This window comes from Pinus tabuliformis, chromosome 8, assembly GCF_031772625.1.
Source record: "Pinus tabuliformis cultivar Carrire ecotype Pingquan chromosome 8, CPIR1, whole genome shotgun sequence".
Lineage (NCBI taxonomy): Eukaryota > Viridiplantae > Streptophyta > Pinopsida > Pinales > Pinaceae > Pinus > Pinus tabuliformis.
Window position 1 is genome coordinate 888,152,696 of NC_142294.1, and position 144,179 is coordinate 888,296,874.

A 144,179-nucleotide genomic window follows, 5' to 3' on the forward strand; every position below is an offset into this window, starting at 1 on the left:
ATTGCATATTTATCTTATTTTGTTGTTAATATTAGGGTTTTTTCCCAAAGAATGTAGAACTAAATATTTTGTAAATTTTGTATAAATTCTCTCATCACAATGAGGAAAAGGTTTGGATTTCTAGAAAAGAAAGACTACTATGTGTATGTAAAGATTTATTTATTTTTTAATTTTTTAATTTTTTATTTCCTGAAATTAATTAAAGTTTGTCAAGATTAGAAGTACTTCAAGTTTTTCAATATCCTTTTATGTTTGCATGGATGATACTGGAGCAGTTTGTAGTAAATGGAAGAAGAACTAAGAAGACGAATCACATGCCAATTAAGACTAGTTGTTGATTGGTTACATTTTCATTATGAATATTGAGTTTTATTGAGACATACAATGATTAGTTAGATATCAAAATATGAAATTGGCACATTTGAATCAAAATATTATCATGTTATTTCTTTCATGGTTTTTAATGTTCAATGTTGAGTATAATTCTCAGAACTAATTATAGTAAAAGAACAAAGGTGGAAAATTTAGAATCTATATTATTATCTTTCCCCCTTTGCCAAAATACATAGCTCTGTGCCATGATCATTGTTTCATCTAAAGCACTGATGAAAACATTGTTATTATTCTAAATAATAATTACCCTTTCAATGATATTTACTTGGTGTTCTCTATGACCCTATGCATTTGGTGAAAGCTTTGATCCAACCATATTCACATATCAGCATTCAAGTAGAAACAATGATGTTACTACCATAATCATATATTTATGGAATATGCAGAATCACAACGAATATTTCCATGTTGCTATGGAGGATTAAAAAACATAAATCCTATGTTCTTACAAGCATGCACCTGATATCCTTTATAGAATTTGCTAACATTTTGTAAAAAAAATCATGTATCTCAATTGCAAATTCTCAAGCGAATTCATTCCAACTTTAGAATATAAAATGTTGTCACTCTTCTCTCTATAATTTAGTTAACAAAGTATTTTCCATTGGAATTTCTCTCTTTATAATTCAAAGAAAACAAACACATATATAATCTGATATTCAAAATATCAAAAAACTTCAGAGATAAGATGTTGGCTTAAGGGTGCCTAACCCAGGTTCAAAGTTATTCATGCCAACCAAAAAAACCCTAATTGTTGGCCCTTTTGGCAATAACCTACATAGCATAGGCTGTAGTCTCACTCGAAGTAGTATTGGGGGATGTTAGAACTAGGTTTCTACATCCAGAGACTATGTGATGTGTATTATCAAGTCCTTATGGCTCAGATATGCCTTCACACAAATCTGTATCTTCCTATGGTTAACTACTGCAAATCTATCAAATGGCTTCTAGACTTTCACGAAGGTCTACGATCAAGCTTACCAGACCTAAAAGAAGCAGTTTCACAACTTTCTCTTAGTAAATAACAACCCCAGATTTGCTTGCGAGCAGATCTACTGATTCTAACTAGTTATACTACCTATCTAATGTCTTCATGAAACCAGTTCATTACATTCTTCATGCATGAATATGAAGGATTCAATAGATTAGCACAGAAAATACACTTTATTTCATAGAAATAGATCATTAAGTGATAATGCATAAAATTAAACAGAAATAAGAACAAGGCACAAATGCAATATATTTGGTCCAAAATCATCCTTTATTAGATTCATCGTTCAAATTACAGACTCTTCTACCCTACGCACCCATCTACAGGGGCCCACGCACTCAGCTGCGAACTTGCCAAGGTCTCTGCGCACTTAGCTACATGAGCCTTCCCCTTTAACCTAAGTACAGGGAACACAGATTTCCTGCCTTAGGACTTTCTCTTACACTTGTTCTTAACCAAAGTTCCATCTCTAGACTCGCTATGACTCAAATATTTATAGCCTTTCTAATGCAATAACATGGGTTGCGACCTATAGGTGAGTCTCAAAACCATCCTATCACTTACCCATACAAGGGGATAAAGCCCCTTTGACTCCTACTTAGTTGTGTGCTTCGCTTCCACATTTCGCAGATACTTTACATTCTTTACAAAATTCTACTCAAAATTTGATTAAAGTAACGCAAAATTGACCCTAGGGCACCTATCCCAACAGGCCCCCAACACAAATATGGTGACTCGCCCTCTAGTCACTCAGCTGGCTTCTTGACTTTGTGGCAGAGCTAACTAAACTGTTTCTTAAGTGCATTCAGCGCTGCAGTACTTTGTACTACAACCTTCTTCACCTTTTCGACCAGCTTTTCTGTAGTTGGTCCCTCTACTACAAGCTGCATGGTCCTATGATTTTGCTGTAGAGATTTTAGCTTTGCCTGAATGGTCTAAGAAACCTGGCTTGCCTCTTCTGTCCAATGTTGAAGCTAAGCCATTAAAACTACTTCTTTTTGCTACAAATCCTGTACTTGTGCCTGTATCAATTTCCCTTCCTATAGGCGTGAAGCATTGGACTACCGGCATTGTGCACACAATCACCGTGATCTCATCATATTTTGCTGGGCCTGTCTAATTTCTGTACTCAATCTCTGTAGGATTTGTTCCTCCTACAAATTTTCCCATAATTCCATGGCATGGTTAAGAAGAAAATCAAATCCTTTAATTGCAGTCTCCAAAGTATTCATATGCTCCTTAATGATTGCATCGCGTTTCTCCCGAACCTCTAGTGGAGTAGTCGGTTATAGCTCTAGCTGTAGTTCTGATATATTCATATGGAAGTCAAATGTGACTCTTCCTATCTCATCTTTTGATTCATGGACCGCAGTAGCCAACTTCTTGATCTTTTCCGTAGTTACGGTGTCTTCCGTAATATCTAATTCTAGGAAGGAATTACATGCCTGTGTAATTGCTTGTTCTAGGCTCTGACTTCGTGCTTCTAGCTCTACCTTTTCTTTCAGAGCCTGAGCCTTCTCGGCGAATATCTGGTCATTGGTTACCTTAACGTTGTTGATTACTACAAGTTCATGCTGCTCTTTGATTCTAAGCTCATTTGAGACCCCGTGATGCAGCACATGCAGAGTCTGAAGTGGCAGCATAGCTAAGTTTACCCCTATGTCTTTGATCATGCCCAGTAGAGCGCGCTCTTCCTTTGTTTCCATGCAGACTAATCCTTCTGGTAAGGAGATGACTCTGAGGTCCAGAGTCCTTTCCATCCCCAATACTCTCTTGCTCCCTTGTGCCAGGCTCGCTTGCACCTCGCTCACTTTCCCTACACTTGCTTGAATCCTTCCTGTTTGGATCTGTAGCTCGCGTAGATCCTTCTAGATGTTGCCTAGTGTCTACATATATTTCTACTCAAATTGTTTCCATAACTCTGTTGTGGTGTCTATGACTTTGTCCCCAATTTTGTCGTGGTCCCCTTCTATGAGGACCATTGGGTCAATGCGTGCTTGTTTATCTGATTTGTGCTTCTTCCTTGGCACAACGGTTTTCTACCTACTCCGCTTCTTCAATGTGAAGGGAGTACTCTTCTCCTCCCCTCCATCTCCACCTTGCTTGGACAATTCCTGCTCCTTAGTATGCTGGGAAGCCGATGCTTTGAATTCCTTTGTGTTAGTGAGCTCTGTCTCAACATGCTCTTTCGTAGTGCACTCTTTTTCAGTAGCTACTTTAGCAGTAGCTTCTTTCTTTCTCTGCTCGACCAATGCTCACGTTGTTTCCTGTGTTACTTCTTTTCTTTTCTGCACAGATGTCGTCTGCACATCAAATATTTCTCCACCCTGACTGGTACCTGCACCAACATCCATGGGTTGTCGCCACTCTGCTAGCCAACTTCCTACAATTTCCTGCACATCTGTTTCTGAAACTAAGTATGGAAACTTGTGCCAGATATGCTTAAGAACTTGCCTCACCCTGATAGAGACATTACGGAACTTGGCTTTAAACTCTGCGAAGGCCCTCAACTTCGTGAACAAGGTTGGAGACAACCTGGGCCTTTGACTGATTATTGTGTGGAGGTCCATTTCAACCAATATCTAGAAAATCTTGGATTCCTTGATCCTCTCTGGATCCTTTGTCGCCCACAGCGAAGCGAACTTTGCTGCCTCTGGTAAATCTTCTCCCTATGAAGGAAACTAACTATCCTCTGGTAGGTGCCATGCTACTAGTAAAATTAGAAATAGGAGCCAGACATAGTGAAATTCCTTTCCCTCCTCTTATGCTTCACGATAGTTCGCAAGGAATTCTTTACATAAATATTGTTCCCAGTTGTACTATATGCCCTTCACGTACTGGGCAGCCAACGACACTACTGGTGCCAGAACTTTGTCTGTGTGACATTTCCTCATAATCTTCCCTACTAGAATTTGGGAAACAAATTGAACCGCCTAGTCATGAATTGAGTGGATAGAATATCTGCATGACTTTTTGATCAGCCCAAACTCCATCTTCATCTTATCTGCCATCTCCTTTTCTTTGCTTTTTCCTCTGAATTCCTTGGCTGGGTCCACTACTTTATAGGGTAGCTTCGTAATCCTATGAATGAGCATATCAGTTACAGGGATGGGTTCACCTAGCCCTAAGCACCCATCATGCACTAGCACGAGCAGCTGGTGCACACACACAGTGTTTATAATCGAATGGTGGAAGTGTGGTACGGAAAGCATGTGCAGTAAACTGGCCTGCTTGATGCCTCTGACCCATTTCACGGGTTCTAGCCGTGTAACCCTAGCTTCGTCATAGTATATCTTCATCATGTACTTACTATTAGCTAAGTGAGAGAATTTCTCATGGTCAACAAGATACCAATCCTCCATCTTCAACACTAGGAAGTGCGCTAAGACTGCACCTTCAAAAATGACCTGTTCTAGAAACAGTGGCATAGAGACCATAAATATACCTGAATCTGGGTCTTTGGTTACTTTCGTTTTCCCTCTCTGTGGAGGGATATACTCTAGGAGCCTAGTGATAGGCTTTCCCTCCTCAACATCTAATTCCTCCATGCCATCACAGAGTTCTTCTGCCTCCAAGTCCACTATTTTCTTCAGCTGCTTCGTCTTATCCTTCTTCTCCTTCTGTCGAACCTCTGGGATCTTCCTCGGTGAATGCCTCATCGATATAGGCTTCTTTTTCTTCTCCTTAGCAGCCGATTGCTTCGGCCTAGGTGACCTTGGCACTGTAGGCACTAAGGGCATAGCTTCCATGGACACGAATTTAGGGCCTTCTGCTTGAGAAACAACGACTTCAGAACTGACCGGCACAGACATTTTTTCAAGGACGATCTTTTGGTTCAACTCAAGTAAGGTTGCAAATATTGGGTTGGAAGCTAAATCCTTCCAAAACTGTTGACTCATATAGCGGGAACAAGAGGGATCATACACAATTATTAGAATGCAAAGTGTTATTTGGCAGACCAACCTACCATATTTATAGGCGATTTTGAATTCAAATCCTACCGTTCCCTCCATTTTCTGATGATAAATGCATCTTTGGCAGTAGATCTCCAAATATTTTCACCATAAATGTCACCTACCCGATCCTCCTAACGGGATTGTTTCCATCCAATAATGAATAGTGACTCCAACGACTATTTTTGGAACTTGCTACGTGGTACGTCCCCCTATGGCATAGCTCATCCATCACAACTTCTCCTGTCACATACCTTGCCTCCATCGCGCAACCACCTTTTTATATTTTTCTCCTGATCGGGCAGCATAGTTTATAGTCTCACACTCCCTTGCAATTGCGTGGAGTGCTAAGACTGTCCTCTAACCATATAGTCATTGCAGGGGGCTAGGATCCCCTGTATACAACTTGAACCTACTTCCATTCACTCTTCTAGGGAATAGTTCACCATTCAACTTCTCGATCTGAATTGATGCATCATCCATGATCTCCTTAATAACATAGGGCCCTAACCAGTGCATTTGAAATTTCCTTGGAAACTTCATAAATTTGTTGTCATATAGCAGCACTAAATCATCCACCTTGAAAGTGCGCAGCTTAATATGCCTATCATGCCATGCTTTCTCGCGTTCCTTTTGCACTTTCTAGTGAAATCCTGCAAGAAAGCGGTCCTCTTCCAACTCCATCAGCTACGTGAGTCGTTCCTCCAAGGTCTCGCGATCCACCATCTCTATCAAAGCTGCAATATGTAGACTTGGCACAATGTACTCCATAGGCATCACTGCTTCAATCCCATAGACCAACCTAAATGGTGTTTGGCCTGTCAACTTCTTGCAGGTCATCCTATATTCCCATAGAACTACTGGTACATGCATATCCTAATCATTCCTCTGCACATTGCAGACCTTTGTCAACACATTCTCCAAGATTTTGTTAAATGCTTCCACCATTCCATTCGCTTGTGGGTGATAGGGTGTGTTCTTTTGGTGGTATACCTGGAATTATTCAAGCATCGCACTGATCATTTCATTCAAGAAATGTGTACCCCTATCACTCATCAACACCTTAGGGCATCCAATCCGTGTTAAGACATATTCAAATAAAAAATTTGCAGTGGTGGCAGCTGTACAATCCTTCACTGGTTGCACTTCCCCCCATCTGGTTAAGTACTCTGTTGTAGTAATAATATAATGCGCGCTCATCTTCTTCCATGATGGATGGATGGGGCATATGAAATCAATAACCCACTTATCAAATACCTGCAACGAAACCTTAGGATTTAAAGTCAATTTGTCTCTTCGTGAAGGCTTTCCCGTCCCTTGGAAAGCACCACACGCCTTAGAATCCTTATGTAATGTTGGCCACTACAACCCAATGCGTAAGATCTTATGCGAAGTCATCTTTCCTGCGTAGTTTCCTCTCGCCGCTCCTCCATATGCTTCTATGAGGATACTAGTGCGCTCAAAACAATGTAAACTTTGAAACGGGAACTATAAACTCAAAACGGGAACTATGGCCAAAAAACCCCAAAAAAACATCAAAAACAGTGCTAAAAACGAAAAGTGTGTATACTGGAACGATGTTTTTTTTTTTTTAGGTGTCAATTTTGAACGTGTTTTAAATATGGCAGTGACTACGAAATTTATTACGAAATTTTCGTGCAAAATATAGCTTCAAAACGAAAGTGATGATACTGGAATAATGATTTATTTTTTTTAGGGTCAATTTTCAAACTTTTTAAAAAATGCTAATAAAACCAATTTTTTATGTCTCAAACAAAGTTAATTTTTAAGGAAAAAACACATTAATGTTTCTGGTAGAATATCATTTTTCTTTCCTAAGTATAAATTTAACATGTTTTCAACCACACCATGCTAGATACAAAAGAAATTCAATTTTTTTCAACTATAAAATTAAAAAACCATGGCATTGTGAACAAATTATATCACTGAATGAAATCAAAAGTCTTTATTTGTATACTGAATAAAATAGACATTATATCTCTAATTTGATATTGCATTGTAGATATTTAAACAATAAAATTTATCATACTTAAGGCATAATCCAACAACATAAAAATGCTTCATAACTTCTCATTTAACAACATATGGAAAACATTAATTTTATTTGAAGATATGATGCATACATCAGTTATATAATCTGTCTTAAACAATTATTCAAAATCACTCATATTTTCTTGCACACCATCACAATTCACATCTTCAGATGAGTGACTGGATGCTGATGAAGATGTTCCATATTCTTCTCTTTCATCAACTAGTGCCCCATATGAGTCCACATGCATGCCCAACATTCCAGGTTTCAAAAGTCTTCTAGATCTACGACTGGTTTCAACAAACTCCCATGTCAACACTATTCCTTCTGGTAACAACCTTTTCAGAATCTCTGTCGTCTTGAAGCGAAGAGTTCCTCTCTTTGTTAAATTGAAGTCATAAACAAGTATGTCAACATCCTTCAATTGTAATATGTCTGTGCGGCGGCGATTTATATTTGTACCCTTTCTTTTTCTTTTTCCACCATTTTTTTTGTCAACTACCATCTCTGGATTATACACACCATTGAATGGGTGTGTATTTGTGGCATACCAATGTACTTCAACACTTGTAACATCCTCATTTTCTGTAAAGACCTTTATAACTTTAGCAACCCAAAATGGATAGCCTTTGGGATCTCCATCTGCTAGCACTGCAATCATGCAACCCTCCTTAATATCATGTACTGAACCCCTATAAAGGTCTTCCATGGCTTCATGTTGTGCACGAGATCTTCTGGAACCAATATACATCTCTCTTTCCATTGCCTGTGAAGAATTAATAATACCTTGAGTTTGTTGTTGTTCAACAATGTTTACTTCCTCTTGTTCATTCGACACATTTTGTGGCCAAATAAATGGATTTTTCAAAGGTATATCTTCATTGGTTGTTGTTGAAATGATATCACTTTGATTATTGAAAAATGATTCCCACCAAACTGAATCGGCAATGTCAAAGTACTCATATGTATATCTAATACATTTTTTAATTTCTTCTAGGCAATCAAAATAATTTATATGTCTATTCTGTCTGCTGGCATTCTGAACATCACCAACTGATTGTAATAACAATATTTTTGATGCAAATATTGGACGATCTGGAATGAACTTCAAAAATTGCAAACCTGATGACGATGCCCATTCTGTAGTAGTTGAAAACTTCTTGCCCCATATTAGTGTTTTCCCATCAATTTTTTTTATATGAAATTGATGTTGGAAGCTAATATCATTAAGTTGTTCAATGCATTTCCCCTCACCATATGATCCTAGAATAAACCTTCGCATGTAAACAGTTTCTTCCAACACTTCAAAAGCAGGCTCTTGCATGTATGATTTCTTAATACATTCAATTAGTGATGGCAAGCTCCCAACTTCCTTCCCCCTCAATGTGACTGAAAAACGACTGAACATATGATCAATATGGTCATGAGTGTGCCCAACAAGAAGGAAACCAACCTTTACCTTTTGAAAAATTCTCAATTCAACAAGCATGTTCAGATACCCAAAAACAACCTGATTTTTTTTTTCACGGCAAGTGTTGTCCAATTGTAGATACAAAACTTCAGGAAGATTACCAAACCAATGAGAAATCACATCATGAATTATGGTTATGGTCAGATTTGCATCATTATGAATATTTGGAGCTGTGAAGTACACCCTTGGCAACATTTTCCCATTGAAGACCATACAACCGACCAAGTGAAATTGAATAAAATTTTCCTCTTGTAGATTTTTGGGTGTGCGAACAAAATGTGGTAAAAGTGTTTTCTTCTGGTCCATACCATCAATTATCAAACCCAAATATTTATTTGGATTATCATAACACTTCTTTCGATGCTTGTACAACTTCTTCCTTTCATTTGTTTGTTTTTCGCGATGCTCCTGAAGTTCTTTGACAATTAAATCTACACAACATAAAAGAAATTCATTAAGAAATATGTTTTCATAGTTGATGACTATACAATTTTAAAAGTAAAAGTTATGAACACTTACCTCTTTCTGAGCCTTCACATTTGTCCCTTTTTGATTTAAGAGAAGCACATGTACTGCAAATCCCATCCTTGTCTTCTTTGGAATACGAACATTATTGAATTCTTTCTTCCATATCTTCACAAAATATTGATATGTAATAAATTGGCCCTGTCCCTCAGCACTTTCTGCATATTCTTTGTATAAGTTGTAGATTTCTCGTCTTGAAAAATTATCTGGAATATGTATTGTCTCTCTATTTGGCATACACTCTCCATGCTTTGAAAAGAAATCTTTCATCCATGACATTGCAGTATTTGATAATGGCCCAAACTGTCTTTTATAACGTACTTCTGAATAAAATGTGGGATCCTTTTCCAAATTTTCTTGAATTCTCGAGAGACGAAAATTCCCAATTGAATGAAACATTTTGAAAGCTTTTATACACAATAATAAATTCCTAATATGATAATCATAACCTGACAATGTAGATTGCATGCAGCCAACTAAATATGAGTTTTGCATGCTTTTATTCATTGACAAATATCTCTTCCTGCTTTCTAATGCAAATGTGAAATCCATACCTTTCAAGCAATTTTTTTGGCAACATTCACTTGAAATGAGAGCGCTAATAGAACTTCTTCTCGTCAGATATTCTGCTCTACCCCTTGTATAACTAGAATATTTTGCATTGATACGAAAAGGTCTGCTCCTACTCCTCGATACAATATTTCTTGGCAACATCTCCATCATTGGATCATCATTTTTATAAGGATTTTCATCATCATTAAGAGGAATGTTATCCACACTATGATCAGCTCTGATTTTCAAATTTTGACTGAGAGGATACCCTTCATCTTCCCCTTCTTCAGTGCTACTGTCATAGTCCTTAGAATTCAGACTAAATGGAAAATCTGACTCGATGTTTAATGGATATTCTTCCTCATGTACATTGTCAGTGCTACTCTCATAGTCCATAGAATTAGGACTACGTTGAAAATGTGGCTGTTTACTTATTGAAGATGCTACATCCTGTCCTTTGTCACTGCTACCTTTATACTGATTAGAATTAGGACTAACTGCATCATCCTGTTCTTCATCACTGCTGCTCTCATAGTCCTTAGAATCAGGACTAAGAGGACATTGTGATACTCCAATCTTTTGAAAATCATCATCCCGCGCTTCATCACTGCTGCTCTCATAGTCCTTAGAATCATGACTAAGAGGACATTTTGATACTCCAATCTTTTGAAAATCATCATCCCGCGCTTCATCACTACTGCTCTCATAGTCCTTAGAATCAGGACTAAGAGGACATTGTGATACTCCAATCTTTTGAAAATCATCATCCCGCGCTTCATCACCGCTGCTCTCATAGTCCTTAGAATTAGGACTAACTGGACACTATGACACTCCATACTTTTGAAATTCATCATTATGCTCTTTATCACTGCTGCTCTCATAGTCCTTAGAATTAGGACTAAGTGGACACTTTGACACTCCATTCTTTTGAAATTCATTATCACACTCATCATCACTGCTGCTCTCATAGTCCTTAGAATTAGGACTAAGTGGACACTTTGACACTCCATTTTTTTCAAATTCATTATCACACTTTTCATCACTACTGCTCTCATAGTCCTTAGAATTAGGACTAAGTGGACACCGTGACACTCCATTATTTTGAAATTCACCATCATGCACGTCAAAAATGCTGCTCTCATAGTCTTCAGAATTAGGACTAAGTGGACACTGTGACCCTCCATTCTTTTGAACTTCACCATCACACTCTTCAAAACTGCTACTCTCATAGTCCTCAGAATTAGGACTAAGTGGACATCGTGACACTCCATTCTTTTGAACTTCACCATCATGCTCTTCATCACCGCTGCTTTCATAGTCCTTAGAATTTGGACTAAGTGGAATCTGTGACTCTTTATTAACTTGAAATTCTCCATCCCCTCTTTCATCAGTGCTGCTCTCATAGTCTTTAGAATCGAGACTAAGTGGAAGAATTGACTTTCTATTCATAGTGGAAGAATTCCCGCTATATTCATCAATATGAATAGAGTTGTTACGCGATGAAGATGTTGATGGTGTATAAATCGAAGCTTCACCATCAGAACAATCCATCCCTTTCAAATAGAAGATGTTGAATGATACAAATGGAGTCTCCTAAGAATATTATATAGCTTAAAGAATGAAATATTCCCTCCAAAATTATTCCCTCCAAAAATTTTCGCGAAAATATTTCCCTCCAAAAATTTTCGCGAAAATATTTCCCTCCAAAAGTTTGTTAGATTTATTTACCTTTATTATTTTATTCTACAATTCATTGAAAAACGTAAACTAATTTTTTTTATGAAATCAATCACTGAAATTCAAATTGTAAACTACAACTTCTATATTAATTTATCTAATAGTTAAAGTATATAATATTTACTAAACAACTAATTTTTTTTTTTAAATTTTTATAATATATTCTAAAACAAATTAATCCCACATTCAATCCATTGTAAAATAACTCTACAATATTCGCTCTATAATAATTTAAAACAAATTATCCCACATTAATCGTACAGAAAAACATCTTCGTAATTTCACTTATATATTAAATTTCGTTATCACTATTACTTACCTCACATCCAGGTTTTCTGAAGTTCGTTGAAAGACTTGTGAATTTGTGGAGCAGCTATATTGCTATCAACAACATATTCAACGAAGAATTATCGCAATTGAAAGGTAAGTTCAATTTTTTTTCAAAATTTTCATATTAAATTAATTTAACGAAGAAGATTTTTTTTAAAATTAATAATTTTTCCAAGCCAAAATAACAATTATGTCAATCGTGAGCATGGTGGGCCCAATCAAACTCAATCACCCAATAACCGTGGGTAGGCCGTCGTCGTGCCCCCTTCCCCCAACCCATTACCGATCTTTCCCATTCACCCATGCCCTCTTCCCCCTTCTACCCTACCCATGCGCCAGCCCTTGCCACCCCCAACTCACCCACCCATGCACCCTTTCCCCAACTCTTCCTTCCCTACCCCACAACTCTCCTCCCATAAGCCCACCCCCTAACTCCCATTCCCCTCCAATCTCAACTCATCCCCCCCTTCCTTAACGCCGGCCCCATGGGCCTCACCTCCTAACTCCTTCCCCCTTTGTTTCCTTCCTCGTGCCCCCTCTCCCTCCACCCCCTTCCCTGGCCACCCGCCCCCCACACCCTAACTCCGACGCCCCTAGCCACCGCACCCCACGCTATCCCCCATCCCCCCGCGTCCACCCACACCCCCACCCCCCTCGCCTTCTGCCCCTACCCCCACCCCCCTCGCCTTCTGCCCCTACCCCTACCCCCCCCCATCCCCCCCTACACCCTACCTGCACCCTACGCCCCCTCCACCCTTACCCCTCCCCCCCCTACCCTTACCCATCCCCACTCCTACCCGCTACCCTTACCCCCTACCCGCGCCCTACCCTTACCCCCCCACCCATCCCCCTACCCCCCCATCCCCCTACCCGCGCCCTACCCCCCCATCCCCCCCCCTACCCCTACCCCTACCCCCCCCATTCCCTCCCACCCCCTCCCCACCGCGCCCACCCCCCCCCCCTCCCCGGGCCCTCCGCCCACCCCGCCCACCCCTCCCCCTCCCCCACCCCCTCCCCAGCCCCTCCGCCCACCCCTCCCCCTCCCCGGCCCCTCCGCCCACCCCGCCCACCCCTCCCCCTCCCCCGCCCCTCCCCGGCCCCTCCGCCCACCCTGCCCACCCCTCCCCGGCCCCTCCGCCCACCCGCCCGTCCGCCCGCGCCGCCCCCTCCCGCCCACCCGCCCCCCCCCCGGCCCCCTCCGCACCCGGCCGCAGTGCCCCCACCCCGGCCCCTCCGCCCTCGCCCGGCGCCCGAGGGGCCGAGGGTGGCGGGGAGGGGTGGGCGGGAGGGGCCGGAGTGGGCGGAGGGGCGGAGAGGGGGCGGGTGAGGGGGAGGGGTGGGCGGGGTGGGGGGGGGGTGGGAGCGGTGGGCGGGGTGGGCGGAGGGGTCGGGGAGGGGCGGGGGAGGGGGAGCGGTGGGCAGGGTGGGCGGAGGGGCAATGGAGGGGGCGGGGAGGGGGAGGGGTGGGCGGGGTGGGCGCAGGGGCCGGGGGAGGGGGAGGGGTGGGAGCGGTGGGCGGGGTGGGCAGAGGGGCCGGGGAGGGGGCGAGGGAGGGGGAGGGGTGGGCGGAGGGGCCGGGGAGGGGGAGGGGGGGCTGGGTAGGGGGCGGAGGGGTGTGCGGGGTGGGGAGGGAGCGGGGGGGGGGGGGGGGGGGGGGGGGGGTAGGGCGCAGGTAGGGGGTAGGGGGATGGGGGGGGGTAAGGTTAGGGGGTGGGGGGGTAAGGGTAGGGGGTGTGGGGTGGGGATGGGTAAGGGTAGGGGGGTAGGGTGTAGGGGGGTGGGGATGGTAAGGGTGGGGGGGGCGGGGTAGGGGGTGGGTAGGGGGTAGGGGGGTGGGGGGGGGGTGGGGGGGGAGGATGGGGGGGGTAAGGTGTAGGGGGGTGGGGATGGGTAGGGGTAGGGGGGTAAGGATGGGGGGGGGTAGGGCGCGGGTAGGGGGGAAGGGTTGGGGGGGGGATGGTGGGGTAAGGGGGGAGTGGGTAAGGGTAGGGGGGGGAAGGTGTAGGGGGCGGGGATGGGGGGGGTAAGGGGGGGGTGGGTAAGGGTAGGGGGTAGGGTGTAGGGGGGGGGGGCGATCGGGGGGTAAGGGGGGGGGTTAAGGGTAGGGGGTGGGGATGTGTAAGGGTAGGGGGTAAGGGGTGTAGGGTGGGGGATGGGTGGGGTAAGGGTTGGGGGGGGGGGGTAGGGGGGTAGGGCGTGGGTAGATTGTAGGGGGGGGGGGGGGGTAAGGGCAGAAGGGGGGTGGGTAGGGGATTGGGGGAGGGCGGGGGTGGGGGTAGGGGGATTGGGCGGGTGAGGGGGTGGGAGCGGTGGGCGGAGGGGTCAGGGAGGGGGCGGAGGGGTCAGGGAGGGGGCGGGGGAGGGGGAGCGGTGGGCTGGGTGGGCGGAGGGGCCATGGAGGGGACGGGGGAGGGGGAGGGGTGGGTGGGGTGGGCGGAGGGGCGGGGGAGGGGGGGGGGTGGGAGCGGTGGGCGGGGTGGGCGGAGGGGCCGGGGAGGGGGCGAGGGGGGGGAGGGGTGGGAGGGGTGGGCGGAGGGGCCGGGGAGGGGGAGGGGTGGGCTGGGTAGGGGGCAGAGGGTGTGCGGGGTGGGGAGGGGGCGGGGGGGGGGGGGGGGGGAAGGGGGGGTAGGGCGCGGGTAGGGGGTAGGGGGATGGGGGGGGGGGTAAGGTTAGGGGGTGGGGGGGTAAGGGTAGGGGGTGGGGATGGGTAAGGGTAGGGGGGTAGGGTGTAGGGGGGTGGGGATGGGTAAGGTTAGGGGGGTAAGGGTGGGGGGGGCGGGGGTAGGGCGTGGGTAGGGGGTAAGGGTTGGGGGGGGGGGAGGGGTGGGGCGGGAAGGGTGTAGGGGGGCGGGGGGGGGGAGGATGGGGTGGTAAGGGGGGGGGGGGTAAGGTGTAGGGGGGTGGGGATGGGTAAGGGTAGGGGGGTAAGGATGGGGGGGGGGTAGGGCGCGGGTAGGGGGGAAGGGTTGGGGGGGGGATGGGGGGGTAAGGGGGGGGTGGGTAAGGGTAGGCGAGAAGGGTGTAGGGGGGCGGGGATGGGGGGGTAAGGGGGGTTGGGTAAGGGTAGGGGGGTAGGGTGTAGGGGCAGGGGGATGGGGGGTAAGGGGGGGGTTAAGGGTAGGGGGTGGGGGGTGGGGATGGGTAAGGGGGGGGGATGGGCGGGTAATGGTTGGGGGGGGGGTAAGGGGGTAGGGCGTGGGTAGATTGTAGGGGGGGGTAGGGGTAGAAGGGGGTGGGTAGGGGGATTGGGGGGGGTGGGGGGGTTGGGTGGGGGGGGGTAGGGGAAGGGTTAGGGCGCGGGGATGGGGGGCGGATGGGGTAGGGCGCGGGGGGTAGGGGTGGAGAAGGGTAGGGGTGGGCAGGGGGTTGGGGGGGGGGCACGCGGTGTGGGGAGCGGTGGGCGCAGTGGGGAGGGGCAGCCGCGGGGAGGGGTTGGGGGGTGTAGGGGGTTTGGGGGGATGGGGTTAGGGGTGGAGGGGGTTTTGGGGGCGGGGGGCGAGGGGGGATGGGGCGCGGGAGTGTGGGGGGATGGTAGGGGGTAGGGTGAGGGAAGGGGAGGGAGGGCCGGGGAGAGGGGGGGAAGCTTAGGGGGTTGTGGGGGCACGTGGGTAGGGGCTCGCCCATACTTGCCTAAATGTCTACTTAGCCTCATTATCCCTCACCTGACCTCCCGCTCGCCCATCGACCCGCTTGCCCGTTAGAGGTGGCTGGGCAATTATGATTATACAAATAAAAAATATATGGTATATTTTTGTTATTAATTTAAGTTAATATGTTTTTTTATTTACTAATTTATGTGTTTTTTTTACGAAAATGGCATCAAGGAAAATTTCTATGAATATTTCTGGACCAAAGAGTCTTAAAGGTGTATCTTCAAAAAACATTGGTGAACGAACTCCACCTGAGCTCATGCCTACAAATATTTCAAGTGCTTCAAGTGATAAGAAGCTAATCTCAGATTGGAAAAGTTCAAAAGAGGTGAAATTTCCATCAAGAGTCTAGTATGTGAAAGAAAGAGAGAGCACAATTGTGAATATATATCTATACATTGATATACCCCATAATAATGAAAATTTGGAGGTGATGGGAAGAGTCATAGATATGTGTTCGGTACCAAACACTGAAGTTGTTTACGTACTTACAAAAGCTCCGAAGTCACATGAAAGGATTAAATACTGACTATCATATTCATTATATGACACCAGAGAGGTATCTACAAAGTTGTGTAAACAAATCGTAAATGAGATGACACAAAACATCGTAAGTATTGTTATTTGTATTTTTATTTTGCGTTTTGAAAGTGTCTCGCTATATTTTTTTAACTTTGTTTATATATTAACATATGATATTTTGTTTGGCAGAATTTTGTTGAAAGCTGTTCAATTAGGTTGGGAGGCATTCATTTCATAGAGCATGATATCATGAAAGTTGTCAGCCATTTTTACTCAGTGTCAGAAGAAGATATGAAAAACATGGAAAATGTAGTAATTGATGATGCTACAAAACTACATCCAAAGAATCAGAAAAAAAGGCCTCTGGTGGATAAATCTAGCAAGGGTAAACAAGTTACTTTTGAGGACGATGAAGTTGAAATTGACAATGAAGCATATGTTGCCATTACTGAAGATGACATTGGAACTGAGGAAGGTCGTAAAAGACCAAAATTAACAATGCCCAAGAATAGATCTCTTGAGAATGTTATGACGAAAAAAAGTAGAGTTGAAGATCTTGAAGTAGTCATTACCAGCAGTCAAGAACCTAGTGAAACTTCAAAAGAAAGCAGAGAAATCATTACACCAGGAGCTGATTTAGATGATGGCATAATCAAAACAAAACAAAATGCCATTCGACATAATTTGACAAAGAGAAACTTAATTGATGGTGGTCGTACATTTCAGTTAAATGTCAGACAAACCTATAAGGCAAGTGAAGGACAATGCCAATATCAAGTCAGAAAGCCACATCATCTGCATGTTCACAACTTGAAGACATTGATGAGGTACAATCCATATGCTCATGTGGTTAGTTATGTGCTTCTTTTTGATCCACTTCAAGTTCCCAACAAAGAAGCATTTGATAAGTCAAAATGTTTTGAATACAATTATTATGTGCTTGGGGGGAACCATTCTGTTGAAGCTCAAAGACAATTGATGGAGGAATATCCTAATAACCCACGTTTTGAAACAATGAAATGTATCATTTATGCTGGTTTAAATGAAACAGAAGCAAAGTTAGTGGCATGGGATCATAATTCAGATAATGAATATAGGATGTCTATGACTTTGATCCAAAAGGTTAGATTTATTCATAGTGAATTCCTAGAAAAATGTGGTGGGGATAAGATAAATATTACTGCAGATTTCCGAAAGGAATGTTGTATGGAAATAGGCTATCAAATTGAAGAGAAAACCAATTCAAAAGGTGGAAAAGACAGCAGATATAGCAATTTATTCAGAGGTGTTGATAACATTTTCCAATTGGCATTTAGAACTGGAGATATTTGGAATTTGATTGATGACATTTTTAGCATGTGGGAAGACATTGGCATTAAAAACCAGAGGGTCAAAAAGTCTAAGCCATTGATATGTAGCAACAATAAATCAGCTCCTGAACTGAAGCAACTTCCAGACGATATGACCATCACGCCTTGGAGGGCGATGCAAGGAGTGAAAGATGAAAAAATTGTCAAAACAATATTATCTCGTGTGAGGTCAGGGGAATTATCATTGGAAGAAATGTCTGAAGAATTTCAAAAGTAAGTTTGCTGAATTATTTTTACTTATTTCCAGGATTATAGTTATCTTTTAAATAAAACATGTTGTTATTGGTAGTATTTGTTATACATATCATTATATTAACTTTTTCTTACTTTATCTATGCAGTCACAAAGTTTACATGAAAATTCAGGAACAAATGGTTAAATTGTTGAATGAAGATAGTTGGGATGATGTTGTACGCAACTATCTAGATTCAAGTTCTACATCAACATTAAAAGCTTTTTATCTTGCATTTAAAAAGGTAACTTGATTTATACATTCAGTTTTAATCATCTGTGTACTATTTTTAATTTAAAACTTACACATACATTTGTTTGTTTGGTAAAAGATGAGGAAAGAAGATAATGGAGCACCAGACAGTTTCAAGACTTTTATTGAAAAAATAAAGATTGAAAGACTGAGAAAGCAACGTATTAAGAATGTTGAACTTGATCCAACTCTTAATCATTTCATTTGGAATGGGCTAGACACTATTCAATATCAAGTAATACAAGGCGACTGTGAAGACATTGCTAAACTCGTACCAAAAAGGGATTATGCCCTGGTTATTGCAGATATTCCCCATGGTTTCAATATTCCAAACATTTACTATGATAGTGACCCTTATACTTATCAAGCTTTTAATAAAGTGGTGGCGGGATTTATGGAAGTGACGTCATCACCATTATGGAGATTTGTGACATTTCATTCAGACACACAATTGGCAATGGTATTGTCAAGATTCAAGGGGAAAACAAATTCAAGGATGCATCTTACATGGTAAGATGTTTAAAGGTATATTTGATTAATGTTGAAAAAATCATTTATGTACAAGTTAATTGAACTTTTACTATTTTATGTTACAGGCAAAAGTAAAATCTTCTTAACAATGAAGATCAACAATTTATAAATGACTGTGAGCTCATTCATATTGATAGTTGGGCAAAAGATGATAGCCATATGTCTATGATTTTTAATCGGGTGGACAGAAAGAGTCATAGCCAAATACTGACTTATGATGCTGTTGTGAGAAAACTAACATATGAAGACAAAGAAACGAAAGGAGAGATAGTTAACATTTATCAAAAACCACAATTATTGATTAACTATCTTATAGACATATGTTCAAATGAAGGAGATTGGGTTCTGGATTTATTTTCTGGCTCCGGTAGGTTTTGCCACATGGAATTGAATTTCAATATGTTCTTTTTTTTAATTAATATGTCATTGTACTAATTTACTTCATTATTTTTTTGTGCTTGATAATTAGGTACAACACTAGCATGCTGCCTTCAAAAAGGAAGAAATTGCATTGCAATTGAGACAGATCCATTACAATGCAATTTCATTCAGCAAAGAATTAATGCTCTTCAATTTCTTCCAGATGTAATGCAAGAAATTGGGTTGAAGAAAGGGGAATTTAGTGAATCACGTGTGGTAAAAAAAGGCAAAGGAACCCCAACCACCATTACGTGGAATGTTTGGAAAGACATATATTGGGAGATTTGCAGACATCAAAGACCCATTAGAAGAGGAAATTGCGCAAAAGGAAGCAGAAAATATTGTGGAAGATGACAATGATGAAACTCTAGAGGACGAAGAGTTTGGATTACGTGACATTGTTGATTAAATTTAAGGTATACCTAGAAATCAAGCTTTCCAATGTTTTGACTCTGACATTTCATGAAAAGAATAATCAATGAATTAAAGTTGTTATGTGTTCAATATTTGTAATTTGTGATTTTCGCATTGATTTTTAAGTTAATTATTATTTTTGAAAAAAAAGTTGTTATTATTATTTTTTTGACATGAAATTCATAAAAAAAACTATTATTTGACCATTTTTAGTTAATATTTTTTTATAAAAATTGTGATTTTGACATGTTAATTCTAGCAAAAAATTATCAAAACGTTTAGTTTTTTTGTTATATTTATGTTAAAAATGGTTATTTTTATATCCATTGTTAAAAAATATTGTTTTTTAGAAACAATTATTTCATGTGGATTGAAAAATTAATTAAGGATGTATAAATATGTGGATTATCTAAAATTCAAACTATCGACTTTCTAATTTAAAAACGCAAAACAATAAAAAACCCACTAATAAAAAAAAAATTAAGATAGAGAACAAGAAAATATGAATAAAATGACCACTTCAAAAACTATCAAATTTAGAAAATAATTTTTTACATTTCACACACTAGAAAATTTAAAGTCAAAAAATAGGTCTTTTAAAAAAAAGGTGTGATGCAGAATACTCACTTTTTAAAATCAGCATGAAAATCACTACCATTCTAAAACTTAATGTACATGAAAAAAATTAAAGTTCCAAAAACCATGTTCTAAAAAAAACATGTGTATTCTGCATCACCACTTTTGAAAATTGGGTCATTTTTTTGCTATCTCTACGAAACGGGTAACAGTATCAGTTCCCGTTTCAAAGTTTACATTGTTTCAAACTCGGGAACATACCTTTGCAGTATTTCATTTGTTCCCATATTATACAAGTGACCCGAAATCAATGAAAAATATGCAGAGCAGACTACTAATTCCTTCTTCTGTTGAGTGTAATATCCTTCTAGAGTTGTACCCGTGGTTACAAATTGAATGATATCAGCAAAATGGTCATCCGCAATGCACACAGTAAAGAGTCATGCATTCAGAAATCCTTCCTCCTAACTATTTGGTTCTTCACCTCTTTCAATCCTTGACAGGTGGTTTGGTCCTACATTCAGCCTTCCAGGCTTCACATTCACTTCAAAGTCATATTCTTGAAACAACAATAACCCTCGGCAGATCCCCCGCCCCCAACACAGGCTTATTGACCAAGTACTTCAGTAGGGAGTGATTTGTATACATTTTAAAATGTGCGCCGAACAAATAGTGTTGAAACATTTGCAACACATAGATCATCGCCAACCCTTTGTGCTCTTTAATGGAATAATTCTTCTCAGCCTTTGATAACTTTCTTCTCGTGAAGGCTGTCGAATGATCAATTTCTCCTTCCCCTGCTTGTGTTAATACCACACCTAATGCAATGCAAGAGGAACCTACATGCACATGGAATTCTTTCTTCTAGTTTGGAAACACTAAAATAGATGTAGTTACCATATTTTCCTTTAGCACATCCAGACTAAGGGGGCCTGACCAAGGTTCAGAGTTATTCGCACCAACCAACAAAACCCTAACTGTTGACCCTTTCAACAATAACCTGCATAGCGCTGGCTATAGTCTCACTCGAAGCAGTATTGGGGGATGCTAAAACCAGGTTTCTACATCTAGAGACTGTGTGATGTGTATTGTCAAGTCCTTATGTCTCAGATTTGCCTTCATGCATATATGTATCTTCATATGGTTCACTACTAGAACTCTATCAAATAGCTTCCATACCTTTGCGAAGGTCTATGATCAGGCTTACCAGACCTAAAAGAAGCAGATTCACAAATTTCGCTTCGTAAATAACAACCCCAGATCTGCCTTCGCGCATATCTACCCATTCTAACTAGTTATATTAACACATCTATCTAATGTCTTCATGAAACTATTTCATTACATTCTTTATGCATGAATATGAAAGATTTAATAGATCCACACAGAAAATACAGTTTATTTCATAGAAATAGATCATTAAGCGATCATTCATGAAATTAAATAGAAATAACAACAAGGCATAAATGCAATAGATTTGGTCCAAACTCAGTCTTTATTAGATTCAACATTCAAATTACAAACTCTTCTGCCCTGTGCACCCAACTACAGGGGCCCGCACACTCCGCTGCAGACTTGCCAAGGTCTCCGTGCACTTAGCTTCATGAGCCTTCCCCTTTCACCTAAGTACAAGAAACATAGATTTCCTTCCTTAGCACTTGCCCTTACACTTGTTCTTCACCAAAGTTCCATCTCTAGACTCGTTATGACTCAAATATTTATAGCCTTTCTAATACAATACCATGGCTCACAGCTTATGGGTGAGTCTCAAAACCATCCTTTCACTTACCCATACAAGGGGCTAAAGCCTCTTTGAATCCTACTTAGTTGCACGTTATGCTTCCAGATTTCATAGAGACTTCACATTCTTTACAAAATTCTACTCAAAATTTGATTAAACTAACCTAAAATTGACCCTAGGGACCCTATCCTGACATAATATAATTTTACAAGGTCATATATGTTACTTCTCTCATTTGAAATAAATGGAGAAAATGACATTAGCCAAAGTTCATCGAAAACCAGATTACAAAAAGGAAGATGATCTTATTTATTACTTAAAAACACTTTGTCTACTAAGTTTATTCAGGGACCACCATGACAAAATGAGTAGATATGACAAGGCTTGAGTGATGCCTTCATTGTTGAACAATAAATCTAAAATGTCAGTGGACGACAAGCACCAAGTGACACTACGCGACCCATTCCCAATGAATCTCCAGTAAAGTCCTATACAACAACATTCATTAGAATTACTTGAATGTAATAAAAGGATTCATAATTCATCTTTGATGCTCTGTTTTCATCACAATCTATGTTGATATAAAAGGAATGGAAGAATCATTCAAGTAATCCTACTTTTTTTGGCCAATAACTCATACCATATCTTGAACATTTTAATGATATTGCAATAGCTAATTTGTATTGACACAAATAATACTGAAGCATTTCAAATTTTAGGCCATAAGAATCATCATTTTTTAAACATGGATTACAAATAATTTTGAAAATTTAGAATTCTTGGTCATTAACATCATTTTCTGCAACAATGTCATCCAGTGTATCATTGCCACTTTTCATATGATATTTCAAGTAGTTAATATTATCATCATCCTCATCTTTCCATGCATCATCTTCATCATCATTGAAATATGAATGTAGACCATCCATATTTTTATTAGATGTATTTGGCTGATAATTTTCTATACCATCCATATGGTTGTCTTCCATAACATCATCTAACTATGTATTGTTCTCTTCTTATTCCTAAATATAACCATCTTCAACATCATCATGGATGTCAATTTATTCGATGTTCTCTAGTATCTCTCTCTCATTTTTTCGACCATCATTGTTTTTCTTAGTATCCACTAATCCATAATCAAATACATGCCTTAATATTGGATCATAATGTATGACAAATATCCATTTCAGGTCCAGAATATATTCATCGAAAAATACCTTCACATGAACGAGTACATACATATATTACATGTATGTTATAACAATTTTATTGATTAATATACATAGATTGTTGACTAGTTTGACAATATTTGATCACCTTTGACTTCCATTTACTTTGACCTATTGAAGAAGACTGAGAAGAGGGTTGACTTGGAATCTTTGACAATTTTGGTCTTGGGTTGGATATCTCATTTTGACTTGATTCTATAAGAAGAGGATTGTTGGGTTTTCCCCTTTGTGGGGTTTTTCCCTAGCTTGGAGCCTAAATTTTTGTGTCTCTTTCTTCTTTGTGATCTTGGAAGACTACATATTTGTATAATTTCTTGATGAAGAAGAAATTATAATTAATAAGAAGAAAAATAACATTCACAAGTAATTATCAAGAAGGAGAATCAAGTATAATCTTCATTGCATTTGATTTTCCAACAAGAAAAACACACAGTATTGTGGTTGGCATATAGGGAACAATACATGACATGTTTGATAAATATCCCACATAGGTGTCATGCCATCAAATGCCCATATTGTTGGCTATATCTATGCCTTGTTACCCCAAAGGTATCTCAAATGATGGTGTTTAAATGCATAGAAAAACAATGATTAAAGATGCTTAGGTTAGTGAGATTAAAATATTTTGAGGCTTACATGCTCCTATATGTATATAAATTCTAGGCCATTGGACCAAGGAATTGATATATTTTAAGGCCAATGTGCCCATGTAATTTTCATAGAGAACCCATCTTATTGGGTTGGTGAGCCAACTTCCATTAAGGCCTGTGTTCCTGAATTTGTATGATGAATTAGGATGGTGGGCTATCATACTTATGAATTTGGGGCCAGAGTTCCCAGTAAAATAAAGTCAGTCAGCATGTGTGACAATCATACCATTGAGAATAGCTAACATGGAATTTTAGCTAACTTGTCATTATGTTGTCGAATGAGGGACAAAAAGAGTGTGTGGGGTTGAGACTCTACAACAAAAGGTGTCATGATGTGAAAGTATATTGTAATATTATAATATAAAGTAAAGAGGACACCAAGAGTATAAACAAGTGTTTCACTTATTCAAAAGACAAAGGAGGAAAGGGACAAGGGACCCAGGTTGAGAGCTTGTAAGGGTACGTGGAGGACCTATGAGGGTAGCGAAACTCCTGGAAGTCATATAATTGTTGATTGAAGACTGCTAGGCTTGGTACCTTGATTGTGTGAGGGCCTGGAAGGGTACCTAGAAGACATATCAGGGAAGTGGAACTCATGGAAGCCACAAGGATACTTGTTGGAGGCTATCGAGATTGGTATCTTGGTCATGTGAGGCCTAGAGCGATGCCTAGAAGACCCATAAGGGTTGTCAAACTCCTGAAGATGTTGGAATCTTGACAACCTATTGGTTGGAGGTTGTTAGGTTTGGTACCTTGTCTTTGTTATGTTTGGTACGAGGCATGTACCTAGCTTTAGAAGCCAATGTTGAGAGGAGTCATTGCCCCAACTCAAGGGTGACCTACTACTGAGAGAATTGGAGCAGCATGGTCTACAGTTGGGTGGAATGCCTTAGGTCTACATCTAGCCAAACAAAATTAGTAGATAAGTGTTCAAAATTTATTATGTTCCTATTTATGAGTTATCATGACATATTTTTGTTGTGTATTTATATTGTTTTTAGTTGTTATGGCTTTTATTGTGCGCAATAATTATGTGTTTTGGTTAAATTCCATATGTGTTATTGGTTGTGTCAGTAATTTTGTGAGCAATATTGCCTAGTAGGAGGGATGGAATGTTACAAGTGGTATCATAGCTAGTTTGCAACACTGGGTGTGAATGGGAAAAGGCTAAAGTACATAGCGAGATTTGCAAGGTTACCTACAATTTTTTTAACAAAATACTTCAATCATATGTGGATTTTGGGACTTTTATAATTTCTAGGGAATGGGCATGATATTATTGAAAATATTCTCTAGAGAGTGGTATTGTCCTCTATGTGCAATAGGTACTATGAGTCATATAGATTATAGGGAATTGAACTGTCCTCTACATCTGTAATTAGGTCTTATCCCCCATTTGGGTTTGAGCTCTGTGAAGGTCCGGTTAACAATTTTGAAATTATTAACAAGTTCCTTAGACAAATTTCATATAGAGGATAGTGCGTGGAATATACAAGTCAATTTTTTTACAAAATCACACTAATGTTCCCATAACCCACAGATCTAAGCTTGCCACACTAGGCTTGCATTAGCTGAAGAGAAATAGTAGATGTGAAATTATTAGTATAAACACAAATTATTTAAGAAATTTCGTGGGGAAAATTCATCTATGAAGCCTCTATTTCTTGAATGAATCTATGGAAAAAATCATTTTGGGAGATCCATTGAAAATCATAGTGTCAAATAAGGTAGAATTAATAATTTGCAAAAGTTGACCAACATTGTTTTACAAAAATTGGAATTTCCAAGGTAATAACTACCATCTATTCAACAAATATTTGAATCATATATGGTTCCATAAATTTCTCTAATTGTTGGATCTATAGCAGCCTAATGATTCTCCAAAAGGAGTAAGTTGGTTCATGTTCAAACTATGAAAGCTACAATAGAATGTGATGCCTCTATGTGAAAAAATTGTATTACTATGTATGTCAAATGAAAGAGTATGGAAAATCCCTCTCTGGTGTTTGACAAAATGACCAAACCGAATGTTATGGCATGTAAGGAAATTATTGTTGGTCATGCTTAGCATGGACCTATATTTTTTTTTTTAAATGACAATGTGTTCGAATTGAGTGTCATTCCATGGATTATGATGATTTATGGTTTCATAGAGAATGGCTATTCGGTAGAGGCATTGAATTTCTTCCATAGTATGCAATGATCAAGTAGTAAGTTAGACAACAAGATACCTTTTCTAGTTCTCTCATGACATGTTCCAATCTAGCATCTATGGAACCTATATGAACAAGGAATATTTGTACAAATGATTTGTAAATGAGGCAGGTTGAAAGAGGTAATGTTGGTTTTAACAGTCATGTGTCCACTTTAAACTTTTTGTCCCTCAACTTATGGACCTCTTTATATGACTGCATCGAAAATAATTTGGTGACAAAAGGAAAATGGATTCATGTATGTGTCATGTAGATAGGATTTTAATATAAGGATGTCATTGTGAGAAACATTATTGTATGCAAAATGTACAAAATGGGAAATTCTTATTATATGTTTGTGAAAATGCCTCATATGGATCTTGTTTGTTGAATATGATGATTACAAGCTAGATATAGGTAGTCAAGATGTGTCTCTCTATGTTTCCCTTGAGCCTAAAGATTAATTTTTTTCTCTTATTTAGAAGGTTCAACTTTGATTGGGAAATTCATTCTAGAGGGCACATCTATTGGTGTTACAAGTCTATATGTCTGGTAAAATGTTGTGCTTATGCCAAGGAATGCAAATGCGAGTAATTGAGACCTTGTTATATTTTGGGATCAAATAATTGCAATTAGGCTTGGAGTAACCTATTTATTTAAGTAATATGTTCCTTATGTTTGTTTTTGAATGTGGGATACAAGCATTTGTTCAGTTATGGTTAGGAATTACAAGGTGGTGTCTGTAAAAGGTAAAATATTCATTTATGCAAATTGTCTTTCTCAACAAAGTTTCGTAAGTATTGTGGTTGGGCGTGGAATCGCCCCCAACGCATGTTTTGGGGCTTAAAGCCCAAGTTTTGACCAAGTCCATTGTAAAGACTTCGCGATTTGTGGGCGCAGAGCGTGAAGTCATAATAGAGTCACAGGGTTGTCCGCCCTTGTTTTTGTAATGTAATGTCGGTTTGAAAGATCTACCCATGGTCCATGGACCATGGGATTGTATAAATAGAGCGAGGCTCTAAGTGTAGAAAATAGTTAAGTAGATCTAAGCATGATGAGTCTAAGGAATTGATTGAGTCGAAGTGTAAGTTCTGTCTCTGGGTCGTAGAGTAGCAGAAGGATCTACAACTAAGTGCGTAGAGGCCTAACAGTTCGTAGCTGAGTATGCGGACCCCTGTAGCTGAGTGCGCAGGGCAAGTCAAGTCTGTAACCATGGGAAGAATTAATAAAAGAGAAGTTATACCATATTTCTGTGTATCTTTTCTTGTTTTATGTATTATTGGGTATGAATTGCAATTTTACTATTTATTTGCTGCGTGAACTCATATGAATGTGTTGTATAAATAAATATAATATAAGGCATCCATTTACACGAAGATAACTAATTGGTGTAAGAATATAAGTAGGATCTCAAGTGTGACTTAGGGAAATAGTGCAGAGCTGTGCTCCAGCCGCACGGAAGCCCCACAGCCCCTGGTTATGGTTGTGCAAAGGTGAATATATTAGGGCATGAAGCCAAGGAAGTGTGCGAAGTAACCTGCGTGAAGGGACTAATAGTTGGATCGAATCAACCCCTCAGACATCTCAAGGGTGCGGAAACCTGGTTCCAACACCCCCCCATACTATGTCAGGTGAGACCTCAGTCCATGCTCCACTAACTATTGTCGAAAGGGCCAGTATTACAGGGATTTGTTTGGCTAATTAATTCCTAACTTGGGTTAGGCCCCAACAAGCCAACAAATGGTTCCGTTGCCAGAACCGAGATCTGCATAGAGATGTCTGATGTCATATCATTGGAATCCAACTAAGAAAGGAATTTAGGATTGGTTGGATAGGAAAATTCATGAGTTCGCGGCGCAAGAGAATAGGAATCCGAGACTATCAAAAGAAGAGTGGTTAGACTACTACTTATACATAGAGATCCACAAAATTTTCTTCGCATCTTTCCCTACTAAGCTATACAAGTGGATCGTGAAGCTAGCAGATAGCCAAGGAAGGCGCAAGCTCAACAGACCAATTGTGTGGAATCCAGAATTGGTGCGCATATTGGAAGCATCAGAGGATAAGATCACGTGCGTTGTTGATCACTGGCTCGATCGAATTATAGGAGGATTCATTACTGAATTCGTGGTAGATACTTCAGTCAGCTATAGTGAGGCAGAACGACACTTCCTCAAAGGACCGCGAGGTAAGTACATTAAGTCTTTGAATACTTGGATTAAAATGCTACTGTGTGAAAAGAGGGTTATGTGAATACATTGATGTTTGGGGCTATGCGAAGTGGGAGAATTTACAGAAACGAAGGTAGTGCAGAACTAGAAACTAGCCCCTTGATTTCACCTCCGTGAGGGAACGAGGAAGAGCTCACGAAGGTCTCACTAAGGAGTGTGATCAATTTGATAAGGTAGAGGATTCCATGCATACCACCCCAACCCACACCATCACCAGTTTCACCATCTTCAACCCCATCTTTGCCCCTACCACCTCCGCCACCACCGCGAGTTAATATGGCAAGCGCGATAAAGTTGTTGGCGTTCAAGGGAGTAGAAAATGAAGATCCAGACCAGTTTTAGTTCGTGATAAAAGATGTATGGGAAGCACAGTGAGTCATGGATGATAATATAAAGAAAGCAACATTGGTCAGCACTCTGCAAGATCACGTACTGACCTAGTATATTAAGCATTCTAATGACAATCTGAATGTGGGGATCGCAGACATCCAAACTGCACTGAATAGGGAATTTAGCAGGCTGAAGTCAAAGGCGCAGTCGATCATTGGATTCAAGGAGATCACGATGCTACCAAGCGAGACTCCTTGGGATTTGGATTAGAGACTGAAGTGCACAATTCACGAAGCTAACATGACTTTGACGAATGGACAACACCGCGAATGGTTTGTAGCATCACTAATGCCGCATTTAAGAAATGTGCTATCACAATAGAGGCTAACAACTCAGGTTGAGGCCTTGCAGATCACGACAGGATCCCAACCTGGGAGTTCAGTAGATTCACATGCTGTTGAAAAACTTGTGCCTTGAGATGCAGAGTCTGAAACAAGACAGGGTAGCTCACCCAGAGGTGCGCGACGAAGTATGGTATGTTAAATGTAAAGGTCAAGGACCACTGCCGAGTGCTCGTGAATTACCTCATGGGAGGAGGACCAATGTCGTTGAGACCAGAGGCACAAGCAGGACCTAGCACAATGCCGACATTATGGTGCACAATATGTCAAATAGGTGGAAAGCATGTTATAGACAACTGCCATCTGTTGCAGAAGTACACGCAGAATTCACAACTGTTGTTCTGTAATTTCTGTAGATCAGTAGGACATGATGAGTGCACCTATAGAAGTTGTGAGCTGATGATGGATAGGACTCCTACCTACAGATTTCAGGCTAAAACACGGCCCCTTGAGCAAAATGCAGGGATGGCGTGAACCAGATTTCAGGGGTGGGGATGAGGCCGAGGTGGAGGAGGACCTGGAAGAGGTCACAGACAGCTAATATGTTACAACTACAGAGGGCTAGGACACTATGCTCGCGATTGTACGAATCTGACGTGTCCGTCATGCTTGTATTGTACATTGTTTGATCATGAGACAGAGGAATATCCCACACTAATAGCAAGGCTGCACAATAAAGGAGCGCTCCAACCTCCCCCGACTCAGAACGTGCAAATGATGAGGTCTGAGCCATGGTAGGAAGACCCTAATGTGAGTATTGTACTCCGAAGTGGAATTATGATAGGGTATGACAAAGGCAAGCAGCCTGAAGAGAGCACTTGGGTTCGCAAGGCTCCGACTAAAGAACCAGAGTTTGATTTGGAGCACGCTAAGGAAACCTTCATGGAAGCCAGGAAGAGCTTCACTGATGCCTCCACTTTAGGAAGCAAAGACAGACCGGAGTCGGAAATGGACCCATTGATGCTCACAACATTCCTGGAAACATGCATGAAGCTGTTGCACGACAGCAAGGCTATAAAGGGGCTGTAGGAACACATTAATAGATGCACTGGAACCACGCTAGGAGAGCTGCGAGTAGTACGGAAGATTAGAAAGAATGCAATGAGGATGGGAAGGTAGATGAGATTAACCACACATATTGGAGAATATGGGATGGACCAAGTGATTCTAGACCTCGGATCAGATGCGAATGTTCTACCGAAGCAGACATGGGAGAACATGGGAAGGCCTACGCTGCAATGGTCTCCTATCCAACTACAAATGGGGAACTAGCAAAATATCCTACCTATGAGAAGATGTAGGTTTTAACCCCGTACAGAAATTACCTGCATACGAATTCTAAAACACATAAAATAAAAAATGCGAGAGCATAACACATAAAACACATACACACAAAGATTTTCCCCTAGATCCCAAAACTGGGACTACCAGCTTGATTTTTTCATTATGTTCCTTTCAATGTTACAATACATATTTATACATGTCGAAGTATCCAATACCATGGACCGAAAACCATCGCATCCAAAAACATGTGCGAAAATCATGCACAAAACCATAGGTGGGTCCGCCCAAGCTCACATAGGTTCCAAAACCAAAAATTTTCGGGGCACTGCCCCAGACCCCATAGAGTGGGGTTACCTACACCCCTCAAACCCCCTGTGACCCCGCGACTACGCAATCAGCGCAATGAAAGGGGGGGGCTTAGCGCCCCCTTTAACCCCCTAGTTAACTACGTGGGCTAGTTGTGGAAAGAATATAACACAACCCAACATTCTCTCACTTGTTGTTTTCTTTCCACAGGGGGCCAAAAGAGAGCTTAGTCATTTATCCATCCTTGCAATGCCCATTGTTTCTCTACACCAAGAGAACTTCTCATAGCTCACATATTTTGTCAATGCATCTGCAGTATTCTTCAAAGTGTCCACCTTTACCAGCAACACCTTTTTGTCTTCTATCATATCCCTCACAAAGTGATACTGAACATCAATGTGCTTTGTCTTTGAATGATATTCAGGGTTCTTTACTAAGAAAATTGCACTTTGGCTATTACAGTCTATCCTTATAGCTCCCTGTACTAACCCCATACTTGAACACAATCTCTGCAACCAAACTGCTTTCTTACTTGCATGAGTGGCTGCCATGTATTCTACCTCTGTAGTTGATAGTGCTACTATAGATTGTTTCTTACTCATCCAACTAACTGCACCTCCAAATAGGTTAAACACATACCCACTTGTAGATCTTCTCTGATCTAGATCTCCAGCCTAGTCTGCATCAACAAATCCACGAATATCCAACACTCTGTCCAATCCTGGTCTTCCTTGGTAGCACAAACCATAATCACTAATGCCATGAAAATACCTGAAAACCCGCTTCATTGTTGTCTAATGCTCCTTTCCTGGTTTTGACATAAACCTGCTCAATACTCCCATTGCATGTGCAATGTTTGGTCTAGTACATACCATTGCATACATCAAGCTACCGACTGCACTTGCATATGGAACACGGGACATGTCCTCTTCCTCTTCTTGTGTCTTGGGACACTGTTCAACAGATAACTTTACACCTATAGGAATAGGAACCTTCACCAGTTTACTATCCTGCATATTAAATCTCTGCAATATTGTCTCTACATACTTCCTCTGGTTTAACCAGAGCTTCCTCTTTGCCTGATTTCTTTTAATTTCCATGCCCAAAATATAGTTTGCAGCACGAAGATCTTTCATGTCAATTTTGGAGGACAATTGGGTCTTCAAATCCTAGATAATTTCTTTGTCATTTCCAACCAGCAACATATCATCCACATACAAGACCAAATAAATAACACGGTCACCAATTAATTTAAAATACACACAATGATTTGTGTTGCTTCTAGTGAAGCCAAGTCCTCGTATAAATGTATCAAATTTTTGATACCACATCCTTGGTGACTATTTTAACCCATACAGAGACTTCTTTAACTTGCATACCAATTCTTTCTTACCCTTCACCGCAAAGCCTTTAGGTTGCTTCATGTAGAGTTCCTCTTCCAGATCCCCAAGAAGAAATGTTGTCTTCACATCCATCTGTTCTACCTCAAAATCAAAAGCAGCAACAATAGATAAAAGTAATCTAATAGAAGTTACCTTGGCAACAGGAGAAAAATTATCACCAAAATCAATTCCCGACACCTGGGAATAACCTTTTGCTACCAACCGAGCTTTGTATTTCTCCATCTTTCCTTCTACATTTGTCTTCTTCTTGAACACCCATTTGCTACCAATGGGTTTCCTTCCAGCTGGCAACTCCAGCAGATCCCAAGCCTCATTTTTGTACAAAGATGCCATTTCATCAACCATGGCCTCTTTCCAGAGTTTTCCATCCTCTGAATCTACTACTTCCTTCACAGTTCTGGGATCATCATCAGTAATAGATAAAGCAAATTTGAACAGAAAGCAGATGGACTATACCTTTCTGGCTGCCTTCTTTCTCGAAATGATCTTCTCACACCTGGAGTTTGTGGCTCTTCATCTTCTGATTCCTCCTCTGTTGTAGAGTCTAATCCTTCCTCCTTTATCTCAAACTCTATCTTCTTAGGTTCCTTTGGTTGGACTTCATGTTTAATAACATCTTTCACCTCTTTGAACACCACATCTTGACTGTACACAACCTTCCTTGTTACTGGGTTCCAAAACTTATAACCCTTTAAACCATCCTTATACCCAATAAAGATGCACTTTTCAGATTTACTATCCAACTTGGTTTGTTTCTCCTTTGGAACATGTACATATGCATCACATCCAAATACCCTCAGATGTGAAAGAGAGGGTTTCTTACCAGTCCATACCTCTTGTGGAGTTTTATCCTCCAACACTGATGAAGGTGATCTGTTGACCAGGTAACATGCTGTCTCCACCACCTCTACCTAGAATTCCTGTCCTAACCTGACAACACTGAGCATGCTTCTTGCCCTTTCCATCAACATTTTTTTCATTCTTTCTGCAACTCCATTTGTCTGAGGTGTATATGGAGTAGTCTTCTGCCGTGCTATACCACACTTCTTATAGATTTTTTCAAATTCCTTATTGCAAAACTCTCCACCGTTATCTGTCCTCAAAACCTTTATCTTCTTCTCTGTTTGGTTTTCCACCAGAGCCTTGAATTCTTTAAACCTGTCAAAGATTTCAGATTTCTTCTTAAGGAAATATATCCATGTGTTCCTTGAGAATTCATCTATAAATGATACATAGTACATAGACTTACCCAGTGATGGAACCTTCACAGGTCCAAACACATCACTATGCACAAGCTCTAATATATGTTTTTCCCTCTTACCACCAGAGGGGAAACTCACCCGATTCTGCGTCCCATATACACAATTTTCATAGAAATCAAAATCCAGAGATCTATTACTCATACCTTCTACCATACCTTTACCATGAAGTATTCAAAGGCCCTTCTCTCCAATATGTCCAAGCATTTGATGCCACAGCATGGTCTTCTCTCCAGATACCACTAGATTTTTTGCTCCACTTTTAGGAACCACAGAACTATTGCACCCATCAACAACTGTGCTACCTTGTAGCTTGTATAGAGTTCCAATCCGAACTCCCCACATCAATACCAGTGCTCCCTAAACCATCTTGCAGTTATCCTTCTCGAACACTGTTTTTACACCTGCATCATCCAACTTGCTTATAGAAATTAGATTTTTGGCCAATGCAGGAATATACAGAACACCCGGAAGTGTTCTAACCCTTCCACCTTGCAACTTCAACTTTACTTTTCCACGACCAATGATTCTAGCCTTCCTATCATCCCCTAAGAAGAAATCACCACCATCGTATTTCTCATACTCGCAGAACCACTCTGTATGGGGAGTGAAGTGAAAGGATGCACCTAAGTCAATCAACCATGCCTCATGATCTACATGTGTACTTGAAGAAGCCAAGTACACATCCCCACCTTCATCTGAGGTGGTTTTCGCCTCTGCAGAAGGAGAATGATCAGATCCCTTTCCTTTATCAAGAGTTTTAGATTTACAATCCCTTTTGTAGTGTCCTTCCTTTCCGCATTTCCAGCACACCACCTTTACAGGTTTTCCTATAGATTTAGATCTCCCTCTAGATTTAGATCTCCCACTTGATGAGTTATTTTTGTTTTTGTTTTGGGACCGTCCTTGTACAGACAAGGAATCACCATTCTGGCTCTCCATATTTTTCGTCTCATCTCCTTCGTCAGCAAGGATGAGACTATTTCATCAAACTGCAAGGTAGTTGCATTGCTACCTATTGCAATAACTAGACTATCCCACGAATATGGAAGAGAACACAACAAAATGATGCACTTATCTTCATCTGAAATTTTAATATCAACAGATGCTAACTGACTTACCACGATATTAAATGCGTTGATATGATTTGTCACCGAGTCTCCATCTTTCATCCTCAGGTTATACAGCTTTTTCTACAGGAACAATTTATTCCCTAGAGACTTAGATTGGTACAATGTCCCTAACTTGTCCCACAAAGCCTTTTCCGTAGCTTCCCCTGATACATTCAGCAATACTGAATTTGAGACACACAATCGTATTGATCTCCTTGCCTTCTGATCCAACTTCTTCCATTCTTCATCAGACACTCTCGTTGGTTTAGTACCTGGATCTACCACGATCCACTGATCTTTATCCACCAACAGATCCTCCATCTTGAGTTTCCACAACTCAAAACTTTGACCATTAAATTTCTCGATCTCTATCTTTCCACTGCTCGCCATCTTCTTTCACCACTAGAATCGATCTCGCAGATATCCCACTGAACAGGGTCTACCACAGGCCTGAGCGAAACCCCTCAGTAACAAAGGTGTCCCCTTGAAGCAAAAACAGCTCTGATACCAAATGTAGGTTTTAACCCCGTACATAAATTACCTGCATACGAATCTAAAACACATAAAATAAAAAATGCGAGAGCATAACACATAAAACACATATACACAGAGATTTTCCCCTGGATCCCAAAACTGGGACTACCAGCTTGATTTTTTCATTGTGTTCCTTTTAATGTTACAATACATATTTATACATGCCGAAGCATCTAATACCATGGGCCGAAAACCATCGTGTCCAAAAACATGTGCGAAAATCATGCACAAAACCATAGGTGGGTTCTCCCAACCTAACATAGGTTCCAAAACCAAAATTTTCCAGGGCGCAGCCCCGGACAACATAGAGTGGGGTTACCTACACCCCTCAAACCCCATGTGACCCCCCTGCTACACAATCGGCGCAACGAAAGGGGGGGCTCAGCCCCCCCTCTAAGCCCCCGGTTAACTATGTGGGCTAGTTGTGGAAAGAATATAACACAACCCAACAGAAGATTGCAGGGAATCACAATGGATATCGAAGGAGTAAGCGCGCTAGTAGATTTCGAAGTGTAAGTTGTGTCTTTGGGTCGTAGAGTAGGAGAAGGATTTGCATCTGAGTGCGCAGAGGCCTAACAGTTTGCAGTTGAGTGTGTGGACCTATGCAGTTGAGTGTGCAGGGCAAGTCGAGTCTGTAATCGTGGGAAGAATCAATAAAAGAGAAGTTATACCATATTTTTGTGTATCTTTTCCTATTTTATGTATTATTGGGTATGAATTGCAAGTTTACTATTTATTTGCTATGCAAACTCATATGAATGTGTTGTATAAATAAATATAACATAAGGCATCCATTTACGCAAACATAACTAACTCGTGTAAAAAGATAAGTAAGATCTCGAGTGTGACTTAGGGAAATAGTGCAGAGCGTTGTTCCAACCACGTGGAAGTCCCACAACCCCTGGTTAGGGTTGCGCAAAGTCAAATATATTAGGGCACGAAGGCCAGGGAAGTGCACGAAATAACCTACATGAAGGGACTAACAGTTGGATTGAATCGACCCCTCATACATCTTAAGGGTGCGGAAACCTGGTTCCAACACCCCCCCATACTACGTTGGTTGAGACCTCAGTCCGTGCTCCGCAGACTATTGCTGAAAGGGCCAGTAGTACAAGGATTTGTTTGGCTAATTAACTCTGAACCTGGTTCAGGCCCCAACAAGCCAACAATACATGCTATGTTTGATAAATATCCTGCAGAGGTGTCATGCCATTGAATTCCAGATTATTGGCTACATCTAGGACTTGTATCCCCAAAGATACCTTGAATGATGGTGTTCAAATGCACATAGTAACATTGGTTACATAAAATTGAGCCGATGAATTTAGATAGAGTAACTATGGTTATGGAGAGGATAGAAAGGGAAATCTGCCAATTTAAAAACCAATAGATTGCAGACCCTAATAGTTATTTTGGGATTAGGGGAGGTGGGGTTTTGCAATGCATACTTACTGTCAATTTGACATGGTAGGTATTGGATGCAAACCATTTCACACCTTTAACACACCCTCCCATCCACTTGAGTTATTCTTGGGTAGTGGAAGGTGTTGCATCAAGCTAACCCAACCTTCATGGTTTTGTTATGGAAATGGGGTCTCAAAATTCCTATTCTCCCAAAGTTGTCAGAATTTAATTTGGATAACACCATCATTTTCATCCCATTGATAACATTCTAGTGATATAAATTTTATCCCAAACTCACACTCAGATCAAAAGATATGGTCGTTTGAAGTTTCATAATTTAAACCTGTTGTCACTGCTACAACACCCTCCGAAATTTTGGCCTACATCCAATTTCAGAGCCTAATTTGATCTAGCATGTTGTCATTTCCAGTAGTAAGAATCATTCCATGTGTATTCTCTAATTTTTCAAGTCCCTTTTGAAATAAAATGGAAGTGTTATATTTTGGCATGGGAAGTGTCGCACATCGCATAAGTGGAGTTATGGTTCATCCCAAGGGTAAATTTGGTGCAAATGAGTCCTATTCATCATATAAACTTGTATTACACTCATTCCCAAAGTTTTATGCACTGTCACACAAGTGTCATCACTTTTGTCACAAAGTGAACCTTAAGTTTCACACTTAGAGGAAGTTGATGTATTGTCGTCGCATTAAGGGGATCATGTTTTTCTTGTTTACTGAGTGATCAATGTTGTTTTGTTGATTATTCTGAGTGTGTGATCACGTTTAAGTTTTATGCTTTCTCTCTTTGACCTCACTAATCCCGCACTTATCCAAATTCTGAAAAAATTCCTGCCTAAGCAACTTGACTTCACTTAGCCCTCTAGAACTACACACTATGATGAGTCAACACTCAAGCTCATCCATTGCCTCTTGGAACTATGAAATGCATAGTTCCCAACCTTAAGAACTGTGCAGTCTCAATGCTTGGCCCTGGCCCCTTGAGTTCCACAACTGCACAATTCAACCTCCTAGTCAGCCTAGTTCTATGCATTGCATAGTGTCAAGCCTCAAGATGTCATCCTTCCTCCATAAACTACGTAATATCATAATCACTAGGCCTCTCTCTCTCCTGTACTGTGTATTGGGAAAATTCAAAGCTCAAGATTGCCTCACTGATCTCCTCAATTGTGTAGTCATCCTTCCCATGCTTCCAGAACTACGTACTACACAGTCTTAAGCCTCAGTCCTCCACTCCTAACCTTTGAAACTACACATTGTGCAATCGTTGAGCCTACCTCTCAGTCTAGCACCTAGTTCTAGCTCAATTAATTATTTTCATGAAGCATGTTAGACTAGGATAATTTTGTACTGATTTCATATTGTCATAAATAATTTCCAGTTGTGGGTGATATATTTTCACATGTCAGGATGACGATGGAGGAGAAGAAGAAGGATACCACACTAGAAGACACTTATACAGTTGCAAAGACAAGTTGATCATTGAATGATAAGATGAAGGGAAACCAAGTTGTGACAACAACTGAAGATCAAGAACATAGTGAATAATCCCTATCTTCAAGGATTATGGAGGAGAAAGAAGAAAATCATGTACCTGCTCTAAAAGAGACACACAAATAGAAATAGAAAGAATGGCCTGACATTGCCACATCATCATTGAGTCTATGTCATCAATGTCATTTCACGTCTTATCAAAGTGTCATGTCAAGACGTTAAATGGGTGATCATTTGCCACATCATTTGTGGATATGATTTTGTAATTTTCAATATATGAGAAATATAATGTAAAGTGGAAGTCTAAGAGTCACCTATACAATGTGAAAAGTCATGAAGGAGCCAGAAGTTCATATGGAAGTCAAAGAGGCATGAGGGTAGTCCAAGAGTCATAAGGGAGGTGAAGAGTCACCCCATTTGATATATATACACCCTCATAGCTCAAGAAATGGACTTTTTCACCTTGGCTCTTCCCACTAAGCATTAGAGAGAAAGATAGTTATTTTGTAGAAGTAAGTGGTTACTCTAATGCTCCACTATTGGAGCTAGTGGTGTTCATTGTACCAATGTATCTTGGAACTTTTGCTTAATACTCAAAGCTCATTGAGCTAGCACACTTTCATGCATATGTTGTAAATTTTGTGAGACTATTAATTTATTGTTTGTGATATATGTTTTTTCATCTATACTAAATAAATTGAACTATTTCATAGGTTTTGGTGCTTATCTTGTTGAAGGTGTGTTGTATTTTTTTTAACAATCATCGCTTCTATGTGAAATATTTCACTAGTTGATTAAAGATTCATTTATATATATATATATATATCTATATATATATATATATATATATATATATATGCTCATGTGTCTTTATTAGATTAGTGTTATTACTCTTCTCTTATCGGCTCACTTTTATTTCCCCATCAATGAAATAACCTTGATACATTCTACAAATAAAAATTCCAGAAGGCATACTCACTTGTTCATGCAAAAGTACATGTGCATTACTCTCTCGTGTTGACCATTGCAACCAAGAAAAATATCTAAGAAAAATGGCAGTCTGGCCTTACTTCCAGAAGTGAGCCTACTCCAAATGGTGAAAAGTATACTTGGGACTTTTCATTGGGGAGAACCCTTGCATGTTGACGGGATCTAGTACTGTCAACATTTTTCTGCTAGAAGGAGGGACCCACCATTTTATGGTTGATAACTCACCACGTCCTAATAGGCAGACTTTTGCACAAGGTAGTAATGTTCCCATTTCCACTCCTACTCATACTCCTGAAAAAGAAGAAACTTCTCACTCTAGTCCAGGACAAGCATTTGAAGTTGCTTACGATTTAGCTCCAGACTATCCGACTCATTACTCATCAGTTTGTGAGATCTATTGGTTTACTCCTTGTTGTTTCTCTTCTACCTCATAAGCCTATAAAGAAAGAAAGGAATCCCAACATCATATTGGTTTATTCGGTGGAAGATTTAGTTATCGCAAGCCTTGAGAAGTTAGTTGATCCTGCTGAAGGAACAAGTCACCAAGGGGAAATCCCACCCATTGAGAGGAATTTGGATAGTGAAGGGGTAGATTTTCAGTTTTCTGACGAGTAACATCCTGATTATAATGCATATTTTCAAGGTGAAGGAGAAGCCTCTTAATTCATAAGAAGAGGATGAGGAAAGAGATGAAGACATGGTTGATGCAAACTTAGAATGCATGGCCTAAGGGCCACTCGCTCTTCCGAAAAATCTTCATAAGATGCAAAAACATCCAGAAAAGTTATTATCAAAGTTTGATCTTGATAAGAAGACCAAATCTTATGACCATATTGGAAATTTCTACATGCATTTACAGATGCTTGAGGTACGTTTTGATGATGTTTCTTATATACTCTTTCCATACACTTTAGAAGGTAGAGAATCTGTATGGTATCATAGTCTTCTCACCAATTCAATCCATAGTTGGATGAAGTTTAAGAAGCTATTTTTTGAAAAATTTGTTGACAATAAGACTCCTGCCATTTTATTAAAAGAGGTTGGGAACCTAAATATGGGGGACAAAGAAAGAGTTAAATAGTTTAGCCAAAGATTCACTCGTTTGTTGAACAAGTTACCCATTGATGTACAATTGCACAATGACATCACTAAGGATTATTATACAACTTCCTTTCCAACTAAAAATTTTGTGTTTTTCAAAAGAGCTGCAAATAATACTTTGGCCTTAAACTTTGCAGAAGCTCTTGTTGTTGAAAAGGATTTGTGTTCTATTGGAGTCATTCAAGAAACCGATGATCCTAAAGACACCAAGGAAGCTGATAAGAAAAGCTAAGTTTCTTCTAGAAAAGCTAAAGACAATGACTCTTTCGTTATGGAAAGTTTGACCAAGTCTTTGAAGCTGCTCAAAAGTATCAAAAAGAAGGAGAATGGAAAGTAAGGCTTCCACCACCAGCAGTAAGTCTTTTAGGTCACCTTTCTTTAAAAATAACAATAACTCTCAATCGGACAAATATGATCAAAGTTCTAACATAGTGTTCAATGTTGAAAGTTTGAGTGTGGATAATTTTTGCACTTTTCACCAAGAAAGACATTCTGAAAAGACATGCCCAAAATGGAATCACATATGAACACTATGATGGCTAACTTGGTTGATACTTATTTAGTGGAATAAGAACCTAATTAGACTAAAGAAACAAATGAACCATCCACGACCGAAGAAATTTTTGGTGCTAGACACTCAGTGAATATGTTTAATGTTATATACAATGTTAGGAAGAGTGATTATGAACAATCATGCTCCTCCAAAGTAGTCAACTAATTGTTATAATTTGAGGAGCAAGGGACTTATTTTTGAGTAGGAACTTATGAAGCAACTGCTGCATAGAAGTGCTCCTTCTTCGAATAACACTTCAACCAACAACAAGAACAAGTCCAACACTCCTAATGCATCAAATAGAGATACATCGCCTGATATATGAACACACCCCATTAAGATGGAGAGTATTGATTACAACATTATTGACGATAAGAAGAGAGCTTGGGCCAACATTTCAATCTTTGAGCTCGCAAAGATAATGGGTCAGTGAGAACTAATTATGTAGGCACTCTCATCGGACCCTTCGGCAGGTAAAGAAGCTTTTTCTTTTCAGCTAATGTCTAGTAACACTCGCGATATCATTGAATATGTATTGAATGTTGTCAATTTGAGTTATAACAATTTCTTCCATTCATTCCTTTTAACTTTTGAAATTTTTAATTATAATGTCCATAATTGTTTGTTTGATTCTAGTGCATCTGCAAATGTTATGTCATTATATGTTACTAAGAAAAATAATGTTAAGTGGGGTAAACTGATGCACAAATCATACATCTAGACAGATCATTTGTCCAAGCCATTGGTGAACTTAGTAGTGTTATCATTCATTTTTCATATGGCCGTAGATTTCACCAATGCATAAACATTGTAATTGTCAAAATTCTTGAAGCCTACAAATTACTACTTAATAGAGATTGGCCTAGAAAATTACAAGGGTATTTTTCAACTGATTGGACACATCTATGGATTCCATACAAGGGCAGAAATAACCAGATTCGAGTTGAAAGTGATCCTTACATGAAACATACTGTGACACAATTTGAGGAAAAAATGAACCAATGGGCTTTGTAGATGTTATTATCGGAAATTTTTTTATGGAAGTAGACCATGGATGTTATCCAACACAACCTTCACCCATCCCACCAGATACACAGTTGGAACTCCTTCCTTGAAATCCAACTGGTGGAAATGACTTTTGTACAATAGATGTAAATAGTAGTAGTATAGGAAATAGCCCTAGTATTTCTAATATTTGGATTTTGTACTTTGATGGTTCGAAAACAAAGAGGCCTCTGGAGTTGGTTGCATTTTAATGAACTCACAATAGAGGAAACATTTGATCTATTCCTACTTGGAATTTGAGTGCACCAACAACATTGTTGAATATGAGGCACTCATTATGGGATTGAAGAAATCCATTGACCTCAAAGTTGAAATTCTCAAAACAATACGTGACTCTGAAATTGTTGCATGAGAAGTACAAAATACGATACATTATGTGTCACCTAATCTTATAAATTATCAACAAGAGGTATGACATTTGATTTCGCAATTCCAATCTTTCAATATTATTTATGTTCCTATAATTCACAATGTTGTTGTTGATACGTTAGCAAATGTTGTTGCTAGGTTGTCACCATTAAGGGATGGATATTCTGTTGAAATTTTTTATAGGCCATCTGTTCTTAATAATATTACTAATTTTCACATTTTCAATGATGACCAGCAAATAATAGATTTTATGAAAAACGCTAATGTATTCAAGGATGCGACTATCGATAAATACAAGCACGAGAATACATTGCAGGAGTCAGCTCAAGCAAGAAAAGGAAAATTCATGCCCAAGGATGTGGTGTCACTGGAAAAATTTATGACCTGCAAAATCACTTCAAGGGACCAGTTAACTCAAAGACTCATATTTCCACCCTATCAAATGAATAAGTAAATCTTGGCAAAAAAGATGATATGGAGTATGTAAATCTCAATACTTGTTGTACACCTCAAGAGTGGCAAGTCTTTATCCGCTATATTAAGCAGTACTGAGATATTTGTGCATGGATGTATGAGGGTCTTAAGACTTACAAAACATGAATAATGCAACATGTGATTCCTATTAAGGAAGGGGCCAAGACGTTTCAATAGAAATTGAGGAAAGTTCATCCTGTTGTCCCCCACAATGTCCTAGGCTGAGGAGGAGATCGAAAGAGGTAACTTCAAACCACTTTTAGTTCAACAAATAGCCCTGCTAAACTAGAGAGGGATCTCTCTAAGGATTTCTCAGTCAATAACTGGAAGATAAATGGATTTTAGGCTAGATATAATAGTTTTAGATGAGCTTTTGAAAATTTATGGTTTTTAGTTTGATGGACCAGAGATGAGAAAGAACAATTAGTTTAAGGTATCAAAGGTTTATAGTAGGAGGCATAAAAAGGAGCAAGATAGCAGTGCCTTGTGATGAATTTAAGACTTTTTTCAATGTAGTGTAGGGTCTGAAAAGCTTAGAAGTTCATAATGAGCATGTTACCCTAAATTCATTAATATAGAAGAAGAAATACACATACATGATTTTCCACATAAACAGAGCTTTGAATATAAAGAATTATGCCTATATAACTATAAGGAAAATCACTAAGGAAAGAAAAACATGTTAAGAGATATGGATTCATTCATAAGAAACTGGTATAGAAAGAAAACAACATCAAAAACTCACTGCACATGTATTCCTGAAAAATAGTTGCAACTACTCATTTGATTAACTTTGTGAAAGCTTAAGATACAAGTCCTCTCCTCTAAAGTCTAACCCTTCTCTCTCAATGAGAAATGATACATATAGACTAAAAGAAACAACTTCCCCACCTCCAGGGGTCGAATCCTTAAGTGGTGGAACAGTTGCCAAGAATCTCTCAACCAACAAGTGAGAGTGGGAAGGTAAAAAACAAACTCTTCTTTTAGACTTTGATTTGAGTTTTGCTTCATTTATGAGGCCTAATAAACCATAAAAACAACCTATAATGCTAATTTATTCATGATTAAATTATATAGACTTTGAAATACTGAAGTTACATCATCAAGTTACCTTTGACCAAGTCAAACAAGAAATCTGAGAAATTACATAGTGGAATTTTTAATTAAAAACTCAAAAAATTGCAAAAGTGCAGCGCCAACTTTGAGGCCACTTTTAGGTGCCTTCCTGAAGTCAAATTTGAAATATGAAAGAACGGTAAACTATCCCTTCCTATCTAGTTTCCATAACATCTTGAATTTTTCAAAATGACCCATGGGAAGGCCTTCAAAAACGTATTCTCCCAAGGTGTCTCAAAAAGTGCACCGCGTGTCAAAAGGAGGGGCAGAGTGTTGATTTTTGACCCATTTTTCTCATTTTTCTCAGAATTTGAGCCCTTTCTGAAAAATATAAGGAAATTGGTTTTGAGAGGATGCCATTAGTTTTCTATAAATCCAAGCCACTTGTCATTTGGAGCTCTGAGGAAAAAGCGAAGGGCCAAAATTCTGGGTTTTTCTGCAAACATAGGCCTCAAATAGGGAGAGATATCTCTGTAACCATAAAAATGTTTGGAAAATGGAGAGAGGTTGTTGTATATAAGGATGTTTGGAAGAAAAATCTCTATCTATTTCAGTAAATTAATTTTAATTTTCTTAGAATCCATGTGATAAAATCATTACTAAAACAGTTAATTAACTTGAATTTTTTTTATTTTCTAACATAGGTCTTCAAGAAAGTTTCATATATCCCAATATATGATACCTATGTAAAAAATTAAGGAGGTTTTTGTCCCTTGGTATATTATTGACAAAAACCTCTTCCACTTTTTTCAAGTTCATCTCCATTTGGTTAGAAACATGCTTTGAAGCAAAACCATCCCTGTGTGCCACAAATGACCTCTTGATGAGTTTGTGAGGCACTGATCTCTTTGATGTTAGATGGCTCAACTCTTGAGACATGTCCTCCATTATTGTACTTATTATTTTTAGTGTGTGTGGTCTCTTCTTCCAAGGTGAAACCCTAGCTCACTAGGAGGAAGAATTAGGGTTTAGTTTTGGGAAAACAGGGGATTTTGATAGCTGTGAGGAAATTTAGGGAAATGAAAGGGATAGGGAACTAGAAAAATTCTAAGAAAATTTGGGGGGATAGTGAGGGAGGTTAGGGAGCTAAGTAAAGTGGAAATTTAGTATTTGGGTGAGGGGAAGGGTTTCAAATAAGAGAAACACAGTCCAATGGTTTAGAAAGTGTGCTCTGTCTAGGGTTTAGGTGAAAATGATGGAATTTGAGGATGGTTTTGATAGAGGGTGTTTAGGAAGGTGTAATTAGGATAGAAAAAGGTTTATGAATAGTAGGACACAAGTTTTAACAACAATTCACCATGGAAATCATGAAATATGGAAGACTATTTTCAAAACCCTAGGAGAGGGAAATGAAGCATTACAATCACAATTAGGAGAACTAAGAGATTATTGAGCTTCATGAGAGACCACCAACCTGTATTTTCTGCAACACAACCTGAATACAATGGAAGAAATCACTGCAAAGAGGTTTATGGCCTTGGAATGAAAACGTAGCAATTTCCAGGATTTATGAATGAGATGACAAATATTGATGACTTTGACCCTAATGACCTAATGGTGACACTGAGCTGAATGAGGACCATGATGATATGACTGAGATGATGATGATGAACTTTCAGTGATGGAACATCCAACTAAGTGATGGCAATGACCAGAACATGAAAATTTTGAAAGGAGCAACAATAGACCTAGACACACTAACCACAGACCAAATTTTTATTTTGAAAACCTAATGAAATGATAAAAATTTGACTTTGAGACCCTAAAAAAACCTTGTAAGAGCATATTTGATCACTGGTGACTGGTAGGACTGGAAAGAACTAGCACATCCTACACTTGAGCCCCTCATTCAAAAAGAGTTGAGAAATTTGTTGGATCCTTGGATCATATTTAGATTTTGTCATTCAACATGGGTGTCCAATATGGTTCAAATAAGGAAGAATTCTGGGGAGATACACCTATGCGTTCATTTTCACAATCTGAATCACACCTCGAAAAAATATAATTATCCAGTGTTGTTAATGGAACAAATTTTACAAATAGTATCAAGGTCCGAAATGTTTTCGTCACTGGAAAGATTCTCGAGATACAACCAGGTTTTAGTGGAAAACCCCGACAAGCACAAAAATACGATTAGAACCAAGTGGGGTACATTTTCCTTCAAAAGAATGCCTTTGGACTTGTTAACTTAGGTGCTACTTTTCAACGCACTATGGACATCATATTTCACAATTTGATTGGACAGAGCATTGAGGTTTACTTAGATGATGTGATAGTGTTTTCGAAAAGGAGATATGATAACTTTCGTCATATAAAGTAAATTTTTGAGCGATGTCGCAAATACAGGATATCTCTTAATCCTAAGAAGAACATTTTCGTAGTGTCTGAGGGAAATCTATTGGGCCATATTATTACAAAGAGTGGGATTAAAGTTGACCCTGAATGAGTAAAAACTATCACTCAAATTCCCTTTCCAGTGAACAAGAAAGCTATGTAGTCCTTCTTAGGGAAAATAAATTTCCTTCTCAAACTACGCATATATAGTCAAACTGATGCAAGACATGATAAAGAATAATGTGATCTATAAGTGGGATAAAATGGAAAATTGCGTCTTCACCCATATTAAGAAATAAAACGTATGAGATCAAGCACTATAAAGTCCAAACTTCGGTAAATATTTCTTGTTGTATACTTTCACTTATGATACTTCTCTTTTTTTGGTTCATACGCAAAAGGATGATCAAGATAATGAACGTCCTATTTCATTCATGAATGTTGGATTGCAAGGACTTGAACTAAATTACCTCACCATTGATAAACAACTTTACACAGTGTACAAGGTAGTAAAACACTTTAGGTCTTATCTTCTAAAAAATTATGTCATTATATTTGTACCTCGCCCAGTTGTTAGATCAATGTTTTTTCAACAATATTTGGGTGAAAGAAGAGTGAACTGGATGACAAGCTTGCAAGAATATGATTTTTTGTTTAATCTAGTTCACACAATAAAGGGCCATGGTTTATGCCAGCTAGCAACAGAAGCAACAAGTTCACCAGAAGATGACTCTTCTCGATGGGAGGAGGTTATTGAAATTTATGACATTGAACAAGTTAACCCCACCAATGCATCCACCTCTTGGTATACAAATGTGTGACAATATCGTGAGCATGGTACCCTACCCTCTCATTTATGGAGACTAGACTTAAAACTTTATCATATCAATTGGTACATGGAGAACTTTTCAAGAAACACCATATTGGGGTCCTACTCATATGTCTGGAAGCACTTGATTGAGAAAGGGTATCGTGTGACCTCCATGATGGACCAGTTGGTGGGAATTTTGTGGGTGACACTACTGTGCAAAAGATTATGTGGGCCAATTTCTATTGGCCCACACTTTTCAAGGATGGTCATGCTTATGCCCATAAATGACCATTTTGTCAAAAATGTGTTGGCCAAGATAAGAAGTTAGCTACCCCATTTCATCCTATTACTGTAGAAGAACCTTTCCAACGATGGGGATTGGACGTCACTGGTGAAAATTTTCCACACTCATTGAAGCAACATTGTTATATTCTCACTCCTATAGACTACTTCACATGGTGGAAAGAAGTGGTTCCTCTAAAATAAGTGAATCATCTAGAAGCTATATATTTCCTTTGGAAAAATATCACTATCAGGTTTGGCGTTTCAACATAGATTTTTTTGGATAATACAACTTTATGATTTTGCATTAAAAATGGCATTGTATTGAACATTTAGCTAACTATTTTCCATAGGGTAACAATCTTGCTGAGTCAACCAATAAAACCTCATATGTATCATAAAAAAGATCATCTAATTTGAACAAAGGAACTGGCACAATGCTTTACTGAATTCTCTATGGGCCGACCATGTCACGCCTAAGCCTTCTCTGAGAACCTCCCCCTCCTTTCTAGTGTATGGAAAAGAAGCCATCCTACCTCTGAAAATTCGCCTACCTTCCCCTAAACTTTCACAAGAATCATAGAGTAAGAATTGTCTTGTGGTTCAGAGTAGGATAGATACTTTCCTAAAGCTACAAGAAGAAAGGGGGAAAGCAAAAGAAAAAAATTATCTTCACCAAAATTGTATCAAGAGATGTGTTGATAAGAAGTCTACAGGGAAGAAGGAATTCAATGTGCGAGACCTAGTATTGAAGTGGGATAAAGCCCATGAAGAGAAAGGGAAACACACTAAATTATAGTCCCTATGAATCAGACCATTTTTGTTCATGAGAAGCTTAGACACCACACTTCTTGTCTCCAATATTTAGATGGGAATATGGATTCTCTTCTTTTGAATGACCAAGATTTGAAACAATACTTTCAATAACAGTCTCGGGTTGTGCCCTATCATATGTATTTATTATTTTTTGTTTGTTTGTTTGTTTTCTTGTTCAGTCTTTTATTTTGTCTTTTCATTCTTCTGAATAAGCCTCACGTGTAAGCTCAGTTTTGGCTCCAATGTATGTGGAAAATTGGAAAAGGCCTTGTGACACTACAACATTTGACTAACATTTAGTCCTTTTTATTTGTCTTAGAGCTTTGTGTAAAACCATGATACCTATATTTATTCTAGGAACCTTGTTCCTACGCTCAATTCTTTGTGTTTCAGTGTTTTGCACGTTGATCCAATCAAGTAGATAAGGAAAAGGGGAAAATATTAATGAGAAAACTCATATTAGAGGCTATATATATGCTTCTATGAAGGAAAAACCTCTTATGCTCTCAATAAGTTAGAATCCTTCTTCCACCCCATGAAATAAATAAGTTCCTTTGCACGGTCCTATGAATAAAAATAAATAAAGGCTGAAAGAAGAGAAATGATTCCTGCACAAAGAGGTGAAGCAAGTAACTCAGTTGGGGTAATGTCTAGGCCTGCTGGTAGCGAAGCAATGCTTCTATTCCTATAGTGACTCAGATGGGGTATTGTCTAGGCCTGCTTGAAACAAAGAAACACCAGAGATGAAAACTCATACTCTGAATATCTTAAGCTTGCGAATTATATTACCCTTCTCCTGAATCAAAACAATTGCGATATGGCCGACCTTATGGATGTGTTTAATAGAGAAAGGTATGAAAGAGACTATATCCATAACTAGGTTAAGTGGGGAAGCCAAAGTAATCTTCACCATGAATAAATAATTCCTGAAGAACTAAACCCTGCACACAAATATTAGACCTAGGCATACAAGCTAGAGTTCAACTAGTGCGTTTCCTGTTAGAGTCGGTCTGGTCATCCCTCCATCAGAGATCAAAACTCTTTTTGCGTTTCATTTTTAGGTGTCCCATCTCGCTCAATCAGTTGCATTCCATTAGGAGCATGCCATAAATTTGTCGGAAGGGCTTTGTCATTCATTCCCCTCATGCTTTGCACTGCTGGCTCAGGTCTGTTCATCAAAATCAAGTTTTTGTGTCTTTTGATCAGCAAGAGTTATTTTCAGTCACTAGGTCTAGGGTTTGCTTTTACTCCTTCCAAAGTTGTCCAAATTTCGGTCCATGTCACCATTCAAATGAGTGTGCCATCATTCAAAGGGTTTTCATTATCATGTCAAGTCCTGCTGGGTCATTTTACACCTTGTGCATGCTTCAGTTGCGCCTAGGTAAGGTTCATTTCCCTCTCCTAGGGTTTTGAAGGCAATTTCTCTTGAATGGTCAAATCATCAGTAAAACTTGTTTCCTGATGTTCATACACCTTCCCCTATCCTTAGTGTACTTTATTAAACACTTCCCATCACTGAGATCCCCCAAATTCCTCATTTTCGCAAAAACCCTAGTTTCTTGCTACAAACCCTATTTTCTAGGCTAGGCCTGTGTTTTTCCCTTTTGGACCCCTTCCCCTCACTCAATCTCTAAAATTCCACTTTCCCTTGCTTCCTAACATCCCTCCCCACCTGGAAAATTTTCCTCAAGAATTTAGAAGCTTCCTATCCCCTTCATTTCGCTTCATTTCGACAAATCTCTTGTTCCACACATCGGGGTAGGTTTTACTCAAATGATGTTTTTGAGCAAGAAAATATGAATTTTGGAAAAATGAGAGAGTTTTTTGTTTGAAATAGGCCAAGGAAGGAAAAAATCCTTCAATTTTTACACAGGTGTCATGGTTTTAGAGAAATGTCAAAAATACAGTTGCCTCGGGAGAATTGATGCACCTCTGAAGTGACCTTGGGAAAATCAAGTTTTCTCCTAGCTTGGTTGGCCAAATGAATTTCTTGATGATTCCAGTGATAACTAGACACAAATATATTTTCAATGAGCTATCATGAGCTCAATTTGGAGTTGAGGAAGACCTTCAAAAGTTGTCTGCAACAGCACTCTGCCTTGAGGTAGCCTCATTTGGCACATTTTGAATAGTCTTGGGAGATTTGATTTTTTATATTGAAAATGAACTCAAAATTGACAAATTCTAGTTGGGTTGGAAAGTAGACTCAAATACCTTTCCAACGAGCTATCCTGCACCCAATTTCGACACTAGGAAGGCCTCCAAAAGTCATCTGCAAAAAGGCGTGGCGCACATGGGTAGTGGCGCAGTGCACTCAGGGGTCCGCACCTGTCACAAAGAAAAGGTGCGGTTAGGTCCGCTGGATACATGACCATTAGGTGTGGGAACGCAAGAAATATGAATAAAAAGTGCGGACCTAGACATTTGTGAGCAAAAACAGGGTTTTATGCCCAATGCGTCGTGCCACTTGGCGCGCACTTATGATTGGGACACCTTCTGTAGGGAAATTTGATATTTTTGGATTTGTCATGAAAATTTAAGCATGCTCAGGAATGGCCGAGAGATTTCATCAAGTTCTAGGTTGCCTAAAGGGTCAAAAACACTCACAAAATGACCTCTCTACCCCTATTTTGACACACAGGAAGCAGTCCTGTGAGATTTCAATTTTGGAGTGGCAAATGACATCGAAATTGAAAGATTCCACTTGGGTTGGAAAGTAGACAGGCAAAGCTTTCCAATGAGCTATCTTGGGCTCACTTTGGACTTTAGGAAGTGCCTAAAAATCAGCTCCAAAGTGGCGCAACACATACAGATTTTGGCGCGGCGCATAGAGAATTTTGGCTTGTTTTTCACTGTTCAACTCAGCAATTCGCCTAGTTTTGACCAGTTTTGCTTCTTGAAGTTATTCTTGACTTTTCATGATGTAATTTGACAACCATGATGTAATATTGGCACATTTTTACTTGTTCTAGAAGATTCATTCACCAAAAGGTGAAATGTGAGTGAATGAATCAGTTTCCTAGCATATAGGGGTAAGTTGTTTGACTACCTAGTTTTCAGTTCCTTGTTTAGAATTGGTTCAAACAACTCCTAGAATGATGAGCTCGACCCCTAGAGGTAAGGGAATAGGTTTGGCTTGTCTATATTATGTAATTTCTAAGTCATTTTCAGGGTTGGACACTTGGGATTGCTTTGGCATATCATTGTACATTCTATCTTTGCATTTTTGGCTAAGGAAAGACCAGGGTTTTGCAGCACTGTTTGGGATCCATGTGGCTTTATGTTTTGATGGTGTTCTTCTCTAATTAATTGTAAGTTCATTAGTGTTATGTGTATCATTTTCCTGTCTCTTCTTCTGAATTTGAACAAATGAGTGATTAAGGTAGAATCCATTAACTGCTATGCTCTGCCTTTGAATTTGTTTAAATTTCCATGTTTTCATCTATTTAAGGAGAATTCTTGAGACTCTCTTGCTCTCCTTAGCTCCTCACCAGTTTGATCTATCCATTCACTCACTTTAAAGCATCAAAACTATTTCCTACCTTGCCCCAATCAGAACTCTGCAGAAACTGTGCCTCATCCCCGAGCCCAATTTGCCTTTCCCTGTTTCCAGCATAAAACCCCCAACAACTCAACTCAAACCCTTGTACTTCATACCTCGCCTAAAATTAGCTTTTATTTCAGTCATCTCGAGCCCCATCGCTTGTCTTTTTCTGAGATCGACCTAGAGAGAGCCCTCTCCTGTCCTCGTAGGGCTAGCTACGAGGCTGAGCGTGGTTTGATGTGGACCTAGAACCTTGTCTTTTCAGCCTGAGGCAAATCTAGGCTCTAACATTGCCAAGTCTTTTCATTGTTACAACAACCTCCAAACTTTTGTCTTACATTAAATTTTGGAGCCTAGTTTGATCTTGCATGATATCATTTCTAGTAGTAATAGTCATTCCATGTGTATTCTCTAATTTTTCAAGTCCCTTTTGAAAGAAAATTGAAGTGTCATATTTTGGCATGGGAAGTGTCGCACATCACATAAGAAAAGTTATGGTTCATATCAAGGGGTAATTTTGGTGCCAATCAGTCCTATTAATCATATAAACATGTATTACACTCATTCCCAAAGATTTATTCGTTGTCGCACAAGTATCGTCACTATCGTTGCAAAGTGAGCCTTAAGTGTCGCACTTGGAGGAAGTTGTTGTATTGTCGTCACATTGAGGGGATCATGTTGTTCTTGTTTACTAAGTGATTAATGTTGTGTCATCGATTATTCTAAGTGTTTGATCATGTTAAAGTTTTATCCTTAACCATTTTAACCTCACTGATCCAACACATAGCCAAATTTTGGAAAGGTTATTTCCCAAGAAACTTGACTACACTTAGCCCTCTAGAACTACACACTACGTAATGTCAACCCTCAAGCTCAACCCTTGCCTCCTAGAATTGGGAAATGTGCAATTCCTGCCCTCAGGTACTGCGCACTACGTAGTCTCAATTCTCAACCCTAACCCCTTGAGCTCCACAACTTCGCAATTCTTCCTCCCAGTCAGCCTCCTTCTACATACTGTGCAGTGTCAAGCCTCAAGTTGTCTTCCTGCCTCCTTGAACTGCATAATTGTGCAATCCCTAGGCCTCTCTCTCTTTCTCTCTTGTACTGGGCATTGGAAAACTTCAAGTCTCAAGACTACCTCACTAATCTCCTCAAATACACAATCATCCTTCCCATGCCTCCAAACTACACACTGCATAGTCTCAAGCCTCAGTCCTCCACTTTTGACCTATGGAATTGTGCATTGTGCAATCCCTGAGCCTACATCTCATTCCAACACCCAGTTCCATCTCAATCAATGATTTTCATGAAGAATGTTAGAATATAATTTTTTTGGACTGATTTCATCTTGTCATGAGTTATTTCCAATTGCAAGTACTATATTTTCACATGACAATATGATGATGAAGGAGACGAAGAAGGAGACTAGGCTAGAAGACACTTATGCAGCTGCAAAGACAAGTTGATTACTAAACAAGAAGATGAAGGGACATAAGGTTGTGAACCCAGCTAAAGATAAAGATCATAGTGAATACTCCCTATCTTCAAGCCTTATGGAGGAGGAAGAAGAAAAACATGTACCTTCTCTCAAAGAGAAACACATATAGTAGTAGAAAGAATGGATTGACATTGCCACATCATCATTGAGTCTGTGTCATCAATGTCATGTCATGTCTTATTAAAGTGTCATGTCAAGATTTTATATGAGTCATCATTTGCCACATCATTTATGGATACAATTATGTAATTTTCAATATATGAGAAATGTAATGTAAAGTGGAAGTCCAAGAGTCATCTATAGAATGTGAAAATTCATGAAGGAGTCAAAAGGTCATATGGAAGTCAAAGAGTCATGAGGGTAGTCCAAGAGTCATAAGGGAGTTGAAGAGGCACCCCATTTGTTATATATACACCCTCATATCTCAAGAAAGGGACTTTTCACCTTGTGATCTAGGTGGATATTGGTGGCCACCTGCCTATGCCACTTGGACCCCCAGCATTGTTTCATTCATTTTTTTAGTTTCCTTGTTTGTAGCACAATTTACTATTTTTGGCAGTTTTTCGGGTCCTGAACTTCCAGAGCCATTTTGAGGCTCTAAACAATGAATTTTGGGAAAATGGGGGCCAACATGGGCCATAGAATAATCTTGGCCATCCAAAAGTTGTTTTCCTTAGATAGATCTTTCTAATGGGTTATTGTGCATGTCAAACGTGTAGGTTTTAACCCCGTACAGAAATTACCTGCATACGAATTCTAAATCATAGAAAAATAAACAATGCGACAGCATAACACATAAAACACATATACACAAAGATTTTCCCCTGGATCCCAAAACCGGGACTACCAGCTTGATTTTTCATTATATTCCTTTCAATGTTACAATATATATTTATACATGCCGAAGCATCCAATACCATGGACCGAAAACCATCGCGTCCAAAACCATGGACCGAAAACCATAGGTAGGTTCGCCCAACCTAATATAGGGTCCAAAAAAAAATTTCCCGGGGCGCTGCCCCGGACCCCGTAGAGGGGGGCTTCCCGCCCTCCTCAAACCCCCCGGACAAGGGGGCCTACCGCCCCCCCGTGACCCCCATGCTGCGCAATCGGCGCAACGAAGGGGGGGCTCCGCCCCCCCTCTAACCCCCCGGTTCACTACGTGGGTTAGTCGTGGAAAGAATATAACACAACCCAACAATCTCCCACTTGTTGTTTTCTTTCCACAAGGGGCCACAGGAGAGCTTAGTCATTTTTCCAGCCCTGAAATGCCCATTGTTTCTGTACACCAAGAGAACTTCTCAGAGCTCACAGATTTTGTCAATGCATCTGTAGTATTCTTCAAAGTGTCCACCTTTACCAGCAACACCTTTTTGTCTTCTATCATATCCATCACAGATACTGAACATCAATGTGCTTTGTCTTTGAATGATAAGCAGGGTTCTTTGCCAAGAAAATTGCACTTTGGCTGTCACAATCTATTCTTATAGCTCCCTGTACTAACCCCATACTTGAACACAATCTCTGCAACCAAACTGCTTCCTTGCTTGCATGAGTGGCTGCCATGTATTCTGCCTCTGTAGTTGATAGTGCCACTACAGATTGTTTCTTACTCATCCAACTGACTGCACCTCCAAATAGGTTAAACACATACCCACTTGTAGATCTTCTCTGATCCAGATCTCCAGCCCAGTCTGCATCAACAAAGCCATGAATATCCAACACTCTGTCCAATCCTTGTCTTCCTTGGTAGCACAAACCATAATCACTAGTGCCACGCAAATACCTGAAAACCCGCTTCACTGCTGTCCAGTGCTCCTTCCCTGGTTTTGACATAAACCTGCTCAATACTCCCACTGCATGTACAATGTCTGGCCTAGTACAGACCATTGCATACATCAGGCTACCGACTGCACTTGCATATGGAACACGAGACATGTCCTCTTCCTCTTCTTGTGTCTTGGGACACTGTTCAGTAGATAACCTCACACCTACAGGAATAGGAACCTTCACTGGTTTACTATCCTGCATATTAAACCTCTACAGTATTGTCTCGACATACTTCCTCTGGTTTAACTAGAGCTTCCTCTTTGCCCGATCTCTTTTAATTTCCATGCCCAAAATATAGTTTGCAGCACCAAGATCTTTCATGTCGAATTTGGAGGACAATTGGGTCTTCAAATCCTGGATAATTTCTTTGTCATTTCCAACCAGCAACATATCATCCACATACAAGACCATATAAATAACACAGTCACCAATTAATTTAAAATACACACAGTGATCTGCTTTGCTTCTAGTGAAGCCAAGTCCCCGTATAAATGTATCAAATTTCTGATGCCACATCCTTGGTGACCATTTTAACCCATACAAAGACTTCTTTAACTTGCATACCAGTTCTTTCTTACCCTTCACCGCAAAGCCTTCAGGTTGCTTCATGTAGATTTCCTCTTCCAAATCCCTGTGAAGAAATGTTGTCTTCACATCCATCTGTTCTACCTCAAAATCAAAAGCAGCAGCAACAGATAAAAGTAATCTAATAGAAGTTACCTTGGCAACAAGAGAAAAAATATCACCAAAATCAATTCCCGGCACCTGGGAATAACCTTTTGCTACCAACCGAGCTTTGTATTTCTCCACCTTCCCTTCTGCATTTGTCTTCTTTTTGAACACCCATTTGCTGCTAATGGGTTTCCTTCCAGCCAGCAACTCCACCAAATCTCAAGCCTCATTTTTGTGCAAAGATGCCATTTCATCAACCATGGCCTCTTTCTAGAGTTTTCCATCCTCTGAATCCACTGCTTCCTTCACAATTCTGGGATCATCATCAGTAACAGACAAAGCAAAATTTGAACAGAAAGTAGAAGGACTATACCTTTCTGGCTGCCTTCTTTCTCAAACTGATCTTCTCACAGCCGGAGTTTGTGGCTCTTCATCTTCTGATTCCTCCTCTGATGTAGAGTCTGATTCTTCCTCCTTTAGCTCAAACTCTATCTTCTCAGGTTCCTTTGGTTGGACTCCATGTTTAATAACATCTTTCACCTCTCTGAACACCACATCTCGACTGTACACAACCTTCCTTGTTATTGGGTTCCAAAGCTTATAACCCTTTAAACCATCCTTATACCCAATAAAGATGCACTTTTCAGATTTACTATCCAACTTGGTTCGTTTCTCCTTTGGAACATGTACATATGCATCACATCCAAATACCCTCAGATGTGAAAGAGAGGGTTTCTTACTAGTCCATACTTCTTGTGGAGTCTTATCCTCCAACACTGATGAAGGTGACCTGTTGACCAAGTAACATGCAGTATCCACCGCCTCTGCCCAGAATTCCTGTCCTAACCCAACACCACTGAGCATGCTTCTTGCCCTTTCCATCAACGTCTTGTTCATTCTTTCTACGACTCCATTTTGCTGAGGTGTATATGGAGTATTCTTCTGCCGTGCTATACCACACTTCTTACAGAATTCTTCCAATTCCTTGCTGAAAAACTCTCCACCATTATCTGTCCTCAGCACCTTTATCTTCTTCTCTGTCTGATTTTCCACCAGAGCCTTAAATTCTTTAAACCTGTCAAAGACTTCAGATTTCTTCTTAAGGAAATATATCCATGTATTCCTTGAGAAGTCATCTATAAATGATACATAGTACATAGACTTACCCAGTGATGGAACTTTCACAGGTCCAAACACATCACTGTGCACAAGATCTAATATCTGTTTCGCCCTCTTAGCACCAGAGGGGAAACTCACCCGATTCTGCTTCCCATATACACAATTTTCACAGAAATCAAAATCTAGAGAGCTATTACTCATACCTTCTACCATACCTTTACCATGAAGTATTCGAAGGCCCTTCTCTCCAATATGTCCAAGCCTTTGATGCCACAGCATGGTCTTCTCTCCAGAGACCACTAGATTTTCAGCTCCACTTTCAGGAACCACAGAACTGTTGCACCCATCAACAACAGTGCTACCTTGCAGCTTGTACAGAGTTCCAGTCCGAACTCCCCGCATCAATACCAGTGTTCCCCGAACCATCTTGCAGGTATCCTTCTTAAACACTGTTTTTACACCTGCATCATCCAACTTGCTTACAGAAATCAGATTTCTAGCCAATGCAGGAATATGCAGAACACCCGGAAGTGTTCTAACCCTTCCACCTTGCAACTTCAACTTTACTTTTCCGCAACCAATGATTCTAGCCTTCCTATCATCTCCTAAGAAGACATCACCACCATCGTATTTCTCATACTCGCAAAACCACTCTCTATGGGGAGTGAAGTGAAAGGATGCACCTGAGTCAATCAACCATGCCTCATGATCTACATGTGTACTTGAAGAAGCCAAGTACACATCCCCACCTTCATCTAAGGTGGTTTTCGCCTCTGTAGAAGGAGCATCATCAGATCCCTTTCCTTAATCAGGAGCTTTAGATTTGCAATCCCTTTTGAAGTGCCCTTCCTTTCCGCATTTCCAGCACACCACCTTTACAGGTTTTCCTGGAGATTTAGATCTCCCTCTAGATTTAGATCTCCCACTCGATGACTTATTTTTGTTTCTATTCTGGGACCGTCCTCGTACAGACAAGGCATCACCATTCTAGCTCTCCATATTTTTCTGTCTCATCTCCTCCGTAAGCAAGGCTGAGACTATTTCATCAAACTGCAAAGCAGTTGCATTGCTACCTATTGTAATAACCAGACTATCCCACGAATCTGGTAGAGAACACAACAAACTGATGCACTTATCTTTATCAGAAATTTTAATACCAACAAACGCTAACTGACTTACCACAGTATTAAATGTGTTCAAATGCTCTGTCACCGAGTCCCCATCTTTCATCCTCAGGTTATACAACTTTTTCCGCAGGAACAGTTTATTCACCAGAGACTTAGATTGGTACAAAGTCCCTAACTTGTCCCACAAAGCCTTCGCCATAGCTTCCGCTGATACATTCAGCAATACTGAATCTGAGACACACAATCGTATTGTGCTCTTTTCCTTCCGATCCAACTTCTTCCATTCTTCATCGGTCACTCCCGTTGGTTTAGTACCTAGATCTACCGCGATCCACTGATCTTTATCCACCAACAGATCCTCCATCTTGAGTTTCCACAACTGAAAACTCTGACCATTGAACTTCTCGATCTCTATCTTTCCGCTGCTCGCCATCTTCTTTCACCACCAGAATCAATCTTGCAGATCTCCCACTGAACAAGGTCTACCACAGGCCCGAGCGAAACCCCTCAGCAACAAAGGCATCCCCTTGAAGCCAAAACAACTCTGATACCAAATGTAAGTTTTAACCCCGTACAGAAATTACCTGCATACGAATTCTAAATCACAGAAAAATAAACAATGCGAGAGCATAACACATAAAACACATAGACACAGAAATTTTCCCCAGGATCCCAAAACCGGGACTACCAGCTTGATTTTTCATTATATTCCTTTCAATGTTACAATATATATTTATACATGCCGGAGCATCCAATACCATGGACCGAAAACCATCGCATCCAAAACCATGGATCGAAAACCATAGGTAGGTTCGCCCAACCTAATATAGGGTCCAAAAAAAAATTTCCCGGGGCGCTGCCCTGGACCCCGTAGAGGGGGGCTACCTGTCCCCCTCAAACCCCCCGGACAGGGGGGGCTGCCGCCCCCCTTGTGACCCCCCCGCTACGCAATCGGCGCAACGAAGGGGGGGCTCCGTCCCCCCTCTAACCCCCCGGTTCACTACGTGGGTTAGTCGTGGAAAGAATATAACACAACCCAACAAAATGAAGATTCTATGCCAAAAGTTACGACCCCGAGAAGTTGATGTACCAATTAACCTAAATGGGGCCCATAGTTTGGCGCTTCATCTCCTAGGGTTAGGTTTTTGGATGTTTAGGTTTTCCATTATTTCTCAATAATAAATAGGCCTTTGAGCCTCATTGTAACACAGTTCAGAGGCATGTAGCTGCCGCATCTCTTCTCCGAGATAAGCTACCATCACCCGAGCTATCTTATTTCCATTCTTCTTGTAAGCATAGTTCAATATTTTTCTATTAATGAAATGAAGTGTTTTCCTGCTGCATCTCTGTGTTTATGATTATATTTGTAAGTTGTTGTGTTCCTGTTTAAGTATGGATCAGTGGTATCGAAGCAATCTTCTCTTTCTCTGTTTTTCTTTGCATGTCCCCAACAAGGTCAGGATATAAGGATTTAGGGCTTGAAATGGTCGAACCTTTGCAAGACCAGCCTCGCAAATCCCAGTGACCTCCCATGGCAGATGAAAAGAAAGATGACAGGGCAGGAGATCATATCAAAATCTTTCTCGAAGAATCCCTCAAGCGACAAAGGAATGTGAGGATGGACAAATTTGCCCAGATCCTTCTACGGCTACCTAGGGGCGACACATCTACTTCCAACAACTACTATGGAAGTGCCACACCTTTTAAGGTACAAGCTAACTTTGACATTCCCATATTTGAGGGTCAGATAGATGTGGATGTCATAGATAAATGGTTGAATCTTCTAGAAGGATATTTTTTTGTTCACGACATTTCCAGCTGGGAAAGATTACTTTTTCACTTTCAAAGCCATCCCACACGTCAAGGACTGGTGGGAAACCTACCTCAAGCAAAAGGATGAAAGTATGACCTCACTATTTTCAGCCGCACCCACTTGGAATTCATTCTGGGATGCCATCAAGGAGCAGTACTACCCTGTCGGAATCTATGAGGATAAATACATAAAGTGGACCACGCTACGGCAGGGAAGGGACCAAGACATGCCAGATTTTACCAATATTTTTCATACCCTTCACACAAAGTTGGGTATCAAGGATTCTGAGTGGAATTTGGTACTCAAATATCACGGTTTCCTACATAGGTATATCCAAGATGAGATGGAGTTCATGGACATCTCCTCCCTTGGCACGACGTACCGATACATTGTTAAGATCGAATAGAAGTTTAAACAAAAGAAGTGATACTTTGGATCCGTGAATCTGAAGAAAGGGAAAGGCTTCCCAAACCGCAAAACCAAGGACAAAGCCAAGACAAGGTGACCCAAGACAACCCATCGAAGATGCAAGAAAAGAACACCACCAATAAGTCAAAGAAGGACACATGAAATTGGTGTGAGTTCCATAAGAGCCCTACTCACTAAACAAGTGAGTGTCGGGCCAAGCAGTCACCGGTGGCCGAGTTGAAGGCATCAGAATTAGATGCATGTTCTGACCCTGAGTCCGAACCTAACAAGAGGAATGAAAAAGGGAATCAGATTGTTGATGTGTAGCCCAGTGCCATTGTTGCCACCACCATGATCCAAAAGAATGAGCCCGAAGATCCAGAGGAGGGGGAGTGTCTTTTCCACTCACAAATGTGGGTGAAGGGTTCGCTGCTACAATTCATTGTCGACAATGGCAGCCAAAAGAACCTCATTTTAGTAGAGGTCATGAAGCGGTTGGGCCTACTGACCATACCACACTTGCAACTGTACAACATCAGGTGGCTTCACCAAGGACGAGATCTCTGAGTCAGCGAGCAGTGTTGTCTTCCCTACAGCATCAAGCCCTTCACAGATGAGGTATTGTGTGATATGGCTCCTCTTGACATTTGTGATGTATTATTAGGACAACCATACCTATGGAAGTGACATGTTGTATATGATTCTAGACCTCGCTCTGTGATTATTTCTTTGTGTAATATGTTATACAGGATACCGGAGGTAGCCCCAACTATACCACCTCTTTGAATGTTGCTAACAAATGTAGTAAGATCGTCTCCCATAATACGAAATTTATTTTCTTTCTGGTTTGCTCTCAAAGTAAGGGAAAGATCGTAGCCACATCCATGGCCCTCGGGAATGGTTCCTTCATGCAACAAAAGCAAGTGGATATGGTCATGAAAGAATACAGGGATATCTTCTCCTCACCCATAGGGGTGTCGTTACACTATGAGGTCAAGCATTCATTTGATCTAACTCCCGGAGCACCTATACCCGATGGGCTGATATATCGCTACTCCATTGTGGAAAATGCCAAGTACAAGCAACAACATGGTCAACATCAGGTGCCACACAAGTTTCAGGTGGGTGACAAAGTCTGCTTGCATTTGTAGAAAGAACGCCTTATAAGAACCCATCAGAAGCTTAGACCACTCTGATATGGTCCTTACACCATTACCAAGGTTGTGGGAAAAAATGCTTTGGAGAAAAACATTCCCCCATTCCTTGGCTTGCACTGAGTGTTCAATGTGGACCGCCCTCGACCATGCTTCCCACCATTATTGGACACATCAGAGATTGCAGAACATCTCACCAAGGACCAAGTTCAGTAGATGTTTCCTCATCTCATGGAGGAACTCAATGCAATGGGAACCATTGCTTCCTAAGGGAGTATGAATGCTCCAGGTGGATATTGGTGGCCACCTACCTATGCCACTTGGATCCTCACCATTGTTTCTTTCAGTTTTTCAGTTTCCTTATTTGTAGCACAATTTACTATTTTTGGCAATTTTTTGGGTCCTGAACTTCCAAAGCCGTTTTGAGGCCCTAAATGACATTTTTTGGGAAAATTGGGGCCAACATGGGTTGTAAATCAATGCTGGCCATTCAAAAGTCGTATTCCTCAGATAGATATTTCTAATGAGGTACAGTGTGCGTCAAACGGAGGTTGCATACCAAAGTTATGACCCCGGGAAGTTGATGTACCAATTTACTCAAACTGGGCCCATAATTTGGCGCTTCATCTCCTAGGGTTACGTTTTTGGATGTTTAGGGTTTTCCATTATTTCTCAATAATAAATAGGCCTTTGAGCCTCATTATAACACAACTTAGAGGCATGTAGCCACCACATCTCTTCTCAGAGATAAGCTACCATCACCCGAGCTATCTTATTTCCATTATGTTTGTAAGCATAGTCAATATTTTTCTATTAATGAATTGAAGTGTTTTTCTGCTGCATCTCTATGTTTATGATTATATCTGTAAGTTGTTGCGTTCCTATTTAAGTCCAGGTCACCTTGGCTCCTCCCACTAGGCATTAGTAAGGAAGATAATTCTTTTCGAAGAGCAAGTGGTTGCTCTAATGCTCCATTATTGGAGCTAGTGGTGTTTATTGTATCAATGTATCTTGGAACTTTTGCTTAATACTTGAATGTCATTGAGCCAGCATGCTTTCATGTGTATGTTGTAAATGTTGTAAGGCTATTCTTTGAAAGTTTGTGTTATATGTTATTTTCATTTATACTAAAGAATTTGAACTATTTCAGTGGATTTGGTGCTTATGTTGTTGAAGGTGTGTTGCATTTGTTTTAACAATCATTGCTTCTATGTGAAATATTTCACTAGTTGATCAATGATTCATTCATATATATATGTTCGTGTGTATTTATTAGATTAGTAATATTACTCTTCTCTTAAAGGCTAGCTTTTATTTCCCCTATGGTGAAAGAACGTTAATACATTCTGCAACTAAACATTCCACAAGGCATACTCACTCGTTCATTCAAAAGTATATGCACATTACTCGCTCATGTTAACCATTGCAGCCAAGGAAAATATCTAATAAAAAGCCAAGCCTTATTTTTGAAAGGGCTCCTACACCAAATCGTATAAAGTCTAATTGGGACTTTTCATTGGGTAGACCCCTTGCATGTTGGTGGGATCCAACACTTTCAACAACACCCTACCACGTAGAAGAGACTCTACCATGTAGCACCCATATGCCAACCATGTGGCACCCATATGCCAACCATGTGGAACCCACGTGACATCCATGTGGCACCCATATGGAAACCATTTGGCACCCACATGACATCCACATGGCACCCATGAGGTGTCCATGTGGCAACTATAAAAAACTACCACATGTGTCCTCATGGCACCCATGTAATGCCCACATGGTGCCCCTACCTTAACTAGGTGGTGCAACATCACCTCGTTGCATCAATATATCCTTAACTACACCCATGAGGATCCTACCACATAATATATCCACATGGGGCCACAGGCCTAGTCCCTTAGCATGTTATGTTAAGAATTTACATTATATTTAATTCTTCAGAGTTTGACATTATCATGGAATTCCACTAGTCCAAAGCTTTAGACCCTTGAAGCCCTGAACTAGTATTTCATCACATGTGTGTGTGTGTGTGTGTGTTTTGGCTTGGTCCCACATCTAGTTCCTTAGACCTTTGCATTAGTTCAGAACCCTGAACTCCTAGACTCTCGATCTATCTCGGTCCCACCATTCGGGATTTTTCTATGATTACAAATGTTAATTGGTCTTAACTTTGGAACCTTCGATCTGGCTTGGGCCCCACCATTCAAGGCACCCCTTTTTCCTTGTAAATGAGTTTGGCCATGAACATAATGACTTTAATCTCATTGGGTCCTGTAACACATAATTTATAACCCCAAAATCCCCATGCCTCTAAAAATTTATTAATATTTATTTGACTTTGACCTAGTCTGGCCCTGCTCGGGATATGGATCCACTGCAAGTTAATTCTTACCATTTATCCTAAATTCTTGGACCTTTGTACCAAGTTGAACTAGCCTGAGTCTAGCTTGAAAATTTGGACATTTCCACCTTATTAACTTATAGCACTTTTCTAGGTTTTCATCAAAGTGTTCAAGGATCTAACCAAGGTTCTAATGAGAGCCTGGTTCTACCCAAAACATGTGCAATCACAAGAATACATCAACATAATTAATTAAAATGATAACCATTATTAAGACACACTCTCAAAGATATGAATATTCCTATTAATAGACACCATAACAAGCATCACACAGCCAAACTTTCAACAATTTCGTGCCTCAAATTCCCATACACATATGTTCTTGGCGACCAAAGCACTCAACGAGGAAATTTTCACACACCATACCAAAAATGGAATTTATCTTAACAATTCGATAATTTCATCAGCAACTACCACAATATTCAAGCCCCTAAACCATTTAAATATATAGACATAGACATCTAATTGAAAATACACACCAATTCCTAATCATTCTTAGACGATGCATAACATGTTTAGATGAAGCATAAAGAACAACCATGCATCTTCATGTGAATAGATCTAAATATCATGCAGCTAACAACAAACATAGAGATCCATGTTAACTCATAATAATGCATATACAATCCTTGAAAGAACAAACCTATAATCATGTAACTCTGCAAGTTGGGAAAATTATTAGCAACCGTAGATACGTGCAAGTCCTTCACAAGAAGAGAATGCTCAAGAAAACCATCTCATTGTAAGTGCAAAAGATTACATATCCCATTATCAATAGTGTAGAAAATATTAGCTGGGGCATATTAATAGCCAACAAAATTCATGAAAATAGCCAAGGACATACTAACAATCAAAACAATATACTATTCTTGCCTATTTTGATTGCTATTATGCAACACATATTATTTCAAACACATACATGATCACTTAGTCCATCATTAATAGTGTTAATTCATATTAGGCAATCATGCACACTTATGTATATAACTCAAGAAGCCAACACAATAGCAACAACTCATAAACATTGTACTTGTGTGCTACATAGTTTATCAACCATGACTATATCATAAACCATAACATTCTTACAAGATCGTTATAGGAATACTAAGTTCTTCAATGACAATACAAATGCATGTCCAACAAACATACTTCACCATGCCAGATAACTACAAATACTATAACCTTGTAACTCAAGCCATCTCACTTGGACATCACAAGGATATATAGATAGATATATATATTGTTGATTTGTGCAGCTTGGGAGGTACTCCAAGCCCTAGGGTTCAGGGTTTGGAGGGAAAAGTGCCACAAGGGTCACTTGTGGGCTTGGAACCCAAGTATGGGGTTTTGCACCCAATCATGTTTGGAGCAATTCCGGAGGCACGTTTCCACATGCGATGGCATGAAATGATAGAGGGTGGAAAGGAGAATCTAAATCTTTGAGAATTGTCAAATTTCGAGTTGTAGAAGTGGAGAAATGAATTTTTGAAGTTGACAATTAATTATTGGTTTTCAAGTCATGTAGGCTTGATGTAAAAATTAACCAATAGATGTGTCTCTTCATTTATTCATTGGAGCTCCTTTATTGGCTATAAATAAAGGGTGATGTGATGTGTTTTAAGGCATCTAAAAGTGAAACACACACTTGATCACAATCTCATTAGAGAGAAGGACACTCTGATTTAGCCACAACAAAAAAGGTAGGGACAACGTGGGTGTTTCTAGGCTATTGGAGCCTCTTGGTGACTGCATGGAGGGTTATGCTATGATACAGCCAGGCCGAGTTTGAAGAAGGGAGGACACAGGTCTATGTGGGTGGCTTCAAGGTAAGGGAAACACCATTTTGGTTGGTTTTAGGTGACAACAACTCCCTGTGGCAGGCTACGGGCCTTGCCTAACTAAAAAAGGGATAGCGTGGAGGGTTCTTGGGCTGAAAAGTGCCCAGAACAACAACACGTATGGAGGAGACCCTTCCTTGATAAGGCCATAGCTTTTGAAGGTTGTTTTGGGTGACTATTTGAGGGTTGTTGTAGCATGTGGGTGTCCTAACCAATCACATGAGGAACAACATAAAACATAGACTTGGATAGAAGTTTTTATTTGTGTTGGATCCATGTTTTTGGGTCAGATTTGGATCCATTTTCTAGCAGTCTATGCAAGCCAATTTGGACGCTTGTTTGAGTGACCATAAGCCTTCATCAATGAAGATTCCATAGTGATTGGATTGGGTACCATTGATATTATTGGAGGGCAGTGTGTTGGCTACCCAAAGTAGCCCTAGAGCAGCGCACAAGAAGGACGTTGTTTGGTGTGAGATTGGGTGAAGTTTGCAGCCTTATGAGTAGCTCTTTGATGGACAAAAGAGGCTACTAAAAGGAAGTTTGGATCTTGGGAATTAGGCCTACTTAGAGAGAAGATTTATGAGCCCGTGTAATTTCAACAGAAGTGACATGCAACATTGTTAGGTGGTGGCCCTCTTGGAGTCTCGATGTGCAGTGGTCTTAATGGACTAAGGCACTACTAGTGAGCAGTACAGAAGCGAAGGATTGGCAGGACAAGATACGATATAGAAGTTGCAATGAAGTTTTTAATTGTATATTGTATACCATAGACTATTATATTATTCATATTGGTTTAATATAATGAAGATTGGTGATTGTAAAATATTGTACAATTTTGTTAAAAAGTGTGTATATTTGTGCATATGTGATTTATTACTTTATATTTATTCTTTGAAAAGTAGTTTATGGTTGGTATTCTTGGTTTGGTAGCATCAATGATTTTAAGACTCTAACCTAGATCCAAGGTCATGTAAATTCAGCATGGTATCAGAACTTGTCTGAGCTACTTTGGAAGTAAGTAAATAAGAGTTATGCACAGTGAAGTATAGTGTGAGAGGGATTTAGTCACATTATAAGTGAAGGGCTTACTACAATGTCAAAGTTGCAGGTAGGTCTTTGGTATGAGGACAGGTTGCAGGAGTTCTCCAACTATAGTCCTTGGAAGGAAAGGATCAAGTTGGTCTTGTAGGCCAACAAGTTCTAGGAGTTCACCGAGAAAGAGATCAAGAAGCCAACCGACCCTAAGGAGATGGAAATATATGAATATTTGGATGTGAGGGCAAGATTGATCATCCTAGATGGTATGAAGGATGCCCTAATACCTCATTTTTCTGGGAAGAACAATGCACAAGATGTGGATGGATCTTTAGAATTTGTTCCAGAATAAGAATGAGAATTAGGTGCTGGTATTGGAGGATAAGTTGAAGTCCACCAAGATGATAAAGGGTGAAATCCTGAACTCGTATCTGATGAGATTGTCTCAGGTCAAAGATGAGCTTGCTATCATTGGTGTGTCTACCTTAGATGGAGACATGGTAAGGATTGCCTTGAAAGATTTCACTGAGGATTGGAAGCCCTTCATCAAAGGGATTGTTTCTAGGGAGAAGCTTCCAGACTACAACAGGTTGTGGGATGACTTCATTAAGGAAGAATTGCGAGACAATGATCTCCATCCAAAGAAGAGGGCTACAGATGATGACATGGAACTTGAAGCGCAAATAAAGGGTAAGCAAAAGGACTTGAGTAAAGTCAATTGTTTCAACTGTGGCAAGATGGGTCATTATTTTTAGAGATGTCCGATGAAGAAGAAGGGAGATGATGAGAAGAGGAAACGAAAGCAAGTCATCGGTGTTGCCACTTCAGCTAAGATAGATGATCTCAAAAGGAGATTGGAAGAGGAGGACCTTGCTATGATTTCTCATTTCTCACAGGGTACTATCAATGAGGATGGATGGTACGTGGACATTGTTACGACGAAGCATATGACAGGGTCACAGGAGGTTTTTGAGACTCTAGTTGAATGGGACTTGAAGTTTCACATGGTTTTAGGCAACAAGAGTCAATTGGAGATCTGAGGGTTAGGTGTTATGCCATTTAGGATGGAGACAAGATGTGTGATGCACGTCCAAGATGTACTGTTTGTACCAGGACTCAGATATAGTGTGATTTCCATTTCGATGATTGAGAGGAAAGGGTTTGAGGTCTTGTTCTAGGATGGGAAGGCAAGACTCGGGCCTAGAGGCTCTAATTCTGATGGGATTTTACTAGGAGTCAGAGAGCATGGTCTCTACATGTTGACGAGCAAATCTATGGATCATGGAAAGAAGCAGGTGGAGCACATGCAGGTTCTCGAGAAGCAAAATAAGGTGTAGGTGCAGGCTTCAGAAGAGCAAGTATAGGTTCTCTAGAAGAAGATACACCTTCCCAAGAATGTCTATGTTCCATATACTCAAAGGGAGTCTAGTTCGAGAGGGAGCTTGCAAGATTCAGAGGGAGACTCTACAGTCCAAGAAGAGTGTGTGGTCAATGGGGAGAAAGGGTGCTCCTACAACTACCAAGAAGGAATCATGGAGAGAGTGGAAGACATTACAGGATAAGAAGAAGAAGCAGGGTTCTTCCAATAGTGACAATGACACTTCCGAGAAGGGTGTAGTTCACCGCATAGGGATTGCTACGATTGTGAGCACTAGGAGTTGGGAAAGTGTTGTGAGCAATGATGACGATGACAAGTTACTTCCTAGTCTTGGAAGTACATCCCTCGCTAAGAGGGAGTGTTGATTTGTCTATCTTGATAGGTACTCCAAGACCTAGGGTTCAGGGTTTGGAGGGTAAAGCGCCACAAGGGTCACTTGTGGGCTTGGAACCCAAGTATGGAGTTTTGCACCCAATCGTGTTTAGGGAAATTTCGGAGGAAAATTTATATGTGATGGTGTGAGATGATAGAGGGAAGAAAGGAGAATCAAAGGCTTTGAGAATCATCAAATTCCAAGTTGTAGAAGTGGAGAAATGAATTTTTGAAGTTGACAATTAATTATTGGTTTTCAAGTCATGTAGTCTTGATGTAAAAATTAGCCAATAGATGTGTCTCTTCATCTATTCATTGGATCCCCTTTATTGGTTATAAATAAAGGGTGATATGATGTGTTTTAAGGCATCCAAAAGTGCAACACACACTTGATCACAAACTCGTTGGAGAGAAGGACACTCTGATTTAGTAGCAGCAAAGAATGTAGGGACAACGTGGGTGTTTTAAGGTTGTTGAAGCCTCTTGGTGACTACGTGGAGAGTTGTTCTATGCTATAGCCAGGCTGAGTTTGAAGAAGGGAGGACATAGATCTGTGTGGGAAACTTCAAGGTAAAGGAAACACTCTTTTGCTTGGTTGTAGGTGATAGAAAGTCCTTGTGGTAGGTCACAGGCCTTGCCTAACTAAAATTGGGATATCATGGCGGGTTCTTGGGCTGAAAAGTGCCGATAACAACAACACATATGGAGGAGACCCTTCCTTGATAAGATCATATTTTTTGAAGGTTCTCTTGGGTGACTGTTTAAGGGTTGTTGCAGCATGTGGGTGCCCTAACCAGTCACATGAAAAACAAAAAAAACCATAGACTTGGATAGTACTTTTGATGTGTGTTGGGTTTGTGTTTTTGGGTCATATTTGGATCGATATTCTAGCAACCTGTGCGAGCCAATTTGGAGGCTTGTTTGAGTGACCATAAGCCTTCATCGGTGAAGATTCTGCAGTGATTGGATTGGGTATCATTGATCTAATTAGAGGGCAATGTGTTGGCTACCTAAAGTATCTCTAGAGCAACATACAAGAAGGATGTTGTTTCATGTGAGATTAGGTGAAGTTTGCAGCCTTATCAGTAGTTCTTTGATGGATAGAAGAGGCTACTAGAAGGCATTTTGGAGCTCGGGAATTAGTCCTACCTAGAGAGCAGATTTATGAGCCCATGTACTTGCAGCATACGTGACATGCAACATTGTTAGGTGGCAACCGTCCTGGAGTCTCAATGTGTAGTGGTCTTCATGGACTAAGGCACTACTAATGAGCAGTACAGAAGAGAAGGACCAACAAGACAAGATACAACATAGAATATGCAACAAATTTTGTCATTGTATCTTATATACCATAGGCTGTTGTATTATTTATATTGGTTTAATATAACAAACATTGGTGATTGTACAATATTGTACAGTTTTTTTAAAAAGTGTGTATATTTGTGCATATGTGATTTATTACTTTATATTTCCATTGTGCTAAGTAGTTTATGGTTGAGATTCTTGGTTTGGTAGTGTTAGTGATTTTAAGACTCTAACCTAGACCCAAGTTCGTGGAAATTCAACACACACACACACACACACATATAGTCTGAGCGTAAATGATTGCACAAGGAAATAAGTTCACACCAATGGGTTTATCATGATTTCAAGAGATGGAGTCCATTATTCCAGTGCTCCACCATCTCAACAACCAACACTCAGTGTCCCATTTTCTCACTAGGATTCACAAGCACTCCATAGGTTCAAACAAATATCCCACTAGTTATAAAGCACAGGCACATGAATAGTTACCCATATCATAGGGAATAAGCTATAAAATCAATGGAAATGAACCTAAGAATGGGGAAAATATGACCTTGTCCAGGTCGATCACTTCCAACCTCCTAGTTTCTATCATTCTATTCTTCTTGGTGTCGCTCCTCTTGTGCCTACACTCCTTGCACTCTTATACTCACCTAGTTATCTTCCTCCTCTCTCTCCTTTTTTATATAATCTCTTTCTATTCTCTCTTTTATTTCATCCACTGCTTCCTACTCTCCACATCATGGAATAGACCACCTAAATGATGATTCCCATATCTACCTCATCATTCCATTCTAACTGTTTGGCGGTAGGGTGTGTGTTCATGTCAGCTCACCCATTCCTTCACATATGTAAAATTAAATGATGATCTTTGTCATTTTTTTGTTTAGGTCCAATCACATTCAATAATTTATTGTCATATAAGTAACCCAAGATTATTCAAAGAACCTCAACATTATGTTGGCTAGTATAGGTTTTTTTTCATTTAAGCAAGGAAATTTGGCGAGTAGTCTTTAGGTGTAGATAGATGAGAAAACAGGTTACCACCTCAACAAAAGGATCCATAAGGATATCTAACCTTTAGTTTTTAATTGGATAATAATATTAATAATATGTTAAATCATAGGTCCAACCAGTCATGGTCCTCCCATGCTGGCATTACAAGCCCCCCTGGTTAAAGGTCAAAAGAAAGGGGGGGGCACGATTTGTGTGGGTCATTGCATGTGGCCCTGAAGAGTTCTAATGGGAAGTCAGGGTTGGAACCATTAGATGAGGCCCCTACTTAATGTCATACAATGATCCTTAGGCAAGCAATGAAGGAGTGAGTGTTTCTTTTGTACACATTGGCAGATAAATATTTATGAACCTCTAAAAAAAATGACTTATTAATGATTTAAATGAGAATTATGTAGAGTAATTAAGGGAGAATCAAGGGTATGTTTTAGTGTTCTATAAGATTTCGAATGAAAATGATCAAGAACAAAGGTAGCATGTAGGTTTTCTAGTCCTTGATGATGAGGACCTCGCTATCTATATTTTAACCAAAGATTTGGGTCACCATGCTATGTTAATCCTGATATCTTAGAGAAATAATTAGCTATCCAAATGGTTGTTGAAGTTCCAACCTTGAAAGGTTTACAATATGCCATGGAAAATGATACATCCAAGAATATTAAGCCACAACACAATTTGAATAGGACTCATCTAGGCATGATCCATTGAGTATTATCACTTAAGACGATGGTCTTGAGGGGTTTGAGGTTTCAACAAGTTTTTCAAGCAATTTCTCTCCAAGGTCAAGTTATGGAAGGAAGTGGTCTATCGAAACATACGCTCAATTCAATAGTAAAGGGTATATTTAGAAAACCCTGAGAAAATTCCATATGTTGTTTCAATTACATTGCCCCAATTCAATTTTTGTGTTAGAAATATTTCAATAAAAATTAACATTTCCAACCATCAACAGTATTTGAATATAGAAAAATAAATGCAATGAAAAAGGAGACAATCAACACATCAACAAGAGACACTGGATTTGGTCAAAGACTGGGGAAAAACCACTATTGGGATAACCCATTGAAATTATTCTTCTTATTAGAGTGTCATAAAATGTTCAATAGAGAGTAAAATGAGCAAAATACAAAATCATCTAGCAAAATTAACCCAACAACATTCAGAAAAATGTTCCCAACATCAATCCAAATTAGAGTCAACTTGTCCTACCTTTGGTCAATTGTGGTCAAATGTCAAAATCCAACCCTAGAGCTCAACCGCATGGAGGAATAGATATGCGTGTGGTTGAGAGCTTCCAACTACATGGAAAACCCTGCAAGCCTATCATTGTAGCTGAAAATTGCTTCTCTGCAGCCTATGGTCGAAAAACAAAACCCTAAAACACCTGCAAGCTTCGAACCTTGTAATCTTGAGCTCATACGAACCACTTTTCTCGACCCAGCCTCAAACCTTTGCGAACCAATCAATGAAAGAAGAGAAGAAGAAGATGCATGGTGATGTCCAAATGATCATTAGGTCACTTTTATTTATAGGCTACCAAGTGTGTCCATTTTCTTGTTAGGGTCGATCTGATCAAATGTGACACTGTGGGCTTTAATTCAAAAATGAACTTTTCCTTGTCCAAATTGAGCACTTTAATAGTCAAAATTGGTCCTATTGAAAAGATGAATCTAGTCCCATGCTTGGAATTTGTCACTAATATTCCAAATTAGCACTCCCTCTTAGCTAGGGAGAAAACCCAACTGCATCATGTAATGATCATATGTATCATGTCGTCATATCATGTCCCAACTTTGCTCAACTCTATCTGTTGAAACATGCTTGAATCTAAATAAGAATTATTGGGGAGCTAAAGCTATCACCCTCCCGGAAAATGGGTAAGGTCCTATTAGAAACTCTCACCTCATGTCATATCATCAATAAATAGATGAGATACAACTTACCAAGCAAGGATCATGACCATACCATGATGAAACCAATGGGCAAGATACAACTTGTTATATAAGAGGTAAGGATCACATCCATCCTATTACCTATTGATCTTCCTAGAAATGACTCTCAAGAGTCATGTGGTATAACACGGACATCATATTCAGCTTGGGTGAGATACCCGACTTACCAAAGGTAAGGATTACACACCCCCAAGATCTCTCTCAACCCGTTGGCAAGACGAGGAACGACAATCCTAACAAGCCCAACCTATGGGTATGATGTCAACTAGGGTATACTCTGCGTAGACTAAGATAGGGGGTGAACCCAACTTTTCAAAATAAAAAAGGATCAAACACACCCTACGGGTTGCAAATAGGTGTGATATCTTATTGTCCAAAGATCCCTCCACCCCAAGAGCCCTCCATCTCAATTCCCTATCCTGGGAGCTTAGACTGGGGGGAAGAGTTGGCTTAGTGTTCTCAATCAGCGTTGCCCCTTATTAGGAGGGATCAAATCTATCAGTCCAAGATGATATCTGAATAAAAATAACTTCCCTTTAAATAAAGCCTTAGTGAGAATATATGCAATCTTCTCATCTATTGATATGTGATGGAGTCTAACTTTTCCTCTCTACACCATGTCTAGAATGAAATGATATTAGATCTTGATATGCCTAGACTTGTCATGAAATACAAGATTTTCTCCAGATGGATCCCACTCTTTTTGTCACAATATATCATTGAAGTGTCTAGGACCTACCCAAATAGCTCTCCAAAGAGCTTTCTCAACCAAACTACTTCGCAGCTAGCCATGCTAGCGGAAATGTACTCTGCCTTGGTCGTACTCAGTGCTACAAAATTATTCTTACTAGTCATCCAAGATATCATGGCAGATATAAGGCTAAAACAACATCCAGACATACTCTTCCTATCAACAACATTTCCTGCCTAGTCAGCATCAGTATACCCATGAAGTTGAACATCTCTAATAGAATATCTCAGGCCAAAGGTGATCTTTCCATGAAAATATCTCAAAATGTGTTTGGAAGCAATCCAATGTGCAAGGAGAGGCTAGATAATGAATTGACTCAATGTGTTCAGTGTTGATCTAAAATGGATCCTAAAAACCCTCTAAGTCTTCAAAAATCAAGAACTATCGCAAAAGATGAACTTTTAAAAATGGCAGATTACACTATCAGGCCTGAAAAACATGAATAAACAGTGAAAAATAGAGCTATCGGAGGCTTGAACAACTTTGCATAGGAGCCGTCGGATCTGGCTGATCAACGGTCTAGATCCGATCAGCGTGTCGCAATCGAAGATGTGTTGTGGGGAAAAGTATCCGACTCGGATGACCCTATCCCTACTCTAAAGGTGACAGTCTTTAGCAACAACTGAAAGTAAAGCTTTGATGTTTTCCTTTATGAAAGTACAGAGAGAAGGAAGAAGAGATTAACCAACCTGGTGTCTTTCGCTTAGTCGATCCTTATCCTCTCTCTTTGTCTCTTGTTCCCAGCTCCTTGCTCTCTTTGCCGGTCCAGCTACACACAGATCCTGCACAAAACAAGAGAGGAAACTACAAGATACATGTACTCATAATTGATGCATGGATTAGAGTGAATCAAATATACATGTAAATACAATACATCAATGCAATACAAGTATATAGGAGAACATGCAAAACTTTATTGATAGAAGTAACAGGGTTCTGAGAAGGTTACAACCATTGATGGCTCCAATCCAGCAGCACCTCCCCAGCAGCAAGAACTCTCCTCTTCACCTCTAGTAAAACAATCACCCAATAACTCTACTTGTAAACCAACAGCACCTCCTTGCTTTACACAAAATTCCAGCCTCCTTAGACCTCATAGAAGAGCTCTATATATAGGAGAGAAGAAGAGAGGATGAGTCAGCTTGAGGCTGGCATAAAGCTGCCTTGTGTCCTCTCCCTCTTCAGTTAATCTTCAGTTCTTGAGTCCACTTGGAGATCCTTGCTTACACATGGTGATCAAGTACCTCTTACTCATCACACGGCGAATCTCATGAACCAAGTGTCAGTTTGGAAGCTTCCTGGGCAGTTGACACCTTGCAGGATGACTGTGCCACTTGGCCAATCTCGCCCAGCGCAGGTAGCCTTCATTAATTTTGACTTCCAGCGCAGGTACAAGGAGGGACAGTTGCATTCCAGCGCAGAAGCTCAGTGGAGCAGCTGACATGATCCAAAATAAGCCTGTTTTGAAGTGTTTTCAGGTGGAGAACTGATTGGAAGTGCTGTTGTTTGATGACCTTGTTCTTTTAGGGGTAAGAACAACATGTTTAGGGACTGAGGATCCCTGTAATTATTGACATTTCATGCTCCATGTCGCGAGGCACAAAAATGTCTATAACAGTTGCCCCCTAAAGTATGAGGTCGTTTATCGGGTGAAATGCTTTATCTAGAGGGTCCGAAGTTCATTCCAGTGCTGAGGAGGCGCCCTGTAATACAATACAATACAATACATTATTTTTCATTCTGCTTTCATGATCTAGCTGAGGCGGGCATTCCCATGCTCAGCTTTATAAATACATTTTGGTACATAGGACAGACGATCGTCTGATGGTAGACTGATAATTTTCTGCTGAAATTATCATCCTTTGAGTAGGATGATCATCTGCTGCAATGATGTACATGACAAATGCTTTTATATTTCCTGAATATGTATCGCAGCCCGGATGGATGAAACTAGATCCGGGGTCTTCAAACTCGTTCGATCTTCACTCTAAGTACAAGTCGATCCATGTGAGAATTTCGCTGAAGTCGAACATGGAAAGACATCGCTTGATTACCGGTCAATAATGAAAACCGTTAACAAGCGCGAGAGGAATCACCAATAATGACGATGACCCTCAAGGTACTGCAGTACAATTCACGTGGCGTGAATAAAGGACTTGGCATCGAACGCCACGCAAAATCTTCTGGTCGAAGGTCATTGATGTATACCTATCGCCGGAAGTGAGAAACTTGCCATTGAGGCATGCAAGCTTCAAAGTACTGATGGGGGTGTTCCTAGATCAACTTCTTGGATAATGAGATGAAGTCGACAAGAAGCGATCCGTCAAAGGAGGGCCTTAATGAATCCCACATCAATGACACGGAACGGAGCTAATGATTTTAGTGGAGGTGAAAACAAACTGTGACATATGATTCAGGGTGGCGATCATGAATGGATGAAGGATAATGTATGGCAGTGGATGGGACACGGTTGACACTTTCAGAATGACCCCTCTTGAACATATAACGACACTGATGCGATGGATCGGTAGCATTACCCCAAATGTGGATGGTTTGGCGAAGACCATGGCGATGAGACCGGTGAATGAAACAACCCAACCCGATGTGGTACGGAGGAAAAGTGTCATGTTCAAGAGTGACTTGCTATCGTTAAACTTTGATGTTCTCCCAATTTTTCCCCAGTCATTTCTGACCAGTACCTCTTTATTTTTGTCAAGCTTGAGGAGGATAACATATGCTTGTTCTATAACCTGCCCTTCGGGCAAGCCTATCGCTATGATTTAACGAGCCTAGCGATAGGGAAACTCGTTCTCGTCTAAAGACAATTTTGTCGCTATTTAATCATTTTAACGAGTCTAACGACAAGGAAAACTTGGTCCTTTTCATTTTTAGAGAGTCTGAAAAGGTACAGAAAGTCAACTCCATAATTCCTTTTTCGTCAGCAAATCCCTTAAGTCCGAAAAAGTATAAAACAATACAGAAGGGATGGTTGTTCGGTACTTTTAACGAGCCGAACAAGACAAGCGCTCGATCCTTTTGTGCAATAATCCCTCAGGTCCAAAAAGATTAAAATTTAGAGGAGGGATAGCGTTCCGGTCATTTAACGAGCTGGAAGGCCAAAACTCGGCAAACTTTTCATATTTTACGAGTCAGTGAAAAGAGCTGAAAGAAGACTCGTCTTTTGAGGAACGAGTGATAAACAGGGATAGCTACAGATTCTAGGTACAGGTTGGAATTTTCCAATCACGGCAGTGTTACGAGGATGGCTAGGTGGAATCACTCTTCGCAGCTGTTTCTCAAAAGAGGTAAACACACAAATGGAAGTGAATGATTGGCCAAATGAACTGTGGAGGTGATGGATGACAACACGATCAAGGCTCTTATGGCTGATGAATTTGCGATCTCAAAAGGTTATTTACCGGTTCATTTTTTCCATGAGCTTGAACTCTGGGGGAAACTTTTGCTCACACTTTTCTATTTTTTAACGAGCATAGATTCAGTCATAAAACTGCTCGAATTTTGCGTTTATTTTTTAACGAGCATGAACTATATGCTAAAACTGCTCGATATACCAGTCATAAAAAGAACGCCTCCCGTAAGGACCAATTTTTATAGAGCTTATGCCTTACCACAGCTATGCTCACTTTTGGCAAATTTTACTTTTGCCCCACAGGCTTCTTTCATGCAAGTTTGGAAACGGCTAATCTTAAAACCAGATAAATAACCGCCCCTAGCTTGCACTCCAGAAGGTTTGCATGCCCCCAGGTATAGGATAGAATTTCGAGGCTGCCCCTCCTCTCCCCTACCTCTGCTTTTCTTTGGGTGCTCACAGTTACTTGTCATCTTGCCAATCTAATGTTACCGATACTTGTCTTCTCGTTATTCTAAGGGGTCTTACGCAGTACTCAGGCTTCCCGTCGGCCCACTTTTAACAAACAGCTATTTGTGACAATGGAAGAACACTACTCAAAGATAAAACATTGGTATTATTGAGGGAGGCTTGCCTCTTTCTTATTATTCCAAAGACGGTTCGATTTGCTGCCGCAAATCAATCTCTTTCTTTGGCGGTGTCTATCATTGGGTTGTCCAAAGATGGTTACCTTCTGTCAAAACAATATAGTCCCCTTCCTTGTAGGCTGCCCCTGCTTATCCTTCAAAACATATGTTTCGATGGGCGAGGCTTGAATTCAAGGATGTTTACTATCTGTTGCAATAAGGAAATTCCCACTTGGGCATTGCCCACTTTTTTAGACAAAGGTGAATGACTCTTTTGTCAAACACATAATTTTAACAAAAGAACACTATTCCAGAACAACCCCACTTCCTTCCACGGACGGGGTACGGACTAGTCATATTCTTCTGCGGAAATTCTTCCTTATACCCGGGGTTTCTTCTGCCCGAAGCAGACCAGGGTGCATGCCCCCTGGGTTCCAGTCTTTCTTTCCGAATCACTCGCACTCATCGGGAAGAAGGACTGGGGGTGGAGGCAAATCTTGAGTGAACAGACCATTTAGGAATGGTATTTGACTATTTGCGATGCGAGATCCCGGAAACGAAAGTTGGTCTACGAGCTTGACCACCCTTCCTTCGTGTGGAAAACACATTACTCTAAAGAGTGAGGAGACTATCGCTCCCATGCAATAAATATAGTCCCGCCCAAGGAGTAGGTTATAATCCAAAGGTCCTTGGACGACCATCACGTTCATCTCGACGGTCTTCCCTTTCAATGTAACAGGTACATTGGGGAGGATCCCTAATGGTCGACTGGTTCCTTTATCAAAACCTGAGAGATTTCTCAACTCAGGTAAAAGCGCTGGGGAACCCAGTGCTTTCCAAGCAACAGAGGAAAGGATACTCACAGACGCCCCTTCATCAATGATAGTACCAGCCATGATCATTCTATAGATCTGGACAATGATTCTGAATGGTACACTGGCTGGTAACCGGGGTCTGCCTAGTTGATTCCAATCAAAGGATACAACCAGGTTGCTTGGTGGTGGGACCGAATATACGGCCGGATATGACTCTGATGATGTTCCTTCCTGCGATAAAGGAATGGGCGCATTGCCCTGACGCTCATCGGAGTCGGTGCTGATGAAAAGAACCTGGATGGTGTCATCCTTATTCTCTTCAGTGAGGGTGTCGCATGAAGACGACTCTTCGGCGACGGTGTCATTTGAAGACGGGTCTTCAATGACGGAGTCATTGGACGATAGAACCTCTGAAGGAAGAACCGGGTCAACTGCCGTTTCGACTTTTAGACTTTCGTCTGGTCTGGATTCAGTAGGTTCATTCTCAATGACCGACACTTCAGCTGACCACTTGAGTGGGCCAGCTGGATTTTCAACTATTGAGGGATTAGGCACGAGTTTTTGGTATCCAGGAGGAAGTCGCGACGGTGAAACTGGGCGATCTTCCAAAACTCTCTTTGCCTCATCTAAGAATGGACATTTGTGGATGGCATGATTGCCTTCACACAATAGACAGGGTGATCTTGGTCCCCTTCTTCGTCCTTCACTCTCGTTAGTTGACGGATTGCAATCAACATGACAACCAGAGGTTGATGCTACCAGATTGTGCAACCTTGGGGACCAGTCCCTTAGTATCCGGGGAATACAAGGACAATCACGATGGAAGTGGGTCCCTTTGCAAATGACACATGGCGATTTAGGCCCGGTCGGTGCAGTGTGTGGGTTTTTGTCAGCTTTCTTCTGCTTGCCCCCAGTCGCCTTCGCCAGAGGCTCCTTCTGCTTCTTTTCTCTCTTCTTCTTTTCCTTCTTCTCCTTGGGAGGCTGACTTTTGCCAGCTCTACCTTGCGAAGATGAAGGATCAGAGGAAGTATCATAAGAAGTGGAAGGCTGGTGGGTAGTTCTAGATTGTTCTGACTGTTGATTCGATTGCTCAGGATTAGTGGCGATCTGGACTACATTAGTTGAAAAGAGCCATACAGGTAGGCCAATTGTCAATCCTGGAAGTGACAATGTTGCCATATGAGGCGCACCAACATCTCCCCAAGAGGAGAAGGGATTTGGACTTCCGCCAAGGTTGCTTCCTTGGTTGGTGGGCTCCATACTTTTCAACTGAAAGATCAACGTGGGAATAACAGGTGATTATGTTCCGCTTAAAATAAATTTTATTAACGACGCTTTTAGACACAAACTTGCTTTTTCATATTTTAAGAGTCGAGAAAAAGCTAAAGATGACTCTAGTCGCCTTCGATGTTTTAACGAGCCCGAAGTGACAAATGCTCGGTTGGACTTTTTCAGTTATAGAGTTTGAAAAAGGCCAAAAGAAACTGCTCTGGAGATCTAGGCAGAGGGTGTGCCAAACCTTTCGCGAAACCACAGAATACGTTTTACGGTACGGGTGGTCGATCTTCGTGAATGCTGTGTTCACTGCATCGCGATCAGTAGGGCGGTCGACACGGTTTCCTAAGGATAAAGGATAAAAGCCTATAGGGGTCTCCCAATATACGCGACGGTACGCGGGAGCACAAGTCCGTGTTAGTGCCACCGACTCTCAGGAGGAATCACCCACCTTCGTAGAGATCGACAGTCACTATGTTTAACGACGCCGGAACACGTCTCTACCTAGACCTCTAGATGTTTGCGTTATGTTACAAAGCGTTGTTATGTAAATTGGGTTTATTTTAATGTTGATCTTGCTTAACAGTTTGCCTTTCAGGGTCGCCACGAGATGTATATATACAACTTCCTATATGCAATCTAAGATGAGAAGCAAATCTTTTCAATCTTTCAACTTTGAAAACCTTAATCTACTGAGGGAAAAGAAAGACACAACTTTTTCCACAGATCATAGAACACACACTAAAATGCACATTTTCCTAAATCGTCAAACACACAGTCAAATGCAAAATACACAATGCATGTATTTCTTTTCATTATCCTTAATGTTGATGTAAGACAGAAAGGAAACTGTTGTATAATTTTGAATCTAATTTCAAGTAGAAATAAACAAGCTTGTCCAAAATCAAAAAGACACCTTATGATCGACTTGTTTAGACACTGGAAATGTATAGATTCAAACCATAAAATGAAAAACAAACAAACTCAAACAGCCATGAACAGTAATAAAACTAGCTCTTAAGATCACAAAGACACTTTTACAGTTCAGGATCTAAGAGGTCACAGCTATACTGGTTCGCTTTTCACAATGGGAAACTGTAACTGAAACAAGAAATACTGAAAGAACATTCACAGTTTCATCACACAACTGAGGCGGAATAATGTCAAGGAGAAGTGGTTTACAGCAAGTACAATGACCAGCAAGCAATCAGCAAAAAATCAGTGAAAACAGGGCCAAGACACAATGGGAAAACTGAGCAAGACAATGGCTAACTGGACCAGCGCAGGCTCTGGTCTGTCAGTTTGACTCTCAGCGCAGTTCCCGAAGGGAGTACCTGCGCTGTAATGCAGACTGCCTGTGGACAGCCTGCTCTGGGACACGAGAGTTACGTCTACAAAGTTTTCCGGGTCATAAAAAGCTCAAAAATGCACTGTTTTTGCTGAAATAAAAAGCTATAGGTCAAGTACAGGCTAAGGGATGATCAAGAGGATGAAGATCTATCACAAAGAGTAAAGAGTCTTTTGTAGATCAGCTCTTCAAATCTTGAATTTGCTCAGCAAATGAGCAAGAGTAGCAGTCCCTCTACTTCGCTTTTGATATAGTCAAAAGCTTTTCGATTTGGTACTCTTTTCTTCAAGAAATGAATAGAAAAATACTACAAACACCAACAAGATACTAGGGTTCCCCAGTGGAGTCGCCAGTTTGTTGTGGGGAAAAGTATCTGACTCGGATGACCCTATCCCTACTCTAAAGGTGACAGTCTTTAGCAACAACTGAAAGTAAAGCTTTGATGTTTTCCTTTATGAAAGTACAGAGAGAAGGAAGAAGAGATTAACCAACCTGGTGTCTTTCGCTTAGTCGATCCTTATCCTCTCTCTTTGTCTCTTGTTCCCAGCTCCTTGCTCTCTTTGCCGGTCCAGCTACACACAGATCCTGCACAAAACAAGAGAGGAAACTACAAGATACATGTACTCATAATTGATGCATGGATTAGAGTGAATCAAATATACATGTAAATACAATACATCAATGCAATACAAGTATATAGGAGAACATGCAAAACTTTATTGATAGAAGTAACAGGGTTCTGAGAAGGTTACAACCATTGATGGCTCCAATCCAGCAGCACCTCCCCAGCAGCAAGAACTCTCCTCTTCACCTCTAGTAAAACAATCACCCAATAACTCTAACTGTAAACCAACAGCACCTCCTTGCTTTACACAAAATTCCAGCCTCCTTAGACCTCATAGAAGAGCTCTATATATAGGAGAGAAGAAGAGAGGATGAGTCAGCTTGAGGCTGGCATAAAGCTGCCTTGTGTCCTCTCCCTCTTCAGTTAATCTTCAGTTCTTGAGTCCACTTGGAGATCCTTGCTTACACATGGTGATCAAGTACCTCTTACTCATCACAGGGCGAATCTCATGAACCAAGTGTCAGTTTGGAAGCTTCCTGGGCAGTTGACACCTTGCAGGATGACTGTGCCACTTGGCCAATCTCGCCCAGCGCAGGTAGCCTTCATTAATTTTGACTTCCAGCGCAGGTACAAGGAGGGACAGTTGCATTCCAGCGCAGAAGCTCAGTGGAGCAGCTGACATGATCCAAAATAAGCCTGTTTTGAAGTGTTTTCAGGTGGAGAACTGATTGGAAGTGCTGTTGTTTGATGACCTTGTTCTTTTAGGGGTAAGAACAACATGTTTAGGGACTGAGGATCCCTGTAATTATTGACATTTCATGCTCCATGTCGCGAGGCACAAAAATGTCTATAACAAGATGGCAAGCAAAGGCTATCGGAGGCTACCGTATGAAAGTTGCAACAACAATTAGCGTGAGTCAATGAGGACCTTCAATCAAGCACGCAGATCGACAGCCCAGGTTAACTCGCAATATTTCATCGGCAAAATACAAGGGAGAACTTACTAAAGACCTGGGGACTATGCGATTGCGATATCGCAATATCGCATCGGAGCGATACAAAAGAGTGGGGCCGATACAAATGTGACTTGCGATAGTCAGACTTGACAGGGTTATAGATGAAATTTAAAATATTTTGAGTTCCATAAAAGGGAGTTTTTCAATGTAAATTCACGTTTTCATTAAATAAACAAAAATCAAAGGAAATGCAAATTGGGTAATAAACCAGACCTGAAAGGGTTTATACATGTAGCGACATATATTTTCAGTTTCGTAACGAGGGGGATTTCGGGCGAGCCTTAGGCGGTAAGTAGTATTGGCCGGGTTCCACCTGAGCCCATACATTGACCGCCATGTGGCCAGGCGCCGCAGAGAGAAAACCACCCTTTTTCGGGTGGGTAATCTTCGAGCGCATAAGCCACCCGAAATCAATAATAACCATTGGATCAATGATCACTTGTGATAGCGCCCAAAGGTGGATTCGAATGGATTATAGGGTGGAATTGATGATATTTCAGATCCGATAAAAGGCGTTTGGGCGGATTTTTACAGGTTTTTTGTGTATTCTCTGTGTATAAAGAGAACAACTAATTTGGGGATTTCAAAGACACCGATGGTTCCTTCCGTTACGAAATAGGTGGCCACCATCCCTGAAGACATTACACCATGATTGGTTAACTCTTAGAGGGGGTTTGAACAGACAGCGGCCGGAAGACAGAGAGCCTGAAAGGGAAAACAAACAGACTAGTACTGATTGGCTTAAAAGCCACAAAATGACAGAGACAGAGGCAGGCAGTACTGAGATAGAGAGAAACAGAGATAGGGAATGAGAGGGAGAGTCTGTGTACTCAGAGAGACTTGAGGGATTCAAGTAAACTCCTGTTGTTTTGTATCTATTGTGTTGAGACTCAAATTGAGCTCACTTTTGTAAAACTCTTCTCTTGAAGACATAATAGAGAGGTCACCACTGAAGGCTGGACCAGGAGATGTAGCCCAAGAGTTTTGGGTGAACTCCTTGATTATCTTATTGTGTTATGTGTCTGTGTCCGTTATGTATCTTTAACTACTTCATTGTCTATATTATTCACAATTTTATCAATCCGTTGCACTAAGTAATATAGGAAAATCCTACACATGAGTTTGTAATACCTTGATATTAGTCTAAGATCTCATTTTTAGATCAAGTGGTATCAGAGCTCTAGGTTTGCTAAGGTTAGACAAGCTTGTGCTAGATTGTTGAATGCTAACTAGGTCAAAGCTCAAACTAGGAGAAGGAGAACTTGTTGAGGCTAATCTAGAGATTGGAAGAGTCTACTCTCAGAGGAGAATGGCCGGAGAAGTCCCATTGGAATCAGAATCTCAGTTCATGGACAACTTTATGGCCATGAGAGCCATGGTGGAAGAGATGTATAGGGAATTTAAGAAGGGTCGAGGTGAAAGCACCTCAACACCCAAACAAGACAAAGGAGTAGAAGAACCTTCTCTAGATGCCCTAGAGGGCAAAGGAAAAGGGGAAAAGCCTCCTCCATCATCTCCTCCACCATCACCTCCATCATCCTCATCTCCTAGCCCTAAAAAGAAAAAGAAGAAAACATCTTTGATTAAATTAGATGTAAAGTTTGATTTGCCAATCTATGATGGAGAATTAAATGCAGAAAAGCTAGATAACTGGATTATACAAATTAATGTATATTGCAATTTGCAAAACATCGATTCAAAGAGGAGAAAAATTCAGCTGGCTAGCCTTCGCCTTGGAGGAACTGCACTAGTGTGGTGGGAAGGCAAGACACAGGCTGATTTGAAGAAGCATGGTAAAATTCTTTCTACTTGGAATGAATTTGTTTCTGCCATTAAAAAACAATTCTATCCACTAGCTTATATGTAGCAAGCAATGATGAGTTGGCAAACTCTTCGCCAATTAAAGGGCCAAAGTGTACAAAGTTATACCTAGGAATTTAGAAAAAGAGCTTTAACTCTAGGCATTTCTCTAGACTCACCTGAAACCTTGTTGAAGTATATAGGTGGTCTGCATAATATTTGAGGCACACCATTCTCATGTTTAACCCCACTAGCCTAGATGATGTATCAGTTCAGGCTACACATCTAGAGGGTAGAGGCAAGAATGTGAACCCATAGATTGAGGGATCATCAAAACCCTCTTCAAGCAAGAACAAGGAAAAGAAGAAGTAGAAATGGAAGGAGAGGAAGGCAAACGCTATACAGAAAGACAAACCTTCATGCACTCACTGCAAGAAGGATGGACACGATGATGAACACTACTGGTCTTTGCATCCGGAGCTGAAACCCAAGAAGTTCAGTGGTAAGAAGAAGAAGGCTGTTGTTGCTATTCAGAAAGACTTGGGGTCAGACTTAGGTGATGAAACAACAGTCACAGCCACAGGTATAAAAGGTAAAAATTCTGAATCATCTACAAGTAATTCTGCACAATCTATTGATAATGAAGATAATGAGAGGAAAAGACATGAGATTTTTCATATTAGAGTTATTTCCAAGCACCAAAATATTGATACTTTATTTGATAGTGGTTCACAAGTAAACTTGATTTCTGAAACAATTGTAAAGAAGTTGGGCTTACTAACAACACCTCACAAGAAGCCATATCCATTAGGTTGGGTATGTGATAAAGCAAAGCTACAAGTGACTAGACAATGTAAACTTAGGTTTGCTATTGGGTCAACATTTGTAGATGAGGTTAAGTTAGATATAGTTCCCTTGGATATATGTGGTATTTTTTTAGGAAGTCCTTACTTGTATGATAGAAAAGCCATTTTCTATAGAGCTGAAAATAAGTATCAACTCACTAAAGATGGAATAGAATATATTGTAAGAGCTCATAAACTCAAAAATACCTACTCTCTCATAAACTCAGGTCAGATGAAAATAATTGTAAATTCATGCAAGCAATTTTTACTAATGGTTGTAAAGGAAAATAAACCTGATAAAACCAATGTATTTGAAGGTTGTGATGCTAAATAGAAAGTTGATTTAGATAAAGTTGTTTCAGAATATGGTATCCTATTTCAAGAACCTAAAGGTCTGCCACCCAAAAGGGAAATAGTACATTATATTCATTTGCAACAATATTCTCCATTGCCTAACATCGGAATGTACAGGTTATCCACTTTAGAGAATGAAGAGATCAAGAAGAAGGTACAGGAGCTACTCGACAAAGGGTTCATAAGACCAAGCACATCACCATGTGGATCTCCAATTGTGTTGGTGAGAAAGAAAGATGGTTCTTTGAGGATGTGCATTGATTACAGAGTACTGAATAAAATAACGATCAAGAATTGTTATCCTCTTCCTCACATTGATGATCTATTATATCAGCTGAAATAAGCAGTTTAATTTTCCAAGTTGGACTTGCGCAGTGGCTATCATCAGGTCAGGGTTGCAGAACAAGATGCATGGAAGACTGCTTTCAAAACAAAGAAAGGGTTGTATGAATGGTTGGTTATGCCTTTTGGCTTAACTAATGCCCTGTCACTTTCATTAGAGTTACAAATGATGTACTCCGACCTTTTATTGATGATTTTGTAATTGCATATTTAGATGGCATTCTTGTTTTCAGTAAAACATGGGAAGAACATTTGAAGCATGTAAAGCAAACTTTAGATGTTTTGAAAAGAGAAAATCTCTATGTTAAGTTATCAAAATGTGAATTTGGAAAAACATCTTTAAATAATTTGGGTCATATTTTAGGGGGTGGTGAATGAAGATAGATCCCTCTAAGGTTGAAGTCATTGTGAACTGGCCTAAACCCAAATCTACTACAAAAGCTAGGAGTTTCCTAGGAGCAACACAATATTGGAGAAAGTTTATTGCTAACTTTTCCTTGATTGCAGCTCCCTTATATGCTTTAATAGGATTGAACAAGGTGTTTCAGTGGGAAGGCAAATAGCAGAAAGCCTTCAACACCTTGAAAGAAAAAATTAGTACAGCACCAGTACTAGCACTGCCAGATCTTCAACGACCATTTGAGATTGAAATAGATGCCAGTGACTATGCCATGGGTGCAGTGTTGATGCAACACGATAAACCCATATTTTATCATTCTGAGACATTTACTTCTGCAGTAGTTAATTATCCCACATATGATAAAGAATTGTATGCATTAGTGCAGAGTGTGAAAAAGTGGAAAAATTACCTATTGGGCAAAGAAACAATTATTCATATAGACCATCAACCCCTTCAATATTTACACTCACAAACTAAATTGCAGCAATCAAGAAACTATAGGTGGATGGATTTTCTACAATAGTTTCATCTTGTCATCAGATATAAGAAGGGCATACACAATAAGGTTGCAAATATGCTATCAAGACCAATCATAAATGCATTTACCATACTTGAGCATAACTCAGTATTGCATGAAAGCTACATTGAACAATATGCTCAAGATGTAGATTTTAAAGATGTATATGCAACTTTAAGTCATGGCAAACAAGTAGAAAAATTGGATTATCATGTTAAGGACCAACTCTTATATCATTTGGGAAGGTTATGCATTCCTCAAACTAAAAGAGTTAACATATTCTGAGAAGCACATACTTCTCTAATATCAGGTCATTTTGGTATAAGTAAAACAGTTGCACAATTGCAAAGGTTCTGTTTTTGGCCAAGAATGCATGAAATGGTTTCTAGATATATTAAAGGGTGTACCATGTGTGATACAAGCAAGCCCAGTAATAGAAAATTAGGCTTGTACACTCCACTTCTAGTTCCTTCTCGTCCTTGGGAAAGTGTTTCCATGGACTTTATTGGGGGATTGCCAAGATCTAGAAAGGTCATGATTATTTATATGTTATTTTGGACAGGTTCAGCAAAATGTGTATTTTAATACCTTGTAACAAGTAGATTATAGCTGAACAAACAGCAAATTTGTTCTTTCAGCATGTATGGGTTCATTTTGGGTTACCCACTTCCATTGTATCTTATCGAGATTCCTGATTTGTTGGGAAGTTTTGGTCAAGTCTGTGGGAATTGATGGACACCAGATTGAAGAAGAGCACAACATTTCATCCACAAACAGATGGCCAAACAAAGGTGGTCAACAGGATAGTGATCCAGTTGCTCAGGGGCTATTGCGGCAAGCAACCCATGATTTGGGATGAACATTTGTGTTATGTGCAACATGCTTACAATCGTGCCAAGCACTCTTCTACACAGAGATATCCTTTTGAGACTTGTTTTGGTTTTACACCAAAGTCTCCCTTGGATTTTGTCTTTAGTAAAGACATAGCAGTTGATGGACACAATGATGTGGACAAAGCAACCAAGTTCATTGAACAGATCCAAGAAATTCACCAGGAAGTGCAGGAACAGCTGGAAAGAAGCCAGGCCAAGTACAAGGAAAGGCATGACAAGCATCAAATTGAGCATAGCTTCCAAGTTGGTGATCAAGTTTGGTTGTACATCAACAAAGATAGAATGCAAGGTGAAGGTAAGAAGCTGAAACCAATAAGGTATGGGCCTTTCAAGATACTTGAGAAAATTGGTGAAAACACTTTTCGCCTTGATTTGCCAGCTTATATGCATATCTATTCAGTCATTAATACAAAAAACTTGAGACTATTTGAACCTTCATTAATTGAAGATCCAGAAGAGCAAAGTTAATTTCCTTCTATTGATGATCTGTTGCCTGAATATCTCAATGAGTTGCAGGAAGACATAATTCTGGACAGGAAGATGAGAACTATGCGCAGAGGGGATGTTGAGTACCTGAGAATCGGACTCAAAGTTTCAAAACCAATTAGTGCAAGATGGATAGAGATTGGACAACTAAGGAAGCCATATCCTCACTTGATTAATGCTTAAAAACCAACTTTTGATGGTCAAAAAACTTTTTTAGTGGGAAGGCGTGATCCAAAATGGATCATAAAAACCCTCTAAGTCTTCAAAAATCAAGAACTATCGCAAGAGATGAACTTTTAAAAATGGCGGATTACGCTATCGGGCCTGAAAAATATGAAGAAACAGTGAAAAACAGAGCTATCGGAGGCTTGAGAAACTTTGCACAGGAGCCGTCGGATCTGGCCGATCAACGATCCAGATCCGATTGGCATGTCACAATCGAAGGGGCAAGCGGAGGCTATCGGAGGCTATCGGAGGCTATTGTATGAAAGTTGTGATAGTGATCAACGCGAGTCGACAAGGACTGTCGATCAAGCACGTAGATTGATGGACCAGGTTAACTCATAATATCGCGTCGGCAAAATACAAGGGAGCGCTTACCAAAGACCTAGGGACTATGCGATTGTGATATCGTAATATTGCATCAGAGCAATACAAAAGAGTGGGGCCGATACAAATGCGAATTGCGATAGCCAGACCTGACGGGGTTATAGATGAAATTTAAAATATTTTGAGTTCCGTAAAAGGTATTTTTTCAATGTAAACTTGTTTTTTCGTTAAATAAATGAAAATCAAAGGAAATGCGAATTGGGTGATAAACCAGACTCGAGAGAGTTTATACATGTAGCGACATATATTTTGAGTTCCATAACGAGCGGGATTTTGGGCGGGCCTTAGGCGGTAAGTGGGATAGGCCAGGTTCTACCCGAGCCCATACATTGACTGCCACGTGGCCAGGCACCAGAGAGAGAAAACCACCCTTTTCGAGCGGGTAATCTCTGGGCACATAAGCCACCCGAAATCAATAATAACCGTTGGATCAATGATCACTTGGGATAGTGACCAAAGGTGGATCCAAAGGGATTACAGGGTGGATTTGATAATATTTCAGATCTGATAAAAGGCGTTTGGGCAGATTTTTATAGGTTTTCTATGTATTCTTTGTGTAAACAGAGAATGACTAATTTGGGGATTTCAAAGGTGCCGATGGTCCCTTCTGTTACGAAACAGGTGGCCAACATCCTTGAAGACGTTACACCATGATTGGTTAATGCTCAGAGGGGGTTTGAACAGATAGAGGCCGGAAGCTAGAGAGCCCGAAAGGGAAAACAAATAGATGAGTGTGGATTGGCTTAAACGCCACAGAATGACAAAGACAGAGGCGGGCAATACTGAGACAGAGAGTGAGAGGGAGAGTCTGTGTACTCAGAGAGACTTGAGGGATTCAAGTAAACTATTATTGTTTTGTGTCTGTTGTGTTGAGACTAAAATTGAGCTCACTTTTGTAAAACTCTGCTCTTGAAGACATAATAGAGAGGTCACCACTGAAGGCTAGACCAGGAGACGTAGCCTAGGAGTTTTGGGTGAACTCCTTGATTATCTTGCTATGTTATGTGTGTGTGTCTATTATGTATCTTTAACTGCTTCATTGTCTATATTATTCGCAATCTTATCGATCTATTACACTAAGTAATATAGGAAAATCCTACACATGAGTCTGTAATACCTTCATATTAGTCTAAGATCTCATTTTCAGATCAACTGCATAGCATATGTTTGGATGAGTGTTCACTAATAACACCAGAGCCCCATTCAACTATCTATACTTGGATGTATTCACCAAATTGGGTCCTGCAACATCTCCACATAACTTCTTGAAATTCATTTCCATTGGTGTCGGCAAGGATTTGCATTCTTTCATTCCAAATCTCTCCAACAGCTTCAAGACATATTTTCCTTGTGGAAGGAAAATCTCACTGGGCCTTTTGCACACTTCAATTCCTAGAAAATAGTGCATGAGTCCGAGGTCATTCCTATCAAATTCAGAGGCTAACTTCCTCTTACACTCGATCATCAAGGGCTCTCTTCCTATCAATAATAAATCATCGCCATATAAAATTAAAATCAATGGCATACCTTGGACTACCTTAAAGTAGAGGTTAGGATCAAAATTGCTTCTTGTGAATCCCAGCTTCACCAGATAACTATCTATGTGGGTGTACCATGCTCTGGGGGCTTGCTTCAATCCATACAATGCCTTCTTCAACCTGCAAACACGTGTCTTTCGATCCACTACTTCAAATCCTTGTGGTTTCTCAACTTACCCTTCTTCTTGTAACATGCCATGGAGGAATGTTGTCTTCATGCCCATCTGATGAATGGTAGATCCTTGAATTGTAGCAAGAGAAACTATCAAATGAATGGTTGTATATCGAGCCACCAGTGAAAATATATCATCATAATCCTCTCCCTCTTTCTTTAAGAATCCTTGAGCCACGAACCTTGCTTTATATTTCTCAATGCCACCATTGATTCCATGTTTGATCTTGAATACCCACTTTGAAGTCATCGCATATTTCCCCTTTGGTCTTAGCACAACATCCCATACATCATTCTTCATAATTGATTCATATTATTCAGCCATAACATCCTTCTAAACTTGTTATTTCATGGCTTATTCAAAGGTGGGAGGTTTGAATTGAATCGTAGTACTCATGGCTGCAACATATCCCTGGTACTTGCATGGCTTCTTGCTTTCTCTAAATTATATTCGAATGGGATGGTATCTCTAGTCATCCTATAGTGCGTCACAAAGCCAAAGTGGTCTCTTCCTAGTAGGAGGATCACATGGAGTAGGATCTAAGGGGTCCATGGGATCATCAACAATATCTCTCTCATATTCAAGCACGAAAGGACCATCTAAAATACCCATATCATCATTCTTCTTCTTAGGAGGGGGAGGCAAAGGAAGGTCCCTTTCATTCCCAAGGGAAACATCTTCATCGAACATTACATCCATACTAATTTCAACCTTCCTTTGACTAGGAATATATATTCTAAATGCCTTAGAATTTTCACAATATCCAACAAATGTACCTTTTCTTCCTAAGGCTTCTAGCTTGTTTCTTTTGTCCTTCGGCACATGAAAATATATAGGGTAGCCAAAGATACAAAGATTGCTAATATTAGACTTGACACCTGTGAACACTTATTTGGGGGTCTTGTTTCCAGTTCTTGATGAGAAACACTACTTTGAACATATACAACGACATTTGTTACTTCTCTCCAAAGAAAATTTTGCAACTTTTGATCATGGAGCATAGCATGAGTTACTTCTACAATAGACATGTTCTTCCTTTCAGCAACTCCATTTTTTTTTGGAGTATAGGGAATAATCGTCTTTTTCTTGATACCTTCCTTTTTGCAAAAATTGATGAACTCATTCAAAATGTACTCTCCACCATTGTCAAACCTGAAGATCTTAATTTTCTTCCCTATTTGATTTTCGACCAAAGCTTTGAACTCCTTAAACATTTCAAAGGCTTCATCCTTGTGCTTCAAATAATATATCTACGTCTTTCTTGAGAAGTCATCAATGAAGGTGATGTAGTAGATATGGAAACCAATAGAATGTACGAGCATCAAGCCACATATGTCGAAATGAATGAGATGAAGGATGTCATTTATCTTGTTCTCTCGCTAGAGGGGAATGGTCCCCTCATCTTCTTTCCATTGGCACAACATGGAAATACTCCATCATGTTGTGCTTGAACATTAGGAATACCAAAGAACAATTTTGGAAGAGAATCATATTGTATATGGGCCAGTCTTCGGTGCCATATATTGCTTAGATGATTAGTATCATGGACCAGTACTAGAAGAGGTCTACCAGTGACTTTGTAGAGTCCTTCAAATCTCGATCTCAATGCAAATTCATCTCTCATAGGTGATCCAACATGCCAAGTAAGAACCTTTCATTTGATGATGGAAACCCTCATCCCTTTGTCTTCCCAAGTAGATATTGATTCCAAATTCTTCTTTAATCCCGACACATACATCACATCATGGAGAAAAATAGATTCATCGAAATTCAAATGAAATTTGACAGACCTAAAGCCTTTAACAGGATGAGTGTAGTTTTCTCCGAGAATCATTTTCAAGTTTGACTCTCTCTCTACCAAATTATAGAGAACTCCCTTATACCTAGAGAAATGATGAGTAGGCCCACTATCAACCAACAAACTATCCCAGGAATTCGGAGGAGAGGGACTAGTGAGTGCAGAAATAAGAATATATTCATATTGATTTGCAACATTATTTTCATACCTAGAATATCTTGACTTCTTTTGAGGACAATAGTCTTCTTCACAATCACTTGGAGTATCTCTCCTTCTTCCATCTATTCCATTAGGATCATTCCTTCAGTCATCTCTTCTTCTTCGATAATCAAACCTGTTATTTTTTATTCTAGTTTTTTTCTCGTTGACCATTGTTCTTCTCGAGGAAATCTCGAGCATAGTGGCCTTTCTTATGGAAATTGTAGCATTCAATGTGCAACTATTCCTTGACTCTTCTAAACATTTTATTTGAATTTTAAGGAGGAGGCTTTCTTGAATTTGATGGACCTAATTTTCCTTTCTTCTTCTTCTTGTCGTGAGTGATGAATGCAATGGGCTCTCCTTATTCATGCTTTTGTATCCTACCTCTAGAAACCATCCTTGATTATTCTTGAGTGAGCTTTCAAACAATCTCATCAAATGATGAAAAATTGTTGTTATTGCTTATAGTGGTAATGAAGGTTTCCCAAATAGAATGGAGACCTCTAAGAGTTACAATCACCAATTCCCTATTAGGAATAGACTCTCCAACTATTTTCAATTGATCTCTAAGACGACATATCCTCATAATTTAGGATGACACAAACTCTCCTTTATTCATCTTCGTATCTTTGAGTTTATATTTCAAGGAGAGGGCTCCATTCAAATTTTTGACTTTATACATACTAGCTATCTTATCATGCATGTCTTTATACTTCCTCAAATTTCCAACATATGCAAGTAAATTATCTTGTAAGCCATCATCTATAATTTGCATTGCTTTTAAATCACCTTTCATGTGCTTATTCTTGGTGGTAGTGGAAGAATTATTTGGGGGCTCAGGTAATTTTCCTTGAATGTATCCAAAACATCATTATTATTAGTTATCATCTCCAATCTAATATTCCATACAACAAAGTTAGATGAGTCACCTAAATTCTCATGTTCCTTAAAGAAAGAGGAAGACATATTGACTTGATTAGATAGGCTCCTTCAACTTTACAAAGGTCATTGCTTCAATTTTTGTCTCCTTTTGGGCTTGTCCTTCACCTTAGCTCTGATACGATGTTAAATTTCGGATTGTTCTATGTTGTTTCAATTACTTTGGCTCAATTCAATAATTCTATTAGCAATCTTTCAATAACAAATAACATTTCCAACCATCAACAGTAATTGAAGATAGAACAATAAATGCAATGAAAAAGGATACAATCAACACATCAATAAGAGACACCATATTTGGTCAGACCGGGGAAAGACCCACTATGGGGAAAACCATTTGAAATTATTCTTCTTATTAGATTGTCATAAAATGTTCAGCAACGAGTACAATGAGCCTAATACAAAATCATCTAGCAAAATTAACCCAACAAAATTCATAAATATGTTCCCAGCATCAATCCAAATCATAGTCAAATTATCTTGCCTTCGGTCAACGACGATCAACTGTGATCAAATGTAAAAATCACATGCTATAGCTCAACTACACAAAGGAAGAGGTATGCATGCGGTTGATACCTTCTAACCACATAGACGAGCCTGAAAATATTGGGTTGTAGACGAAATTTGACTGTGTGCAGCCTGCAGTCAGAAAGAAAAACCCTAAAATGTGTGCGAGCTTTAGACCATGTAATGTCATACCTGTACAAACCACTTTTCTTGACCCAGCGTTAGACCTGTGTAAACCAATCAATGAAGAAGAGAAGAAAAATATGATTGTTGATGTCCAAATGACCTTGAGGTCACTTGTATTTATAGGCTTCCATGGGTGTCCATTTTCCTATTAGGGTCGACCTAATCAAATGTGACATTATGGGATTTAATTCAAAAAAGCACTTTTTCTTGTCCAAATTGAGTGCTTTAATGGTCAGAATTGGTCCTCTCGAAAAGTGGAATCTAGTCCCATGGTTGGAATTTTCACTAAGCTTATAAATTAACAACATGGAAAGGGATGCATCCAAGAATACCGAGACACAAGAAACTTTGAATATGACTCATCTGGGCATCATCCATTGAGTATTCTAACTAGTGAGGATGGTATTTAGGGGTTTGAGGCTTTAGAAAATTTTGTAATAAATTTCTCTCCAAGGTCAAGTTATGGAAGGAATGGTGTATAGAACCATACTCTCAATTCAACAATAAAGTGTATATTTAGAAAACCCTGAGAAATTTTCATCATGTATAGCTAAAGAAAGATCAACTATTAATGTGAATCACACCCCCTCTATTCATAATTCTCCTTGATAGAAGCAGGGAATTGGGTTTATGTTGCATTATTTGTTATGGTTTTTCTTCTAGATGTTGAGAAGTTCTTTAGGAAAATTTTCCTCCTCTTTATGATGCACTAGATGTCATCGCACTTCCCCAATTCATAGCGTCATTGGTGTTATCGGGAAAACTAGTGTCCATTCAGAGCCGCTAGTCCCACTAAGATGGGTAGCTATCTTAGAAACAAACTAACTAAAGTTACTTGTGTTTTCCTTTGTGAGAGATAGATGAGAGAGAGGCAGAGAGTACCAACCTCAGTCTTTCACTAGTCTCCTTGCCCGTTTCCTCTCTCCCTTGATAGAGCTTTCGCCACTCCTTTCTCACTTGTCCCACTTTAAAGAACACCTATAGAGCCAAGGCAGCCAAATAACATCAAAGCATAGAGATCTATGACCATAAATAATGTAGGATCAGATGTACATTGACCATATAAATGTATACATAAACAAGATTCAGAGATATACAAGCATATGGAGGAAAACTCAATTAGCTTTATTGATAGAAGTAGTAGAAGAGAGGATTACAACCAGGCTGTCTGGTCCAGCATCATCCTCCCAGCATGAAAGCCCTATTCACCTCATACAAATCAATATCACCCAACAATGTCTTCAAAGAGAAACCAACAGCACTTCCTTGAAAATTACAAAATTCCAGCCTCTAGATCTCTTGGATGAGGGATCCATATATAGATGTTTATAGGAGAGTGAGTCAACTTTTGGGATTTTGATTAGTGTCATTTCACTGATAGTTTGTGGTTCCACTTGGAGATTTCAGATCTCTTACTCATCCCTGGGCGACTTCAGAGAGGCAAGTTTCATATGAGTAGTTTCTAGAAGATTCTCTGGGTTTTCACCTAGCAAACTGCTTTTGCCATTTGTCTACTCTCACTCATCGCACCCTATAGAAGGGCTTTCCAGTATGCATCACACCCCTCGTGTGTAATAGGTGAGATGCATCACACCCTATGCATGGAGCAGTCTGTATGGTCCTGTTTTGACCAATTCTTAGTAGTTTTTCATGGAGAACTTCTGGGAGATGACGTAATCAGTTGACCTTGTTCCTTTAGAGTATGAAACAACGATTTTAGGAGTTTAGGAGCCCTTGGTTTATGGACATATGTGATTGGGGTTGTAGTGCCCAAATATGTCTATAACAATTGGACCATAGCATGATTGTCTCACAAATATTTGGATAATTTGATTTACTCATAGTGTTTCTTTTTGGAGGATTTGTGGTATCAAGAGAGAAAATACTTAGCTAGTGGATTTTTCATTATAAAATCATTTTCATGCCTGAATTAGGGAAAGAAAGATTGAATGAAACATGCCTTGTAATTGGTTGTTCAAGGTTCAAAAATTCCAATGCCCACTTGGTCATTACGATGATTTGGTGAGGTTTTTTTTCAATATGAGTGATGATGCAATTCAAAATCTCTTCAATTCTGGCACAAAAATTGAGTTCCATGCTTCATCAATACTTATGTTATTTTGAGTAGTATATGTTCTTGTGATATTTTCATATGGCATTGCAGTACCATCAGGTCTATTCATACCTGTTATTTTAATTGGTGCCTCTTATGGTCGATTTGTTGGCATCTTGCTTGGATCATTTACAGACCTAGATCAAGGAATTTTTCCTATGCTTGGAGCAGCTTCTTTCCTTGGGGGTTCAATGAGGATGACAATTTCACTATGTGTAATTCTTTTGGAATTGACAAATAATTTGTTGATGCTTCCTCTTGTTATGCTGGTATTGTTAATATTGAATATTATGGTTGATGAATTTAATAATGGTCTTTATGACCAAATTGTTTGCATTTCCACTCCTCGAACCACATGCATAATCTTATATGTGGAATTTTACTACATTTGATGTTTTTAGAGGCCCATTGGTGACCTTTTTATTAAAAATAAAGGATGATAACAATATGTATTTATTAAAGAGTTGTAAACACAATTATTTTCCCATGTTAGATGAACCTCATTTCTCAAAGGAACTTATTCTATATGATCTTCTAAAGCATTCACATTTACTTATTTTTCCGAAGAGGAAAATATTTTTATCCTTGAGGGGATTTTATAATGAAAATTTTAAGCAGTTATGTTCAGTAGAATCTGCAACGCCTAGATCCATAAAGGTATCAACATTGAAGATATATAAATAGGTGCAGATGAAGTGGAAATGTTTATAGATTTACATCAATTTGAAAATAAATCTCACCATTATCTTGTGCAGACGATGTTGTTGGAAAATACATAGTTATTTTCTGACAAATTGGATTGCACCATCTTTGTGGGATACTTAAGTCTTTTGGGAGACCTCCTATAGTTGGCATATTAACTCAACATGGTTTTATTCCTGAGTTCATTTTTGGAAATATAAACTTTGATAGAAATCTATCTATGCTCAAGGAGTTTCAAGGGCATGAAATGTGTAATATGGAAGGAGGGTTTTCATTCTAGAGAAGAGAAGGATTATGATGGCCAAAAACTTGTTTTTATATTTTAACCCTACTATCATGGTACTATCCTCTGAACGTTTCTTTCCATTTTTTGATGGATTTGGCTCTCAAGGATACTAGAAACACCATTGAAAATTTTTGTTCAAGGATAGAACTAGTGACAGTATATCCGTAATTTAGGTGGAAGTGGATCTTCAAAAAGGATTATAAGATGATGTTGTTTTTGAGTTATTGGACAATGAAAATCCTAAAGAATGAATTTATGGTTAAGAACATAATCTTGTTGATACAATCAAAGGTACTAATTTACATAGATCCAAGTGGGGACATGTTACACAATATTGTGTTGGGTAACTTTAGATAATCCTAGAAAAATAATTGTGTTTATAGGTCATGGTATAAGCTATAATGTGTTCCTGGAAACTAGATCAATTGTTGAACATCCTTTAGGCATCCATGTGACAATGGGAATTGTGAGAGAGGTAAGAAAATTGCGATGATCAAATCATTGTGATACATTTATCATTGTGAGATGCCTTTAGGGAAGGCATATATGCTATAGGAAAGGTATCTAACCTATTGTTCCAAAGAGTAATGAGGTTGTGGTGGAGTATATCCTCCCTTTGTCTCAAATCCGTTCTTCAGTTCTCAAGCTTAATTAGAAACAACATGAACAACAGCATTGTCTTAAAACATCATTAGAGACCAGCTTGATTGTTAAATAATTTTTCAAGTTTGTGATGCAACCCATGATGCACATGAGTGTATTACTAAGTTTTCTTAGAATGAGATTTCTACCCAGAAAACAATGAATGAGGTAAGAATTAGAGAAAAAAAATCCTCTCAGGGAAAAGAAGTAAATTTCAATCTCCCTGATTTTGTATAGGGAAGAAACATTGAAATGATAAGAAAGGATACATCCTTAATGTAATATTGACTTACAACATTGTAGGTCATTGTAGTGGGCACATGTAATTGTGAGATGATGGATGATGAAAGGGGAAGCAAGGTTCCTTGCTATAATTCTCTTCTCCTCTTATCCTTCGGTTGATATGAGAAGGAAATAGATCATCCCATGACACCAAATCGAAAAAGATGTGATGACAAGGGCCTCTTTATTTCTTTTCCCTATACAATGAAAGCAGTTTATGATCCTTGTGATTGTATTTTCCTTGGGGATCATTATACGTTTGTTGGTACAAGGTTTGGTACACTATAAATAGTTTGTCATAGGAGTTGGAAATTAATAATTATTAAGATATGGTGAAATGGACGCCTAGTTTTTAGTGTGGGGGCATGAATGGGAAAGCCACATAGTTTCCTTGATAACTTCTGGATTAAATTCCTTGTAAGTCAAGAATTTCCCCCTTAGGCATATGTTCCAACAAGTAGCATGAATGGTTTCAATTAATGAGTGGCATGAAGAGAGTGATAAACATGACAAATCAATACAGGCGGTGTCAAATATCATGTTTGTAATTAGTTGTTGAAGAAAAATATATCATTGCCACCATATTTTCATTAGTGGTTACAAATTTTTGGTAGTAAGATATAGCCAGGAATGCATGGATAATGCTTCAACACTTAAATGGATATGTTTTTCTCATTAACTGAAGTTCTACATTGTGATTTATTCTTGTTGTTAATTGTGTGTTTTATAGTTGTTCTTTTTCTTTCTTGAAGAAAGAATATACATGAAGAAACTACTAAATTATTAATTCTTTTATTTAATGTCTTAATAGAGGCATGATGGGATCATGCCAGATTGCACACCCATCAAGGTGGGGCATAAATGTTGTTGATGCATGAATAGCATGGGGAGTTCAAGAATCCCTGAAGAAAATCTAGCAATGTGGCATATGAATAATGAGCCCACATAGGCCAAGTGAGAGCATTAGGACACTATGTGGTAGTATTTCTTATAATTTTGAGTATACATATGTTTGAATGCACTATGGATAGTGTGTAAACAAGGGGGAGGGGAATGTAACACCCCTAACCTGGACCCTGAATTATAATGTACATGTACATGTGACGCTTAGGCTAGTGAGACATAAATCTATTGAGGCTTACATGCCCCTATATGTATGGAAATGTTAGGCCAGTGTGCATGTGTAAATGGGTTAGAGAACCCATATTATTAGGTTTGTGATCCAAGTTATATTAAGGCATGTGTGCATGGATTTGTATGATTTATTATGCTGATGGGAAATCATACTTATGAATTTGGGGCCAAAGTGCTAAGGAGAATGAGGCTAGTGAGCTTGATTGACATGGCATTTAGCTAAATTTTCATTATGTTGTGGACTGAGGGAGAAAAAGAGCCAGGGGGTTGAGACTCCAAAACAAAAGGCATCATGACATGAAAGTATATTATACTATAGAGTAAAGGGGACACCAAGTCTATAAAAAGGTTTCCCCTTTATTCAAAAAGAAAAAGTAGGAAAGGGATAGGATGTTAGGTAAAATCGAATTAGGGTTAGAGTCAAGGTTGACCAAGTCTAACAGTTGTGGTCTTTTAGGAACAAGGTATTATGTACCCATGTTTTTATGCCCATGGTATTGCATGTAATAGAGCCTATAAAAGTATGGGAATAATTCATTGTAAAGTAGGCCAAGGTGGTGAGTCGTGAAGGCTCACTTGGCCGGGTTGCCGAGGGTGGTGAGTCATGAAGGCTCACTTGGCCAGGTTGTCGAGGGTGGTGAGTTGTGAAGGCTAACTTGGCTAGGTTTCCCAGGGTTTTGGCCAAGGATAATGAAATTTCATTATGGTGGGTTTTATATCTCTGATTAAATTTCTTCATTTGGTATCAGAGCCATTTTGGCTTCAGAATGACACTTTTTTTGCCCATGGTTATATGGCCTAGTAGATAGAGAGATAATTAAGTTTGCTTGCAGATCTAGAGATATGGATCAAAATCTATAGACTGTGAATCGAGATATAGCCAAACCCTAGCAGGGTTGTATTTTTCTTTTAGTTTGGCATGGTTTAGATCGATCGGTTGAGATAAGTGGCATGGTGTTCCTGGGAAAATGACAACATGCAGTGGTTGTTATACCTCAATTATGAATGGCATTGAGCAGTGAGAAGACAATTATGAGAGGTTGTACATTGGTTGGGGTTGATGGCATCAAAGGATTTCAATGTGAATCTGGTTATGGCACTCGTGGACAGGATACTATGTTAGTGGGTAGGGGTCTAGAGTAGATGAGGTGGACAATTAGGCCATCAGGAAGAGGCCTGATTTGGGCGATCACAAATTTGGATTGTTCAAGTCTATGAACACCGAGTGATGGGTGGTAAGAGAGGGGAAGGCCTCAAATTGTATTGGATCAACCCAGTCGACCAAGGAATGATCCACTGCCAACATCATCTTTATCAGACGCTCTAGAGGTCGATGTGCCAAAGACGAAGTTGAAGCCAAATCCATTCGGAAATGCTCGCCCCCAGGAGGAGGTTTTGGCTAAAAGGGTGAGGATTGGAAGAAAGTGGACTCTGAGATTGAGAGAAGAACCTCCATTCATCCCACCAGTGCCCACTTGAGCCGCCCTTAAATTCCTCTCAGTGATGTTGCATGCCCTCAAGCTCATCCTAAGGTTAATCCCTTTGGAGATGCAAAACCATGCGAAGTTTTGTTGGAACAGAAGGGAAAGGATTGGCGTGATGGGAATTTGCAGTGGTAATTGGGGTGAGAATCAGATTCTACCATGCAGAGATGTAAAGATAAACAGGGTGCAGAATCTTGAGCGGCATGAAGATGGCGACAATGGCCCAACTAGGGGGTTGAACAACAGGGCTATCAAGGTCGTTAAAGGAGAAGGAACGTGTTTTTCTAGTCATCCAACAACATAGATTCACGTGGAGGGTTGAGTTTGGTAGGGAGATGGTCCAAACTCCAAAGAATGTCATTGAATCTACGTGTCGTTGAATCTACGGGGTCCAAGTAAGAATGGGAATAGTGGATTTCCCATGTTGTGATTAACCATGTCTCCAACCATCGCTCACTGATAATAAGTGTAATTCGTGAAGGGTAAACCTTTGAATCGGTTATGTTTCACACATCAACAAAATCTTAGGGGAAATGATTGAGGTCTCACTAAAACCATTAACCATTGAATGGAAATGTTAATATCTATGGTTTTTTTTGGTGAAATTGTGTCGGGCTACATATGGTGAATTGAATTCAATGCCACCAATAAGTAATGAGTTGGATATGAAAATTAGAGCAACCAAGAAAGAGGATGGAAAGAAATATCGAACAAAATAATTATTATTATTATAATGAAGTCAAAAAAATTTTATTGCATACAAATGGGCATATTGTTGTAAGACCTGGTAATGCATGCGTACCCTTGGGGAATAACTAGTTAAGTCTCGGTTAGACCTAGGTGATAAGGGGGATGTCAGGCTAAGAAATACCCAAGGTATAAAACTTTAAGGGGGGTAAGGGCCAGAGTGAGTAGGGCTCGGCTGACTCACTTGGAAAGGTTGGCTGGATTTAGTCAAGGAACCCCAAGTCAAATTTAAGGGGGGGATGTTAGGTAAAATTAACACGGGGTTAGAGTCAAGATTGACCAAGTCTAACAATAGTGGTTTTTTGGGCACAAGGTATTATGTACCCATGGTTTTATGTCCATGGTATTGCATGTAATGGAGTGCATAAAAGGATGGGAAGAATTCATTATAAAGTACACCAGGGTGGGGGGAATGTTAGGTAAAATTGACACGGGGTTAGAGTCAAGATTGACCAAGTTAAATAGTAATGGTTTTTTGGGCACAATGTATTATGTACCCATAGTTTTATTTCCATGGTATTGCATATAATGGAGCCCATAAAAAGCTAGGAAGACTTCATTGTAAAGTACACCAGGGTGGTGAGCCATGAAGGCTCAATTGGTCGGGTTGGCCAGGGTTTTGGCCAAGGATAATGAAATTTCATTATGGTGGGTTTTCCCTGGATTTGGGGTTTTCCCTGGGATAAAAAATTGTGTTTATGTGTTATTATTGTTGTTGCGTTAATGAATTTTCTCTCAGTAATTTTATCTCTGCGGTAAATATTTTTTATTATCTCTATGGTTAAATTTTCTTCATAGGAGTCCCTGGATGAGAGCCTATAACAGTACCTAGGCGATCAATGAGAGCATAAAAACTCCTAGAAGCCATAATATTGTTGGTTGTAGGTTTCTAGGTTTGATACTTTGGTTGTATGAGGGTCTTAAAGAGTGCCTAGAAGGCCTATGAGGGAATTGGATCTCCCAAAATCCATAGGAATGTTGGTTGGAGGTTGTCAGGTTTGGTATGTTAGCCTTGTTATGTTTGGTATGCGGCACGTACCTGGTTCAAGAATATGATGACGAGTGGAGTCATGGCACCAACTTGGAGGTCACCAACTACTGAGAGAACTACAAAAACCTAGTCTATGGTTGGGTGCAACGTTTGATATTCAAAACAAACTAACAAATTTAATAGATAATTGTCCAAAACTTGTTATGTGCTTGTTTATGAGTTATCATGGCATGTTATACAATTTTTTGTTTTTATGGTTTTATTGGGCATAATTTTATGTGTTCTGGTTAAATTTTGTATGTGTTATTGGCTATGTTGGTAATTGTGTGAGTGATGTAGCCCAATAGGAGGGTTGGGGACGTTACATGATCCAAGTGGAAAGTCACATCCACCCATGATAGTTACCCGTGGTATTTACCCATGGTATTTATCCACGATATCCACCCATGGTATTTACCCATGGTATTTATCCATGGTATCCACCCATGGTATTGAAACTCAAAAGGCTATTAATTTGGGCCTCACTTTGTAAATGGATAGATTTATGGAGACAACGTAGCTGAACAATTTCCTTTATTTTAATAAAATGTTTCTTTGTGTATTTTTATGATTTCTTCTTCTCTCATTGTTTTCATCTTTAGGCTCCCCAAACTCGGATCAATGGTATCAGAACGATGGTTATGACTCCATGGCAATCGAAAACATTGTTAGGCTTCATTTTATTGAACCATATGAGCTCACAACTCTTCTTCCTTGCATACTTGGTTATGAAATCCTCTCTGCGGACGGAGACGATCCCTACTAGCCCAGACCGAGTCTAGCAATAATCACACAATGCTATCACGCAAGTTCCTAATTGCAAATAAGAAGTGGATGGTGAGAACCTACTTGGATTCCAACGCTAGTGTTCGTAGAAGAGATATCGCCCTCGTTCCTTTGCCTTGGCCGGTCACGATCCCCATGATCTCCGTGATTGGACACCTGCACATGCAAAGAACAACATGAAAACAAGCATAAAATATAGTAGATGCAATTATATATCAGTCAGAAAAGATATAACTCAACATCAAACATAAGACAATGAGAGTGGAACTATAATGATAGTCATCTATTATTAATAAATAACAAAGAAGAATACAACCATTGTTCTGACGTCAAATCCTCCTTTGGCTGGGTAGTCAGCTACACAAGTCTTGCAAAGCTTGTTGGGATGTTCATGCATGTTCATGAGGGCATATGAAGCTCATACTTAGAGGAATATGATGCAAGTGGTTTCAGGTCATGTCACTTCTCACGGGTCCCGGAATGAGTCCTTCAGTGTGCGGGTGAGGGGTAACAAGGACGGTGACAAATGGTGACAAATTGCTGTGTAACAGATGCCCCCTAAAACATGAGGCCCAAGGGAGAGAGAGGGGTGAAATGCTTTACAAGAACATGCGTGACTGAAAACACAGCCGTCGGAGAACCTGCGTAAAGAAGTACAACTGATATCTCAAGTACATGATGTATGTGGTATGGGCGCAGCCATCCATAATAGAGTATATAATAATCTAGATCCAAGGCATGGACGCAGCCATCCAAAGAGGATCGAAAAGTAGACTCAGGCATGGTCGCAGCCATCCAGTGAATGAGTCATGTAATGATCATAACAAGCCACAAATCGCAGCCTGGATTCCAATAGACAAAATCCAGGGTCTTGTGCTCCATCTCGACCCGAACAGAGTACAAGTTCAAGCATGCGAATACATGAGTTGAAGTCGAACATGCATGAACATCGTCTGATTACCAGTCAATGATGAAAACTGTTAACAGATGTGAGAGGTACCACCAATAATGACAATGGTCCTCAAGGTACTATAGGTACAATCTATGGCGTGTGAATCAATGAGCTAGCGTCGAACACCCGTAGAATCATTCGATCGGAGGCCAATGATGAAAACCTCTCATCGAACACGAAGAACCTGCCATTGAGGCATGCGGGCTCCAAAGCACCGAAGGGAGTCTCTAGATCAGCTTCCTGGATAATGAGCTGAAGTCGACAGGAAGTGACCTTGATCAAAGGTGGGCCATAGTGTTTCCCACATCATTGACATGAGACAGAGGAAGAATGTTGTGGTGAATCAGAATTATGTGAGGTATCAGAGGAGGTTGTAATTCTGCAAAGGTCAACTTCTCTTGAACATATCGGTGGCACGATAGTGGACTTGACAGTATTTGATATCAAATGAGCAGAGGTCATGGTGACAAGGCAATGAGCAGATGAGAGGTCAAATAGGATCACCGAAACCCATGGAGGCTAGTGTAAAACAAGATGAGATGTTCCCACCCAGACACGAATGCAGACTAGTGCCATGTTCAAGAGCGACATACTGCCAACACGACAATAATTATGGGTCCATTTTCCCCACCATTTCTGGTGAGTACCCCAGTTATTTTTAGCAAGCTTGACGGGGATAGCATATGCTTGTGGGCGTCATTACGACGGAATCTGATGTCATTAAGTTTTAACGAGTCTAACAAAGGAAGAACTCGGCGCCTTTTCCTGTTTAGAGAGTCTAAAAAGACAACAAAAAGCGGACTCTAGGGGGGTCCTTTTTCGTAAAGTTGTGTCTCCCGAGCCCGAAAAAGTATAAAACAATGCTCGAAAGAACCGCCCGACCATTACGATCGAGGAGTACTTTTCATGAGTAGTGATATCGATCTGAAAAAGTAAAAAAGCGATCAACATCACGTCGTTTCGTAACCATTAACGAACCTGAAACGACAAGGGTCCGACGATCTTTTCGTTTTTACACGGTCGGAAAAGGGTTTAAAGACGACCGCCTCTTATTTATGTTTAACGAGTCAAGAGGGGAAACCCGGCAATCTTTTCATTTTTAGCGAGTCAGAAAAGAGCTGAAAGATGACTCCATAGTGACTTTTTCGTGTATTTACCGAGTCCGAAAAAGTATAAAATACAACTCGTTTCACCATCGAAGTTGCAAAAAGGACCTGTCATAGCACCAAAAGCAAGCGTAAAATCCATTTTCGACCAAAAATATATTAAAATATTCAAAAAACAACTCTTTAAACCTAATTACAAGTCAAAAAGTCTATAAATATGGTGAAAATGTAAAAAATAGAATTACTTTTACTTTTTACCTCTTGCATAGTAGTGGTGGTCCATTTGGGGAGCAAACTTCGAGTAGTGATTACCGCCAATCCGTGCAACCATTTGAGATTCCGCCAGTTCCAGGTAAGAGGCGCTTCCCTTAGCTCCATTTTCATACTCTTTTTATGCATTTTGTTCCCTGATTGAGCCTCCACAAGGAGGATTTCAAAATTTAGGGTTGCGCCCCATTGGCGCGGGTATCCGGCACGGGTCCGCGCCAATTGGGTGATTTTCCCAAAGGTGCCACGCTATTGGCGCGACTATTTTAGAAACAGTAGCACCAACCGTTCGACCTAACTTTTTACTTGAATTTTCTCATCATTTTTGAAATTTGTCCGGTGTGTAAGCCTACCAGGGTTTCATTAATGATTTATTCATCCTTGTGGGTGCAGGAAACAAGCAAAAATGGTGGTGGAATGGAAAGAACGGGAGCATGATGCCGTAGATGCCTTGGCCATAACGGATGAGGGATGTATGAATGCTTTGAGAGACTGTGGTCTCAAGAAGTTCTTCCTCACCTCTTATCTGCGAGCTCAACTGGAGCTATTACAGTTCATAGTGGATGCTTGGGATGTCGATGACCAAGTATTCCGCTTACGGGATCAGACCTTAGAGCTAGATGTATCTGATGTGTACTTCATTACTGGGCTGTCACGGAGAGGGGCGAGCCCCATTTTGACCGGAAGCAGGCCTTCCAGGGAGAAGATAGGTGAAGTGAAGGCTCGTGTGTGCCCAGAGGCACAATTTGGGAAAAACAGTGCCAAGGTGGATATCGCCACCATCCATGACTTGGCTCTTAGGGTGATACTGTTCACTATCACGCGTGCAGCTGGGGTACAGGCGCCCCATGAGGCAAGCAAGAATCATCTGTTACTAGCCACAGAATTCCTTAGCCCCACCATTTTTGACTAGGCTACAGCGGTGACTACAAATATCAAAAGGCAGCTTACAAAGTGTAAGCGCGGGGGAGTGAAACAGTTCGGGTATGGCTCGATTGTGATGTCGTTCGTCTTGGAACGATTACCCCTCTTCCAGTACCAGGGAGCTGTAGTGGCGGACCCATTGCCGCGAGAGCCTAGGATGGCTCACTGGGCAGCATTGATGCCCAGAGGAGGAGGGGGCCAGCAGATGTCTTGGCGGCCCGAGTTCTTCATATGGCTTCGCCGTCAGCTGATCATGGTAGAGGATTGGCCATATGCGGGAACCAACTTCATGGGGGACCCAGACCTCCCACTGCCAGAGGGAGAGGAGTGGGAAGAGGAGTTAGGTATGATCTTCTCTTTTTGGTGTTTTATGTATTTTCATTTTTTTGTCAATACATGCATGTTCTGATGACAGTTGTATGTATATGTAGATGTGGGCCCAGAGCGACCAACCGGCTTGTCTCCTATAGCGCGGAGGGACCAACCTGCAGCTGACCCTCAGGCAAGGGGTGCCGTGGGGGAAGAGCTGGTGCAGAATCTCGAGGGACTTACCCAAGGGATTCCAGGCTACGCTAGATTGGCGGACGTGCCCTTTGCATACCAGAGGCACACAGTGGGGGTGCCGACCCGCATCCATCGTCTGTTGAGACGCTTGGTGCGCGCGGTGGCGTGCTATCATGAGCACCACCATGAATAGACTCCTAGGCTTCTTTCATGCATATTTTTTGAGGGACATGTTGTCCGAGGATGTATCAGGATGAACATGTATTATTTTTTGGGTTTTGTAACGCACGCGGTGCAAACATTATGACACACATATATATATACATATGCCTATGGTTTATTATTGTGCTTTTATGTGCTTGCTTGTATGATGTTTTGATTATAAATTACGCAAATGTCTATCTAATACATGATTGGCCAATGCATCAGATAATGTGTTTAATCGTCGTGGAATATGCTGATATGTGATAAAGTCAAAATTCCTTTCTAACAATTTAACACGTAAGTACAACCTTAAAATGTGACGGTCTCTGACGGAATATCGCCCATTGAGCTGATGGACGACAAGTTGAGAGTCTAGGTTAACAAGCAATGTACGAATACCGAGATTAATTGCCTCGGCTAATAATTCAATAACAGCGCTATATTCAGCAACATTGTTTGTAGTACATCCTAAACAGACACCTTGAAGATCTATCAACTCACCGTGAGGATCGTAGATCACCCACGCCGCAGAGGAAAAATTACGAGTGCTGCGGCAGGCACCATCAGCGAAACCAATGTAAGGTGCACCCGACATCTGCGCAAGAAGAAAAAAGACACAATAAGGGGGAATCACGCTTTCACACCAAACCGAAAACATGAAAACTCACACACACACACACACATGCATGTACAAATCGAAGCGCATGAATCATGCATAGTACTTTTTCAAGTACAGCCCATTGCGGGGCTTATCAAGAGGATTACCTTTGTAGTCAACTAGCTCGTACGCCCCTTTTTGCAATACTCTCTTTACAATGTAAGGGCCTAGCCACATGGGCTCGAGTTTGCCTGCCCCCAGCTTGTCATTTGCTTGGTCGTATAGCAGGACAAGGTCTCCCTCAACAAAGGAACGAGGATGAATGGTATGGTCAAAATGAGTTTTGACTCTCTTCTTTTGAGCTTCGATGGCTAGAGAGGCTAAACGACGGGTCTCGTCTAACCGTTCTAGATAAAGAAGTCGTTCCTCTACCGGAGTAGTGTTGGGAAGCAACTCGACGGCTATTTTCAACGAAGGAATTTCACATTCTATAGGAAGGGTAGCCTCCAGTCCGTAAACTAGTTGAAATGGAGTGAAACCGGTGGCGTCCTTCACAGAGGTTCGGTAGGCCCACAAGGCGGGAAACAACATCAGATGCCAATTAGACTTATGCATGTCGACAGTACGTTGAAGCATCGTAACCAAAATCTTGTTAACGGCTTCAACCTGACCGTTAGATTGAGGATAGTACGGGGTTGAACTATCGTGCCGTAAGCCTAGTTGGGTTGTTAGCTCGGTCATCATGTGATTACGGAAATGCTTTCCGTGATCTGTGACGATGGCCTGTGGAACTCCGAACCGCGTAATAACATGATTGAACAAAAACTGTGCCACTGTATGACCGTCTTCAGTTAATGTGGGCATCGCCTCGGCCCATTTTGTAAAGTAATCGATGGCAACGATAATAAACCCATGCCCCCCGGCCGAGCGAGGCTTATAGGTTGTATAATCAATGCCCAATTTCGCAAAAGGGCCTACGGTCACTACAGGGTGTAGCGGGGCCGGTGGCGCACGCATCTTCCACTGGTATATCTGGCATGCATGACATGAGCGGACAGCAAGAATGCAATCCTTAAAAATGGAGGGCCAGAAATAACCAGCGCGAAGGATTTTTTGAGCTGTGGCATATCTGGACATGTGGCCACCACAGGCGCCAGAGTGGCAGTCATTCAGGACTCTCTTAGCTTCCTCGAGGGTAAGACACCGACGGAGAATGGAGTCAACGCCGAGGCAGTACAGGGTGTCCCCTATGATACGATAGGGTTGAGATTGATGGCGGATCCGCCGCCAAGCATCTTTGGATACAGCGGGGCAGAAAGAGGACGTTTGTAAATAAACAATAATATCCCCGTACCAGGGATCAAGGGTGCTGATCAGAAAAAGAGTTTCGTCCGGGATATGATCCTCTAAAAGAGAGGGTGCAGAAGGAGATGGCAAAGAACAGAGTAATTCAGCAAAGACCAGAGACTTCTTAGACTTGGCAGCAGTAAATTCCAAGTCAAACTCTTGGAGGATTACGATCCATTTTGAGTATTTTCCCCCCAGCAACTGACGCGACAAAATGTACGTCATCGGGTTGCAGTCAGAAATCACGGTCATGGTGCGCAACAGGATATAATGCCGGAAACGTTGGACGGCGCACACAGCGGCCAATGCCAACTTCTCAACATAAGCGTAGCGAGTTTCCGTATCCAGGAGGTTGCGGCTGAGGTAATAGATAACGTGCTCATTGCCGTCATCATCATCCTACACTAGAACCATGCCGATAGTGGTATCGGCGGCGGCCAGATAGAGAGTATAATCACGATGGTAGTTCGGAGGTCTCAATAATGGAGCGGAAACAAGGAGACCCTTGAGACGCTCGAAAGACTCCTAAGCAGTAGCATCCCAATGAAAGGGTGTGTCTCGCTTCAGTAATCGTGTAAAACCCTTAGCCACCTCGGCATAATTCGGAATGAATCATCTGAGGAAATTTGCTTTGCCCTGCAAGCTCTGCAACTGCTGCAAAGAAGCAGGGGGAGGAAGATTCAGAATGGCCTCGACTTTGAGGGGATCCAGATGGATGCCTTCTCGGGAGACGATAAACCCGAGTAGTCGGCCTGATTCAACGCAGAAGACACATTTATGAGGATTGAGCCTAATATGGTAGTGTCGACAGCGGAGAAAAATTTCGCGAAGATGGGAAGGATGGTCCTGACGCTTGACTGAATGAGCTGGAAGATCATCCAAGTACGGCTGTACAATGTGACGAATGTCATGAAAGGCATAGGACATTGCACGTTGGAAGGTAGCGCCGGCATTCTTTAAACCGAAAGGGAGCTTCTTATAGGCAAAAGTGCCCCAAGGACAGATAAAAGTCGTCTTATGCTGATCAGCGGGCGCGATATTGATCTGGTTATATCCAGAAAAACCGTCCATAAACAAGTAAATCTCGCTTCCTGCACACTCATCAATGAGCTGATCGATGAAGGGTGTAGGGAAGTTATCCTTAGGACAGGCGCGATTGATATCATGGTAATCAACACAGACTCGAATGGTGCCCTTCTTTTTGTTCACAGGGACTATATTAGAAACCCAATCCGTCAGTGGAATGGGGTAAATGAAACCAGCCTTGAGAAGCTTTTTGACTTCTGCTTTGATGGCTACGGCCTTTCGGGGGTGCACAAGGCGTAGGCGCTGACGAACAAGCTTAGCACCTGGATACGTAGGTATCTTGTGCACCACTATACTAGGGTCAATGCCGGGCATCTCTTCGTAGGACCAAGCAAAGACATCACGAAATTCGCGAAATAGGTCAGTGTAGAGTTGAACTTCCTCTGGAGTGCAAGTGACTCCAATGTAAATGTGCTCAACAATCCCTGATTTCACAGAGATGTCGATGGGTTGGGTTTGCGTAATGTTTCCCATATTGCCCTTAGAAGATACTTGGTAGATTTGAATAGGTGTTTGAAGGGGTGAGGATGGGATACACGAAGAAAACCGTTCGAGACATGCGATCATTTCCTGATGGGCAGGGAGAAACGAGGAACAGTGGTGATGATCTGACCAAGGGGGCTCCTCAAGAGACATGGTCTCTATGATGGCTTCATCGGAAGGAAATATTTCCTTTAATGGATCTGAAGTAGCATCATCTCCAAGCCAAGGGAAATGAACATACGAATCGGGAACACCGCTCGGAAGAGCAGGTTCGGGAGGGGGAGCCGATACAGCAACGATTTCGACGTAGTTGAGCTCGGCGGGACTCAACGGCATCATATCGCCCCAGGATTCTACCTGATTAGCGGGAGGAAGGACCCACGGATCAGAACGCACGGAAATCATGTTAATAGGGGCGAGATTCGGAGGTGGAAGGGGAAAGACACCCATTAGAGCGGGATCCTTAAAGAGTCTGGCTCCCACACTCTCGAATGATTTGGAGGTATGCTCCACGAACGACACATTACCTTCGGAAGAAGAGGCGAAGAAGGAGAGCTGGTCCACCGTGACAATCTTCCCTTGATGAGGGAAACGAATGACACGGAAAAGGGAGGAAGCCACAGCTTGCATGGCGTATGTCCAACTACGTCCGAGGAGGAGGTTGTAGGTAAGATTAGCATCGACAACTTCGACCTCCACTTCTACCGTCTTCCCTTCCAAGGAGATGGGCAAGCGTTGGAGGATACCGTAAAGACGGGACTCTCTTCGATCAAAGGCTTCTAACGTCGTAGGAGACTGGCTCAATGTTGGAGAACCAATAGCTTTCCAGCAAGCAACAGACATGATGCAAGTTGAGGCACCTTCATCAATGACTGTAAGATGAATCGTTTTACCATTGATGATGACCTGTATAAGGAAAGCGATTTGGTGAGGCAGTCTCGGCGTATATCCCTCGAGATCAAAAGAAATCAGATTCGAGTCAGCCGGGTCTATGCCACCGATGGCCGATAGCAAGGACTTCCTCTGGGAGGGGCAGCTCTGGAGGACTTTGAGAGCAGACATAGCAGACGGAGCCTGGGCTAAGTCCTCAACAATGCTGTAGTGCTAAGCAGCACGAGCATTAGGGTTGTAAGAAGACTTCCGGAGTACACCTTTTGGAGGGGGTCGGATCATCGTCTCAGTGCTAGGTCTTTCGATGTGGAGAGGACCAGAACTGGACGGAGGAGTGCTAGAGGGGACCTCCGACTCTTTCCCGGCATGAGATGGATATTCTTTCGCTCGAGTAGTGACATGGATGGGAATCGTCCCAGCCATGAAGACTTGAGAGCCGAATGAAGAAGAGGGTTGCGATGGATCTGCCACCATTTGAGTTTGCTGTGAAGGGAAAGGTTCTTTAAGCACAGCAGGAGTCCCAGGAGCACCTTTCAATAATCGACTAACTTCGGACCACCTAGGGCAGTCTTTAGTGTAGTGATCCTCATCACAGATAAGACAAGGATACTTAGGTTTACGTTTGGCTCCTTCCTCGGGTGGAGGTTTAGGGGAGTCCTGTTTGGGCTGTTCGGATTTATTCTTGGCTTTCCCTTTCTTTTTCCCTTTCGAGGATTTATCCGTCGTGGTAGACTAAATGGCGTTTACCTCGGAGGTACTTCCAGAATTAGATTGACCCTGAGAAGTGTTTCCATTAGAAGCATTTTGTTTTTTCTTCCCAGGGTTGGCGGATGATTTCTTTGAAGACGCGTTTACAGAGCCAATAACACTGTCAACAGATGGTTTTGGCGGAGCTTTGGATGTTCCGGGTCTCGGGGCGTCTGGCAAATAATCATATAAAGTACCTGATTGAGAATATACCAAGTCAAGGTACTGAGCACGCGCGATAGCTTGCTCTTCAGTTACACAAGCTCCCATGGCGATGTCACGTGCAATTGCAGGGACAAAGGAAGTCGTGAACCAATCGGTCAGGAGCTGATCAGGAATCCAAAATTTGATCAAGCGACGATGCCGTCTCCATTCATGTATATGATCGGATATATGCGTGGTCGTGTCCTATTTGAGAGGCGTAAGGAGATGTGTCCCTGTCTCATACCGAATGGGTAACTGAAAATGAGTTAGAAATGCCATAGCCAGCAAGTTGAAATCTTGAAATGTTCCGCGATTCAACTCAATATACCACTTAGTGGCCGAGCCAGTGAGAGTCCTTTGGAAGAGATGGAGCCGGATGGAGTCATCAAGCCATGAGTTGGATGAGCACCAAAGGTGATAGGTCATGACATGGGCTTGAGGGTCCTCACCAGCTTTGCCATCGAATTTCGGGCAATCACCGGGTATCTTAGTTGGAACTGGTGGCCAATATGGGTTATGAAGAATGGGATCATTCGTCAATTTGGACACATCTGGGAGTTCCAACGTCGCTAAGAAAGGTAACTGAGGATTAAAGGACATTTGTGGCTGTGGAAGAGAGGTAGTACCAGGGTTCCAACGAGGTGGTGGTTGCCCCCATGGACTTTGTCCGGATGGGCCTGGCCCATAAGGGTTCTGCCCATAGGGATTTTACCCATAGGAGTTCTGACCGTAAGGATTATGTCCATAAGGATTTTGTCCATAAGCAGACAGTTGACCCTGGGTCTGCCCCCAGCACCCCATGAACTAGCAACTTGACCTGCAGGTGCAACGTACTGTTGCTGATAATTCTGGTAAGGAGTGACCTACATTTGTTGATAATTTTGATAAGGGGTAAATTGAGTTTTCCCCTAGGGTTGCTGGTAGCCATACGTTTGCTGAGATCCATACTGAGCCTGATAAGAAGGCTGCGCTTGGTAAGAAGGTTGGGGTCGTGGCCCACCTTGCATTTGATAACCAATTTGAGTCTGGGGCCCAGAAGGATGTCCTTGAACAGGTTGAGCTTGGACCATCTGGCCGGAAGGTTGGCCTGGTTGGGTTTGGGACGGACCTGTTTGCCCAGAAGGATGTGCTTGCTGGGTACCACATTGTCCTTGTGCAACCAAGGGTTGTCCTTGCGAAACAGATGGTTGAGCGGGCTGAACGGCCGGTTGACCTTGAGGTTGGCCAGCCTGTCCAAAAGGATGACTAGGCTGGGCAGTGGGTTGGCCTTGCTATGCAGGAAGCTGACCCACTTGCCCAGAAGGATGACTAGGCTGAGCAGTGGGTTGGCCCTGCTATACGTAAGGCTGCCCCCCTTGCCCAGAAGGATATCCCTGTTGGACTGCCGGTTGACCTTGTGGAATATAAGTTTGTCCAGTTTGTCCAGAGGGATAACCCTGCTGGATACCAGGTTGGCCTTGTTGGATGTAAGGTTGTCCTGGTTGTCCAGACGGGTAACCTTGCTGGGTACCAGGTTGCCCCGGGTAACCAGAAGGTTGAGTCAGATAAGTAAAAGATGGACCACCAGCGGCCGAAGGTTGTCCCTGATAGGGTTGTCCTTGTGGGCCCCCAGATTGTCCTGGGTAAGACTGGCCATAATATTGCTGCCCTTGGGGGGTTTGCACATAAGATGGCTGGCCTTGGTTAGGCGGTCCCTGAAGCTGTGCAGGCATTGCTTGGCCCCCATGGAAAGTGGTGGCGTTCCAAGCAACAGATAACGGTACCGAAACCTCAACAATAGGTTGAGTAGGCAAGGGTCGAGAAAGCTGAAGGTATTGACCAGTAGAATCGTAATAAAAGAATGGACCTTGCGCATTCGGATCCTGAACAGCTTGTCCATAGGCATCATATGGCCCCCCTCCTGGGACGGGACCAGAAGAGGGTGGAGCACTTTGTGCAGGGTGAACAACTTTGGGTGAGTGTGCCGGCTGGCCACTACTCACTTGACCGTGAGGGGGACCAGCACCAGTATTCAGAGCTGAAGACGTTGTAACGGCACTAACAACCGGAGTTGAATGTGCTACACAAACAGTTGGATTTGTCGGAACTGAAGTGACAGGTGTAGTGTGGACATGTGAAACAAAAGATCCCGTGGTGGGAGTGATATGGGGGTCCCACATAGTCGAAGCAGGGATCCTGGCACTTACCCTATCCCTCAACGACTGGTAGCGTGGGGGGAGTGGAGAAGTAGCTGGGATGGGAGTGTCGATATTCGACAAAACAGGTGTCTCACTTACTCTAGGAGATGTCTCATCCATGTGAGAGGTAGACATTGGAGACGAAACACCAGGGGGGGTAAAAGGAATATCGTCCTCTTCAGGCTCCCAGATGGGGTTCCAATGAATTTCGTAACCCTCGTCGTCCAGAGCACGAGAGTTGATCGGTTGGATACTCGGGATAATAGGAAGAGTATCACTTACAACCGGTACCTCAGGAGCAACGGAAGACGGAGACCCTTGATCACTTGGAACGGGAGTCGACGGTTCAGCCAGGATGACAAACTTCAAACAAAACCTAAGGGAATCTAACGATAAAGGACCCTACTCAAACTAACGCACACAAGATCTAACCAGGTAATTTTAATCGCGGCCAAATAAATTTTAAGACGCAAGGACACAACTTGACCTTTTCATGTTTTAAGAGTCGAGAAAAGGACAAAAAGGTGACTCTAGTCGCCTTCGAATGTTTTGTGAGCCCGAAGTGACAAACTGCTCAAGTGAACCTTTTCTTTTAAGGAGTCCGAAAAGGATCAAAAGTGACTACTCTGGAGAGACTAGGCAAAGGGTTTACCAAACAAATCTGTAAAACTGCATATACACCTTGGCAGTCATATGAAAACCAAGGACTTCCCGTACGGCAGTCAATCTTCCCGAATGCTGTGTTCGGTGCATTACGGCTTGTAACGCAGCAGAAACGGCTTCTTGTGGATAAAGGATGATAACCTAGTGGGGTCTCCCCTATATACGCGACGGTACGTGGGAGCTCAAGTCCGTGCTAGACCACTATCGAGTCACAAAAGGAGGAATCACCCAACCGTAGTGTGAAACAATAGTGACTAGGTTTAACGACGTCGGAGCACATCTCTAGCCTAGACCTCTAATTAGATGAGCGTTATGTTCCAATGCATTTTTAAGTTCATTGAGTTCATTTTATGGTTGATCTTTAGTTAAGATTCAATTTCCAGGTCCTACCGTATGTAATCTCTCACAATCCCCTAAATGCAAACTATATGCCAAAGAATATCATTTCGTTCGATGAATACTAACTATGAGAGAGTTGAGAATTTTTCAAACAAAATGACCACAAACAATCAAGAAGCACTCTAATGCAGCTGATGACAAATAAATGAAACTTTTCTTTGTTTTAAATCACTTAATCAATGAAAAGATTCTAATTTCAATTAACTAATGCAACGCAAAAGAGATTATTCTTTTCTTTTCAATGGCAAAGTGCACTAAACAAATTTTGAGAGATAGTAACATCGAGCAAAAGATCAATTTTACTCAATGAGCACTCAACGGAATCCTCAAAACACCAAAACAGTCCTTCAAACCAAAAAGAAAGCACAAAGACCTCTATGAGCTATGTGATCTAAGCCCAAACGAAGCCAAGCGAAACCCAAGCAAAAAAGAAGCAAATCACTTGAATAACAAGAAAAAGCTTTGACAACTACTGAGCAAATGCAAAAAGTAATCACAAAGTCGACTGGACGATCAAAGAACCCAAGACTCCTACAGAAGGCTCGATGCACAAAGCCACTAGATGCCCTAGGGCTAAAAAGTGAAATCGATAGAAAGAGGCAAACACCCGAAGGATGAAGGTCTAAAACCAGTCAAACAAGGATCAAACACACTCCAGTAATTGAAAAAGACGCGGCAAAATACAAATCCAAGCTCAGAGGGCTTGAAGACAAGCGAACTGGAAAAGTTGACAGGCCTGGCGCGACTGTCAGGCTGCAACTCGTGCTTTTATGGGATTGGTGCGGGTTCTTTTTGAGCAACTTGCGCCAATTGGCGTGACTGTAAGGCTAAAAAGTGCGCTAATCAAGTTTGCTAAGTCAAAAACAAAAGTAAGCAACTCAGGGCTTGAAGACAGTATCTAGGCAAACCAGGAAGCAAGAAACAGCAAGAAATCCAACCCAGAAAGCTATCTAAGCAACCAAACGAGAAACCAAAGAGACAAGACTCCCCAGTGGAGTCGCCAAATTGTTGTGGAGGTAAATCCTCTCTGCGGACAGAGACGATCCCTACTAGCCCAGACCGGGTCTAGCAACAATCACACAATGCTATCACGCAAGTTCCTAATTGCAAATAAGAAGTGGATGGTGAGAACCTACTTGGATTCCAACGCTAGTGTTCGTAGAAGAGATATTGCCCTCGTTCCTTTTCCTTGGCCGTTCACGATCCCCATGATCTCCATGATTGGACACCTGCACATGCAAAGAAAAACACGAAAACAAGCATAAAATCTAGTAGATGCAATTATATATCAGTCAAAAAAGATATAACTCAACATCAAACATAAGACAATGAGAGTGGAACCATAATGATAGCCATCTATTATTAATAAATAACAAAGAAGAATATAACCATTGTTCTGACGTCAAATCCTCCTTTGGCTGGGTAGTCAGCTATACAAGTCTTGCAAAGCTTGTTGGGATGAGGAACAAGCCTCTCTCTCTTTGGGTTACAAGAATCTCCTTACTTAGATTTGGCCTTATGGGTGCAAAGAAGGCTCTTGCAGCTTCAAACTCTTTATCACTATGCTAGAACTGGAACTATTGTAACTATGACTAGCTTGCTCAAGGCATAGAGGCAAGCTTTTATAGATAGAGAAGAAAGAGATAGGATCAACCACATTATTCATGGGATTGGCTTTATCGCTTGGAAACTTCCATGAAAGGTGGCAAACCACTTTCCCTTCTATGGAGATTCGAAGCCAAACCATCCTAGCTCAACATAGATTCAGTTGGTGAATGGGTTGAAGAGAACCTTCGGGAGCTTGTTGGTTAAAAACTTTACTCAATTTGGTTGGCGCGAGTGCGACTCTGAGACAGAGCACCAATGGTGCGCCCTTTTTAGAGGATTTCCCTCATTGGCGCGGGCAGTGAACTGTGGACCCGCACTAATGCAAAAAGAGCTGTTTTCATGGGTATTTTGCAGGAGATGTCTTCAGGGCATATGAAGCTCATACTTAGAGGAATATGATGCAAGCAGTTTCAGGTCATGTCACTTCTCACAGGTCCTGGAATGAGTCCTTTAGTGTGCGGGTGAGGGGTAACAGGGACGGTGACAAATGGTGACAAATTGCTGTGTAACAGATCTTGTACATAAAATATCAAAAAAAAAACATGTTGTTTTTGCGAAATGTCCACATTTTCATCCTCGGTGAAATTTTCTTAATTTTTTGTTAAAATATGGTGTTCCACCAGAAGCCGGGCTAGTGATGGGCATGGCTAGCTAGATTGTGAAGGATAATAGAAATCCACTGGTCTTCGAAACCCCAAATTATAGCTTTGAAATTTGTGCTTCAATTAAAAGCAAGGGAAACACTCACATTTTATTTGTATCATGGTGTGCCAACCCTAGCAAAGCTCTTTTCTACAACAACATTATACAGGGATCAACCGTCTTCATCCCATGGGCACCAGTAGCATTCTACATTGAAGGCCACTTAGTTGTTTTCAACTTGTCTTCTCCACTATCACAATGTTATATAGGAGATCATAGGGTTTCAATATATGAACCAGTCCATTCTCCCGTAGAGTCACACAACAAGCGAGGAGGCACTACTATTCCCCTTGAGAGCTATGACCACTAGGTTATTACAATAGAATTCCTTAATCTTCAATCCATCCACAAGGAAATGATTGATACATCGATGGTGATGGGAACATTTATACTTGTGAAAACATGCTAGCAATGGAAAACACCATTTGTCTCTAAGATCATTGCTATAGTCACCCAATCCCCTTCAACAAACCTCCACGTCTACATTTTTTAACCTCGTCATTTGATTCCCTTGGACCCCGTATACTCGAGGCTTCCTTTGTCATCCTGCAGTGATCCACCAAACATAGGCACACCGGAAAACACAACAAAGACACTTTCATCATAAGAAAAAACTTCCACTCCCTCCTGGTTACTTCCATTTGGCTGTAGCATTTGGTTGACAGACTCACTCATGTGTTATAGCTCTTAGAGACAACCCCAGGGTTGAGGAGAGACCAATTCCTAGGAAATCGTTATGAGTGTCTTAAATATTTTCTGGGAATTCATATCAAACTTAATATTCAATATATTTGAGAGAAATTTGATTTAGAACCTTCCTCAAGAGGGGAAATGTAAAGCTAGATGTAAATTATTACTCATAGTAGCATCAATATTAGATTCATGATGGTCAACATCACATAAACTTGTAGCTTATCAGTCGATATAGTAGGTTTGGTAGAAGACTTTAGCAAGAGAGATAATCAATACACAAGGCTTAAATTAAGAACCTGGTTTATCAAAGTTTAGTTTAAAATGGATTAGACAAATATTTTGAATGGAATGCTAGGATACATGGAGCACATTTTAAGGATTAGATTTCATAGAAATATAGGCATCTTTAATCAACATTTGACTTAGACGAATCCATAAATTCATCAAAACATATCCAAAAGCTACTATTACATGCAATCTAAGAAGAATAGTGAGAACATATGGAATAAAAATACAAAATAACACATAGTACATATTTAGATGAGCTAGAATCACCAAAAAATTGTATTAATCTTCCACAAAGCATGCATTTCACTTACAGTTTATAGGAATTCTCTCTTGGAAACCAAAATTCTGAACCCTTGGTTCTGTATCATAAAATTGTTTTATAGGGCCTCAGAGGAAGAGCCCATTACAAAATATTCCTTCTTGATTTCTTACAGTGAATCATCATATAAAAATATCAGCGTGCTTTGTGGCACAGTTGTACAAACTGACCTCTAACTGACTAACTAGAAATACAAATATTTACATAAAACATGAAATTAAAGTGTCATGGTCAACATGATCTGCAGTATATTTAGTCATGATAGGCAGGTTTTGGAGGCAATGTTGATGGTTCGATGATTTGGAGCATAGGAGGATTGACAAACTGCTCACATATTTGCCACAACGTTGGAGCTAGCTGAGGAGCTCAGAAGAACCATTGATATGCGATTTTGAGATTGGTCAGACCTATGTAATTTAGTCTAGGATGAAACAGGGTCTTTACCATCCCCAACAGTTGAAAATCCCTCTTCAAATAATTAACTACAGTCTTACCCTTCAGAGTGGAAGTCTTCTCATGGGAAGAATCTACCTTGCTTTTGGCCTCCACTAGTCTTTGACTGTATTGTTCCCACTGGATCAATACTCCCCCAAAGTCCCAATAGTTGGGAAACCCTGCTCTGACAATCCTCTCAAACTCAGCATTAAAAGCATCCACATCCTTTGATACTACCTCTGGGCACTCCTTAGATTTTACTCTAGCTTCCTCCTTGTGGAAAACATTATAGATCTCCATGATAGAAGTTACTATGTCTATCACATCTATGGGCCTCAACTCACTTAGTGGCCTTTCATTCGCAAACTGAATGAACTTTTTGGAAATCTAGGAGTTCTTTTCTCCATCTTCTTTGGTTGATAGGATGAAGAACCCATAATATTTTATTACAATTTTATTTTCATCCATCAATTTTATGTACTCCCAATTGTTTCTTATCTCTTCAATGATCTCATCCTAGACTAGTTGCTTGGCTTGCAGCAGATACATGTTTCCTTTCATCTTTCCCTTTAGCATAGAGATCTCCTAGTTTGTTGCATGTAGGTTCTTACTAACGATGTTTTCATATGTCTTGGAAGTCCCCAACTACTTCTCTTTTTTTCTAGGCTTCTCTAGGCAGCATCCAAATCATTCTTCACCCTTTTAAGCTCCTCTTTTGAAAGTTGGAGTTCAGTAAGGGTCTTAGTGAGATGTTCGGTGTGGTTTTGAGGATCTTCAGGAAAAATTACTGCATAGATATACGTGTCTATTCTCATTTGCAGCTCTGTTTTCTACTCATTTAGAGCTATTATTTCATTATTCCTTTTAATGAGCTCTTTGGCTAGGATTTCCTTCTCTTCTTCCACCTGTGCAAGTTCTTTAGATTGCACATGCTCACTACCTAGAATCTTCAATTTATGCCTTAGCTCCTAGATTTATGTTTGGGAACTTTGAAGGCAGTTTTGTCTTTTGGATTTACACCTAGCTTCATGGTCAGCTCTTTGAAGATCTCGTTCTGCATGTGGAGAGCCCTGAAGTTGGCTCTCTCCTGCTTTAACCTGGTCGTATATTTTTCTAGCAACTCTTCAGCCTTGCTGATAGTCATTGGATTCCTATTGATTTCATTGTATAGCATCCCTCCAACTTTCCTGTTAAAATTTATCTTATTTGGTAGGGGAACACTTGCCAAATCCAGAGAAACAACTAAGGCTTTAAACTGAGAACCTAAAGGCAAAGACTGTGCCAGTGGATGTTGTAGTGAGAACTTCATTTGATTTCTTTCTAAGTCCATAGTGGCCAACAGTCTGGTCTAATATGGAACTGAATGAGATGCTATTTGTTGTTGCATCTATTCCCTCACCTTCATGTTTCTTCAATGGCCTTTCTAGTAGGCCAACTTGACTCAGTAACAGCTGCACTTCCAGTTGCACCTAAAATAGATACCTCTAAAGACAATGAAGCATCATTATGCAATGAATCCTCAAGGTCACTTGTAAACCTAGTAGATCTAGCCTTATTTCCACTAACCTGGTCTCAAGTTCTTCTTCTTCTGCCTCTTGGTTTTTTTTCCTTTTACCTGTGTGCACATCCTCCATCTCTATATCTCCAGTTTGGTCCATGGTCCTCTTCTGTGCTTTGTCCTTGGTTGTTGGAGTCTCGATGTCCATATCTGTTTTCATAGGCCATAAATCAAAGTTAGCTTTCCATTCGATATCAGGCCTAGATCCATGCTCATAAGTTGAAGCCTTTGTCTTCTCTCTTCTTTGGGCAATGACACCATGAGGGTCATAATACCAGATGTCCCCTAGGTCAAAATTCATCTTTCTAAGTAATGCTTGAAATGCCTTGGAGGCCTGCTTGCAATTGACAATAAAACACCCCATAAGCCTTCCCAATTTAAACATATATCCCTTACTTGCAGGGAAAAAGTGGACTTGGTCCACATTAAGGTTATGTCTGATGAATTTCAGAGAAAAAATCCCCATGGTCATGAACACATGTCAATGGTAAGGAGGGAGATCACACACATAGACCCAGATTTCTATGTAATTCAGAAAAAGCTACCAATCCCCTGCCTTGGTGTCCCTTCTAAGCTAGAGAATCTATTTTAGTTGCCGGATAATTCTGGGGGGGGCACCATGGATAATATTATATGAAATGGCCATATGAGAGGATATAAACTGGGAATAACCATCAAATGTTGGCCTCTTCCTAACAATAACATCCTAGTCAAATAAAAATTTCCTTTGTTTGTTGCCGGTCACCAAACTGAGACCTAGGCACTCGAACTCATCCACATGAGTGTACACAAACAAATAGAAAATCAGTGAATAATATCTGAAAAAGGATGTGGTAGGAAAATGGTGCAGTTGAAACCTTATGGCCCCAGATATGTAAGCAGGAATGTCAAATAAATGGTTAGGCTGCATCATTTGTCTCAGGAAACCCAAAGTGGCCTTAGTAGCAATATTGGCATCATCATCCCCCAGCATATGAGCAATTAGGGATAGAATGGGTTGAATGGCCTCTGCAAAGAGGGTTATGGGTAAACTGTTAGCAATTGCCAAACACTACAGGTTAGGGGCCAGGACCATTTGCAGGAAGGATTGCTACTCATTAGCTGCAAGGGTGGAACAATGATAAACCGGTTTGGTTTCTATAAAATTTTGGGGTTCAGGAGAGCTAGGGTAAAGCAGGGCCTTTTGAATCATCTCTAGGGTTACTTCAAGGATTTTAGCCCCAGTAGAAGAGACAAAGCATTTTCTCTTCTACATAGGCTGCAGTCAACCAATAGATAAACTAAGGGAAATGGTGCACAAAGGGTGAAATTCGATACTATAAGCCTAATTCAACCACCCATAATGGGTCTTCTCACCTAATGTGGCTACCATACAGGTTGAAATGGAGGTTAGCGAGGTGGTAGGAACATGAGGGGTCAGAAATTTGTGTCTTTGTGTCCATGAGAAGGTTGACACTAGAGGAGGGTTTGGTCTCATGGGCCTTAGGTGTCTTGGTATCTGCCTTCCTCATATTCTATGATTATTCGAATGATTTACAGGTGGAGGGGACTGACTAGTTACCTGGTTATCGTGGAGCGAGTCGAAAATGATGTTGTGAGCAAGTTCCTGGCCAACTGAGAGCTCGAACAACGTTCTGGACAGATGATTGGCAAGAGATCTTGCACCAAGAACTGGCATGAATTTTCGAAAATGTGAGGCAGGAAGGGTTTTTTATAAGTCGATGGGACAATGGTCAGTTGATTTGGATGTCATGGGAGGGACACGAGGCTGGATGGGACTGGATGATGATGAGGGACAGGTGGATAGAAGCAGGGGCACACAAGTTATAATTTTACCTTTCAAACTCATTCTCACTTGAATTGGCATCGTTGGATTGGCCCATGTGGTGTGTGGTCCCCACCATCCTCTGGCAGGCTGGATAGCGAGAGGTCGGATCCAGCGCTCACCCCTCGGAAACAACCTAAGTCGTTGGATTGGCGGGTCCACTAGTCCGACTTTTCAACTCCAATGGGGGGGGGACTTGCTTACTATCCGCGCAGGTTACCCCCCTGAAATGCTTCCGAGGGGTGGTCGAGAGGGGATGGACAACGATCTGCCCCGAAATCGCTCAACTTGTAACTAATAATGTGTCCCTGTGGAAAAAAATCTTTTTACCTTGCTATGCTTTCCCGATGGGGGTCCCTTGAGCAGAATTTTGGACTTCAGACTTTCTTCTATGGCTATAGGGCTTGGTAGTTTCCCCCATAGTTGATTTAACAATATTTTAGCTAGGAGCCTCAAATTTGATTTCTCAGCCATCTCCAAAAACTTATGGAGGGAAACAACACCATGTATGTGAGTACTTCATCATATGATGTCGCCATATGGGACAACACCTCCTCCATATGTTTCTATGTATTCTCATGGAACAATGTATAATCGTTCATTCCCATATCAACACTCTAGTGAATTGTTTCATGATGGCATCTCATTTAGTGAATGTTATATCCATTACATTTAAATTAGCATTCATTCAATGCACCAATGATTATCTCAAACCTACCTTTTACCATAATGCAGGCCCCAATGTTACACATATAGTGGGGTAGGTCATCGAGAAAACTCTACAAACTGATTCAAGGATTGCGACCTCTCTCCTCCATTTTCATTTTCATAACTGCTTCGTTAATGATTGTAATGGATTTGTTCTCTTAGATGACATGCCCACTTTTACTAGGGAGAAGAAGGCACCTCCTAACCTCAATTCCCTTAGGGGCTTTGACATGGTTGAAAACATCAAGGCAATAGTGGAAAGTGCATGCAGTGGAAGAATTTCTTATGCATGCAGATGTGTTGGTAGGTGCACATCTGTATGGATCTTGTGGGATGTCATCTCCAGGAGCTTCTAATGAAGCTACGACTAGTGCAATAACTACAAGTGTAGGAGGAGGGACGAAGTCTTCTCAAGCCAAGGATCGAATTCCTATGAGAAATACAAAGGGAGGCTTACACGTCCTTAGTATGCTCATTGTATGAATAATGGAATTGAAAGTAGACAAGTAATTTTTGGTACTCCTAAAGTTGCAGTGACACAGGAAACATTTGTTGCAATAGTTGCACTAACAGTTGTGAAACTACCATGCACAGTTAAATTAAGAGTATGGTGTTATGATGTTAAAAACATTTGTGCCTTGTTTGAATCAAAATGATGCCCTTTGTAGTGAAATGGGGGCACGTATTTCACCGTGTGGTCATTCCTTAATTGCATGCATAGCATGTGTGATTCCATCCCCGGAGTCAGAAGTAGGCATGCAATCTTGGTCAAATTTTGGTGTTGGGAGAATAGCATCATCTCTTGCGTAGAAAACAATATGTACTCAGTGAGTTTTTTATGAAATATATATCTACTCATTTGAAGATGAAACCTTCAGGGAGGTTGTTGCATCAAGGGATATTAGAGTTTCTCATTGTATTACTTCAATCCATTTTTCACCAATGTCTTCACATATGCTTCTAGCTTATGGTCACCGCCACAATTCTCTTATGAAAAGTGTTCTTGGTGATGGGACAATTCCATGCATGTCTACACAATTTTGGAGGTGTTCTTTCATCTATTTCATCAAGAAATTCGTGTAAGTAGGAGGAGCTTCGATCATGAATTCCACCTCTGGGATGTAAAAACAATGTAATCCCTTAGTTCAGGAGACTTCAACCGTCCCATCTCTCCCATCGGATTTCATGCTCAAGGAGATTTATTGGTTGTATCTTCTGGAAACAGGTTATATATTTAATGATATAATGAAAAGGGAAATGCATGAACACCTATAATTATACTCCAGACTCTGTGTTCATTGTGTTCAATGCATTTTCATCCTCATGCTTCTCTAATTTTGATTACTGCTGAAATTAATGATCTTGATGTTGTTGATTCTTCTGTGGTGGTGGCTTCTTCACACGGATACCTATCATACCTTCTAGGTTCTGGGATCCCTGTCTCTAGTGCCAATTCTGAATACTTGGTTCCTTTTCCTCAATCTATCTTGCCTAATGCCACAACCAATCGAAATATTGTAAAGCTTTTGACTGTGGTGCTATCTATTATAATTTTTTGTATATGTCATTACAATATTCGTGCCATATACAATGAACTTGAGGACCCTTTAGATATACAATTCATTGTTCACACATCATTGGCATTGTGCTCAATTGTATGTATAACTACAATGTTTTTTTCTACTTTCTCCTATGTGGAGACCAAACTATGGATGAATTCCTGGCCAATTTTGACACTAACTTGGAATTTCCTTACAATGATATGCTAAATAGCATTAGAAATGAGAGTGTAACTAATTTCAGATTATATGGTGGACATGGCTTACCTAGAAAAGGTGTTTCTTTTAAGGATGACAAAAGTACATGGATTTCTTAATAGATTTATTGCAATGGGTCCTGTGAAAATCTACAAAGATAAGCCGCCATATTTCTTCTAGGAAAACCAACAAGAAAACTATCTCATTACAGTTATGGGTCAACCACACAAAACCCTTGCCACTGAAGTCTATTTGTGAGGCCACATATTGTCAACATCACAGTTGTCCACAAGAATTACATGGTTTCTCTACCCTTGGATCTTTGTTCATCATGGTAATGGGTCAACAACACAAAACCCTTATCATTTAAGTCCATTTTCTATGTTGGGCACTTTCACAATCATAGTTGTCTCATAAGCATTACAAGGTATCTCTTTCCTAGGATCTTCGTTCATCATGGTTATGGGTCATCCACAAACCCACAGTTATGGGTCAATCACGCAAAAACCTTGTCTTCAACGGCTCTTGGTTTTGGGTCATCCGCAAACACATGGTTATGGGTCCACCACACAAAACGCTTCTCTTCATTGGCTCATGTTCAACAAAATCTTCTCAGGAGGGAACTCTACGCAATGGGGACCATTTCTTCCTAAGGAGGGAGGAATAATCCAAATGGAAAGTTGCATCCACCCATGATAGTTACCAATGGTACTTTTCCATGGTATTTATCCATAGTATCTTTCCATGGTAATGTAACTCAAAAGGATATAAATTTGGGTCTCACTTGTAAACGGATATATTTGTGGAGACAATGTAAGTGAATAATTTCCTTTATTTTAATAAAATGTTTCTTTGTGTATTTTCTATTTTCTTCTTATCTCAATGTTTTCAACTTTAGGGTCCCCACATCCGGATCATTACAAGAACTATTGTTTCCAATATACAATAAGTATTTTAATTTGATAAATCCCTTAGTTGCTATACATAATTTTCATTTCACACACAATTTAATCTCTAACACACTCCCAAAGAACCAATGAGAAACAAACCTCCTCCAAATAAATTACCTTGATTAACAAATCTATAACAGAGAGAGAGAGAGAGAGAGAGAGAGGGTACTTAGTTAGTTATATATAGTATACATATAACTGATGAAGTGCCCCACTCTCCATCCCATAAGCAAGGGTAGGATATTCTTCATGCCTCACATGAAGAATGAAACATGTCACGAGCTAGATTTGAACTACATCATGTCACCTTTAAGCACTTAAGCAAAGCGAGATTACTTGTATCCTGCCAACCCAAATAGACCCATGAGGGAAAACATGTCACAACTAGAACAACTTGAATCCAAGTGAGGTGAAAAATGACTTCTCCTCTTAACCACCCAAGATATACCTAATTGACATATAGATTATTATATATTTTATGATGAAAAATAATTAAAAATATGTATTTTATGTAAAATCTATGAATAGTAAATTTAAGATTAGTATTAATCAAATTTATGGGTCAACAATAAATATTGTTAGGTATAATGTGAAGTTGTATATTTTTAATTGTCGTGGCATATGGTCATGATTTTCATAGCATACAATTGCATCCAAGTTACAAGTTAATGCCACATGGAATGTACAACCAAATTTTCATGATTCCATCTTCTTGCTACATGCATCACACACAGAGAAACAACAACCTAATAGCACTACTTGTACAACATAACTGCAGGTCAAGCATAACTTCAACCTTGTGCCCAACAACATTTATCCTTGAGAATACTTTTACGTAGTGATTTATTTTTCCTCGTCAATATATTTTCCAATTTTCCATTAAAATATTTAATTTATGAGGTCATATTATATTCTAGTTGTTATCATAGTTTTTGGAAACTTGAAGAAAATAAATAATTATTTGATTTTGAGAGTTCTCTTCATAATTATTTTCAAAAAAAAAAAAAGCTTATATTTGAATTGAATAGAAATTACATATTGTAGATTCATATATCATTGAAGAAACATCCAAAATATCCCTTCTCTTTTAACAAGTGAAAATGGAGGGTGTAAGATCTCTTTACATATCTCTTGCTTGGTCTTGGGCAATTCATTAAAAATATCACTTAGGCTATAGGTTTTTATAGAATGATATGAAAAAAAGTTACAAGAATTTGCATCTTCATAACTTTCCTCATAATGTTCACGAAATATTATATATGTAGAATAAAATGAAGTTTCAAATATAAAGCATCAATTAAAACTAGTAAAAATACTACTTTAACGATTGAGAAGATAACAAAAAAATAAGAATTGAATTTTTTGGGTTAGAATTAGTTCACATCCCATACATAAAAAGGTTACTTTCAATCATAATAATAACACCCTTTATTTCCTTTACCATTAAAGTATCAATAATGAATTGTATGTTCTCTTTGGAGAGAAAATTTTCCTCTGAGTTGAGTTCACTATAGACATAGAAAAACAAACATCATAGAATTTGATTCTTCAAATATTGGGAATCAAAATAAAATTACCTATTTTGTATTCACCTTTCATCTAACTAATTACCACCAAATATTCCCTAAACACCTAAATATTATTTACACCGTTTTCTATTTCCAGCTTCAACATCAACTTCAGAGCCAAAAGTTCAATGTAGTTATTGGATATTCCTCCCAAGCTTGCGTTAAAGCTTATGGAATGATTTTCATTTAAATGGATGATGCCTCCTACCCCATATATAGATGGAGTGCTTTGACTAGCTCCATCAAAATACCCCCATGCTTTTAATTTATTGATGGAACCCTAATTTAATTGTCTCAAAACTTTCACCAAATATAAACCTTCTGTGCTCACCTTCTAGGCCTTCTAAACTTAACTAATTTTCATTTTTCCAACCTTTCTTCCAAATATTTGTGATCTCCAGTTTGCAACTTGTTATAAGTTAGAAATACCCTTCCCTTGGAGAGAAACTTCAATTTTTAGGAATTTTATATGCATATTCATTTAGCATAAAAGGTTCAGCTTCTACTTTCTCCTTTTCACCATTAACTTCCCTCCAAACTAACAAAATTCCTACTACAAGGAAAGATAAAGCAACATCATTCCAAACTATGGAAAATGTTCCTAGTAGGAATTTTAATAAACTCTTCAACATATATAGTGAAAAGTTGAGGTGTTAAATAAAGTCCATGGGCTCATTTTCCATGTTTTTTTCAACAAAAATATTCACTAATTTCCATTTATTTGTAAAGAGATCCACCCAAATTATATAGTATAAAACTATTTTACTTTAAAATTGATCCAAGTGGATCTTCAGATACAATGGCATGGAAAAGCTCAGAAATCAAAGTTCTCAGAATGAAGTCGACTTAGGACCAGAGCGTAGATCTCGTCATCCTAATTCCAATGGCATGAACAGTACTTCAATCCGAGTCCGGATGGTGAAGTTATCGCAAAAGGAAGGTTGCTTTGTTCCTTAAGGAAATGAGGCATTTTCCTTTAAAAATGGGTTTTTAAGCCTTAAAAGGCTTAATCACAATCGAAGGATCCAAGAAGGTGGACTTAAGAAGAGCGTAACGGAACCTTGATCGCCGATCTTCAATTAAATCAGATCAGCAATCGAAGGGAAATCGGGTCAAAGGAAGGCCATATCTATATATATATATATATATATATCTATATATGTATATATATATATATCTATATATGTATATATATATATATATATATATATATATATATCTACATATATATATATATATATATATATATATATATGTATATATATATATATATATATACATCTATATATATACATATATAGATATATATATATATATACATATATATATATATATATATATATATATATATATATACATATCTAGATATATATATATATACATATATAGATATATATATATATATACATATATATATATATATATATATATACATATATATATATATATATATATACATATATATATATATATATATATATATATATATATATATATCGGCGATATCGGAGGCAGGGGCCGACTTGCGGCGCGATTGTTATCGGTGATCAAGACAGCAGGCCATTATGTGATGGGGATGCCGATGCGATCAGTCGACATCGATATTGGCGGTCAGAAATCCCCGATTAATAGGACTATTTCACTTCTGATATGCCAATTGCAATCTCGGGCTCGAACCCGATAGGGATATAGGTCCGATGTAATGTTTTTTGAAGTCTGGGGCTTGAAGATTTTGCCAGATTTTATTGTTTTCTCGGGGTTTTTGGTATTTATCTCTTCAATGATAAAGAGGCTATTTTTAAGGGTCAGTTGTGCCCACCGATCCTTCTACTCCACCAGCCTCTATTTTGAACCAGAAAATGCCTGATTTAAGCGGGATTTGTCCAAATGACCCATTATAAAAGTCCGATAGTTGGAAAAAGCAGGGGAAGGGGATGTTGCAACACGCTATTTGTTTGGTAGGAGAGCTTCCAGAAGGCCGATAGTGCAATTTTTCTGTTTTGGACAAGTTTTAGATGTTTTTAGCCCCTCTCATCGCCACAGACACATTGGTGCTACTCGCTTCTCCATCTGAGATCTCTATTTCACAGCCATTTGTCAGAATGGAGGTATAAGCCTCTTGTATGCAGTTGATGATTGTAATTCTCTTCTTTTCATGCCATTTAATATAAAGGCCTCCCCATTGTTCGAGCTGGGCCCGAAGACGTAGTCCAAATTGGATGAACTCTATTATCAAGTCTTGGTGTCTTCTTTTTGTGCCTTTTATGTGCTTTCTTCTTCTTTTCTTGTGTGCACATTAAATTTTGGTGTTAAGCTACAATTTTACATGTGATTCTTTTCATACATCTATAAGCGAAAGTATCCTGGATCAAGTGGTATCAGAGCAGGGCTTTTTAGATGTGAATTGCATGTTTGTATGCTAACAAGAAACAGGCTTCAAAGAGGCGAAGGGGAACTAGAACCTTTCGATCCTGAAGCAGGGCGTGCACCTTGAAGGAGAAACATGGCAGAAGATGAAGCTCATCTTGAAGAGGAGCGTAATTTCAGAAAGACCTTCTATTCAATGGCAGAGAATATCAGTCAGTTGGTTTTAAGGCTGGAGAAAGCAGAAGAGAGGAACCCAGAAGGACAAGGTTCAGCACATGGGAATGGTGGAGAAGAACCCCCTCCTTCTCCTTCTGGGAGTGAAGGTTCTCCTTCCTCTCACCACCATAATCGTAGAAATTCAAAGGATGCATCTAAGAAACCCTTCTTTAAATTAGATGTTAAATTTGATCTTCCTATGTTTAATGGTGAAAGTAACGTAGAGAAGCTTAATAATTGGATTAGGCAGATTGAGGTCTACTGCAGGATTCAGCAAATCGTGGAGGATGAGGCAAAGATCTAGCTGGCCTCTCTACAGCTGAGCAGCACCGCTCTCATTTGGTGGGAGAGCAAATTGCAGAGTAGTAAGAATGTGGGTAAGCTCTTTTCCTCATGGCCTGATTTCACTTCTGCATTAAAGGAACAGTTTTATCCCTTAGGATACAAGCAAAAAGCTTTGATGAATTGGAAATATTTAAGGCAAGGCAAAGGGCAGGATGTTCAGAGTTTTACAGAAGAATTTAGAAAGCAAGCACTAAATTTGGGTATTGCACTTGATACACTAGAAGTTGTAACTAAGTATATAGGATCATTGCATAGCTACATTAGGCATTCATTGTTGTTGTTTGAACCAACCACTATTGACGCAGCTAGTGTGAAGGAAATTCATATTGAGAACAAGGGAAAAAATGAAAGAGATGATCAGTCTAGAAAGCCACCGTTCAAACCTCCCAATGGCAAATCCAAAGCGAAATGGAAAGGGAAGGAGAAGAAAAAAGCAGCAGCCAAAGAAGGAGAGTGACCTTATTGCAATCACTACAAGAAGGAAGGCCACGATGACGATCATTGTTGGAAGCAGCACCCAGAAAAGCGTCCAAAGAAGTATGGAGGTAAAGATAAACAGAAGACAGTGGCAGCAACGTAGCAAGACCTTGGATTGGATTCGGGAGATGAAGCACTGATTGCAGCAGTAGGAACAAAAGGTACTCTTACACCTCATGTTAATTCTAAATCGCATGAAGACACCAGTTCTGTAAATGAGTCCCTTTCGAATGACCGAAAAAGAATTGAACTGTTTCATATCAAAGTTGTTGTAAATCATAATAAAGTTGAAATGTTGTTTGATACTGGGTCCCAAGCAAACTTAATTGTAGAATCCCTGGTAAAGAAACTCGGCTTAGAGAAAAAACCACACCCGAAACCTTACCCGCTCGGATGGATACACGATAAAGAAAAACTGAATGTAACCCAACAGTGTAAAGTCAAATTTGTGATCACTTCTAAGCTCGTAGATGAAGTAGAGTTGAATGTAATACCATTGGATATCTGTGGCATGGTGTTAGGGAGCCCATATCTGTATGATAGAAAGGCAGTCTTTTTCAATCATGAAATCAAATATCAAATCACCAAAGATGGGGTAGAATATATAGTAAGGGCTCATCAAAATAAAATTAATGCCAGCCTTGTAAGCGCTGGACAAATGAAAAGACTGGTGAATTCCAGTAAAGGATGCATGCTTATGGTTGTAAGGGAAAAAGAGGCAGAATTCGCTGATGCTTTCTAGGGTTGTGATTAGGAACATAAACATAAATTAGCTAAATTGATTTCTAATTATGATGAGCTATTTCAGGAACCGAAGGGATTACCTCCGAAGAGAGATATCCAACATGAAATCCAGCTACAACATGATGCACCTCTGCCAAATATTGGCATGTATAGGATGTCAGCTATTGAGATGGAGGAAATCAAGAAACAAGTGCAATAATTGCTGGACCAAGGCATCATCGATTGTCTTAGTCCCAAAGAAAGATGGAACTTGGAGGATGTGCGTGGATTACTACGCGCTCAACAAGATCACGGCGAAAAATCGTTATCCCCTTCCTTGCATAGACAATTTATTGGATCAATTAAAGAGTGTTGTTTACTTCACAAAGTTGGATTTGTGCAGTGGCTATCACCAATTCAGAATTGCAAAGCAGGACATGTGGAAAACCACCTTCAAGATCAAGCAGGGGCTATTCAAATGGATGGTGATGCCATTCGGACTTTGCAATGCTCCAGCCACTTTTTTGAGGGTTATGAATGATATATTTCAGCCTTTCATTGATGATTTTGTTCTTGTGTATTTAGATGATATACTTGTCTTTAGTAAGAGTTGGGTTGATCATGTGTGTCATGTAAAGAAAGTGCTTGATGTACTAAAAAAAGAAAAACTCTTTGTAAAATTGTCAAAGTGTGAGTTCGGGAAAACCTCTTTGGGTTACCTAGGTCATATTGTTGGTCATGGTTAGTTAAAGATTGATCCCTCTAAAGTTGAAGCAATTGTAAATTGGCCTAAGCCTACTAGTGTAACTGAGGTCTGTAGCTTTCTTGGTACAGTCCAGTATTGGAGGAGATTTGTTGCTAATTTCTTTGTTATTGTAGCACCTTTGCACACATTGACAAGTGTGAAACAGGTCTTCCAATGGGGAGGAAGACAGCAGAAGTCCTTTGAAAAATTAAAGGAAAAGATCAACACCGCACCAGTCTTAGCCTTACCCGATCTCCAATAGCCATTTGAGATCGAAACCGATGCCAACGGTTATGCCATGGGAGTTGTACTGTTACCATTTTGAGAAGTTTTCTCAAGTTGTGATAAACTACCCCACCTATGACAAGGAACTTTATGCCTTGGTACAGAGTGTGAAAAAGTGGAAACACTACCTGATCGACAAGGAGACCATCATCCATACAGATCATCAGCCCTTGCAGTACCTTCAGTCACAAACCAAGTTGCAGAAATCTCGTCATTTTAGGTGGATGGGCTTTCTTCAATAGTTTCATTTGGTAATAAAGTATAAGAAGGGCACTAGCAATAAAGTGGCCGATATGCTATCTCGCCCTCCTATTTCTGCTTCTGTTATTTTGCATAATGCTTCGTTATCTTTTGAGAGTTATGTTGAACAATATGCTAACGATGATGACTTTAAGGAGGTTTATGCAAAACTAACCCATGGTTCATAGGTGGACAACTATCACTTGTAGGGGAAATTGTTGTATCACCTTGGTAAATTGTGTATTCCCACAAGGGAAAGAGTACATGTAATTCGAGAGGCCCACACTTCTCTTGTGTTTGGACACTTTGGTGTCGAAAAGACTTTAAGTCATGTACAAAGATTTTGTTTTTGGCCTCATATGAAAAACATTTTGACTCGCTATGTAAAGGGTTGTGTGATGTGTTCTGTTTTAAAGCCCTCTAATAGAAAACTTGGGCTCTACACACCACTCGCTATTCCGAGTCATCCATGGGAAAGTGTGTCAATGGACTTTTTAGGAGGTTTTCCTTTGTCTAGGAAGAGTCACGACTATTTGTATGTTGTCGTTGACTGTTTTAGCAAGATGTGTATTCTTATGCCTTGTAAAAAGAAAATTACTGCAGAGCAGACTGCTTCTCTTTTCTTTTAGCATGTTTGGGTCCACTTTGGATTACCCACATCAATTGTGTCAGATCGAGACTCTCGCTTTCTTGGAGTGTTTTGGACCAGCTTGTGGAGGATGATGGACACCAAATTGAAAAGAAGCATGACATTTCACCTGCAAAATGACGAACAGACAGAGGTTGTAAACTGTACCGTGGTACACTTATTACGAGGCTACTGTAGGAAACATCCCAAGTTGTGGGATGAACATCTCCCATATGTACAACATTCGTACAACCGAGCAGTGCATTCATCTACATAGTGTTCACCATTTGAAACATGTTTGGTTACCTACCAAAGGACCCTTTTGATATGGTCTTTGGAAGGGAAGATGGCTCCAGTGGACGTAATGATAGGGACAAAGCTCAGTAGTTCATTCAACAAATCCAATTGATTCACCAAGTAGTGCAAGAATAGTTGGAGAAAAGTCAAGCCCGTTACAAGGCTTGACATGATAAACATTGAGTTGACCATCAATTCCAAGTGGGCGACAAACTGTGGTTCCACATCAATAAAGACAGGATGAAGGGGGAAGGAAAGAAGATGCGACCAATCTAGTATAGACCATTCACCATTTTGGAGAAGACTGGGAACAATGCCTTTCGTCTTGACTTGCCGGTATATATGCAAATGTACTCAGTAGTGAATGTGGAGAACCTAAAGCTGTATGAACCACCTTTGATCATGGACACTGATGAGGTGGGTGCAGTTCCTACAGTCGATGATTTTGCACCAGAATATCTCGATGAGTTTCTCGAATACATCATCCTTGATAGAAGAACCAGGACTTCACGGCAAGAAGATGTAGAATGCCTTTGAGTTGGTTTCAAGGGAATGCACCCTAGCAAGGCCAGATGGCTGGAGAAAGAGAAAGTGAGGGAACAATTCCCTCACTTGCCAATTGATTAATGAAAGCTTTTGGCAGTCCAAAATCTCCTCAATGGGGAGGATTGATCTAGGTGTATCTTCAGATACAATGGCATGGAAAAACTTAGAAATCAAAGTGCTCAGAATGAAGTCGACTTAGGACCAGAGCGTAGATCTCTTCATCCTGATTCCAACAGCGTGAACGGTTCTTCAATCCGAGTCTGGATGGTGAAGTTATCGCAAAAGGAAGTTTGCTTTGTTCCTTAAGGAAATGAGGCATCTTCCTTTCAAAATTGGTTTTTAAGCCTTAAAAGGCTTAATCATAATCAGAGGATCCAAGAAGGTAGACTTCAGAAAAGCGCAACGGAACCCCGATCACTGATCTCCAATTAAATCAGATCGGCGATTGGGAGGCAATCGGGTCGGAGGAAGGCGATATATATATATATATATATATATATATATATATATATATATATATATATATATATATATATATATATATATAGATATATATATATATATATATATATATATATATATATGTATATATATATATATGTATATATATATATATGTATATATATATATACATGTATATATATATATATATATACATGTATATATATATATATACATGTATATATATATATATACATGTATATATATCTATATATATATATATATATATATATATATATATATATATATATATATATATATCAGTGGTATCGGAGCAGGCAAGGGCCGACTTGCGATGCGATCAGCGATAAAACAATCGGCAGGATTGTTATCAGCGATCTAAACATCGGGTCGTTATGTGAGCAAGATGCTGATGCGATCGACCAATGCTGATATCGGTGATCGACGATCGGTGGTCAGCAATCCCCAATTAACAGGACTATTGCACTTCTGATATGCCGATTGTGATCTCGGGCTCAGACCCGATAGGGATATAGGTCCGATTTAATGTTTTTTGAAGTCCGGGGCTTGAAGATTTTGCCAGATTTTAGTGTTTTCTCAAGGTTTTTGGTATTTATCTCTTCAACGATAAAGAGGCTATTTTTAAGGGTTGGTTGTGCCCACCAATCCTTCTACTACATCAGCCTCTATTTGGAACCAGAAAACCCCCAATTTAAGTGGGATTTTTCCAAATGACCCATTATAAAAGCCCGATAGTTGGAAAAAGTAGGGGAAGAGGATGTTGCAGCACGTTGTTCGTTTGGCAGGAGAGCTTCCAGAAGGCTGATAGTGCATTTTGTCTGTTTTGGACAAGTTTTAGATGTTTTCAGCCCCTCTCATCACCACGGACGCATTGGTGCTACTCGCTTCTCCATTTGAGATCTCCATTTCATAGCCATTTTTCATAATGGAGGTATAAGCCTCTTGTATGTAGTTGATGATTGTAATTCTCTTCTTTTCATGCCATTTAATATAAAGACCTCCCCATTGTTCGAGTTGGGCCCGGAGACGTAGTCGGAATTGAACGAACTCCATTATCAAGTCTTGGTGTCTTCTTTGTGTGCCTTTTATGTGCTTTCTTCTTCTTTTCTTGTGTGCACATTAAATTTTGGTGTTAAGCTACAATTTTACATGTGATTATTTTCATACATCTATAAGCGAAAGTATCCTGGATAAAAAAAATTCTAAATTTTTTAAGAACTATATAAAATCCTTAGAATCCTGGATTTTAGGCTTAAAGAAGTACTTCAGATTCCATGACTACTCTGAAAATATGGATTCAAGGGTAGTCATTTTTAATTTGAAAGGCAAAGATGACATATGGTGGGAAGATATTCGAAATTCCAAAGGCATCAGAGAAAGGGAACTAACTTGGAAAATATTTGAGAAATATTTTTGGGAAAAGTACTTGTCTAAGAGGTACTGTGACAACAAATCAAAGAGTTTCATGAGCATTATTTGGGACAACACACCTTGGATTCCTACACCAACATACTCCTAGAACTACTGAGGTATGTACCTTACATCAAGGATGAGAAGGGTTCACATTGTGTCTATGCATTGAGTATAGTAATTAAACAAAGCTATAATGAAGAATAAATACAGATTGCCCAAAATCAATGATCTATTTGATCAACTGAGAGGAGCCAAAATGTTTCCAAAGATAGATATGATATCTAGCTATCATCAAATTAGAATTAAATATAAATGCATTCACAAGACATATTTGAGGACAAGCTATGGGAACTACAAATATTTGGTGGTACCATTCGGGCTCACAAATACCTCGACCACATTTATGTTCATGATTAACAATGTCCTCAACAAATATCTAGACAAGTTCATGCTAGTTTTTGTTGGTGATAATTTTTTTTAATTAAATACAAGAGAAGAACATGAAGAATACCTAAAGGTGGTGTTGCAATTATGATGGGAACACAAATTGTATGCCAAACTTAGCAAATGTGATTTCTTCCAAACAAATTATAATATTTGGAACATGGAATCTCAAAGGAAGGAGTAGCTAGAGATCCAAGAACAATCAAGGCCATAATGGAGTGTCCTACTCACCAACATGTTATGGAGGTCAGATCCTTCATGGCATTGGCTAGATATTACTAACGGTTCATTCAATCCTTTTCAAATATTTAACATCCAATCACAAATAGTTGATATGATGATTGTCTTCTGAAGGAGCGGATGGCCTTTCATATCCCCAATGTCTAAGAGGGCTTTATTGTTTTCCTAGAAATCCATGAAACTAGCCTGAACATAAGTTTTGAAGTTGTTTACAGGCATGAATGAGATGCTCACTAACAGGTTTAATTACGAGATGTGATTGGAGGAAAACTACTTCCTTAAAGGAATTTCCCATTCCCCTAGAACATTGTAGATCCAAGTGAGCACCCTCTCAAACTATTAGTAATTAAATAACAGAGAAATGGAACACATAAAATATTGTGGAAAGACAAACATAGAAAATCATAAAACAAGAGAGACACAAATATATGTGGTTCACCCAATTTTGGCTATGTCCATGGAGAAATAGCCAGTCCTTCCTTTTATATTATCCATGATAATGAAGGGATACAACCTTGTTGTATAGGTAAATCCTCTCTGTGAACAAAGACGATCCCTCTAGCCCAATGAGTGGGTCTAGCAACCGAAGTGACAATCTGCTAGACACTTTCCTAATTTACAATTGAAAAGAGAGACGAAGAAGATGGCCTACCTCGTTCTAATGCTATCTTGATATCTTTTGTTGAAGACTTTGAATCACTTGCATCATGGGCTTGTTCCTACTACTTACATCATTTATGCACCTGCATAAGAGATCAAGACACAACAAGGAATGCAAATACAAATAGCATATTCAAAAGTAACCTACTTAACTAATCAAGGAATGTTAAGCTAAATGATACACTAGCATACACATTTAGGGAAAATGAACCAATAGTTTTATATTAATAGAAAATAAAGGGAAGCATACAACCAAGCCTTGATGTTGATAGGCTCTCCTTGAATGAATATCCAAGTCCAAGCTAAGCTCTCCAAACACTCTTTCTCCAAGCCAAATGATTAGCATATAGGCACAATCTTAGCATAAGGGTGCAAATAGGCAAAGACCAACCATTTGGGAATGGGAGAGGATGAATATATAGACTGGGAAAGGGAGTTAGGATCTCTCCAAATGTAGGAGTAGGCCCTTATCTCAAGGAGGTAGCTCATAGGGATAAGACCAAGAGGCCAATTTGGGAGAATTCGACCTCATCTATGCCAAACAACCTCCAGCTCGCCGCTTTGGAAGCTTCTAGATCACAAAGCTTCTCATCCCCTTTGGGAAAATTTCCTTTCTGGGATCATCACATGTATACAAGTGAATAGAGTGATGCCATCACATGTCAAGTGCAGTGCAATAGGCAATCATCACTTCTTTTAATCTCATAAGCACGATGATTCTCAAATTACTGTTTTAGAGCTATTTCTTTTAGGGAAAGCTAAAGGCATTTTCCAATCAATGTCTTAGGAAAGATCTGAGCTACATATATGAATGAGTACATTGCATAATGGTCATGTTTCAGGCACTTCAAGGTATGTCACAAGGAAGTGCAGGAGATGTGACAAAATATTGTGTAACAGATGCCCCCTAAAGCATGAAGGAAGAACGAGGAGTGATGGCTAAGATGCTTTACGAGATTTTGCAAGGACGATGACAAACACTGTCAGGAGACTTGCAAATCAAGGACGCATATACATATGCATATCTAATATCATGAATCCATGGTATGGACGCAGCCATCCAGATGATAAGGACTATATGAAACGATCTATGGTATGGGTGTAACCATCCAAATGAGAAGGATCATCTGTGAATCTAAGATCCAAGGTATGGTCGCAGCCATCCAAGATAGAAGGATCATCATAAATGTAAAGTCCCACGGCATGGTCACAGTCATTTGTATAGCAGAAACATGTGTACAATCATGAACAATATATAACTCCACATAGCCTAAGTCATATCAGACAAGACTCAAGGTCTTGTGCTCCATTCCGACCTGAAAAAAGTACGAATTCTAACATGTGAATGAATGTGTTGAAGTTGAACATGCTAGAAAACCACATGATTACTGGCCAATGACATGGACCGTTAACAGGTACGAGAGAAACCACCAATAATAACAATGGCTCTCAAGGTATGGAAATACAATCTGTGAATGTGATAATGAAACTGAATTCAAACACTCGTGGAATCATCCAATTGAAGGCCAATGATGAAGACCTACTGTCGGATGCGAAGAACTTGCCATTAAAGCATGCAAGCTCCAAGGTACTAAAACAGAGTTTCTAATTCATCTTCTTGGATAATGAGCTGAAGTCAATAAGAAGTGACCCCTCGAAGGAGGGAAATGATGAGTCCCCCATCATCGACATGAAACAAGGAATAAAGTGGAATGAAATGAATAAGATCCAAGACTGTAACAATGGGTCAGATAATGTATAGGTAAATAACTATAGATAAGAATTCTCTTAAAAATTGGCAACACAACTCTAGAGTGTGGCAGCATTTGACTCAACATAGGACTAAAGGTCATGATGAAAAAATGGAATAGTCAAATGAGAGGCAAAAATAGATCACCCGAGCCTGGGAGGACAAGTGACTAAGTGAGGATATCCCAAACTCGACACGAAAGCAGAAGAGTGTCATGTTCAAAAGCGACATGCTTCTTATACAAAGCATGTTTCATCTTCAGTTTTCTCGCTATTTCTAGCGAGTACCCCAATTATTTTTATCACAAGCTCGAAGGGGATAGCATATGCTTGTCATGTAAGTTCATTCTTTAAATGAATCCATCTTATTAAGTTTTACGAGTCCTAGGAAAGAGAAACTAGTCTCATCGTGGTGACGAGTCTTTCATCGTAAAATTTAGCGAGTCCAACATAAGAATAACTCGGTATCTTTTTCGTAATTTGTCTCTCGAACCTGAAAAGGTAGAAAATAATATTCAAGAGAACCTCTTGACCATATCGATCAAGGTGTACCTTTTTTGTAAATATTCAATCTCGGCCCGAAAAAGGGGTAAACGTATACTGAGACAACGTCGATTCATTTATTTTTAACGAGTTTGAAATGACAAGTACTTAGCGATATTTTCATGTTTCGAGAGTTAGAAAAGAGCTTAAAGATGACTCCAGGGGGGTTCCTTTTTTGTTTATTTTTAACGAGTCCGAAAAAGAGATAAAACAAAAACTCATGAGAATCAGTAAAAAATAATCACTATCCATCGAAAGCACCTATAACTGCACAAAGAAATGCACCCATCACTAATATCGAGAAATAATAATAAAATATTATTAAAATATTGACAAAAAATGACTTCAAAACTTATAAATAACCAAAAGTAACATTATTTTTACCATTTCACCATAGTAAGTTTTGAAAGTGCATTTGTGCCCTAATTTTCTTTATTTTCAAGTGACCATTGTGGGAGATTCAGGGCGCCATTTTGTAAACCATCCGTAGAAGGTAAGAGGTATGTCCTTGCCCCTGCATTTCATCACATTTTCATGCATTTTTAATGGAATCATGTGTGCTAAAAGAGAGGATTTTCAAATTTTAAATCGTTGGCAATCATCACAGTTTTGGTCATCATACCCGCGACGATCGCTCTCGAGCCTAAAGGCCCTCACGATGACATCGCTCTATTAATAACAACAGGAGCGATGACACCGAGGTAGATTTTTTTGAAGGAAAAACAATTTTTAAAGCAAAAATTATTGATTTTGATCCATGAAAAGTCGCTAATTTATGTTCAATGATGTTTTGCAGGAGATCATGGTTCTGGAATAGAAAGAAAGAGGTCATGAGGCCGAATACCACCAAGCAGTTGAGAAGCCAGAATGCATCAATGCCTTGAGAGATTGTGGGGTACTGAAGTTCTTCAGGAACACAAGACTCAGGGCTCAGATTGAATTGTTGCCCTATTTGATCAGTCTTTGGGATGTGGATCGAGAGATCTTCATAATCAAAGGCCAAGAACTGGAAATACAAGAATCAGACATCTATTTCATCATGGGATTGTCCCGAAGAGGAGGGAGAGTCCAACTCTTCGAATCTTGCCCAAGTGGTGAGAGTATTAGTGCTCTAATTAGGAGGAATTACCCAGGTGCAGAGATGATGAGGGGTGGGAAGGTGAAGATTGCCATGGTCACCAACAACCTTCCTTTATGAACCATCCTATACACCATAGCTCACATATCTAGGACGCAAGCCCTGCATGAGATTTCAAAATCCCAATTTGAATATGCAGTTGAGTTTCTGACCCCCACCATATTCAACTAGTGTGGAGGCCTTTTGGCGAATATGAAAAGACAGTTGACCAAAGGGAAGCAGGGAAACCTGAGACAATTTGGGTTCGGATCAATACTGGTGACTTTCTTCTTAGAGCGAGTTCACTTATTCTGGTATCAATGGGTATAGGTACCAGATCCTGCCCCCCAAGACCCGAGGCTAGTGAGGTGGAGTCAACTCATGCCCCGAGGAGGGATGGGTCAGTAGATTCACTACCCTACATGGTTTTTTACTTGGTTTCTTATGATTTTTTTGTAAAAGTATAAACTGAGACTCGACTTATGATAAATGTGCAGATGTGGGGTTGGAAAGACCACCTGGCATGTCGCCAATAGCATGGTGGGTATCTCACTAGATAGTGGGTGTAGATTATGAGGAAGGGGCAGACCCCTTATCTGATATTGAGCGCAACATAGATGTGATTACTCGGGGAGTTCTAGAGTATGCTACTATAGACGAGGTGCCATTGCAGTGGCAGAGATACACAGTGGGAGTACCTACAAGACTGCATCAACTGTTAGGCCGAGTGATCAGATTAGTCACGTGCTATGATGAGAACCATGCAGGCTAGTAGCCTTTCTATCTATTTCACACATTTTGTAGGCTTTGAAAGCCAAGTGTCCCATAACAATTTACTTTTTTAGATTTTGATGTAAACACTCTAACAAACACGATATATATTTGTATACATATACATGTTTTTTTTTCTAATTATGTGTCCATGAATCATGACAATGTGATTGGTTTTATAAATTAGGAAAATGTCTATTGTTGGCTTAGTGGGGCTTGACCCAATGTAGAGCTATAAAAAGGGTCTCTTTCACCTCTAATTACCTCACATTAATATGTCAATCCGGGAGCATTTTGTTATTTCAAAGAGTGTCTCAGTCTGAGGCTATCATTTGCCAGAGTAATGCTAGTAGTATAGTGTTAAAAAATACAAGAGTAAATGGATGCTTGTCTACGGCTTAACTACTTCAAAAGAGTAAATCACACACTCAAAAGACTAAGTAACTTATCAATTAAGGGTTCAGTAGCAATAACCCATCCCTTTGGAAACTGATGGAAAAGGAAATCAGAGAACAGATCGTGGATCTGGGAGCTAGACAGTAAATGCCAATGCTCACTACAGCCTTAGATCGTCTCCCACACCAAAATAACAAATGCCAGGAAATGGAACGACAGATAAGAAAATGGAACAACAAATAAGAAATCGAACAGCAAGTCTGTAATGGAACAACAATTCTTAAATGGAACAGCAGCTAAGAAATAGAACAACAACTAAGTCTCACAAGCAATAACAAACTTAATCTATCAAATCAAATGCATTAATCGTAATCAAATGGAAATCTTTCACTCTTAAGGCAGATCGAACAGCACACACCAATGGAACAGCATTGATTACTGATGAACTATGGAACAGCGCTTGAAAACCATATATGCACATAGCACACTTAAATAGTAATCTGATCCAAGTATCAATCTCAGTTAGAAGGAATACGACTGCGTTTCAAAATAGAACAGCATTGTTTATAAATCCAACAATCGTAAAGAACATAACTCCCAAGATGAATTCCGTGACGTGAATGAACAGGTGCACAACACAAAAACTCTGTAATGGAATAGTAACAGTATTCTATTAAGACTAGTAATATTAGATCAACTCTGAAAAGAATAGTAATATGATGCAGAGTCAATACAATAGTTCTGTCTGTGGAAACCTTAATGAATTAAACATAACAAAGCATGTGATGTAAACTTATAAAACACATCAAATTACCAAATAACGACGATAGGAAAACCACGCATAAACCAACGTAATAATACAGGAGCAAGTGTCCTCCAGGGCCAGGCCCTTAGTGTCCAGGGGTACACCGCTTGAAGTTAATCCAGACTCAGAGATGAAGTAATCACCAAATTTGTATTAATGCATCAAGCAGAATCACAATAAACCAGTTCTTATCGAGACTCGATGATCAAAGTTTTGATCTTAAAAGAAATTACATAAAAGCACAATCATGTCTAACTCCTCCCCCCGAGCTAACAGTGTTGTCCCTTTTATAAGGGTGATGGCGGAGATGTCTAAGTGCAAAAATAGATAAAACAGTGATCTCGCAGGATCAAGGATCCTGAGGGATTCGCTGAACCGTTAGGCCTCAGTCATTTCTTTTCTCTCCTGCGCCGAGATGATACCTCCACCTCCTTTTCTGGGCCGATTCTCTTTGATTTTCTTTGCCTTGTTTGCATTTGGTCTCCCATCAAAGGGACAGCGGTTAACCCATCCTTGTCCTTTCCTTTGGAACGGAAAATTCTCGTTTTCACTCCTTCCTACATAAGGAAATGACAATTGTTAGCGTTTTAGTCTTGCATATTAATCTCACATGTTTTGTTATAATTCTTTATCGTTTTTCGAGTTCATGATGCAAAACGGTTTGCAAGTTCTACTGAAAACATACTGAAATAATCATCAAAAACATACCTTTTTTAGTACTCCACACACCCCTATGCTTACCTTATTTCATGCCCTCATGAAAACTTTGTAGTTGACATGCAAGGCAGTGAGAGAATAGGCTGGAGATGGACTCTCATGTGGAGGCCTACAGCCATGATGAGTAACTAGGTAGTCAAAGAAATGGCCTGTCTGACCCTCGGGCATCTCATACAGGGCTTGGTATCCGGGTGCAGGGTGCCAAATAATTGGACTCCGGAACCTATATCCTAACTAGGATGGCCCTGCCCTCAAAATGTTTTCGCCATAGAGGTGCAAGCGGTTGGCAGCTAATTTAGAATTCTCATACTTAAACGGTTCCTTGAGCTGGATATTCGGATTAGAGATTTGATAGCAAAATTTAGCTGCATCAATGGCAATGTCTTTGATAGAAAGAAAGTATTCTAATCCCTATCGAATGAGTGCCTCATGCATGGGTCCTAATATTTCAATTACACCTGGAGTCTTCATGAGGTTTCTATGTGCTTTCCACAACTGTACTGGGTTCCT